The sequence below is a fragment of the Oryctolagus cuniculus genome, chromosome 16 (genome assembly GCF_964237555.1).
Source record: "Oryctolagus cuniculus chromosome 16, mOryCun1.1, whole genome shotgun sequence".
In the NCBI taxonomy this organism is placed as follows: domain Eukaryota; kingdom Metazoa; phylum Chordata; class Mammalia; order Lagomorpha; family Leporidae; genus Oryctolagus; species Oryctolagus cuniculus.
In genome coordinates this window covers 4,060,436-4,195,218 of record NC_091447.1, presented here as the reverse complement: position 1 = coordinate 4,195,218, position 134,783 = coordinate 4,060,436, and the positions used below count along the sequence as shown (strand labels likewise).

Here is a 134,783-nt window from a genome sequence, read left to right as displayed (position 1 = left end):
TGTGACATAGCAGGTAAAGCTGCTGCCTGCAGTGCTGGCATCCCATATGGGTGCCAGTTCGAGTCCCGGCTGCTCCACTTTCAATCCAGCTCTTTGCTATGTCCTGGGAAAGCAGTAGAAGATGGCCCAAGTCCTTGAGCCCCTAAACCTGTGTGGGAGACCTGAAAGAAGCTCCTGGCTCCTGGCTTTGGATCGGCCCAGCTCTGGCTTTTGCAGCCATCTGGGGAGTGAACCATTGGATGGAAGAACTCTCTCTCTCTCTGTCTCTGCAACTCTGCCTTCAAATTAATTAATAAATCTTTAAAAAAAGAAAGAGAGAGAATAAAAACTCTCTGAAGTTTGGGAAGTTTGGGAAGATTGTGTAGTAAACATTACGCTGTCATCCTAACCCGTGCTTGATCACCACTTTCTCTGAAAACCACCCCACCCATAACTAGGCCTAAGGCCTGATTAAAAACAAGATATTCATCCTATTCTGGCTGTTGTGTGTCAGGACTGTCAGCTGACACCATCTGGCCCAAGGTGACATGGCCCACCTTGGCTGGAGTTGGGATTCAGAGCCGGCCACCAGCACTGGGAAGCAGGTGACATGCAGCAGACAAGCAGGTCTATGGCGGAGAAGAGAGTGAAAGAGGTGTGGAGCAGAATGGATGTAAGAGAATGTGAGGTCCCTTGAAAAACAGAGTGGACAGTGGTTTAACTAAGACAGCTGAGATGGAGGGAAACTGTTTTGAGACAAAATTAAAGGTCCTTTTTTTGTTCATATACCACTCACTTTAATTTTCAAGGGGAGGTGTGGATCAGACAACTGGAACAAGGGGAGGTGTCAGAACTGAAAACAGGCTCATCAGCACAAAGATTTGTTTTTAATATTGGTTGACATCAATGTATATATTTATGGGTACAGTGTGATAATTCACTACTTGTGTACAATGTGTAGTGATCCAATCAGGATAATTAGCATTTCCACCTCCTTAAGCACTTACGATTTTGTTGGAAGCCTTCAAATTCCTCTTCCCTAGTTCTTTACAAAGTATACCATAAGTTGAAGTAAACTATTGTCATCTCTCTGTGCAGTAGCGCCCTGGAACTTTTCTCTCCATATTTGGGAGCCATATTTCCAGCCTCCCTCTGCCATCCTTCCCTTTCCAGCTATCCTACTCTCTCTTCTCCATGATCAACTTCCCTGGCTTCCACGTATGAGTGAGGACAGGTGGGACTGCTCTTTCTGGGCTTGACTTATGTTTTAAAACTGTGAGGCAAGGAAGAGAGCCCAAAGCCGCACCATTTAGTAGTCAAGTTGAGAAGGAAAAACTGGCAAAGAAGACACCAAGGAACAGCAAGTGAAGCAGAAAAAACTCAAAAGACACCGAAGCCAAGAATAGCATTTCCAGGAGTGACCTAATCAGCGCACTCTTTTAAACACCAAAAATTGAAATTCAAAAATAAAAACAACGAACACTTCTTAGAACTGTTTGAGAGAAAATTTCAGGTCTCATCAGCTGAGTGATATTTGTGTTGATATTTGGCTGACATTAAAGTCTCATATCTAAAATTCAAAAAATAAAAACATAAGCATGTTAAATCAAATTTTCAAAAAACACCTCACACAGGCCCAACTGGGTTTCGTTAAGAAAAAAAGGGGAGAGGTAGGTTGTGTTATAATGTTTTTTCTACTAACTGAAGTTGGCAGGATTAGTCTTCATGTGAGCTTCTAGAAAAATGTCGTGATCAATGCGTTCTGAACCTCAGTTTGAAGAAGGGTTAGGATGTGGTTTGACGGCTGGTCGGGAATGTCCCTTAGAGGGCAGGGGTCTGAAAGTATAAAAGCAGGCTTCGGGAAGGTCTGCTTGCCACAGCAAAAGTGATGTCCCAAGTCGCTTTAGGAAAGCTGGCAGCCGGTACAAAAAGCAGGGGCGCTGCGGCAGCCGGGCTCCGTTAGGCGGCTGCAAGAAGCCAGTTCGTTGGGCCGATGGGGGAGAGCCGCGTAACCGCCCTTAATATCCATCCTGCCCCCCTATCCAGATAAAACCATCTGCTTCCTGAGGCTGCCCATCAAAGCAAGTCCTCCAGACCTCCATGTTGAGCAGACTGGATCCCAAACTGTCCTTTGAGCCAGGGCTGGTGTTGCAGTTCTTGGGCCAAATTTTTCAGCGACTAGCATCTTGAGCTCCGGGAACTACCAGCTATTGTCGTCAGAAGCCTGGGTTTCCCCATCATTAACTCTTGACCAAGTCTAGAGATTCAGCCCCTCGAAGCCTCTCTCCCCTCATTAGTGAGCAGATTACAGGCATTTCCTACTTTCATGCCCAGGATGAGATGAGAACATGAACACAGCATTTAGAACAGTGCCTGTAATCATTACTCAGTAAAAGGCAGCTTTGTATTATTATGTAAGTTCAAGGTGCAGTGGGACTTACTAAGATGCATTGGAGCCTGAACCAGGGTTGAGGAAAACAGGATTGAGGTTGCTCGCAGGGGCCTGAAGGTCGCTGTGGTGGTAAAGCCCAAGCCCGCCTGCCCTGCCCTCCCACGCGGTGTAGACCCGTGGTCATCCACGGAAACACAGAAGCATGAGTGTTGGCTGCAGATGAATACGTGTGCTGAGAAAAGTAAAAGCACGATTCCATTGTTTTCTGTTATTAAACTCTGGTTTTTGTAATAAATGGGTTCCTGAAGGCTGTTTTACGCGGTAAGGGCCTCCCTACCGCCCAAAGCCTGGCTACACGGCGCGTCCCTGGCCAGCCAGCGCTGCACTGCGCCCAGCTCCTGGGAGGACACGGCGTTCCGTCGGCGCGGCACAAGGGCGCGGCCTTGCGCACCAGCCAGACGCTCGGAACACCGCGGCCTCGGGAGCCGGCGGGGCGGCCTGACTCAGCGGAAAGCGGTGGGAAAGGAAGCGGGTTCCGGGACCTCGGCCCGCTCGGTTCCGCCCCAGCGCGGCCGCGCCCGCAGCCTCTCGCTGGCCTTCGCTGCGCGCAGAGCCCGGAAGCCCCCGGCGTGACGCCGCGCGGGGCGGGAGCCCGCAGCTGGAGGCGCCCCCGGACCCCCGCTGGTGGGCGTCCGAACACCCAGTGCACCGCAGAGCCGTCGCGCACGCGGGCGGCTGGGTGGGCTCTGGGAGCGCCGGCGCCGCCAGTTCGGGTTTCATCCAGACAGTGGACTTTGGAACGTGCTACGTTTTCAGGATCAGTCTGCTCTGACTGAGTCTCCGCATAACTGCTCTGCTATAATTTCACCCAGTGGCCCAAACGCCGCGATCGCCAACTCCACGCAAAGAAGAAATGGAGAATTCTTGAGAGTTTTACATTTAGATTCTGTCGTGGATCAGTGCTCCGTGGAACTTAAATTCCAAGGAAATACATATTAAACAGTAAAATAAATTGATTAGATGAGTTAGAAATACTATATTGATTTCACTTTCCTTAAACTAACAGGAAGCCCAGTAATTTAAGAACAATTAAAAAAACTAATTATTATATACAATAATGACATTTACAAAACGTTAAAAAACATGCAGAGACAGGAGAAGCTTTATTGTGAAGCTTTTGCCAACAATAAATTTAAAGTTAACTCTAGGACAACCTAGACAACATTTTGCAATGTACTTTTTAAAACTTTGGGAAAAGGTTAAAATACATGTACAAGACTCTCTTTTTATTCCAAGCCTTCTGATGGACAGGATGGGGAGCAGTAGAGAATGAACTGTGCTGTCTCTAAGGTTACGATGATAGGAGAGGTCTCTCACCAAATACAGTGTAGGGAAACGGAGACTATTTCAGTTCAAAGTGCACCGTCCCTGTGAATGGACCCATCTTTGGCAGACGTGTGTTCACTTTCACCCGGTAAACAATGCACGGAGCGTCTGGTACACTGGACCGAGTGTGGGCTGGGAATACAATGGGGAACCCGGCCTTCTTAACTCATGGGCTGTTTGGTACAGTGAAGAAGACAGCAGTAAACAAACAAGGAAAAAACAAGCAAACACCCATTCCAGGCAAGGAGCAAATTACAAGAGTGCTGTCATGGGAAACACCTAGAAGACCATTGGGCTCAGCAAGTAACAATACAGGGGGCTGAATTACATTTGAAATTCAGATGCGGCCAGCGCTGTGGCATAGTAGGTAAAGCCACTGCCTGCAATGCCAGCATTCCATATGGGCTCGGGTTTGAAACCCGGCTGCTCCACTTCCAATCCAGCTCTCTGCTATGGCCTGGGAAAGCAGTTGAAGACGGCCCAAGTCCTTGGGTCCCTGTGCCTGCATGGGAGACCCAGAAGAAGCTCCTGGCTCCTGGCTTTGGGTTGGCGCAGCTCTGGCTGTTGTGGCCAATTGGGGAGTGAACCTGTGGATGGAAGATCTCTTCCTCTCTCTCTTTCTCTCTCACTTTCTCTCTGCCTCTCCTCTCTCTGTGTTACTCTTTCAAATAAATATTTTTTTGAAAGAAATTCAGATAAGCAATGAAAAAATTATTCTTACTATAAATATGCCCTATGTGATACTTGAGACTTATTTGACAAAAATCCTTTTTTGTTTATTTGAAATCCAAATGTCACTCAGCCTCCTGTGTGTTATCCAGCAACCCTACCTGCGAGACTTGTTCAGTTGGGAGGTTGGGGAAGGCCTCAAGGAAAATGTGATGCTGACCGAATGCCAGAAATCAGCTATAGCAGAGGTTCTTGAGCAGACAAGTGGGTTAGCTAGGTGTGACAATCACAGTGACAAATGGTGTGTAGTAGAAGCCCTGTAGATGGGAAATGTCCAGGAGATGGACTGCAGGATTTACCAACCCATCATTTTATTTGTTTTATATAATATGTATACCAGTAGAGCAATGATGAATGTCATTTTAATAGGCTTATGCAATTGCTAGATTTCAAAATCAGCCTCTTACTGGCATTTCATTCCACCTGCTGAGAGACCCACATACTAAGCATTCCACAGAGGGTAAGAACATGCTGGGAGGTAACTCTCACAGTGTCAACTCCTTGTCCTCTCTCAGAGGGGATAATTTTAACTAAATATTCCTACACATTTTAAAACCAATAGAATCAATATATTTGCCAAATCATCATGGAGTATCATCAGCTAATACATCTGAGGACAAAGATCTCCGTACGTAGTGTCACTGGACGTTCCCCCAGTGGTTTCGATGGTTAATGAAACGCATTACACAAGAGTCATGGGCAATATGGTGGCAAGTCTAGCCTGCTGTGTGTTAGTGTTGCCATCATTACTGCTGTTTCCTCAAGTACTTTCAGCAAATGCTTGTCAAGTGACCAGGTGAGCTGGAACTTAATCATTATTTTAAAATCACTTGTCACTGTCAGCCTTAATATCAGATAATACTTATTAACTATTACCTGCGACCCTGTTTAATAAGATTAGTGTATAATTTACTGAATATTTTGCTTGACACAACTGTTGTGGAAATGTTTTATCACAGTGTACTTTGTGTTACAGCCAACCAGAAAGGATTCTCTGAAGAGTCTTCCTTTGACAGCTTTGAAAACAAATTTCCAAAAATTCTTATCTACCCACAGGATACTTACCTTTTTTACCAGAGTTATTGAGTGAAATAAAAGGAAATGGGATGAAGACTCTAAAAGTCTGCACAAGCTGAATGTGCTTGACCTAAAGAGCAGTAGTGCAGAAATCATCTGGACGCAAGGTAAGTCATGAGAAATGTTTGTACCTACACCGAGGGAGAAGCCCAAGGGGAGGGCTAGGACACTTCCTGCTACACAGAGACTAACTGCGACCTAGGTGTCTCCCAGATGCGAATGGTCTTTCCTCAAACATTTTGGGTTTCCATAAACTGCCTGTGAACTTGTAAGCTCTACGGAAAGCATCACGGCATTGCGGCCAAGATAGACTCACAATGAGCTTCTCAGGCAGGTGCTACCCTGTGTGGCAAGACGTGACCCAGTATCCAGGGCCCAGCAAGTGTGCAGCAGGTAACATGAGTGCTTAGTTTAAGGAATGTAATTGTAATGTAAAATATACAATCAGGGGGTGGAGGTACATGTTTTAATATTTAAGGTGTTGTCAACTTCTATAAAGTAGGGAGAAAGCCAGACTTAGTGGCTTTTGTGTTATATTATTGTTGTCCTTTTCTGTAATCTTAAAGAACATATTTTCTTTGTAAATTGTCTTTCTTTCAAAATTATCTCAACTTTTGGAAGGCTGGTGCTAAGAAAGCACCATGGTTTCCTGAGCTAGAATCTGTGATTCATTTATTACAACAGGGAATATATTTGTCCCACAGATGGCATGGGAGCACAAAGCAGGTTGAGATTCATTAATATGGATTTATTTATTCCACTTACACCATCTAATGTTAGATCAGTTTCTACAGTGCCTTGACTGCCTTCCCCCGAAGCCATGATGCAATGACTTCTAATGAGAGTGATAAAACCAACCCATATCTGCAATGCTGGAGATGCTTAATGAACATGTTTTAAGATATTTTACACAATGAAGAACCTTCTAACCAAAAAGTAAAAATTGAAATGATTTTCCAATCAAGTCTATTGACTATATATACTGATACAATTGATATGCAAAAATTATTGAATATTGACACTATTTGGAAATAAAAGAAATTTTATATTAGTGGCTTCAAAAAGATCACTGAAAATACAGTTTTGAAAATCACATGGTGTTAAGTAAGGTGAAATTTGGATCTACTGCAAAGATGAAGGTTATACTCAAAACCTGCCAAAGGTCCTTCCCACCTTACTGGGAAGCAGTAAGACCCCAGGCCTGAAACCACCTGTCCTGTGAAGTAGGCCTTCACTGGGTCTGATTTCTGGCCTCCTTTAGAATGACTGCAGGGGAGGAAAAGAGACTTAAGGAAAAGCCAGAATTCAGAAGGCCGACTAGAAAACAACATTTCTGAATGCCAACAGCCTGTCAATGACAAGGCCAGCCAGTCAGCTGCCTAGGAAGAAATCTGCCCTCCCTTCCTGTGCTCCAGAAACTCTGTGTTCCTCTTCTAGAACCTGTCTCACGTGGTTGCAGTGGCTGCTGATGGGTCTGCCTGCTTGTCACAGTCTGTGCTCTTTGTGTGCCGAAAGCCTGCTGTCATTACATGCTGTGTGAATGAATCAAGGTAAGAGAGAACAGGTACATATGCAACGTCTGAGAAAAATAATAAGCTGCATTCAAGAACTTCTGTAATATCTACAAATAAAAAATCTATACAAATCTCATTTTAAATTTTAATGTAAATCTAAAAATATAACATTCTCTCCTTCCTGTCTCTCCCCTTTCTCTGCCCCTGACCATTCCCTGAAAAACAATTACACAGGTGACAAAAGCACAGGAGGCAGTCAAGCAAGCTTGGTCGATTGACCTCATATAGGGCAATTGAGCAATTAATATATTAGGATAATTGAAGCTATTATCTTCTTACTGTCAGAGAAAGAAGGTCCAAATATGTCGAGGGAGAAAGCTATAATGAATTCTGTGGGGACAGAAAGTAAGAATGATGGTGTGTATTCATGGTTATAAATAATTGGTAGATAAATATATATGTATATATATGTGTATGTATATATATGTATATATGTATATATATATATATGCTCACATACAGACACAGATTAGGGTATTTGAAAAATTCAAGGAAAATGGAATTAAAAGTTCGTTTTGTAAAAATTTTGAAATCCATATAGTTTTTTCCTAATATGCATTTCCATGAACTTTTTGAAGGTCTCTTGTACATACACATGTGTGTGTATGTGCGTGTGTGTAGAGAGAGAACAATCAAAATATATATTTAAATACATGTGTATAAATTTCACTTTCCACTGAGAGACGACTAGAAGCAGTAGAATCTTCCAGCAATAATGGGCATTCAGCCACCAGATCTTGGTTTCTAAATGTTACTCCAAAATATTAAAGAAGCAGAGCTTCTTGGAGAAATGGCCCATTCTAGGACTGGGGAAAGTAAAATGTAAATAAATTTGGACTATCCGATTATGCCAGAAAGTAAGGAATTGCTCAGAGAGTGATGTGTGCAGAGGAGACAGAAGCCGGCACAAAGAGACTTCCCTGCTATTGGTCAAATCAGAGCTTACTCCAGCATCAGAATAATCAAAGAACTGAATCATAGTTCACAGAATTAAACGGGAATTCAGGAGTCCTCAATGATACAGGTAAATAAATAAATCAGGAGCTTAATACAAAATAATGTAGAAGGAATGAAAGCATTAACAAAAATATCAACATTCTGGGCTAGCATTGTGGCGTAGTGGGTAAAGTCACTGCTGGCAATGCCATGTTGGAATCCTGTAGAACTGCTGTTCTAGTACTGGCTGCTCCACTTCTGGCGCAGATCCCTGATAATGGCCTGGGAAAGCAGTGGAAGTACTTGGGCCCATGACATCCTCATGGGAGACCTGCAAGTAGCTCCTGGCCTCTGGCTTCTTTGTGGCCATTGGGGGAGTGAATCAACAGATGGAGGATCTCTCTCTCTCTCCATCTCTCCCTCTCTCTGTAACTCTGCCTTTAAATAAATAAATAATTTTTAAAGAAGATATCTATGTCTCTCCTTCTCTCTTTGTCACTCTGCCTTTCAAGTAATAAATACATAAATATTTTAAAAATCAACGTTTAGGGACTGGCACTGTGGCATAGTGGGCTAAGCCTCCACCTGCAGAACCAGCATACTTTATCAGCATCGGTTCGTTTCCTAGCTGCTCCTCTTCTGATCTAGCTCTCTGCTACGGCTTGGGAAAGCAGTGGAGGATGGCCCAAGTGCTTGGGCCACTTCACCCACGTGGGAGAACTGGAAGAAGCTCCTGGGTTGGACCAGCTCTGTTCCGGCTATTGCAGTCATTTGGGGAGAGAGTCAGAGGATGGAGGAGCTTTCTCTCTCTATCTGTAACTCTACCTCTCAAATAAATAAATTTTTTTTTAAAAAAACAACATTCTTCAACAATATGTTATTAATCAGGCAAGAAATAGTAAAAACTGTTAAAACTAAGGGGCAAAGGTAGGTTGAAAATAAGATTTCTCAGTCTAGGGGCCAGCGCTGTGAAGCAGGGGGATAACCTTCTGGCCTGAAGTGCCAGCATCCCATATGGGCGCCGGTTCGAGGCCCGGCTGCTCCACTTCTGATCCAGCTCTCTGCTGTGGCCTGGAAAAGCATTGGAGGATGGCCAAAGTCCTTGGGCCCCTGCACCTGCATGGGAGACCCGGAGGAGGCTCCTGGCTCCTGGCTTCAGATTGGCGGCCAATTGGGGAGTGAACCAGCAGATGGAAGACCTCTCTCTCTCTCTGCCTCTCCTCTCTCTGACTTTCAAATAAATAAATCATCTTTAAAAAAAAAAAAAAAAGATTTCTCAGTCTCAAAATTTCTCCCTACAAAATAATCACTAAGTTCAAAATGTAAAAAAAAAAAAAATTAATTGTACAATCCAGAAATTTCAGACACCGCCTTAAGTGATCAAAACTAACATCTCCAGGAGTAAGAAAAAAAAATGACACCATATGCCACCTGAGTGGATGCAAGGAAAAAAGCAACGCATTACTTTTATGAGATTTTGCCAAAAAATTCATTACTGGCGACAGGCATTAGAGCAGCAGTTAAGGTGTGCTGCTTGGGATGCCTGTATCCAATATCAGCTCCACTTCCAATTCCGGCTTCCTGCTAACACACATGCTGGGAGGCAGCAATGATGGCTCAAGTACTTGGGTCCCTGCCACCCATGTGGGAGACCCAGATTCAGTTCTTGGCTCTTGGCTTTGGCTTGGCCCAGCTTTAGCTGTTGCAGGCATTTGGGGAGTGAATCAGCAGATGGGGGAAATCCCTATATGCCTCTCAAATAAATTTCAAAACAAAATTAATACTTTTAGTGCACTACCTGGATATAAATATGAGGAAACATTAGTTAAACCAAGTTCAAGGAGAGTTTCCAAAACAACTGGCCTGTAATTGTCAAAAACAAACAAACAAACAAAAAAGACAAGGCCATGCAATTCAAAGAAGGAAGGGGGGATGGTTCCAGGATACACGAGACAACCAGGTATTGCTGTGATGGTGGATGGCATTCTTGTGTCATAAAGGACATGACTGAGACAGGTGGGCCATGGTGGATGAAGTCTCTGTAATATCTGTTCAACTCTACCGCAAGTCTGAAATTGTACCAAAATTAAAAGTGAAAGAAAAAAAATTGAATGGCACTTACCTATTTCTTGACTGTGACACTGGTGATTATGCAAATAGTGAAGTTCATATATGAAATAAGCTGCCACATTCTTATAACCAAGTTGAAACACTGGATGCACATTAAGTAGTGACTCAACAAATGCTTCCCAAGTAGATTACTCACATTGTTATTATTAGTATTTCACATTCGTGTAACACCCACATTCCTCTAAGTAATACAGCAAAAGTAATGGCCCTCTCCAGGAGTTAGTCTCTTAAGAACTAAAACCAGCATACATCTAGGTACAATGTTGACAGAGACAGACATGGGTCAGTGCCCATAAAGACAAAACTTGACTCAAGACCATTCTGCTCCATTTTATTTCAGGTTAAGGCACAAATCCAAGTGTTCACACATTAACAAATTAATGCTCTGTAGTTGGAAAGGAATGCCAATGACATCCTGTTTGTGGTGATGGCCGATTTAGTATTACACTACACCTGTGAAACTCCAGGCCATTGACTTTTTGGCAAGGCATGTAATCAAAGTGATGACACTTATTACTGGAAATATTTATGCCTTCTGGGATGCAGCACAGGTTTTCTGTCCACCTGACTTTCAGATACAACAGGCTGTCAGAAGAATCCAGTAAAGGCAGAACCTGAAGATGCCTGTGGCCAGCTGCTGCTCCTCCCTTCACAGGAAAGCTCCCTGACCATTCCTTTCAGCAACTGAGAGCCAACAGCCTCTTGAAAAAACTTTGTTCCATGTTTATTTATGCCAAAATCTACTCTGATTCTCCCACTGAGTTTTATATTTTTTAAAAATGTATTTGAGAGGCAAAGATACAGAGAGAGAGACGGGGATAAACAGAGATATTCCATCTTCTGGTTCACTCCCCAAATGCCCACAGTTGCCAACGCCATCCCCATCTTCCACATAGTGGGGCAGGGACCCAACCACTTGAGCCATCTCCTACTACCTCCCAGGTGACATGTTAGCAAGAAGCTGGCACTCAAACCTATGCATTCTATTATGGGATGCAGGAGTCCCAAGCAGCGTTTTCACCAGTGCGCCAAACATTCATCTCTCCATACTGAGTTTTAGATAAACATTTTAGTGTTTTTATCAATTATTACATGCAAAACAGAGTGCCATGTATAGAACTGCTACAGATACAAACAGTGTCATACAGCTCAAACTTCAGCATGATCTCTGAAAATGACATTACCTGGAGACTTTCAGGAAGTACAGTTACCCTCTGTGCAAACCCCATAGTGTCCAGGCCACTTCAGACAAAATTGCATTGGGATGTTTACTAAGGGCAGGGTGGGATTCTAAATCCTTAACATCTATGGATCCCTGTTTTCCTCGGAACAATTCTAAGAGTGTATCAGTTTATCTGGTTTTATAGTTGTGAATGGTGTGGCTGAGAGAGACTAAGCAAAGTATTTGAAGTTATGTAGCTGATAAACAGCAAAAGCAGCATCATTGCCTGGGCAATCTAGTTCTAGAATTCAAGTTTTATTAATAGTATACTTTCTCTTACCAGGCATCATCACCAGTCTTTGAAAGGAACCTTTTCATTATTCCTTTCTTTCTCTTTCTTTCTCCTTTCCTTCCTTGTTCTCTCCCTCCCTTCCTTTCCTTCCTTTCTTTTAAGATTCATTTATTTGAAAGGCAGAGTTACAGGGAGGAGAGGTCTTCCATTCACTGGTTCACTCCCCAGATGGCAGCAATGGCTGGAACTGGACCCATCTGAAGCCAGGAGCCAGGACCTTCCTCCAGGTCTCCCACATGGGTGCAGGAGCCCAAGGACTTGGCCATCTTCCACTGCTTTCCCAGGCCATAGCAGAGAACTGGATTGGGAAGTGGAGCAGCCGGGACTTGAACCAGCGCCAGTATGGGATGCTGGCCCTGCAGGCAGTGGCTTAACCTACTATACCACAGCCCCTGCCCCTGAAAGTAACCTTTCCTAAAACTCTGAAGTTACAGCCTTTCAAGTCTAGGAAATTCAAAGTAACCACTCCAGGATATATAGGGCATTATTATTCAAAATGTGTTAGATTGGAGTCTTTATTGAGAATTTAAGGTATAGTTGATATGGAAATTAACAATTTAATCTGATAAGTGTTACAGCAAACATTAGGGCTTAGACGAATACAGGGAACATCAACAACAATTGATTAACAAACAAGCTCTGCTTCCTTATACCCCTAATCTGGGCCCATGTTTGTAAGGATACAGGTTTCCCAGATACTGGAGAAATACATGCTTGAAGTACTCTTTTTTTTTTTTTTTTTTTTTTTTTTGACAGGCAGAGTGGACAGTGAGAGAGACAGAGAGACAGAGAGAAAGGTCTTCCTTTTGCCATTGGTTCACCCTCCAATGGACGCTGCGGCCACTGCGCTGCGGCCAGCGCACCGCGCTGATCCGATGGCAGGAGCCAGGTACTTCTCCTGGTCTCCCATGGGGTGCAGGGCCCAAGCACTTGGGCCATCCTCCACTGCACTCCCTGGCCACAGCAGAGAGCTGGCCTAGAAGAGGGGCAACTGGGACAGAATCCGGAGCCCCGACCAGGACTAGAACCCGGTGTGCCGGTGCCGCAAGGCAGAGGATTAGCCTAGTGAGCCGTGGCACCGGCTTGAAGTACTCATTTTTGCTAAAAGCAGCCCAAAAGGAGAATATCACAGTACTTGAGAAACACCAATTGAAGATAAAATCTGTGGTCTGGGGAAAAAAAATGTTCCTTAGCCTTTGAAAAAAATTGATTGACATGGAACTACAGAGCACGCACAACATTATCTCTTGTGACCTCTTTTTAAACTGTTTACAAATATGTATGATGCCAATTTAAATGTTTATGCATATATAGAAAATATTCATGTTGTAGAACACTACAAACAAGGACTCAGGCCAGCACTGGACATTTTAGAAAAGACAGATCAGAGCAACCTGAAATGATGTAGCAGCACGCGGATCCACTGGGCTTTATTTCAGCTCTCCTGTTGGAAATCAGCTCTATCTGATACCTTAGTTCTAGGCTGAGGCACACTTGGGCTTTCTTGGCCCACTTCTTCACTTTGTATTATTACCTGTCAGCAATCACATCTGCAAAGGTAGTTTTTTGTTTGTTTAACCTAATAGTGATTATGTTTCCCTAACAGTATTACACAGAAGGATCATAGAATTAATATATGAATAAAAAAATGAATAGATATTGACTCATGTTGTTTTGGCTAAATTTCTACAGCCTTGCTTATTCATATTCAGTACTCATTAATCATGTCATTTTAATAACTTCAGTCCCTAGTTGAAAAAAAAAGACATATCCAGCTTATGTCATTCTGACATCCCCAGTCACTTTGTTCAAAAGCTTTTTCTTTAATCAAATGTAACTCAAGCAACTCTGACATCAATGAGCATGAGCCACAAGTTGTAAACTTTTTACTTAAGTTTTGTCTATAGCAGCAACAGAATATAAATGATGCTATTGTTTTGGAAAATATAGTCTGAATAGAATGCACAAGAGTACTTCAACAAGTTCATGGAGAATGTGGTTAAGGTAAGTTTATTTTGGTGCAGAAATAGTTTTTGAAATCCATGCAGAGGTTTTTCATAATCCATGTTTTCCATGGACTTTTTGAAGTACTCTCATAGAACTGTAATATGAAATAATTTATCTAGGTTCTAAAATTAAGGAGACCTAGATTCATGTATATCTTTTGAACTGTATAACCTTGAACAAGTCACTTAACCACCTTAGGATGATGATTTGCTTTTCCATACAATGTGAATAATACTGGTTAAAGGAATACTCAGGAAAAAGAATCTAACACTGGTGTGACAGATGGCTTTCTGGGGACTAAGGGAGTGAAAGAACAACAGTAATCTGAGCCAGCAGCTAGACAGAGTTTAGGTCAGGCCGATGACAGTGGGAACGTAGATGAAAGGAAACTGCGGACAAGCAGGGTGAGACAACAAAGCAACTTATCTACTTTCTGTCATATTCAAATAGTGATTAGGCTATGTCTATCCCTTCCTTGTAACTCTTTAATATCTTGCTATTGCTTCTAGAATAAAATCTATTCTTTCCTGTGTTTCAGACCAATCTTCCAGTGGAAACTGGAAATGCTGCATGAGTTTTGTTTTCAGAAGTCTTTGAAGGCATCTGAGACCTACAAAGATAGTGAAGCTTTGGGGCAAAGATCAAAAAGAAAAGAAAAGAAAGCCTGGAGAGATGACCTCACCCAAACCTTGCTAACTCCAGCAAAAGTAAATTTTCTTTGTATAAAGATGACATCAAACAGAGCTTCAAACTACAGCTAAAGTTTTTATTTACAATGTATAGCAGTTAATTAGATTAAAAAAGCAGAAACACAAAAGGGGTAAATCTTGATTAGAAAACAGGAGGCAAAAAGACATACAGAAATCCTTTTACTGATGTCAACTGATAGGTCCTCCAAGTCATAAACTCAGAAGTTCCTAACAAAAGAATACAAAGAAAAATACCCTTGCCTACAGTCACATTGCAAAATCTAAAAACAAAGAAAAACTTATAAACAACCAGAAAATAAAAGACATACTACCTACACAAAAGCAAAAATTATACGAGCAGCTGACCTCTCAGTGAAAACAATGGAAGCAAGAAAACAATAGAATAACATTCACTAAAGTGCTGAAAGCAAACACTTATTAACCTAAAATTCTATTCACAATGATAATGCCATTGAAAAATAGACACAAAATAAATATTTTTAGAAAGCAAAATAGAAGAATTCATCACCAGCAGACCACATTAGAAAACAAACATGCTAAGGGAACTTCTTCAGGCAGAAAAAAATGATCCTAGATTTCACCTCAAGAGATTCATGAAATAATAGAGAGGAGAAAGGGTAAATGCACAAATATAATAATATTCATGTCTTGGGAGATTGTAAATATGTAGAAACAAAACTACAACATATACCACAAATGGGATAAGGGAATTGAAAAATTGCTTTATGTTTTTATATTGTCTAAAAACTAGAAATGGTAAAATAATAACATATTAAACTTTATCATTCAAGGATGCACATTGTAATTATGGTAACAAGAAAAAAGATAGAAAAAGAATTTGAAACAATACATAATACATCTAAAATAAAGAAAGGACATAAAAAGAAAAATGAAGGGTGAGACATGGAAACTCTGCCAGATGTAAAAACAAATATAGGTACCTTGTTAATAAATATATAAATAAGTCAAAAAGCAAGCTCTCACTGAATACACTCTCAGACTGCAGAAATCCCCTGCTCTGGTATTCAAGTTCATATGCTGCCACTGTCTCCTTTGCTCACCCGGTCTGACCACGCTAGTCTACTCAGATCTCAGTTCTTGCACAGTGGTCCTTCTGTCTAAAAGGCCTTTCTTTCAACTCTTCCAATAACTCTTTAGGTAGATCAGAGAGATCTTCTCCAACCATCAAAAGTCACCGAAGTTTTCTCATCTGCAGTCCTCTGTTTCATTCATAGCACTTTTCACACTTTTTATTTTTGCCAACTTTACTCTGAGTACCTTATCAGAATCAAGCTTCATTCCCTATGCACATGTGTTTAGTCTGTGCTGTGTAGCCTGCAAAGAGCTAGGGGTATCAAAATGGATATTCCCTGTTCTTGCTTGCCTTTTTTTTTTTTTTTTTCATTTGACAGATAGACAGTGAGAGAGAAAGACAGAGAGAAAGTTCTTCCTTCCATTGGTTCACCCCCCAAATGGCCGCTACAACCGGAGCTACGCCGATCCGAAGCCAGGGGCCAGGTGCTTCTTCCTGGCCTCCCACGCGGGTGCAGGCGCTCAAGCACTTGGTCCATCTTCCACTGCCCTCCTGGACCACAGCAGAGAGCTGGACTGGAAGAGGAGCAACTGGGACTAGAACCTGGCGCCCATATGGGATGCTAGCGCCGCAGGCGGAGGATTAACCAAGTGAGCCATGGCGCCGACCCCTCTTGCTTTCTTTTAAAAATTTAAATTGTATTTTTATTTAGTTGTAAGGCACAGACAGAAATATTCATCTGCTGGTTTGTTCCCCAAATGCCTGCAAAAGCCATAGTTGGGCCAGGCCAAAGCCAGGAGCCTGGAACTCAATCTGGGTCTCCCACATGGGTGGCAGGGACCCAAGTACTTGAACTATAGCTTGTTGCCTCTCGGGGTGTGCATTAGCAGGAAGCTGGAATCAGAAATGGAGCCAGAACTTGAAGAAACACTTGCAGACGTGGGATGAATCCAAATTAGCATCTTAGCTGCTGAGACAAATGTTGGCCTGCCCTTTGTAGTGTGGGAAACAACACCGAAGCTGTCTCTGCTTTGCTCACTGCTGTAACTCAAACACCTGGCAGCACAAAGTAGTCATTCAAATTCTTCTCCAGTAAATGTTCCATCAGTTTGATAGAAACCATGCCAAGATGGCTTTCAAAATTCTTTCACAACATGACTCCATGGAGGCAGCATTGCCATTTTGAGGTCAGAGGTTGCAGCTAAGGGAAATTATGTGACGTATTCAGTCATACGGACAATTTGTGTCAAGGCCAGGTGACAAACTATATTTGTAAAATTTAAAACAAACATCCAGTTTCTAGAATGAGGAGCCGTTGACAGTCCGAGCACAAAGGATCATCTTCCTCTCCCAAACTAATAGACTGAAAGTGTTTTTATTTCCTTATTTAATTCACAAAACGTGTCTGGGATTTAATCTTTGCCATAAGACTTTTGCCCTTGCCCATTTTCTCTACAAGTTGGTTCTGTCATAGGCCTTTGACTTTTCTTTATCACACTTGCTAGTCTCCAAATAACTGGTTATAATCAGGATAAATGCAACCTATGACACAGAGTTCCCACGAGAGTGACAGAAAAACAACGTTGTAGGAACTAGTTAGTACTTCATCTGTCAATCTCTAACTGGTCTCTTACCTCTTGCAAAATGGGCTGGGTGATTTTTTTTTTTTTTTTTTTTTAAGACACCTTATATCTCTTCAGCATAAAGCACAGAGACATAAGGTCAATAAAAGGAAAACTGTCCTGTGTTGCCTTTCCTCTGGCTCAAACTTCCCTTGAGCTGTGGGAACTGAGTTCTGAATGTCCTGAGTTTGGTCATGATGACAGAAATATCAAGTTGGTGGCAGGAAAAGGGACCGAAGGCAGTCTGATAAAGCTTCACAAGGCTGTTCCAGTTGGAATCCCTGTAATCCTGCTATGGAAAGTTTCATATTTTTTAATTAACTTATTAATTTACTTTCTTGAGAGAGCAACTAAGGGGAAGAGACAGAGAGAGATCTTCAACCCACTAGTTCACTCCCCAAATGGCTGACAAGGCTGGGCCAGGCCAAAGCGAGGAGCCAGGAGGGCCTCCCACATAGGTGACAGGTTCCCAACTAATTGGGCCATCTTCTGGTACTTTCCCAGGTGCATCAGCAGGGAGCTAAACTGAAAGCTGAGCAGTCAGGCCTCGAATCCATGTCCCCACGTGGGATGCTGGCATCACAGGTGTCAGCTTAAACCGCTGTGCCACAACATCAGCCCCAGAAAGCATCATCCTTCTGGCATTCTGAGTCCGTGGTTTTAAGTTGCAAAGCAATATATTTAAATCTAGCTGATCTAGGTGCTTATAATTCCAGGAGTTAGGATGTAAATTACTGGCCCCATCCCTTTATATGTGAATCCAAATGTCTGCAGTAAAGTCTGGGGATTTTAAAAAGCTTCTGAAGTCATTCTAAAGCCAGTTTGGAAAAATGCCATTCTAGGAAATTCTACTTTGTTACTGATTGACTCATTTCAGGGAATCTCTGGTACATATTGGTTTAATAGAAACAAAGAATTCTTGTGTCAATATGGAAAAGATACTTTGGGACACTGGATGTCTATGATTTCTAATTATATACTGGTTATTCAGTTTTTGCATTAAAATGCAGAGGGAAAAAAGAAGTAAGTGAATATCAGTATTATTGTTGACATTAGAACAATAATAGGAAGACTTCTTTTTTTTCCACTAGAGATGTTCTCATATCAAATGTCTTCTACATAAACTATTTGAACTTAAATTTTCAAACAATTCCATTGTCTAGCATGCATCTCAAACTGAAATGAAAAAAAAAAAACTTCCCAGAAAAAATATTTTGATTGTGGAAAACATTTATGTATCTCAGAGGGCTTCCTAAAGTATAATGCATAAAATTTTTATATTAAGTTGAATATTTTAAATATACTACAAGAACTGCATACATTAATCAGTCAACATTTCTATAAAGCAAATGAAAGGTTTTGTGAAACAAATGTACCTAAACATGTAACAATTGGTGGCATAACCACACACAATTCCAAATGACCTTAAAATACAAAAGATTAACTGTGTTTCCCAAAGAGAGACATTTGAAGGACAAAGGGAACTGCAACTGATCTTAAGCCACTTCCAGGCATCATACTGTTGCTAATAGTCCTGTATTGTTTTGAGATCCTAATGAGATTAGAGTAACTTTATGTCACCGAAAACTAAGATTTTTGACTTGAGAGAAGACAGATAGTATATAACATCACTGAAGTTAAATAAAAACTCTATCATTCTTAATCTGAGGCTCTGGATTTGGAAATATTTATGTGAATTAATGATGTATATAAACTTAAAAAAAAAGTCTAAGTTCCATCCACTGGAAAAAACTAGAAACAATAGCAGAATCAGTATCTAAACTGTGGAATCCAAATACTGTTTGCCATTAAAAGGAACCTGGGATCCTACAAAAACAACATATCTGGGAAATAAAATGTATAAATTAAGCAGGAACTTTACGTAAAACCAGGAACCAAAAAAAGTATTCAAAAATTACTGGTGTTGTGTGAAAAAGAAGCAATTCTCTAAAGGTCGGACAATTTAAGCATGAATGGGGCTAATAAACTGCAGACAACTGAAATGTATCAAATAGATCTAAATACCTAAGGTTAAAATGGTACACAAAAGGAAACACACCTCAATGGAGGGTGCTAAAGAATCAACTGATACTGATCATTTCTTCAAAAGGAACATGCATTTATCTTGTCTTTTCTTTAAGAACTCAATGTCAGAATAACTAAATCACTGCTGAGAATAACTTTCTTATTATAGAGATACTCAGCTAGTAAATAAAGACTGGTAGCATATAAAATGTCAACATTTGCTACTCTTATTAAATTAATAGATCTAGTTGGCTCAGTGTAATCCAGTAGCCACAGCCACCTGTAGCTCTTTAAATTTAAATTAATTAAAATTAAATTCCTGTCACACCACATTTCAAATGTTCAGCAGCTACACTGGCTACCATATTTGACAGTATATACAGTATTTCCATCATTATGGATACTGTCATTAAGACAGTCACCGTCATTGGCTTGCTAACATTACAAAAGCAGACACCCAGACAAGGTACCTCTGAGGTAGTCTTGGGGCGGGGGGCAACAACCCAAAATGACAGAAAAATCAAAGAACAGAGAAACATGCTAGCACCACTGTGGAGATGCATCCAGCAGGCCCAGAGTGTGAGAGGTTATATAGAAAATAAATGCAATTAAAAAAGTGTGAGAGAGGAGAGGGAACACTGGCAGAGACAGATCATTACAACACATGGACTGTAAATGACTGGACTCTGATCCCAAGTATCTTTTTAAAAATTCACAACTATCAGGGAAATTTAAACACTGAATGGATATTTGGTTATTTCCAACAAGGATTTTGTTTTCTGCATGCGATGATACTGAGTTTGTTTTTAAAAATCAGTGCTTATCTTTCAGAAAAACATAGCAAAATATTTGTAAAGAATGTAGCTCAGCTGGCATCGCAGCTCACTTGGCTAATCCTCCACCTGTGGCGCTGGCACCCTGGGTTCTAGCAACGGTCAGGGTGCGGATTCTGTCCCGGTTGCCCCTCTTCCAGGCCAGCTCTCTGCTGTGGCCCGGGAGTGCAGTGGAAGATGGCCCAAGTGCTTGGGCCCTGCACCCGCGTGGGAGACCAGGGGGAAGTACCTGGCTCCTGGCTTTGCATTGGCATAGTGCGCCGGCTGCAGCATGCCGGCCGTGGTGGCCATTTTTGGGGGTGAACCAACCGAGAAGGAAGACCTTTCTCTCTGTCTCTCTCTCTCACTGTCTAACTCTGCCTGTCAAAAAAAAGGAAAAAAAAAAAAAAAGAATGTAGCTCATGGACTCCCTTCAACATAATCCCCAGAAAGGGGTGGGGAAGGAAGATAGCAAAAAAAGTGAATGGAACTACAGAAAAAAATGGATTATCTCTGAGTTTATAATTACTGAATTTGATGAGATACTTGGGTGTTCATTATGCTGTTTTGCTTTTGCATTGCTTGAAATGTTATAAGGTTAAGATTTTATTTAAAATTTGAGCTTCAAAGGAATGACTCAATTTCAACCACCCATTTTAAAATGCTACAATTGCAGGCCTTTTAGCATAGCTCATGAGCAAAGCTGCCTCTTTTTCTGTATGTGTGTGCGAAAAGCTAATTTATGAAATATGACATTTAAGGTGATATGTCTTTACTAGCATTTATTTAAGTTCATTCAACAAAGTTTTATTGGATACATGTTATAAAACAAACCTTGTGCATTTATAAAAGTGCTTTTCAAAAAGGTCTGAATTGTAGTTTTGAAATTAAAAGTTTATCTTAAATTTTTATGATAAATGACTGGACTTTGTTAATCCAGGGTTTAACTTTAGTGATATCTGAATCAGTTGGTGAGCTTGTGAGAACACAGGCTGCTGGTCCTGCCTGACTTTAGTTTCATATTCCCAGGTCCGGAGTGGAGCCTGAAATTCTGCAGTTCCAGTGGGTTCCTAGGTAATGTGATGCTTCTGATCCAGGAAGACACTGGAGACCCCTTGCCAGTTCCAGCCATCTGATGGCTACTCAGTGTAGGTGTCTAATTTGCACTGGGGGAGGAGGAGGGACAATACTTCAGGTAATATTTCTGTTTGGGCACTGTTTTAATTTCTTATTACAGAGCGATAGAAGAGAGGGCCCAAGAAAGCAGGGTACATTTGGGCTGACAACACAGGATTTTCTATTCAACTTTATAAACCAGTCTTATTCAATATGTGTAATCTCAACTGCAAAACAGAAGACATGAAAACCAGACCAAAACCTGAAAGTAACTGGAAAATAACATAACACACATTTCTACCCACAAAAAAACCACAAGCACATCTTGTCTAGTCTCTGCCAGATGTGCCTGCAAATACTGGCAGGCATCCCTAGGGTCAGCATATAGATTCCTACTTAACATTAAATAAAATCTGTGAATTACTGCTTACAATCTTTGAGGCATTATAAAGAACCACAAATTACAAAGCTCCAGATTTTTAATTTTTGCAAAGTGAGTACTTATATTTTAATTCATGTCTTTTAAGGGAAAATAACCATGACTTTTAATTGTGTTTCTCATTGGGGATATAAAGATGACACTGTGCTAAATTAGATGGCTGTTTTAGAAATTTAAGGAAAATTACCCAGATTTTGAGGGAATTCCATATGCTTATACTTTCTCAAGTTCCACCAAATTGCCATTTTGTGTCACAGTCCATCAGGGCTAAGAAAAACAAATCATGGAGCCGGCGCCGTGGCTCAATAGGCTAATCCTCCACCTTGCGGCGCCGGCACACCGGGTTCTAGTCCCGGTTGGGGCGCCGGATTCTGTCCCGGTTGCCCCTCTTCCAGGCCAGCTCTCTGCTATGGCCAGGGAGTGCAGTGGAGGATGGCCCAGGTGCTTGGGCCCTGCACCCCATGGGAGACCAGGAAAAGCACCTGGCTCCTGGCTCCTGCCAGGATCAGCGCGGTGCGCCGGCTGCAGCGGCGGCCATTGGAGGGTGAACCAACGGCAAAGGAAGACCTTTCTCTCTCTGTCTCTCTCTCTCACTGTCCACTCTGCCTGTCAAAAATAAATAAATAAATAAATAAATAAATAAATTCTCATTAAAAAAAAAAAAAAAACAAATCATGAACATTTTCTGTCATATTCCACTTCCAAAAATAATTTTCTTTAAATATTCTGCTATTAAAAACTATCCACTGAATATTTACTATGTAAGGTACTCTGATAATTATCAGTTTCATTTAATCTTTTTTAAATTAGTTGAATCCTGTGGTAGGTATAATTATGTTTATACATGAAGAAACTAAGGTTTAAAGTAAACTGCCCAAGAGGAAACTAGTGATAAATCCACTATTCAAACCTGGACATGTATGGCCATCACCCACTATCCCCACACTGAGTCACACCACTTGATTTCTACTGGTTAACAAAAGGTACCGTTGACTCAGATTTTATCAATTGGTTGGCAATGTACTTAATAACATTATTTCATTCCTCAAAATTCTATGTGACAGTCTTAATTTTACCATGGCATTCACATCAGAAGTTTCAAGGATCTTGCCAAAGGTCACATGTGTAATTACAGAGAGTGCTAGGATTTGAACCCTAGCTCATGCTGTTTTTAGCCAGTAATTTAACATTCTCCTAAAGCCTCCTACACAGGAGTACTTTAATTTATGGAAAATGAAATAATGTTATTTCAGTCCAAAAAAATTAAAAATTCATTCAGCTTTTTCATAGTATGCATTTCCAATTAACTTTTTGAAGATGCCTCATATGCAGAGGTTTCTATATTCCTGTATTTTTAACTTACACCCATAATTGGATACACATTGGTTTAGTTTACATTAAGGTTTAACACCCCAGTAGTCTATATCATCAGTATCCATTTCCAAAATGTTCTGCTAAACTTTAATGACGAAATTCCAACTCCAAATGATGTTATATACAAGGTTCCCATTATATTAAATACTGAATTTTACATCAACAAAAGTTTGAAGAAACCTTTCCCCTGTGTCTTTGCTATTACCAATGAAGCCCTTTATTACTTAAAAAAAAAAGTGTTGCAACAAATAGAACCTTGAAACACCCTACCAAAGATTTCCTTAAGGTCATCTCCAACAATAACACTCTTCCAGTGTCAAATGCCCTGCCTAAACAAAGCATTCCAAATCTGTGCCTTTCCCTCTGTTCATAAACCATCATTCATCTACAGACTTGAAATTTTGGCTATATATACATAAATAACTTTTGGTTTCCAATAAGTATTTAGTTCATTTTTCCATGATTAATTTTAGTGAACCTAGAGCCTATGCTAGCTAAAGTATAATTCATTTTATAAATGATATAAATCCACTTTAGAATTAACTGTGGACATTTTTATTATCTTTGTATCACACCCATTTTTTAACTTTGTTTTTTATAGTAACTTTGAGTTGTCTAGTTCTTGATATTAAGTACTAAACCAAGTAGTTTCAAATGTTAGAAAACTTTTTAGAAATATGCTTAAGAAAAGAGCCACCTCAATAAAATATATGTATTTTATTGTATAAAAGCATTGTCGAAACACTGTAGGCCTGGTGTGGAGGCTCCTTATTATCCTATATAATTAATAGCTCAAATAGGTGGTAGGGGATTTGAACTCAGCAAACTGAAAAATTTTAAGATGAATTTTGTAGTTAAAACTTCCAAATAAAATACTGTACAGTATTAATCACAATTTCTGTTGTTGTTCACTAATTATGAAAACCTTAGATAACATGGATTTGCTTATTTTCTTAGGTTACAAAGTAAGGGTCAAGACAGACTTTCAAGAGATATCAAAACAGCACTACTTTATACAGCAAAGCAGACAGACAATACAAGCAGACTGGAAATCTAAATTGATTCTTATTTTTTTTATTTCTAGTAAGCTTTATTAACCCATCATGAGACTGGTTACGTATGCAGCAGATACCATGATTTCAGTACCAGTAAAGGGCAAAAAAACTCCCAGAAAATTAACTTCAATGCTTCTCTCACATTTGTGACCTGAACTACCATATGACGAAATAGTCAAGTGAATTGAATTTGTTTTTAGACACCTAATTAAAAAATTCAGAAGAAGAGGAAATATATTAAAACCCACCAATTGTGTTCTTCTAACGCCTCAAGTAGTTTATTGGTAATTAGTGTCTGTGTTCCTATACATATAAACATTCTAAGTGACCAAGACTAGTGCAGGTACATTTAACATATGAAAGTCTCACAGGAAGCTACTTCATTTTGTGTGTGACAAGAATCAAGGTACCAAAACTCAGTTATGCTACTAAAAAAATATAAAAAACAAACACTCAGGAAAAAAAAAAACAAAACAAAAGCACAACAATCCAACCAACTTAGCTAACAAAGTGCATTTCTTTTGGTGATATTTCCAAACAGCTGTTGGCTTTACAAATAGAAAATATGCCAATCTGCTAATATATATCACAGGAAGTCTCTGTAGGTAAGAATTAAAGGCCTTTCCTCCTGGTGATTTAGTTGTTTGTTTTTCATTCCAAAGTAAACAGCACCAGTGAATTTTCATAGAACAGCTTTGTTACTTCCCCCTCATTTTCTATCATCATAATTCTTATCTGCAGTAATACCATCCTTCCTTCCTATAATCAAGACTGGAAAGCCCATATAATACCATTCAGTTTGTAAACAAAACATTAAAGCTCATAATACATATACGGTATCTTTTACATTTTCATTCCACAATGCATCAGGTGTTGTTTATAAAGCTTTTGCTCCCCCAGATACAAAAATATATGAAAAACCATATCTGTTTTCAGCCAGCAATTAATAGCACAAGTATCTTCTAACTGGAATTGTTTAGAGACCATACATTGTAATTACAATCTTTTGGCTGAATTCATCAATTGATTTCTTCAGAAATCCCTACATGTACCCAACCATGTGCATTTGTCAATAGTCTACATACCCTTATTTACTACATGAGAGTCAAAAATTTTAGGTTCTTCAAGTAAAAGTGCTTCTGACAACAAACTATTTTTTATGATAGCCCTAAATCCCCAAAATGTTGTTTTAAACCTGTATAAAAAGATGCATAGCTATTTCTAAAGAGACTACACACCAAAACATGCTCATTCAGGAAAATTAATTCATGCACTGGAATATCTACTTTTTTTTTTTTTATTAAATTTAGACCAACTTAATATTGTCCAGAGCTAAGATATGAGATTTCAGAAAATATCAAAAAATCATTTGGCCAAAACTTTAAAAAAGCAAATACTTCCTTCTCATTCCTTACATAAAAAAAGACGGGCTGTGCCAATGTGACCAATACAACCATGGATTTATTCATCCACTTTCACATTTCCATTCATTTGCTTTTCATCTTAACATACACAGCCTTGAATGCAATTTCCTTGCAAAGGCTTCTCCCAAAAGGATACTAGCACAAATACTTAGCAGACACTCCTCAAAGTTTTATTTCACTACCTTTGGGTCAATTTCCACAACTATTTTCTAGTCAGTTTACCATCCTTACTTGGCTTCCCAAAATGGTAGTACCAAAAGATTTGTGGGGAAGGGAGAAAGAGACCACTTTAAGAAGCACTGCATTTATTCATCTTCCACAAGGCAACAGAGTTGGACATCTGATTGTTCAACAAAACAAAGCTTTAAATAGCATCCAGGAGGGCAAACCAGTGTGGAATACTTCCATTTGTCAAAATCAGACCGGAGAAAACCTACTCCATATAGATATAAAAGGTACTCGTATTCATCTTTTCTTTTTCTGCTGTCGCAACATTTTTCTTCTTTTAATTATCATATCATGCAGTTTCTCAAGTCCTTCCTTTAGTCCATCTCCTATGATTGCACAGGTAGGCTGCAAATGCCATGGAGTTGATGAACTCAGTTCACCCATTGCTAACAATTTCTCAATTTCTGAGAGAGACAGTGAGTTCCTCAGGTCTTGTTTGTTAGCAACTATAAGTACAGGGACTCCTTGGTTTTCTGATATCCTTGTGATTTTATGAAGTTCAGTTTTTGCTTCTTCCATCCTTTCAACATCAACCGAGTCCACAACAAACACGATGCCATCTGTGCATCTGGTATAAGACTTCCACAATGGCCTTAGTTTCTCCTGGCCACCTACATCCCAGAAGTGAAAAGTGACTGTTTTAGAATTTCCCAAGGTTACCTTAATTTTCTCAGTGTTAAATCCCTTGGTAGGTACAGTATTTACAAACTCATTGAATTGTAGTCTGTATAAGACAGTCGTCTTTCCAGCACAGTCCAAACCCAGAATAACGATGTGAAAGGACTGAAACGAAGGCAGGCTGGACAGGATGGAAGTTTGGTCTGATAGTCCATTCCCCATTTCCAGCGCAGGTAATTGTCCCAAATGGAAATGCTCTCTTCCTAGGACTTTAAAATTTCTCCTCCTGGGTGACTCAACCGCAAGACTTCTGGAAGGGAAAATGGGTTAAGTTATCCTTGTGAAATATTACAGTAAAAACAACCTCCTCTAATTTCAACACGCGAAACTTAAGAGAGCTTCCTTTAGTAAGTAAACAAACCAGAGGAGATAGGAAACATAGTGAACTCGAGATGAACGGTGGGATAACCGTGACTGAAATGCTTTGAGCCACTTAAAACTGCGGTAATGACATTCTTCTCGATCCCCACACTTCCAATACCTAGTCCGGGGCGGGCGACAATCCGGCCACCTATCTGGTCCAAGTCCCCTAGCCACACAAGTGCCTCTTGCTCTGGCAGAGAACTGGCAGGTAATCTTATCTTCGGTGGTCTAACGCCACACACCTCTTCAGCACCGCAGCAGCACCCCCTGCCCCTCCCCCGCCCCCCGCCCGACCGTGCTCTCACCTCGGGGACTGCAGTCTGGGAACCAATGAGAGTGCATGGGCAGGCGTTCCTGCTCGGGGTGGGGGGAACGCAACCCAGCCGCTCGCCTCCGCTCTGCCCGCAGCTCTGGCGCTGGCTGCGCTGGAAACCTCGGACACAGGGGCCGGCCACGCCCACGCCTCACGGACCACCCACTACCTCCAACCCCATTGGCGGGCAGCCCTCAGCGGGGGCAGCCCTGCAAGGCCCGCCCCCTGCGTCCTCATTGGGCGAAGGAACCGCCGCTCCCAGCGTGGCGGAGCACGGCTCGCGCTCGGCGCAACGGCGGCACCACCTGTTGCCCTGAGGTCGGGAAACGCCGCGCGCTCCGGCAGCTAGCGGCCCCTGCAGGCGAGGGGAGCCCCGGACGCTCCGGTCGCCGGTCGCCGCCCCCCGAGCGCACCTGCCGCGCAGCCGACGGACGCCGCGAGGTGGCCCTTACACCCAGGGCCCGCCATCTGCGCCCGCGGCTTCACCCTTGGTCCGCTGACCTCAGGGGGCTTCCCCGGGACCGCGACATCCCCTCAGGGGCGGACGGCTCGGGCCCGACCCCGCTGCAGCGGCCACCTCCCCGCTGGCGGCCCCCCGGGCCTCGGCCCGGCTGGTCTCCCCAGGCAGGGCGCGGCTCCCGTGACTCACCGTCCGCCCGGTCGCTCCAAAGGCCCGCCGATGGCGGTCGGCGGCACTAGTGAAGCCGGGGCGGCGGCGCGGGCAGAGGCACCGACCCCGCTTCCTGGGGCGCCTGCTGGGCGCCGCGCGCCAGGCCGCCCCAACGGCGCTCGTCTGACCGTTCGCCGCCCGCCGCGCGGCCCCGCCCCTCTCCGCACGTCGCCGGGCGTCGCCGTTCGGGGGCGCGCGGGAGCCGGTCTCCTAGCAACGCGCAAACAGGGTCGGGTTTGAATCGCCCGGCGGGGTCTGAGGGCCGGAGGCACTTCCGGCTTCGGCCGGGAGCCGTTGCTCTGCGGCCCCCCTCTCGTCAGAGCGCATTGCGCGTGACTGGAAGCCGAGGAGTCCGGCGGCCTGTGCAGGAGGAGGGTGAGCGCTCCTCCGGCGCCGAGCGCAGGGCGCCGCCCGTGCGTGGAGCCGGCGCGCGCCGCGTCTGAGGAGGCACACGCTGGAGTGTGGGTGTTAGTGACGGCCCAGGGGGGTCGCGCGGGCCGCGTTGGCGGAGGCGCACGCTGAAGGGAGTCTGTGACTGGGTCGGCCCAGAGAAGCTGTAGTGCTCGCCTGCTCGTGGGCGAGAACGCACCGTGCTGTAAAACGGGAGACTGTGACGATAATTGTGTCCCTGACCCGTACAATCGCAAGTGGACGCCAGCCGGTGCGCTGGTCTGCTCTCCTAGGTCGCCGGAGTCTCCACGGCAGGCAACCAAAGTACGGTCTTAGTGTCTCAGTCTTAACAAAATGCAATCGGCGATTATTAGGGTGCTTCTGACCGATGTACAAGAGAGTTGCTGACAAAGTTCTGGGAAAACTTTTAATCAACAAAAGTCTTTTGGGTGGAAGCTGTAAGAGAATAATTTGGAAGAATCTAGATGGTGCAGTTTTTAAAGAAAAAAAATATATTTATTACAATATGGAATGGAACTTCCTCAACGAATTTCCTGGTTTTTCTCATGGGCACTATTGCCAGTGACATTTCTCTCCTTGTGACTATCATAGGAAAGTGGTATTGTCATAAGAGTTTCTTTTTAATGAAATTTTTAATGGAATTTTTAAAAATAGCTGGGCTAAGCACAATGCATAGTTTCAAGACAGCAGTACTAATTTTGAAAGTGAGAAATATCAAGTGGCATATACTATCAAGTTGTTTTCTATAATTTTTGAAAAATGAGTTTATATCAAAGCCAGATACACAGAACGACAGAAATCCTCTGTCTACTTGTTTATTCCCCAAATGCCAGGAGCCCCAAACTCAATCCAGATCTCCCATGTGGGTGGCAGGGACCGAAGTTCTTGAGCTAGGACCCATTGCCTCACAGGGTACACCATTAGGCAGAAGATGGAATCAGAAATGGAGCTGGGACTGGAAGCCAGGCACTCTGATATGGCATGCACACATTCCAAGTGCTGTGTTAACCACCTTGCGAAGCACCTGCCCCTACCAAGTTATTTACTGAATCTTATATAAGCTAAAAAGTGCCTTATTAAACTGTGGAGTCTCATTAACCATTTGCAGTACTCAGCAAGCAATTGACTAGGACTTAGTACAATAATCAGTTTGGGAAATTGAACAGGATTTTATTTTATTTTGGTAAACAGAGGGAACTTGCCCTCCCATTCACTGGTTTACTCCCCAAATGCCTACAACAATCAGGGCTGGGCTAGGCTGGGTCTCCCACATGAGTGGCAGGAACCCAATATCTTGAGCCGGTATGGCCTTTGAGGGTCTGCATTGGAGGGAATCTGGCATCAGAAGCCAGAGCTGGGAAAATGAACCATTGCGTTGCAGTGTGGGTGGATTCCTATTTGGAGCAACTAGCAATTCTTAATATAGTTTCATGACAGCTCTCTCTTTACCATAGCTTTGAAGTCAAATGAGTCTTTTCAGTATTCCAAACAATGGTATACCTCTACTTAGTTTTCTGGAGCAAAAAGGATGAGATAGGAGATGCTTGAGAGCCCCAACCTTACATAATCACCCTCACTGAATAACACTTTAATGTTGCATCTTAGGCTTTTACCACAGTAGGGGTTGTCATAGGACATAAAGCTTGTGGATAAATTCAAGAGCTGAACATGGTTTTTACATATTTAAAGGGATTACAGAGAAAAGAATATGCAGACACCTTCTAAGCCCGACAAACTTAGAATATTTGCTCTCTGCTTATTTATTTAAAAATATTTAGGAGTCCAAACATGTTGCACTTTGTTGCCCAGTCTTCCTATACAATACCTTATTAGACATTTTATTTAGCTGCTATGTCAGTTAAATGGTCCCTTAGGCTGTAGCTCATAAATTGTGTGTATGCCCTGGAGTGCCTCTGGGAATTCCTAGGGATGCTGTTGGATAAGGTTTGGAGGGAAACACTGACATCTGTTGGACAAAGTTAGGAACTACAACTATTGGGTTTGGTTTTGTCTATTTGGATTTTTCTTTTGGCCTGAGGAACTGTGAAAAACTGAGCCAGTAAGGGGCTCTATGAACCTCTACTTTTACTTTTGGCTTACTAAACTTAACTATTAATGAGGTAGTGTTATATAAGTATGTAGATTACTGGTACCCATTCCAGACCTTTTAAATAAGAACAGGAGAGGAGACAGTGATCTGCATTTTAAGTAATTACTTCAGGTAATTAATACTTAAGACATTTTGAAGAAATACTGATATTGATGGGTAGGTTTTTCAAGTAACTATACCTGAGTAATTTACCTTGTTTTTTGAACCAGGGCCCAGATCAAATTCGATGCCTGAAGTGTTCTACTCTTCCAAAACCTGATTTTCTATGATATATATATAAGGTAAGTATGCATATACTAAAAACTACTGTGTCCTTCCAGGTCGTGAAGTATTTCCCAGAGTCCCCCCCTTTAAAAGATTTATTTATTTATTTGCAAGTCAGGGTTATGCACAGAGAGGAGAGGTAGAGAGAAGAGAGAGAGAGAGAGAGAGAGAGAGAGGTCTTCCATTTGCTGGTTCACTTCCCAATTGGCCATAATGGCTGGAGCTACACTGATCTGAAGCCAGGGACCAGGAGCTTCCTCCAGGTTTCCTACACAAGTGCATGGGCCCAGGACTTGGGCTATCTTCTACTGCTTTCCTAGGCCTTAGCAGAGAGCTAGATCGGAAGTGGGGCAGCCAGGTCTCAAACTGGCCCCCATATGGGATGCCGGCACTGCAGGCGGTGGCTTTACCTGCTATGCCACAGCACCGCACCCCCTTCCCCACAGTCCCTTTAATGTGAGTTTTTTTTTTTTTTTTCGCAGTGTCACTTCTTTGGTGACATCATTGTCCTTTCCAACTCTTTTCTCAAGTATGCCAATACATTTGTGTTCACTAAGCTTCTGTGACTGTTTATCCAGTCCCTAGACAGCAGCCATGTCAACATAGCCACATCAGCTACTTCCTCAGTCACTACAGTTGCATTCCATTCAAACTCTATTTCCAGCCTTAGCATTCTGTTTCTTTGCTACATGTTCATATTTGTCGTTCAGTTCTCTCAGTTATCTATCTACTTCCTTATAGTATATGTGAGTTTATTGCTGTATACAAGGAGGCAACACACTTGCACATTTAGTTATTGTGAAATGAAAAACAGATGTACCTGGGCCAGGTGCTATGGTGTAGAAGGTAAGCCTCTGCCTGCAGTGCTGGCATCCCATATGGGCACCAATTCGAGTCCCAACTGGTCCAGTTTGGACCCAGCTCCCTGCTAACGTGTGGGAAAGCAGCAGAGGATGATCCAAGTGCTTGGGCCCCTGCTATCAATGTGGGAGACCCAGAAGAGGCTCAGGCTTGGCCAGGCTGAAGCCAGGAGTCAGGATCTTCATCTGGATCTCCCACCTGGAGAGGAGAGGAAATATATGATTACTAGGGGGAGGGAATACATAGTCACTAGGGTCAAGCTGACCTATGTGAAACTAATGTCAATTACAATCTTGACAATAGAAAAATTACAGTCTTAACATTAATCCAAGTGAAGCCTATCTGTTTTAAGCTTGAGCAATCATGCTAGGGAGTGTCTATGTTCTGCCAAGTGGGATGCAATGTACTGTTAGATCATAGTTTCAAACCAGAGTCTCATGGAGGGATTCTCTAAAATGGATTCCCTACTTGTTAAGTGTTACTTCAGTATGACCCAGTTAATTGAGCCCCTGCCACTCACTCAGAATGGGTGGCATTCTGAACTTCTGGCTTTGGCCTCACCCAGCCCCAGTCATTACAGTCGTTTGGGGAGAGGACCAGTGGATAGAAGACCCTCTTTCCCTTGTCACTCTGACTTTCAAGTAAACAAATTAAATCTTAACAATAAACAAGAGAAAGCTTCCATAGCATATTTCTATCAGGTAAAATATATTTTAAATTAAAAGCAGAGGATAAAAAGACAAGGAAGTCCGTTACATAATGAGAGTGTTCAATAAAGCAAGAAGAAATAATAATTATAAATATATGTGACCTCAGTATTTGAGCATTTTCACCAGGAGCAGCAGCCTCAGAGTGGAGAGAACGCAACTGCTACCTGTGACCAGGACTTAACGGTGGGTTTCCCACCACACTCATGTGACATTGGTCTATCACACATCACAAAACGAGACCAAACCAAGACACTTCTTATCATTCCTTCATCTACTGACCTTTAGCTCCTGCCTTTATAACTCATGCAACAGATTCCTGATCTTTAATGAAATCAGAAGTACTTCGATCTCATTCTGTTAAAAAGAAAGTTTCAAGCTAAAAATAAGGCTGGTATTTACTGAGTGTACCGAGAAGCATATCTTCCACTTCACTCTAATCTCAAAACTTAGGTCCAATAGTTACAAATCAATTAAGAAGGTTCCAAAGCACTATGTGCTAAAATTAACTCCATGTACCTGGTACCCTTGTTTCCCTACCTACTTGGCTGAGAAATGAACTGACATTTATGCTGTTTGTTAATGGCAATCATCATGGGTTCTCTCTCCCCACTGTGAAGAGCTTATGCCTGTGCCTATAATACGGACACAAGAAAAGTTACACCATTTATAAACATTCACTTCAAATGTCTACCATGTCTTTATAAGTGTGCAAATATTAAACTACTACCATTGGAAATTGACAACATGCCAAAGACCATGTTAATGGTCCCACATTTATTCTCAGTTCTTCTTCATAACAATTCAGTGAAGTAAAAATTCCTTCTATCCCCTATGATGAAGTACAGAGAGTTTAAGTAATTTGGCCAGGGGCTGGTGTTGTGGTATAGCAGGTAAGGTCACTGCCGGCAATGCTGGCATCCCATAAGAGCACTGATTCATGTCCTGGCTGTTTCACTTCCAATCCAGCTCCCTGCTAATGGAAAAGCAGCAGATGATGAGCCAAGTGTTTGGGCCCCTGCCCAAAATGGAAGAAGCTTCTGGCTCCTGGCTTCAGCCTCCCAACATTGTTTGTTGTGGCCATCTGGGGAGTGAACCAGCAGATGGAAGATCTTTCTGTCTCTCCTTCTCTCTCTGTAACTTAACTTTCAAATAAATAAATAAATAAGTCTAAAAACACAATAATTTTCCGAGTCCCAGAGTGAGAACTTGTAGAGCTGGTTCACAAACAGCAGAGTCCAATGTTGAAGCATGCATTCTAACCTCATTATACAACCCTGCCTACAAAACTGCAGCAAATCATGTTTCAGTACACAACAGAATTTTCCATTAATTTTAACTGATCCAAGGCATGGAAAGTACAAAAATGAAAGAGAAGAAATAATCTTCCCAGAATACAAGGCAAAAAATCTGTAAGGACAAAAATATCCAAGACATTGTTTCTCAGCCTTACCCCTACCAGCACCTGGGACAGGAATTCCTTATTGGGGGATGGGACTTGTTTAAGCAGCAGCAGCCTGGGGTGTTTAGCTGCATCCCTATTTTTCATCTACTGGATGCTGGTAGCACCCTCCATCTGGAAATGTGCCAATCAAAAACATTTCCAGACAGTGACAAATGTCCCCAAGGGAGAAAATTCACCCCACTTGAGAGCCAAAGCCCTAAGCTTTCCTGGAGAAACAGTGAGCTAGGTTTGTTTTTGCTTTTGCTAAACTAAGTTACTTATAAGTAATGTTGGTGTCTTTGATATGATCTCAGCCATCCACCTCCAGAAGACAGAAACCATAAATCTGGATCTCCCTCTCAAAATCAAATGAGGACCAAGCTCTACCTAACCATAAATTACACTACAGTCGAGCCATATATCAATCCCTCATCTTATAGAAGAGAGAGTCAATTATCTACAAGTTATACCTGTTCCCTGCTGACAGAAGGAGAAACAGCCCCTTGCTGACTTCTCTCTATAACTCACCACCACTTCTGTAAAATCTGCAGCAGGGCTGTTGGTAAGGACTTCGACCTAGTGGAGGTGGAATAACACTGCAGCCTTGTTCCTAGATCTGGAAATAGCTAAGCCTTTAGGCCAAAGTGAGAAGTGAGGGAGGGAGCAAGGAGTTTCCTGCCCTTCACTGCCTCTCATCATTTATCTGAGCTCAGAAGGCCTCAACATCTACCCCCACTTGCAAGAACAAACAAACAAAAATTAGTAAAACCTCACTAAGCTAGTAATTCAGCTACACCTTATTTTCTTCTAGAGGCAGACAATTTTGCTAAAACTTTTGCCAAAAAGCAAATTAGGAATTTAAGAGAATAACTACTCTAAAGGTACCCATGAACACACAAAATCATGTCAATACATGAATTCTAATGTAATCAATAACAAATGTCCAAACTGGTGTGCGTTGTAGTGCAGTGAGTTAAAACATCACTTGGGATATCTGCCTTGGATATTAAAATGCCAATTTGAGTCCCAGCTGCTTTGCTTCCAATCCAGCTTCCTGTTAATGTGCCTGGGAGGCAGATGATGACCCAAGTACTTTGGTTGCTGCCACCCACAAGGGAGCCCCAGGGTTCTTGGTTCCTGACTTCAACCTGGCCCAGATCTGGCTATTGTGGCCATTTGGGGAGTGAATTAGCAGACATAAACACACTCTCTTTTTTTGTTGTTATTTTTTTAATTTTTTAATTTATTTTTTTGACAGGCAGAGTGGACAGTGAGAGAGAGAGACAGAGAGAAAGGTCTTCCTTTGCCGTTGGTTCACCCCCCAATGGCCGCTGCGGTCGGCACACCACGCTGATCCAAAGCCAGGAGTCAGGTGCTCCTTCTGGTCTCCCATGCGGGTGCAGGGCCCAAGGACTTGGGCTACCCTCCACTGCACTCCCAGGCCATAGCAGAGAGCTGGACAGGAAGAGGAGCGACCTGGACAGAATCCGGCACCCCTACCGGGACTAGAACCTGGTGTGTCGGCGCTGCAGGCGGAGGATTAGCCTATTGAGCCGCGGCGCCGGCCGATAAACACACTCTCTGTCTCTCTCCATGTGTTACTCTGCTTTCAAATAAATAAATCCTTAGTTGAAAGAATACACAGAAAAAGCACTTTTTTTAAAAAATTTTTTTATTTGAAAGGCAGAGTTAAAGAGAGGTAGAGGCAGAGACAGACAGAGAGAGAGAGGTCTTCCATCTGCTGGTTCACTCCCCAAATGGCCACAACGGCTGGAGCTGGGCTTATCTGAAGCCAAGAGCTTCTTCTGGGTCTCGCATACTGGCTCAGTAGCCCAAGGATTTTAGGCCATCCTCCACTGCTTTCCCAGGCTATAGCAGAGAGCTGGATCAGAAGTGGAGCATCTGGAGCTCAAACCTGTGCCCGTATGGGGTGCCAGCACTGCATGCAGTGGTTTTATCCTCTATGCCACAGTGCTGGCCCCAAGAAAAAGCACTTTTTTTAAGTTTTATTTATTTATTTGAAAGAGTTACACAGAGAGGGGAGGGGAGGAGGGAGGAAGAGAGAGGGAGAGGGAGAGAGAGAGAGATAGAGGTCTTACATCCATTGGTTCACTCCCCAGTTGGCTGCAATGGCTGGAGCTGTGCCAATCCGAAGCCAGAAGCCAGGAGCTTCTTCTGGGTCTCCCACACAGGTGCAGGGGCCCAAGCACTTGGGCCATCCTCCACTGATTTCCCAGGCCAGAGCAGAGAGCTGGATCAGAAGTGGAGCAACTGGGACTTGAACCGGTGCCCATATAGAGTGCCTGCACTGCATGCGGTAGCTTTACCCACTATGCCACAGTGTTGGCCCCCAGAAAAAGCACTTTTAAAGTGAGTATTTCCAAAATTCCACAGACTGGACTTTGAGTCTTGATTGGTAGACCAAGGAGCTCTTCTCTCATCCAAGAAAAATGCCCTGGTTCTTCCTTGTGTAGAGCATGGTCCTTCCCACTGCAGACTCATGGTGACTCCCTGCTGCTTCTGAGGAGTATGGGTTCCACTTTCGCCTCCCCTTGACTCCCCAACACCAGGCTCCTTCAACATTTCCCACACTGGAAAACAGACAAACTCGTCTCTCACTGGCCTTCTGGTTTTTGTTCTGAGACCCACAAATTTCAGGTATTGGACCTAAGGTCACAAGGATCCTCCCAATCTTCTCCACACCTAGGACATTCTAGGAAACTCAGACACTGAGCTCCTAAGAAGAGGCCCTGAATTTACTTGATGAACAAATGCAACCTCCAACACCCACTCAAAATGCAGGCTGCATCTCCCCTGAGACAAGAACCCCGTCTCCTCAGCATGACAGCACACTGTTATCCCACACCCAGGCTCACCATGTAGCTCATGCTCTTCTTCAACCCCTCTAGCACACCAGAGGCCTGGCTTCATGAAATCTTAGGAAACCATGTCCTACAATTACAGGTGGCAGTCAGTATCAGAGGAAGAAGTCCCTCTCTGCACTTGGCTCCCAACCTTGGCTCACACCTGACACCTGCTTCTTGATCTGTGACAAGGGAATCCCTGGGATAGAATCCCAGCCAAAGAGAAGGCATGGCCAGCTTGCAGAATGCTTGCCCTCACCCTGCACTTGGCCTTGAGTCAGACTTTGATCAGTATGCCCACTTCACACTGCAGAACTTCTAGTTCATTGCTGCTACAGGGATCATTCAGGCATTTGTATGTGCCCCAGTTCTTGGAGTCCCTAGTGGTAGTATCTCTGGATATTAGTGTAGTCTGTGTTTTGAGAACAGGGATGTTCAGCGATGTGTCCCTAGGTCATGATCATGTCCCAGGTATGGGATGGTCTCCCATCTCTCCAGCTGCTCAACCTCAGCAGAACCCTGTGCACAATGGTAGCTCAGTTGCTGCATATTTTTCATCCTCCATCCCATGTGGTCAATAGTACCTTCGTCTCTGATGAACTCATCTTTCTGTTTCCTTTAGGAAACCACTGTTGAAGTGCAAGGTGGATAAGAAATGGAAAACGTTCATTACAGGTATAGCCCTTTCTGTACTGATGTACACATAAATGACAATGTGTCTAAATGAGTCCAAGATTAATCAATCACACATACATAGTTAAAATCTCCTATAAAATGTTAATCAAAAGGTACTTTTTCAGCATAATCTTATGAAAAATTCTTTTTAAAGACTCTTCTCAGACATCTTCAATATCATTATATTCTTTTTGAAAGTTTATCAGATCCAAATATGAAAGGTGGAACAACAGAGAACTAGAGACAGAGCAGAGGGAGAATCTTCCTTCCACTGATTCACTCCCCAAATGCCTATAACAGCAAGAACTGGCCCAGGACAAAGCCAGAAGCTCAGATTTCCATTTGAGTCTCCCACATAGATGGCAGGTACCCAAACACATCATCCGCTGCCTCCCAGGGATCTCCTTAGCAGGAAGCTGGTTTGGAAGCAGAGGTGGGACTTGATCCCAGCCACTCCATATGGGATGTGAGTGTCCCAAGCAGTGGCTTAATCTGCTGCACAAATCCCACTCCCAGTATCATTTTAATTATTCCCAGAGCCCCTGTTAGGGTCCTCCACAACAGGACTCTCAAGAACACCACATTCATTACAGTACCTTTTGAACCTGTGTATGATGAGACATTAGAAACATTATTCCAAGTCACAGATAATCATTTATATAACATTACAACATATGTATTTGTTTATACTGGTCCCATTTGTGATTTTTACAAGTTCAACAACATAATCACTTCTCCCCATTTCTTGTTGCATTGAACACTTTTATTGTGATATAACAATACAAAAAAGCATACAATTACATATATGCAATTTTTAAAGGATTACAATAAAATGAAGAACTGTGAACAGGGCAGGAAGTAGCACACTGTCTGTCCCAGTGCTTTTTCCTGGCTGTGTTCTTCTCCCACCACTCCCACATACACCATCTTGGATTTTGTAACTATTTACCTATTACTCAATCTATTTTTAGCTTGTATGTGTGTAGTTCTGTTTATTTTGTAGTTCTGTTTCTGTTATTATCCAATTTATGTAGATGGAATCACAGTGTGTTATTATCCAATTATATATATATATAATCACACTGTATATGATATGTATATTTATATTCTGTGGCTTGCTTCTTTTGTTCAACATCATGCTTTTGAAATTTAGGCAAGGGGCCAGTGCTGAGGCTTAGGCTTAGTGGATAAAGCAGCTGCCTGCATATCCCATATGGGCTTTGGTTTGAGTCCTAGCTGCTCCACTTCCAATCCAGCTCTCTGCTATGGCCTGGAAAAACAGTAGAGGATGGCCCAAGTACCCCCGTGAGAGACCCAGAAGAAGCTCCTGGCTCCTGGCTTTGGATCGGCCCAGCTTTAGCTGTTGTGGCCTCTGGAGAGTGAACCAACGGATGGAAGACCTCTCTCTCTCTCCCTCTCTCTTTTTCTCTCTGCCTCTGCCTCTCTGTAACTCTGCCTTTCAAATAAATAAATCTTTTAAAAAAAAGGATACTAAGTTCTAAAAAGAAAGAAAGAAATTCAGGCAAAAGTTCATTTTCTTGGCATATAATATTCTATTTTATGATGTAATGACTGAAATATATTTATCCATTCTAGTGTTGAAGTACATCTGAGAAGTAATGGTTATTTGTTATTACAAACCACACCACTATAAACATTATTGCTTTCATATGTGCTCATCTACTAATGTAAAGACTCTCCAGGGGACACAGCCAGGATAAAAATTTCTGAGTGATATGATAGTAACAACCTATACTCTCATCAAGAGTATGAATCATTTTTCTACAACTTCACCAGTCTTTGATATTGTTCAACTTTCTTCCTTTTTTAAAAAAAATTTATTTGACAGAGTTAGACAGTGAGAGAGAGAGACAGAAAGGTCTTCCTTCTGTTGGTTCACCCCCGAAATGGCCACTATGGCTGGAACTATGCCAATCCAAAGCCAGGAGCCAGGTGCTTCCTCCTGGTCTCCCATGTGGGTGCACAGCCCAAGCACTTGAGTCATCCTCCACTGCCCTCCTGGGCAACAGCAGAGAGCTGAACTGGAAGAGGAGCAACTGAGACTAGAACCTGGTGCCCATATGGGATGCTGGCACCGCAGGTGGAGGATTAACCAAGTGAGCCACGGTGCCGGCCCCTCTTCCTTTCTTTTTAATTTATTTTATTTATTTGAAATGCATAATTTCAGAGAGAGGGGGAAAGGTCTTTCATCTGCTGGTTCACTCCCCAAATGTTTGCAATGGCCGGAGATGGGACAGGCCAAAGCCAGGATACAGGAGCTTCATCTGGGTCTTTCACATGGGTAGAGGGGCCCAAGTACTTGGGTCATCTTCTGCTGCTTTACCAGACACATTAGTAGGGAGCTGGAAATAGGGCAGCAGGGACCTAAATGCTGGGATCGCAGGTGGTGGCTTTACCTACTATGCCACAATGCTGGCCCAATCAACTTTCAAATTTTTTGCTAACCTAGTGATTTATAAACATATCTCACTGATGCTTTATTTTGCATTTCTCTATTAATGAAGATGAGTATCATTACTCATGTGTATGAGATGTTTCTATCTAGCCTTATGTTAACTGCTTTGTTCAAGATTTACACGGTTTTCTATAGTTTTGGTGATGTGTTTGGTAATTTTCACAATATGTTACAGGCACACTTTATATACTGAATAAACTAATCATTTGTCAGACATATGTAATGCAGATAATTTCTCCCAGTTTGGGATTTAGTTTTCTCCCTCTTTATGGACAGAAATTCTTAGTTTAAATGAAGTCAAATTTATCAAACACCATGCAATATTCTGTTGGAATAAGCTGTATTAAATACACTTGATTTTCAATTGGTTATTTTTATATCTAGAATATTTATTTAACTAACTTTATTTGTGGATTCTTTAGGGGGAGTTTACATAGACTTTCATGTTGTCTGCAAGTAGTGTGGTTTTATTTTCATTTCTTGTGAACTGTAAGCTATTCTAGAATGCTGACTAAAGACAATGAAGATGCACATCCTTATTTCACGTCTGATTTTTAAGGGATTTCTTTTAATGATCCCTTATAGAGAAAGTTGCTTGTAAAAAACATTTTTCAATGTCCCTTCCAGGTTGAGAACATTCACTTCATATTCAAGTCTGTCATGTTTTTTCACCTCGTGAAAAGCTATTGAATTTTGTATGTATGCATTTTCTGTATTTTAAGATACCATGACTTTCTAATATTAAACCAATCATTGCTTTGTACAATATGTTTGTATTTGTTCCCACATTTACCAAACTCTTTTCCTACTTTTATCCTTTACAAATTGGATATTCCAGTTGGAGTGATTTTTCTTTTGCATTTATTGATAAATATGTTAGTGATAACCTCTCAAAATCCTTATTTGTCTGAAATTGCCTTTATTTCATCCTCATGTTTGAAAGATAGCTTGACTAGGCATATAAATTTTCTAAAAATAATTTTAGAGTTATTCTATTGATTTTTGGCTTCTGTTTTGTGTCTATGATTAAGAAACTAGTCATCAAGATCTTCTTTCTATAGATGATCTGTCTTTTTCTGGATGTTTTCAAGATCTGTTCTGGGAGATCTCTTATTTGGATTTTCCATTACTTAACTTAGTCTCTGTGTGTTGCATTCCAGATACCTTTAGACTTATCTCTTAGTTCACTGATTCTCTTTTCAGTTGTTTCTAAGTACTGTTTAATATATCCTTTGAGATTTTAAACTCACTTATGCTCACAGTCTTATACTTCCCACCCACATTTCTCTTCTTTTCTGAACTCCATTTTCTCTAAACAAGAGGTCTTGGACACATGTGGATCCCCCTAGTAGATATGTTAAAGTTCTGTCCACACGCCTTGTAAAAAGCCACTCTTTGACCACTCTTTAGACCATGGCCGAGGTTAGAAACAGGGCAGGGGAAGAAGCAAATGCTCGTTTTGTCACCAAACACAGGGTCATTTGGGCAGGGAATTCTGGTGCAGGACCTGGAAGAGAAATGCAATCTCCAGGTGACCCCATCATTCCATCTCACAGCAAAGGGGTCCAGGCAGAGGAGGACCACAACAGAACTCTCTAAATGTGGGGCCCAGTGGAGGATTCTTGTCGGTCAAGTCAGGGAACTACTGATGAGCTGAAAAATATAGAGGTCATGAAACCAGGAGACTTGAATTTGATCTGGCTCTTCATTCTGTAAGCTCACAGAACCTCAATCTCCTCATCTATAAAATGGAGATGATGCTGGATTGCATTGTTCATGGAGCTGTGATGAAGCTGAAACATATTCACATGTTCATTCAATAAAAATATATTAAAAACATCTTGTATGCTAGGCACAAGTAGAGACATATATATGAACAAAACAGAAAAAAATCCAAATTGTCTCTGTAGCAACATGATCTCATATGTAGGAAACTCAAAAGATTCTAACAAAAATATTAGAACTTATAAATGAATTCAGTAAAGCTGCAGGATACAGTCAATATAAATCATTAGCATATCAATTTACCAATTATAAATTATTTGAAAAGGAAATAAGAAAGTTATGCCACATAAAGTAGCTATAAAACAAATAACCTAGGAATAAATTTGTCCAAAGAAGTAAAAAATCTCTGTAATTAAAGGAACAAAATGTTGATGAAAGAAATTGAAGAGCCGGCGCCACGGCTCACTAGGCTAATCCTCCACCTGCGGTGCCAGCACCCTGGGTTCTAGTCCCGGTTGGGGCGCCAGATTCTGTCCCAGTTGCTCCTCTTCCAGTTCAGCTCTCTGCTGTGGCCCGGGAAGGCAGTGGAGGATGGCCCAAGTGCTGGATGGCCCAAGTGCTTGGGCCCTGCACCCGCATGGGAGACCAGGAGGAAGCACCTGGCTCCTGGCTTCGGATCAGTGCAGCATGCTGGCCCTAGCGGCCATTTGGGGGTTGAACAAATGGAATGAAGACCTTTCTCTCTGTCTCTCTCTCTCTCACTGTCCACTCTGCCTGTCAAAAAAAAAAAAAAAAAAAAAAAAAAGAAAGAAATTGAAGAGGTGGACTGGCATTGTGATGTAGTAGGTTAGACTGCCACCTGTGACACTGGCATCTCATATGGGTGCCAGTTCAGGCCCTGGCTGCTCCATTTCCTATCCAACTCCCTACTGGTATGCCTGGAAGGGCTTCAGAGAATGGCCAGGTTCTTGAACTCTTGCACCTGTGTGGGAGACCTGGAGGAAGTTCCTGGCTTCTGGCTTTGGCCTGTTCCAGCCCTGGCTGTTATGGCGTGGTAGGTAAAGCCTGAGACATCAGCATTCCATATGGGCACCAGTCCATGTCCCATTTGCACCATTTTCTCCCCAGTACTTTGTTAATGGCCTGGGAAAAGAAGTGGAAGATGCCCCAAGTGCTTGGGCCCCTGCCACTACGTGGGACACCCAGAAGAGCTCCTGGCTCCTGGATTTGGCTTGACTAACCCCCACTGTACAGCCATCTGGGAAGTGAATCGGCAAAGATTATTTAGGAGTATTTAGGAGGTTATTAGAATTTGAGAGCCCTGCATTCAGTAATGGGATGAATGCTCTTATAAAAAAGGCCTCAGACAGTTGCCTTGTCTTTTCCATGATGTGAGGACACAGCAAGAAGACACCACTCTGTGAGCCAGAAAGGCCAGAAAGCAATCCATTATCAGACACTGTATCTGTTGACACACTGATCTTACAGGTCTGGGGAGCCTTTCTTTGTCAAGGGCCATTTGGAAAAATATAACATCATTCATGGGCCATACAAAATTATCAATTGCGTGTTTATTGAATTTCAAGTCCCTCCTGCAATTGCCTTGGCAGGGCCAGACCAAGTGATTTCACAAGTCTTATATGGTCCACAAGCCAGATGTTCCCCAGCCCAACTTTAATGCATGAGTTTCTGTTGAAAGTTATTCACCTAAGGTAGTTAGAACATGTCAAGACACTGGGAATCCATTGATTATAGTTAGTAGCTCTTACACTGGAGCCAGTGGTTTCTCCCCTCTAATGCAAAGTAGAACTTGGGCCTCCCTTTTCTTTGCCTTTACTTCTCCCACCCCCCACCATACTCTACAGACTTGTTTGTCCTCATTTCTCTTATTGGCCAGTGAAGACTCCTGATACTAGTTGCACTGGGGGAGACAAGATTCTGGATTTGTTTGTATGCACTGAAGTGCTGGGATGAGTAGATAGGTGTCTTGATGAAAGCCTGTTGGGTCAGGTTTATTACTTCTAGTTCTGATTCTGGGCAAAATTTGATACAGTTTCTTTTTTTATAAAGTGAATATTATGATTTCTGTTTTCCCTGGCTATGATCTGTATAAGATCATAGGCAGTCAAAGGAGAAAATAGCACTTGGACTCAGTTTGTCACAGTGCTATGAAATGTAGGCTATCAATATATTTTTTAAAGATTTATTTTTGGGCTGGCACTATGGTATAGTGGGTAAAGCTGCTACCGGCAGCATTGGAATCCCATTATGGGTGCTGGTTTGAGAACCAGCTGCCCACTTCTGATCCAGCTCCCTACTAATGTGCCTGGGAAAGCAGTTGAAGAAAGCCCAAGTCCTTGGGTCCCTGCACCTGTATGAGAAACCCCAAAGAAGTTCCTGGTTCCTGACCAGCCCAGCTCTGGCCTTTGTGGCCATTTGGGGAGCAAACCAGCGTATGAACGATCTCCTTCTCTCTCCTTCTCTTTCTGTAACTCTTTTAAATAAATAAATAAATAATTATGTTGCTAAAATTTATTTATTTATTTATTATTTACTTATTTATTTGAAAGGCAGAGTTACAGAGAGGGAGAGGCAGAAGCAGAGCAGCCTGGGGGGAGATCTTTCATCTACTAGTTCACTCTCCATATGGCCAGGCAGAAGCCAAAAGACAATATATTCATCCACGTTACCCAGATGGGTGGCAGGATCCCAAGTACTTGGGCCATCACAATTAGCAGGACTTGGATCAGCAGTGGAGCAGCCAGGATTCAAATAATTGCCCATTTGGGATGCTGGCGCTTGCAACCAGAGGCTTCACCTGCTGTGCCACAGTGCCAGACCCTAGGATCTTGCTATTAAAAGCAATAATCAGTTACCTATGTTTGTTTATACATTGGTATTTATAATTTTTGAACACTCTTAATGATATGTCAAGAAATTCAAGCCTTATGGAATTGAGGCAGCTAAGAACAACTACAAGGGAACCTAATGCCATACATTCTCACAATGTGTTTCAATCACTTGAAGATAAGATTTTACATCTGAGTGCTCAGTTTGGTGTCTTCAGTTCTTTTCAATGATCGGAGGCTGGAGTTTAGGATATTTTCTGCAGGATATATCTGGTAGAGTGTCCTCTGGGACCTTCAGCTTGGAGGAGGGGATATTGAAGAGGTAGGTGGATGTTACTTTTCATGTATGTTACTCTCCTTGATGAATTGGTTTGTATCTCTGTAAGAGTATAGAGAAGGCACAGAGCAGTACCAACTGAGCTATTTCTTGCTTTCCTTTGAGCTGATTTCTCAGAATTATTTTGGTTATAAGTGAGAGAAATAAAATTTAAGCAATAAATTAATGAAATAAAGAATATGCCATAAGAATATGGGGTTGCTTTTGTATCTATAAGGAAAGTTTGAAAGCTATGGGGACTTAGCACTTCAGGGAGAAAGTCTGTGATCAACACCAGCATGTTTTTGACAGGATTGGTACAGGGAAAATCACTAAGAGAACAAGGGGTAGGGGTGGCTCACTCCTTGTAAAAGTAGAATGCTGGAAAGGTGAAAAGAACAGATTTCAGCAGGGTGCTCAGTTGTCTGATACTAGAGAGGTGATTTCATGACTTCTCCTATAGCAGGATTTGTGTCCTGAGACAAGACACCAAGGCCTCTTAACAGGAAGTAGTCTTTTATGATGCCGGCATAAGGCCCAGGTGGAATTTCTTATCCAAAATCTGAGCCCCAAACAAAGAAGGGGTTTCCCTTATATATGGTTTTAGCCTCTTTGTCTTCCTTATGTGGTTACTTGCATACATTCAATTGGATATGGTAATGTTGCATGGTGGCCACAGGATTGATATAATACTGTACGTGCAAACGTGGTTAAATGAAAATATGAATTTTTTTTTCTCTTCACACACATACTGAGATGTAAGCTGTCTGGCAAGGGTTAACATCATTGCTCTGTGTTGACAAGCAGAACCTGAAATGGTTACATATAAACAGATAGGGACTACAGCTTAAGCATTCATAGCCAAGCAGATAACAACCACATTTCATTCCCAGGACAAGTGCCTCCCTTTTTCATTTTTTGACCTTGGGAAGGTTTCTACCACAGCTTTAATCATGTCTGTTAGAAAAAAGTCTAATTAAAAGACAGAGGCCTCTGCTATGCCCACCAGCATGGTGTAAAAGCCTCCCTTTCCATTTCTGTAACGGAGGAGCAGCGGAAGTTGAGAAAGATGGAAGAGGGAAGGACCATTATTTGACTGGGAGCCACTTGTTCCTTGGCCTGAATCAGTTTAAAGGATGTTTGAAAGGGCCCCAGGGTTGCATGGGCTGGCCCTTCTCAACTTCACCTGCAGAAAGTACACCTGAATGCTACCCCTGGGATAGTACAAGGTCACGGCTTCTGCCTTTCCCTATCTCTGACTACAATTGTTCAGATTCATTTTCCCTTCTCCATTTTAAGTGACTAACATAGGTCTGTAGAATTTCCAAGAAAACAATTACAGTTTTTATTTAAAATGTTGATTTCTCCAGAATCAAATACTTGCACATCATGTCTTTTAAAGTATTTTTCTTATATGTCCTTATTTTAGCTGTTGATTCTTTTTTTAAAGATTTATTTATTTGAAATGCAGAGTTACAGAGATGAGGCAGAGAGAGAGAAAGAGAGAGAGAGAGAGAGAAATCTTCCATCCCCTGGTTCACTCCCCAGATGGCTACATCTGCCGGTGCTGCACTGATCCAAAGCCAGGAGCCAGGAGCCTCCCCTAGATGTCTCACATGGGTGCAGAGGCCCAAGCACTTGGGCCATCCTCCACTGCTTTCTCATGCCAGAGAGCTGGATAGTAAGTGGAGCAGCCAGGTCTCAAACTGGTGCCCATATGGGATGCTGGCACTGCAGGCAGTGGCTTTACTCGATATGCCACAGTGCTGGCCCCTTGATTCTTTTTTTTTTTTTTTTTTGACAGGCAGAGTGGACAATGAGAGAGAGAGACAGAGAGAGAAAGGTCTTCCTTTGCCGCTGGTTCACCCTCCAATGGCCGCCGCTGCAGCCGGCGCACCGCGCTGATCCTGGCAGGAGCCAGGAGCCAGGTGCTTTTCCTGGTCTCCCATGGGGTGCAGGGCCCAAGCACCTGGGCCATCCTCCACTGCACTCCCTGGCCATAGCAGAGAGCTGGCCTGGAAGAGGGGCAACCGGGACAGAATCCGGCGCCCCAACCGGGACTAGAACCCGGTGTGCCGGCGCCGCAAGGTGGAGGATTAGCCTATTGAGCCACGGCGCCGGCTCCCCCTTGATTCTTTTTTAAAAGGTTTTAAAAATTATCTGAGAGGTATAGAGCAAGGTAGGAAAAAAAGAATGATAGATTTCTAATCTACGGTTTCACTCCCAAATCTGTACTGGCTGGGGCTGAACAAGGTCAAAACCAAAAACCACGAACCCAGTCCAGGTTTCCCATGTGAATGACAGGAATCTAATTACTTGAGCCATACTGCCTCCCAAGGTCTACATTAGCAGGAAGCTGGAGAGTCAGGAGTTAGAGCTGGGAATTGAACCTAGGCATCTTAACTGCTATGCCAAATACCTACCTCTAGCTTCTGATTTATTATATCCACTCCTTTCTGAACATTGTTGATGCTCTAGGAAGTGGCCTCCTGCACAGAAATGGGTTTACAAGTGAGACAGGGGAGTGAACTGTACCTTTCATTTCCTTCCTCTGTCCCTTACTCCTGAAATGGCATTTCCAGGCAAGAATCAGGAAAGCCTTCAGCTCTCCCTTACAGACCATTCAGGCACCTAAGTGATCTTCTGGTCTTTAGTGTAACTGACTACTGGCCATGAGACTGCAGTATGGCTGCCTGTGTGAGGGTACTGAAGAATTTGTGCGGGATGCCCGAGGAATTCAAAAGGTGACCTGAAACTTTAATTATAACAGCTGACCTTCCTACAGGATCCATTGTATGCTGCACAAGATATGCAGAAATACGGGTGGATTTGCTTCCAGGTCAGGGTTCTCTCCATGTCCTGTTATCCTGATGATCTGTAACCTCATGCTGGTTCCACTTTTTCCAGTGTACCATATAAGAGCTGGTGTCTCTGAGCAGAATTAGGAGAACAAGTTCACACTGCAAGCTCTTCCACAAAACTTGACTCTTCTTGATGGTAGGGATGGGTTGTGTTTACACAGTGCTGGGTACATGAGGATGTATAGTCAGCATGTATTTGTTTATACATTGGTATTTATAATTTTTGAACACTCTTAATGATATGTCAAGAAATTCAAGCCTTATGGAATTGAGGCACTCATTACCACCAACCTCTCTCTGTACTGTACTGAGCAGTTGAGGCAGGAGTGCTGCCACTGTTGGCTGAAGGACACACTCACATAACCTCTTCTCTGTGCTTTTATGGTGAAGTAGAGGCCTCTGATATGCTCTTTTTTCTTTTTTTGAACTACCATTGTAGTAATGATTTTTTAAAAAAGATATGTTTAGGGGCCGGCGCTGTGGCACAGCGGGTTAATATCCTGACCTGAAGTGTCCGCATCCCATATGGGCGCCGGTTTGAGACCCAGCTGCTCTTCTTCTGATCCAGCTCTCTGCTATGGCCTGGGAAAGCAGTGGAAGATGGTCCAAGTCCTTGGGCCCCTGCACCCGTGTGGGAGACCTAGAAAGAAGCTCCTGGTTCCTGGCTTCGGATCAGCGCAGCTCTGGCCATTGTGGCCAATTGGGGAATGAACCAGCAGATGGAAAACCTCTCTCTCTCTGTCTCTCCTCTCTCTGTGTAACTCTGACTTTCAAATAAATAAATAAATCTTTAACAAAAAAAGATGTGTTTATTTATTTGAAATGTAGAGAAGAGAGAGAGAGAGAGATCTTCTATTCACTGGTTCATTCCCCAAATGGTTCCAGTGGTTGGGTTGGGTCAGCCTGAAGCTGGAGCTAGGAGCTTCTTCCTGGTTTCCCACATGGGTGCAGGGGCCGAAGCACTTGGGTCATCTTCTGCTGCTTTTCCTAGGGACATTAACAGGTAACTGGACCAGAAGTGGAGCAGCCGGTGTCCACATGTAATGCTGGTGCTGCAGGTGATGGCTTTACCCACTATTCCACAGCGTCAGCCCTGTAGTTATGATTTTATGAAATGTAGAAAAAAGGAGTAAGGCTATCTTTTTCTACCTGCAACAAGGAAAAGATTTACATGTAGTTGGGGAAGGAGGCAGCTCAGAGCACAGAGCCCACTTACTGGTGGATACCCTTTAAATCTTTTGTGAAGAAATGCTGGAATTTCAACATAAAAATTGTGTTTTTTATTACCTTGTTAAAAATAATCTTAAGGTATCAAACAAATCTAGACACTAATAATGAGATCTTTTAGATTTGTGGGATGGAAATGTAGTCACAATGTCATCATTCTGTCTTCCTCTAATCATCTTTCTTTATTAAAAAAATCATGATGATTTCTACTAACAAAATTCTGAGGATCTGATAGCCATGACATCAGTGAGATATTAAATGCTTTACCAAAAGATGATACCAGATTCTCATAAAATTTAGAAATGATACCATTGCCCATACAGCCCCCCGCCCTAGTTTACAAGAAAGGGGAAATTGTGTTTTTAGTCTTGGTTAAAAACAGTTGAGAACATTATTTGACCTTTGATGAAATTTGGAAATCTTAACTCAAACTGGTGTGTCCGCCCACATCTGTTGAATGAGTGCTAAGAAGACACCTCTATAGAAGCAGGAGGGCTGTTTGTAGCTGGACTCCTGCACTTGGGTTTCTTTGCTCTGATTTTCCCCTCAGATCCAGGGTCACGTTTGTGTGTCCAGTGCTGGATGGCTTTGCCTTCGTCTTCTTTGTGCTCAGAACCACCTGTAGCTGGACTCCTGCACTTGGGTTTCTTTGCTCTGATTTTCCCCTCAGATCCAGGGTCACGTTTGTGTGTCCAGTGTTGGATGGCTTTGCCTTCGTCTTCTTTGTGCTCAGAACCACCTGGAGGCCCGCACACTCAGCACACCTGTTGGTTTATCATGTGATCAAGTCCTGCATGATCCTTGCCTGCCTTTCCCCTCTACCTCCTCTCCTGCCCCCACCACCAATGCTGTAGATCAAATGTTCACTTTGTTTTGGAAGTTACCCTGATTTCAAGTAACTTCTTTCTCTCTCTCTCTCTCTCTCTCTTTTTTTTTTTTTTTTTTTGACAGGCAGAGTGGTGGATAGAGAGAGAGACAGAAAGAAAGGTCTTCCTTTTTGCCGTTGGTTCACCCTCCAATGGCTGCCGCGGCTGGCACGCTGTGGCCGGCGCACCTCGCTGATCCGAAGGCAGGAGCCAGGTGCTTCTCCTGGTCTCCCATGGGGTGCAGGGCCCAAGGACTTGGGCTATCCTCCACTGCCTTCCCGGGTCACAGCAGAGAGCTGGCCTGGAAGAGGGGCAATTGGGACAGTATCCGGCGCCCCGACCGGGACTAGAACCCGGTGTGCCGGCGCCGCTAGGTGGAGGATTAGCCTATTGAGCCGTGGCGCCGGCCTTCTTTCTCTCTTTCAACTTTGTCCTCCTGAGTTCTGAAACACCCCAATTTCCCATCGACTTTTTTTTTTCTTTCTTAAAGTTAGGTAGTATTTAGAAGTGTTTCATTTAACACAAACTACTGGGCTGACTTTGAACCTCCCAGGCATACTATTTTGCCTGGCCTGATACAGCAGCAGTGTAAGTTTTTAATTTAATTGGTTTGCCAAACAAATGCCCTAAACAGCACTCTGGCCTCAGAATCAGCCCTTAAGGTGTTAGGATCTGGCTAAAAAGCCCATGAGAGTTTCGCAGGCATGAAAAGCCAAGACACTGTGGTAAAAAAAATGACCTAAATGAAAGATCTCTTTGAGTGAGATCCCAGCAGAAAGAACGGGCCATCAAAGAAGGCAGTACCTTTCTCTGAATGGAGGAGAGAACTTCCACTTTGAATATGGCCTTGTCTAAACAAGATCAGAGTTGGTGAACTGAAGAGGCTTCTATAGCCTTGGCAGCTCATGACAAGAGCCTCGGGTGATTACTAATGTCATAAATAAGAGTGTCAATTGTTAAATCAACAACGGGAGTCACTGTGCACCTGCTCCCCATGTAGGATCTTTGTCCTTAATGTGTTGTACTTTGTGAATTAATGTACACTAGTACTCAAATAGTACTTTATACTTTGAATATCTGTGTGGGTGCAAACTGTTGAAATCTTTACTTAGTATATACCAAGTTGATATTCTGTACTTACAGATAATTGAAAATGAATCTTGATGAAGAATGGGATGGGAGAGGGAGTGGGAGATGGGATTGTTGCGGGAGGGAGGAAGGTTATGGGGGAGAGAGCCACTATAATCCAGAAATTAGACTTTCGAAATTTATATTTATTAAATAAAAGTTTATAAAAAAGAAAAAATTTGTTTGCCAAAGACATTCTGAGTTTTCACTGAGTGGATGAACTAATTTCATTTTGAGGAATTCTTCCTGAGAGTGGCATGTCACTTAACTTTTGATTTTTGTGTTATATCACTCTAGTTCTAAAATGTAATTTAATCTAGCAGGCATTTAACCCTAAGCACTGCCCAAAATAATAAAACACCACATGTTGGATCTTTAGTAAGTTATATTTATAGAGTATTGACATCTGTAAAAGCTTTAGATTTAGAAGATCATTTTTCATGACTCTGAAAGGATAGGTAAAAGCAAGAATAAGAAGTGTGCAAATAAGATCAAAAGGAGGGTTCACATTTAACTGTAACTTTCCTGGCTCTTTGGGTGTTCTTTCTACTCCAATTTAAAATTCTTTTATAAAAATAATTTTACTTATTTATGGGCTGAGGTTTGATGTTTCAAAACATGTATACAGTATGTAATGATCAAAACAGTATTATCAACATTTCTCCTTCTTTGACATTACTTTAGGATTATACATGAAATATTTATGAGGTTTATTAACTACAGTCTTTCCACTATGTTGTGTATCAACTAGGAGCTTAGGCTTTTGACTGATTTGCTGCCCTTTATCCAGATACCTTCTATATCTCCCCTCCCTCCAACCTCAAATAATCGCTAATCACCATTTTGTGTTCAGTCTGAAGTGGTTTATTATTATTATTGTTGTTGTTTTGGTTTCATTTTAGTTTTCACATATGAGGGATAACATACACTGTTTGTCTTTCTGTGTCTGGCTTATTTCACATAACATGATGCTATCCAGTTCCATCAATTTTGCTGCAAATGGCAGAACTTCATTTTTTTATGTCTTAGAAATATTTATATACCATATTTTCTTTATCCCTTCATCTGATGATGGACGCATTAGTTGATTTTTTAAAGATTTATTTATTTATAAGTCAGAGTTACACAGAGAGAAGGAGAGGCAGAGAGAGAGAGAAAGAGAGAGAGAGAGAGAGAGGCCTTCCATGTGCTGGTTCACTCCCCAATTGACTGCAACGGCTGGAGCTAGGCTTATTCAAAGCCAGGAACCAGGAGCTTCTTCTGGGTCTCCTATATGGGTGTAGGGGCCCAAGGACTTGAGCAATCTTCTACTGCTTTTTCCAGGCCATTGCAGAGACCTGGGTCAGGAGAGGAGCAGCTGGGTCTAGAATGGGTGCTCATATGGGATGCCAGTATTGCAGGTGGCAGCTTTACCTGCTATACTACAGCTCTGGCCCCTAGTTGATTTCTTTTCTTGGGTATTGTGAACAGTGATACAATAAATGTGGTACAGAAGTTATCTCTCTGATTATAACTTTCATGTCTTGTGGATGTATATGTATATGTATATGTATACATATATGTATTTCCACGCACAGTATTAGAATGATAGTTCTAGTTCAAGGTTTTCAAGAACCCTCCATACTATTTTCTATGTCTGTACTAATTTACATTCCAAGTGACAGCATATAAGAAGAGTATCCTATTTTTCCACATCTTCCAGCATGTTACTTTCTGGTTTTTTTTTTTTTTTCTTTTTAGTAGCTATTTTAACAGGGTTGGGGTGATATCTCATTGTAGCTTCAGTTTGCATTGCTGTGATAGCTAAAGATATTGAACATTTTCTCATATATTTGTTAGCTGTTTACATTTCTTTAGAGAACTGTCTATTCAGGTCCCTTGCCCATTTCTCAGCAGACTTATTTGTTTTTGAGGTTTTTGAGTTCCTGATATTATTCTGGACATTAATCCTTTGTTAGACAAATAGATTGAAAATATTTTCTCTCATTCTGTTGGATGTCTTTTCACTATATTAATTTTTCCCACTACTGCACCGAAGCTTCTGAGTTGGGTATACTATCATTTGTATACTTTTGCTTTTGTTGCCTGTGCTTTTGGATCTTACTCAGAAGATCATTGCATATACCAATATCTTGAGATGTTTCCCCTTTGTTTTTTCTAGCAATTTCATAGCTTCAGGTCTTACATTTATGTCTTTGACCTGTATTGAGCTTGTTTTTATGTATGGTAAGAGTAAGTGATCTAATTTCATTTTTCTACATATGTTTATCTTGCTTTTTTACAGCATAATTTATTGAAAAGACTATCCTTTTTCCGATTTATGTTCTTGACAACTTTGTAAAAAATAAGTTGACTACATGCGTTAATTTCTGGCTCCTATATTCTGTTCCATTGATCTATGTGTTAGCTTTTATGGAAGCACTATACTAACTTACAATACCTTTGTAGTTTTTTTGAAATCAGGTATTGTGATGCTTCCATCTTTATTTCTCCCTATGTCTTTTTTTTTAACTTTTATTTAATGAATATAGATTTCCAAAGTACAGCTTATGGATTACAATGGCTTCTCCCCCATAACGTCCCTCCAACCCACAACCCTCCCCTTATTCACTCCCTCTCCCCTTCCATTCACATCAAGATTCATTTTCGATTCTCTTTATATACAGATCAGTTTAGCATACATTAAGTAAAGATTTCAACAGTTTGCTCCCACACAGAAACATAAAGTGAAATACACTGTTTGAGTACTAGTTATACCATTAAATCTCAATGTACAGCACACTAAGGACAAAGATCCTACATGAGGAGTAAGTGCACAGTGACTCCTGTTGTTGACTTAACAATTTGACACTCTTGTTTATGGCATCAGTAATCACCCTAGGCTCTTGTCATGAGCTGCCAAGGCTATGGAAGCCCCCTGAGTTCACTGACTGATCATTTTTAGACAAGGCCATGGTCAAAGTGGAAGTTCTCTCCTCCCTTCAGAGAAAGGTACCTCCTTCTTTGATGACCCATTCTTTCCACTGGGATCTCACTCACAGAGATCTTTCATTTAGGTCCCCCCCCCCCCCAGAGTGTCTTGGCTTTTCATGCCTGAAATACTCTCATGGGCATTTCAGCCGGATCAGCATGCCTTAAGGGCTGATTCTGAGGCCAGAGTGCTGTTAGGACATTTGCCATTCTATGGGTCTGCTGTGTATCTCGCTTCCCATGTTGGATCATTCTCTCCCTTTTTGATTCTATCAGCTAGTATTTGCAGACACTATTCTTGTTTATGTGATCCCTTTGGTTCTTAGTCCTATCATTACAATCAATTGTGAACAGAAATTGATCACTGGGACTAGTGAGATGGCATTGGTACATGCCACCTCGATGGGATTGAATTGGAATCCCCTGGTATGTTTCTAACTCTACCGTTTGAGGTAAGTCAGCTTGAGCATGTCCCGAATTGCACATCTCTTCCCTCTCTTATTCCCACTCATATTTAACAGCAAACACTTTTCAGTTAAGTTTCAGCACTTAAGAAAAATTGTGTATTGATTACAGTATTCAACCAAAAGTATTAAGTAGAACAAACAAACAAAAATACTAAGAGGGATAACATATTAAGCTGCTCATCAACAGTCAGGGTGAGGGCTGATCAAGTCACCGTTTCTCATAGTGTTCATTTCACTTTAACAGGTTTCCTTTTTGGTGCTCAGTTAGTTGTCACCTATCAAGGAGAACAAGTGGTATTTGTCCCTTTGGGATTGGCTTATTTCACTCAACATAATGTTTTCCAAATTCCTAACAGGGATCACTTTTCAGTTAAAATTTAAACACCTAAGAATAATTGTGTGTTAATTACAGAGTCCAACCAATGGTACTAGAACAAAAAAAAATACTAAAATGGATAAAGTATTACATTGTACATCAATAGTCAGGACAAGAGCTGATCAAGTCACTGTTTCTCATAGTGTCCATTTCACTTCAACAAGTTTCCCCTTTGGTGCTTAGTTAGTTGTCGCCAATCAGGGAGAACATATGATATTTGTCCCTTTGGGACTGGCTTAATTCACTCAGCAGGATGTTTTCCAAATTCCTCCATCTTGTTGCAAATGACTGGGTTTCGTTGTTTTTGACTGCTGCATAGTATTCTATAGAGTACATGTCCCATATTTCTTTATCCAGTCTACTGTTGATGGGCATTTGGGTTGGTTCCAGGTCTTAGCTATTGTGAATTGAGCTGCAATAAACATTAATGTGCAGACTGCTTTTTTGTTTGCCAATTTCATTTCCTTTGGGTAAATTCCAAGGAGTGGGATGGCTGGATTGTATGGTAGGGTTATCTTCAGGTTTCTGAGGAATCTCCAGACTGACTTCCATAGTGGCTTAACCAGTTTGCATTCCCACCAACAGTGGGTTAGTGTCCCTTTTTCCCCACATCCTCTCCAGCATCTATTGTTGGTAGATTTCTGAATGTGAGCCATTCTAACTGGGGTGAGGTGGAACCTCATTGTGGTTTTGATTTGCATTTCCCTGATTGCTAGTGATCGTGAGCATTTTTTCATGTGCCTGTTGGCCATTTAGATTTCCTCTTTTGAAAAATGTCTATTGAGGTCCTTGGCCCATCTCTTAAGTGGGTTGTTTGTTTTGATCTTGTGGACTTTCTTGATTTCTTTGTAGATTCTGGTTATCAACCCTTTATCAGTTGCATAGTTTGCAAATATATTTTCGCATTCTGTCGGTTGTCTCTTCACTCTCCTGACTGTTTCTTTTGCAGTACAGAAACTTCTCAATTTGATGCAATCCCAAATGTTAATTTTGGCTTTGACTGCCTGTGCTTCTGGGGTCTTTTCCAAGAAGTCATTGCCGGTACCTATATCTTTCAGGGTTTTTCCAATGCTCTCTAATAATTTGATGGTGTCAGGTCGTAGATTTAAGTCTTTAATCCATGTTGAGTGGATTTTTGTGTAAGGTGTAAGGTAGGGGTCTTGCTTCATGATTCTGCACGTGGAAATCCAATTTTCCCAGCACCATTTATTGAATAGACTGTCCTTACTCCAGGGATTGGTTTTGGATCCTTGATCAAATATGAGTTGGCTGTAGATGTTTGGATTGATTTCTGGTGTTTCAGTTCTGTTCCATTGGTCTATCCATCTGTTTCTGTACCAGTACCATGCTGTTTTGATTACAACTGCCCTGTAGTATGTCCTGAAATCTGGTATTGTGATGCCTCCAGCTTCGTTTTTGTTGTACAAGAATGCTTTAGCTATTCGAGGTCTCCTGTGTCTCCATATAAATTTCAGCATCATTTTTTCCAGATCTGAGAAGAAGGTCTTCGGGATCTTGATTGGTATTGCATTGAATCTATAAATTGCTTTTGGGAGAATGGACATTTTGATGATATTGATTCTTCCAATCCATGAGCATGGAAGATTTTTCCATTTCTTGGTATCCTCTTCTATTTCTTTCTTTAAGGTTTTGTAATTTTCATCATAGAGATCTTTAATGTCCTTGGTTAAGTTTATTCCAAGGTATTTGATTGTTTTTGTAGCTATTGTGAATGGGATTGATCTTAGAAGTTCTTCCTCAGCCATGGCATTGTCTGTGTATACAAAGGTTGTTGATTTTTGTGCATTGATTTTATACCCTGCTACTTTGCCAAAATCTTCTATGAGTTCCAATAGTCTCTTAGTAGAGTTCTTTGGGTCCCCTAAATAAAGAATCATATCATCTGCAAAGAGGGATAATTTGAGTTCTTCCTTCCCAATTTGTATCCCTTTAATTTCTTTTTCTTGCCTAATAGCTCTGGCTAGAACCTCCAGAACTATATTGAATAGCAGTGGTGAGAGTGGGCATCCCTGTCTGGTACCAGATCTCAGTGGAAATGCTTCCAACTTTTCCCCATTCAATGGCTGTGGGTTTTTCATAGATTGCTTTGATTGTATTGAGGAATGTTCCTTCCAAACCCAGTTTGCTTAGAGTTTTCATCATGAAAGGGTGTTGTATTTTATCAAATGCTTTCTCGGCGTCTATTGAGATAATCATATGGTCTTTCTTCTTCTTTAAATGTCTGGTAGAATTCAGCAGTGAATCCATCTGGTCCTGGGCTTTTCTTTGTTGGGAGGGCCTTTATTCTGTTTCAATTTCTGTCTCAGTTATAGGGTCTGTTTAGGTTTTCGATGTCTTCCTGGTTCAATTTAGGTAGGTTGCATGTGTCCAGGAATCTATCCATTTCTGATAGGTTTCCCTGTTTGCTGGCATACAAGTCCTTGTAGTAATTTCTGATGATTCTTTTTATTTCTGTGGTGTCTGTTGTTACGTTTCCTTTTTTGTCTCTGATTTTATTGATTTGGGTCTTTTCTTTTTTTAGTTAGTTGGGCCAATGGGGTGTCAATTTTGTTTATTTTTTCAAAAAACCAGCTCCTCGTTTGGCTGATTTTTTGTAATGTTTTTTTTTTTTTGGATTCAATCCTGTTGATTTCTTCTCTGATTTTAATTATTTCTCTTCTCCTACTAGATTTGGGTCTGGTTTGCTGCAGTTTTTCTAGATCCTTGAGATGCAGTGAAAGCTCATCTATTTGGTGCCTTTCCAATTTCTTGATGTAGGCACCTATTGATATAAACTTTCCTCTTAACACTGCTTTTGCTGCGTCCCATAAGTTTTGGTATGTTGTGCTATTATCCTCGTTTACTTCCAGAAAATTTTTGATTTCTCTTTTAATTTCTTCTATGACCCATTGTTCATTCAGGAGCATGTTGTTCAATCTCCATGTGTTTGCGTATGCTCTAGGGATTCCTGAGTTGCTAATTTCCAACTTCATTCCTTTATGGTCTGAGATGCTGCATGGTATGATTCTAATTCTTTTGAATTTGCTGAGACTTGCTTTATGGCCTAGTATGTGGTCAATCCTAGAGAAGGTTCCATGTACTGCTGAGAAGAATATAAAATCTTTAGCTGTAGGATTGAAAGTTCTGTATATATCTGTTAGATCCATTTGGGCTATAGTGTTATTTAAATCTACTGTCTCCTTGTTGATCTTCTGTCCTGTTGATCTGTCTGTTTCTGAGAGTGGGGTATTGAAGTCCCCCAGTACTATTGTATTGGAGTCTAAGTCTCCCTTTAAGTCCCTTAACAAATCTTTTAGATAAACCGGTGCCCTGTAGTTAGGTGCATATACATTGATAATTGTTATATCTTCCTGTTGAATTGATCCCTTAATCATTATATAGTGTCCCTCTTTGTCTCTCTTAACAGTTTTTGTGGTAAAGTTTATGTTGTCTGATATTAAGATGGCTACGCCCGCTCTTTTTTCATTTCTGTTGGCATGGTATATCTTTTTCCAGCCTTTCACTTTCAGTCTGTATGGATCTTTGTTGGAAAGATGTGTTTCTTGTAAGCAGCAAATAGATGGGTTTTGTTCCTTAACCCAATCAGCCAATCTGTGTCTTTTAACTGGACAGTTCAGGCCATTAACGTTCAATGTGACTAATGATAAGTGGTAACTTTGCCCTGCCATTTGCCAAAGATAAGTTCTAATATATGCTTTGAATTCCCTGTAATCTTTTGCTGTGAGGTTTCCTTCCTTTACCTTCTTTCATATTGATGACCGTGTTTCTGTGTTTCTGTGTGTAACACATCTTTAAGCATCTTTTGCAGGGCTGGACGAATGGCGACAAATTCTTTCAATTTCTGTTTGCTATGAAAAGTCTTTATTTCACCTTCATTCACAAATGATAGCTTTGCAGGATATAGTATTCTGGGCTGGCAGTTGTTCTCTCTTAGTACCTGGGCTATATCTCGCCATTCCCTCCTGGCTTGTAGGGTTTCTGATGAGAAGTCAGCTGTGAGTCTGATTGGAGATCCTCTGAGAGTAATCTGACATTTCTCTCTTGCACATTTTAGGATCTTTTCTTTATGTTTCAGTGTGGAGAGTTTAATTACAACGTGTCGTGGTGAGGATCTCTTTTTGTCATGTTTATTAGGGGTTCTGTGAGCTTCCTGTACTAGGATTTCTCTGTCCTTCTCCAAACCTGGGAAATTTTCTGCTAATATCTCACTAAAAAGGCCTTCTAATCCTTTCTCCCTCTCCATGCCTTCAGGAACTCCTAGAACTCGAATGTTGGTTTTTTTAATAGTATCCTGCAGATTCCTGACAATATTTTTTAGATTTCTAATTTCCTCTTCTTTTCCTTGGTCTGACTGTATCCTTTCCTGTTCTCTGTCTTCTAAGTCCGATATTCTCTCTTCTGCTTCACCCATTCTGTTTGTAAGGCTCTCTATTGTGTTTTTCATTTGATCTATTGAATTCTTCACTTCAGTCACTATCGCAGTTTCCTGTTGTACTAGTTGTTTCGTTTCATTTTGATTCCTCCTTAATATTTCATTTTCATGAGAGAGATTTTCTATCTTGTCCATTAAGGATTTCTGTAGTTCAAGAATTTGTTTTTGAGAACTTCTTAATGTTCTTATCAATTTTTTGAGTTCTGCTTCTTGCATTTCTTCTAACTCATCATCTTCATAATCTTGAATTGGGGTGTCTTTTTCATTTGGGGGCGTCATGGTGAGTTCCTTGTTTTTATTATCTCGGTTTCTGCGTTTGTTATTTGGCATATTGGAGATATTTGGTTTCTTCACTGTGGTGCTTTTTCTTGTTATGACTCTAGATTAAGTGGACTGTCTGTTTTTGATGGAGCCTTAGAGGCTTGAGATGGGTGTGGCCTGAGAGCTCTGTTTGGTGTGCCAAAGGTGACACTCCCAGGTTAGGCGTGGTAGATCTCTCTCTCTCTTTTTTTGATTCAAAAGGGAAGTAATTCCGCACAGCTGAACGAAGTTGGAGGTAGTTAGCAGGCAGATGATATACCCACAGGAGCCAGAGATCAGAAGCTTTTTCCCAAGGACCACACAGGGAATCTGTTCTGCCCTCAGGGTGGACTCAGATTCTCCTTCAGTCTCCCACTGGGTTGCCAAAGTTACGGAATTGTAGCATCTCTGGAGAGTACTCACGTGAATTCCATGAGTTCTCTCCCCCACCGTCTCTTTTTTCACAGTCTCAGTTCAGTAGCACCACAAATTAACTAGGTTCTAATCTCCTGTTAATTCGCCCCGCCCAGAGTCAGGTTTTTCTGCTAGGCTCAGGGCTGGTGCAGACCTGAGGTCGCTCTGCTTATGACGTATGTCCAAGATGGTGCCTGCTCTTTGTCTTGCTCGCCCTTGAGAGGTGAGCGGAGAGAGAGAAACCCGTGTCCGTACCAGTCACCTTTTTTTCTCTCTCTCTCTCTCTTCCAGTTAGCCTGGTGAACTTTCCCCCCCCCGGGGGTCGTTCCCTCTAGTCTCCTCTCTCTGCTTGCCTGCCGGTGTCTCGGGCTATTGAGGTTCGGCTCACCTCGCGTTCCAGCGCTGGTATGTTGAGTCTGCCGCTGGTGTCCCGAACTGTGGGCTCCCACGCTCTCCACGCAGGTCCACTATGAATCACGCGTTTCGGAAGAGTTTCTTCTGCTGTTTCCTCCCCTACTCTTCCTTGAATCTGCAGTATCTCCACTTTTATTAAACTGTCTCTCCCCGGACTATCAGTGTGCTCCCTTCCTATTCCGCCATCTTGCCTCCTCCTCTCCCTATGTCTTTCTTTTGGTATGGATTTCTTTTCTTATTGGGGATCTTTTTTGGTTCCATATTTTAATATAAGATTTTTTTTTTTTGACAGGCAGAGTGGACAGTGAGAGAGAGAGACAGAGAGAAAGGTCTTCCTTTGCCATTGGTTCACCCTCCAATGACCGCCACGGCTGGCGTGCTGTGGCCGGTGCACCGCGTTGATCCGAAGGCAGGAGCCAGGTGCTTATCCTGGTCTCCTGTGGGGTGCAGGGCCCAAGCACTTGGGCCACCCTCCACTGCATTCCCTGGCCACAGCAGAGAGCTGGCCTGGAAGAGGGGCAACCAGGACAGAATCTGGCACCCCGACCGGGACTGGAACCCAGTGTGCCGGCGCCGCAAGGCAGAGGATTAGACTATTGAGCCGCGGCGCTGGCCATATGAGATTGTTTTTTGTAACTCTGTAATAATGTCATTGATGCTTTGATAGGAATTCATTTTGTTTTAGCTAGTATGGACATTTTAATGATTTTAGTTCTTTCAGTTCATGAACTAGGACTGTTTCCTTTTTTCTCTTTTCTTTGATGAATTGTTTCATTAGTGTTTTATAATTTTTATTGTAAAGATCCTTCACTTTGGTTAAATATATTCCCAAATATTTAATTTTTTATAGCTATTGTGAAAGGAATTTCTTTCTTGATTTCTTGTTCAGCGAGATCATTATTGGTACACAAAAATGCTACTTTTTATATATTACTTTTGTATCCTGTAACCTTACTGAATTGGTTTATTAGTCCAAATAGCGTTTTGGCAGAGTGCTTAATAATATGAATTTATTTTGCATGACTTTATTCTGATATAAAGCCATAAAAACCTGCACATAAGGAATCTATTCTTATCCTCTCCTTTGCAAGCTTTATTACAGAGAAACATCATACTCTTTCTTCTTCATGAATTCATAACTGAAGAGAGACAAGTTTTTCAGATTATAGCCCAAAGGGCTATATTTGGGGATGGAACTAATATTACCCATTTAGCACACCCACAAAGATAAACAACAGCAACCAACAAACCAACCAACCTGCACACACAGAGATATACAGAGGGACCAATGCAAATGGTCTGAGAGTTGAATTATCACATCCCAGATCACTGAAAGCAAGTCACACGAGTATCCCAGCCCTCCTGCCACCCAAACAACTATGTCCAACCAAAAGTCCCTCAAGGAGACACAAAAAAGCAATAAGAGATTTTTTTTTTTGACAGGCAGAGTGGACAGTGAGAGAGAGAGACAGAGAGAAAGGTCTTCCTTTGCCGTTGGTTCACCCTCCAATGATGGCAGGAGCCAGGTGCTTATCCTGGTCTCCCATAGGGTGCAGGGCCCAAGTACTTGGGCCATCCTCCACTGCACTCCCTGGCTACAGCAGAGAGCTGGCCTGGAAGAGGGGCAACCGGGACAGAATCTGGCGTCCCGACCCAGACTAGAACCCGGTGTGCCGGTGCCAAAGGCAGAGGATTAGCCTAGTGAGCCGCAGCGCCGGCCACAATAAGAGATTTTTAAAGATTAGTTGCTCCCAGTTCAGAGTTATGAGTTCTCTTTCCCAGAAGCGAGACCTCTGCACTTCAGGTTTTGCAACCTCTCAGCGTGCAATCTTTGAACAAAAGGCTCAGGTAGCTGTTCTGACTCATATGTGAAAGTGTTGCCCAGTGAAGTTTCCTTAAGCCATGAACCCTGCTGCAGTTATTGACTGTCAACAACAGTCCACCCGCTATTTTTAGGAACCCACATAATTAATCTTTTGAGAGAGAGAGGATATTTGTTATTGCAAGCCAGCAAGGGGACTGGATAAACTAACAACAGAACCCAAATAAATCTCACTGGTCAGAAAGCGGTTTGGGAATTCGGGAAGGTCAGTGGGGGCATGACTGAGCAACTAAGTGCAGAACATGATTCTGCAGAGGAAAGGAGTGAGGAACGTCTTTAGAGCATGTGCCTTGACAAATCGTGCCTGGTGACAGGCATTTGGTGCAGTGGTTAAGATGCCACTGGGGATTCCCACATCCCACATTGGAGTGCATGCATTTGAGTTCTGGTTATGGTCCTAATTTCAGCTTCCTACTGTATCAACAGGTGATGGCTTATGTAGATGGGTCCTTGTATCCCACATGACAGACCCAGCCTGAACTCGTAGCACCTGGCTTCAGCCTTGCCCAGCCACAGCATTGGTTGTTGTGGGCATTTAGGGAGTGAATCAGAAGACAGGAGATCTCTCTGTCTGTCTGTCTGTCTCTATTTTTTTGAAAGGCAGAGTTACAGAGAGAGAGAGTGCGCACATGCTTTCATCTGCTTGTTCACTCCACAAATGGGCTGCCACAGCCAGGGCTGAGGCAAGGAGCCAGGAGTTTCTCCTGGGTCTCTCATATGGGTTCAGGGGTCCAAGCACTTGGGACATCTTCCTAGCAGGGAGCTGCCACAGAAGTGGAGCAGCCAGAACGTGAACTGGTACCCATGTGGGATGCTGGCACTGCAGGTGGTGGCTTAACCTGCTACATCACAACACTGGCCCATGTCTCTTTGCATGTCAAATAAATAAACATTAAAAATAGGATGCCTTTATATACGTTGTATGTTTAAGGATTGATGTTGAAAAGTTATTGAAAGTGTATGCTAAAGTAACTCTGCTGTTCAGTTCAGACTACAGTTACATTGTTGGTTGCAAGTGTTCCGTGCAGTTTTATTATGGATTCCCCAAGATAACAGCTCAGAAGATTTTTCAACATATACAACTGTTATAGGATAACTATGGGATGTTGGCATATTAGGCAGCTAAGGGGAGCTTGATGCCAAGTAGGAGGAATGGGATCCCTTGTTGTACATGGTTTCATAACCTGTTTCAGCCAATTCTGACAAGTTTACCAGCACTAGGTCAGGCCTCTTAACCAGTCTCAGCCAAGGAGATATCACTCCCAGTGACAAACTGGCTTCATCTACATAAAATCCCACTGGGATAAAAATTCATTTCTGAAAATTAATAGGATTTGCAGTGTGCCTCACAATGTAGTGTGTGGAGCTTGAGGTCTATCCTGTGGAGAAATTTAGCTAACTCTGAGCTCTTAGGTTTCTCTGGAGGCGGTGGAAATACATGGGAGAGAAGACTGCATCGGGAGTGAGAGATGATCTTGCCAGGACTGAAGTGACCTGTGAAAACAGAAACATTCTAGAACCAGTTTCAGGGATCTCTAGAGAAGACTTTGAAGACTTCCTGGACCAACCATTTCCATCCATATACAAGTAGATCTACATGTTCATTTCTGGGTGGATAGCAACGCTGCTCATCTATTAGGTTGGATAGTCATTAGGCTCCAGGAGACTGAAGGACTCCAAGGTTTTGGAGGTTCACTGTTAAGGATGGTTTCCATGCCCTTCTGGGCAACAAGACATGTGAGTGACAACATTGGCGGGCTATAATTAGAGGGTTTGGCCTGCATTCAAAAGTATGTGGTTGAAGATTACAGCTAGTGAAGGAGCCAATATTTTTGCCTAAGTTTTAGGCTCATGCACTGGAGGCACGGAGTGAGGATGTTAATGTGAACGCTCAAGACAAGGACACAGGCATAGTCAGATTCCTAAGGTCAGCCAAAGACCTTTGAATCTTCTGCACTAAGTGGTTTCCAGATAACAATAAAGTCATTAGTAAGAGGCTGAGACCTGGAGGCCCTCATCCCCGAAGAGAACATTCATATATGTGTGGATATAAGTAAGTAAGTCTCTATCATGGCACATATTTTAATAAGTAAAGCATGAATGATGTTGTAAATACTCAAATGTATCAATGTAATAGAAAAATTTACTTGAACACACATGAATTTCAATCCATGGGTCTCACATGCTTCAATATAGGGAATAAATAAATGACATAAGTACAGATTTGTGTAAATTTAAAAAACTATAAATAAATAATATATAAGAAATAAATTATGAATAATACATGGATATACAAAGTTTTGTAAAGCTCCCAAATGAAAGTATATTTACATGAAAAAACATCAAGGAAGACCATTTGCTACCAGTTCCAGATGACTTCTGGTTGACAGGAACCTAGAGGGTCTGACTTCTTTTTTTTAAATTTTTTAATTAATTAATTAATTAATTTTGACAGGCAGAGTGGACAGTGAGAGAGAGAGACAGAGAGAAAGGTCTTCCTTTTGCCGTTGGTTCACCCTCCAATGGCCGCCACGGCTGGCGCGCTGCGGCCGGTGCACCGCGCTGATCCGAAGGCAGGAGCCAGGTGCTTCTCCTGGTCTCCCATGGGGTGCAGGGCCCAAGGACTTGGGCTATCCTCCACTGCACTCCCGGGCCACAGCAGAGAGCTGGCCTGGAAGAGGGGCAACCAGGACAGAATCTGGCACCCCGATCGGGACTAGAACCTGGTGTGCCGGCGCTGCAAGGCGGAGGATTAGACTATTGAGCCGTGGCGCTGGCCTAGGGTCTGACTTATGAACTAGTTCTAGCCATAGCTATATCATTCCCAGTGAGAATGCTGGCTTCATTAACATATGGATCTGGCAGAATAAGAATCCATTTTCTTTAAACAAAAAATGTGATTAAAAGGATTGCCTCACAATGTGTGTAGGAAAATTTTGGCTGGTTCTTGGGCTGCCCTGGTGACAAGAGGCATTCATAGGAGGAATGATAAGTTCTAGGTGAATTGGTGGTGATTGCTTTTAAACTGTAATAACCATGATCAAGTTGAGGAAAAGAAAGAACAATTACAACAAAATAGCAGGCCACCCTCATGGCAGCAGCTACTGTCCAGGAGAGGACACTTCTGCCAGGTCTCTGGATAACGGGGTCCAACAAATGGTGATACCCAGAGCCCCAAATCTTCAAAGAAGTTCTTAAGTAGGACTCTGTCAGAAGGACACTGAAAAAGGAGTGTCTACAAGGCAGAAAAGTGGAAGACAATTACCAAGTTCCCTAGATAACCAAGAATGGCAAAGAATAAAGTAGACCATGGGCTTCAAAACACCTTGAAATCTCCATTAAGGTTACTCACATGGAACATGGGTTCCCAGTAACATCAACAGTAGGAGAGACTTTTTTTTTATTAGTCAAATTTTATTAGTTTTTAAAAATTTTATAAAATTTATTTATTTGAAAGGCAGAGTTACAGAGAGGCAGAGGCAGAGGTGCGTGCATGTGAGAGAGAGATTGGTCTTTCATCCACTGGTTCACTCCCCGGATGACCGTAATGGCTGGAGCCGGGCCGATCCAAAGCGAGGAGCCAGGAGCTTCTTCATGGTCACCCACATGGGGGCAGGGGCCCAAGGACTTGGGCCATCTTCCACTGCTTTTCCAGACCATAGCAGAGAGCTGGACTGGAAGTGGAGCAGCTGGGACTCCAACTGGTGCCCATATGGGATGCTGGTACTGCAGGCGGCGGCTTTACCTGCTATACCACAATGCCGGCCCCAAGAGACTTTTTATTTGTTGATTGATTGTATCAGACACAGAGTTACTTACTCAGTGCTAAATATCTAAGTGACCAAGGGATATCTTCCCTGGGATATTGGAAACTAAGGTGCCTCCAGAGAATGCCTGGGCCCTCCAGGTGGCCCTGCTCCTATAGAAAGCTAACTCATCAACTGAAATTCCTGAAGAGAACTTGTCAGAGCTAAGGGCAGATGTGTGGCTAGAAAGGAAACCATGAAGAGTAAGAACTGCCACAGCAATCAAGGTAAGGCTCTGACCCCAACACCAAGAGTCCCAACCTTAAATAATACCCATTGAGATAATTTGCCAAAAGAGGGTTTCAGTCCCCCATTTAAAAAGGTGCCTTAAATGACACTTGATTGAACCATGTCACTCACCTTACAGTGCTTCAGTTTTGTCAGTTCAGACACCAGGAACTCAGGAATTTCAGTTTGCACAGGATTTCAGGGCCATCAACTAGATGTTTTCCATCCCATAAATGTTGCTCACAACTATCACTGGAGATTATTGCTGGTTTATAGTCCAAGATTTAAAGGAAGCTTCCCACTGTAACCCATCTGCATCTCAGTTCCAGGAATTATTTGCCTTTGAGTGGGAGGGCACTGGGATGAGAATAAAAAATATTGTTGAATCATCATTCCCCAGTGATGCATCAATGCCTCAGTCACACTTGGAGAAGTCTTGGTAATACATTTTTTTAAATTTATTAATTCATTTGAAAGTCAGTTAAATAGAGAGAGAAGAAGAGGCAAAGAGAGAGACACAGAGAGAGGTCTTCCATCTGCTGGTTCACTTCCCAGTTGGCTGCAATGGCCGGAGCTGCGCCGATCTGAAGCCAGGATCTAAAGGAGCTTCTTCAGGGTCTCCCACCCAGGTGCAGGGGCCCAAGCACTTGGGCCATCTTCTACTGATTTCTCAGGCCATAGCAGAGCTGGATTAGAAGTGGAGCAGCCGGGACTTGAACCGGCACCCATATGAGATGTTGGCACTGCAGGCGGTGGCTTTACCTGCTACACCACAGCACTGGCCCCCTGGTAAGACATTTGAGAACACATTCCTTCAATATGTAGATGACATTTCGATAGCACACAATAGTTCAGAAGCTTCAGACAAAACTACCATGTTGACTTTATATTTTCTGACTGAGAAGGATATCAAGTCTCCAGGAAAATGTCCAAGTTTCACAGTCACCTGGAAAGTATCTGGGATTTGAACTATTTTCTGGCTGCAGAGAAGCTTGGGAGAGTGGCTTTCACTGCCATTCTCTGACAGGTGAAATTTGTCTTTTTAAATATTTATTTATTTATTTATACTTGAAGAAAATATAGACAGAAGAAGAGAGAGGAAGACAGAGAGAAAGAGACAGATTTCCCATCTACTGGTTTATTTCCCAAATGCCTGCAACAACTGGGCTTGGACCAAGTTGAAGCCAGGAGCTTGGAATTCAATCCAGCTCTCCTACATGGGTGGCAAGGATCCAATTACTTGAGCCATCACCTGCTGTATTTCCATATATTAGCAGAAAGCTGGAATCAGTAGCGAAACTGGGACTAAAATCAGGTACAGGGATATAGGCATCTCAAGTGGTGTCTTTTAATGACTGCACCACTCATCTCCTTTTTTAAAAAAAAATTTTTTTCTTTTATCTATTTGAAATGCAGAGTGACAGAGACACAGAGTCAGAGAGGGAGAGAGATCATCCCTACATTGGTTAACTGCCCCAAGTGGCTGTGATGGTTGGGGCTGGACCAGGCCAAAGCCAGGAACCAGGAACCCCATGCATGTCTCGCAAGTGAGTGCAGAAGTCCAGGTACTTGGGCTATCTTCTCCTGTTTTCCCAGGAACATTAGCAGGGAGCTGGATCAGAAATTGAGCAGCTGGGTCTCAAACAAGTGCTGTGATATGGGATTCAGCATCTCAGGTGGCAGCTTAACCCTCTGCACCACAACACTGGCCCACCTCCCTTTTTTCGTATGTACATAAAACATTTTGTCCATTTAGCATTACCAATGCTGTTTTTCATTTGATCTCACAAATATTCTGTAATAAATTGTTTGATAATAGTAAGGAATGGCAGCCTTTTGCTGAGTATGTATCCCAAACTTTGCCCTGATAGCAAATCCCCCATATGAAACCCTGAAAGGACCAGAAAATGAGCCATTAGGATGGAATGGGGAATTACATAGTCTTTTCTCCTTATTCGACATAAGTTATTAACCACACTGACCTTGGGACTGCCAGGTAGCTTTTTCAACTGTTTTGGCATAACAGGGAAGGAAGCAGTTTAACAGTCTTGACCCAGCACCTGATATCAGCCAGGAGATGAGTGGTTTATGTTCATCACCCAGGGATGAGTAGTTGTCCTGTGTGCAGTAGCAACCACTTGTGACTGGTGGAAGAAGTAGAAAAGTTCACTGAAGGCCAGTCAACCACAGTGCACACCCTAAATTGTGTATTGCCACTGCTAGAACAAAAGGGAGGGCCGGCACTGCAACTCACTAGGCTAATCCTCTGCCTGTGGCACTGGCACACCGGGTTCTAGTCTGGGTCGGGGCGCCGGATTCTGTCCCGGTTGCTCCTCTTCCAGTCCAGCTCTCTGCTGTGGCCCAGGAGTTCAGTGGAGGATGGCCCAGGTCCTTGGGCCCTGCACCTGCATGGGAGACCAGGAGGAAGCACCTGGCTCCTGGCTCAGATTGGTGCAGCGCGCTGGCCATAGCAGCCACTTAAGGAGTGAACCAACAGCAAAAGGAAGACCTTTCTCTCTTTCTTTCTCTCTCTCTCTCTCTCTCTCTCTGTGTGTGTCTAACTCTGCCTGTCAAAAAAAAAAAAAAAAAAGAACAAAAGGGAAAATACTGGCTGACATCTGGAAGGTTGGGAAACTATGAGGCCATTCTACTAGACAACCCAAATATGAAATTAAAACAGCAGAGCATGCTCATGCCCCAGACTTCTCCCAATCAGAAGTGCCTGGAAATTCCTGTGAGTCATCTTAAATTCTTATTTAAAAAAAAACCCCTACTTTATATATAATTAACCCGAATTGTCTAATGCCAGGTCTTAACACAAGGTCTTATTTGGAGATTAGCACTTTGGCTGGCATAGTACCAGCTAACTGACTGATTCTTTTATGATAACTTTCACTTTTCTTTTCTAAAAGTATTGCTCATCTTGTCACAATTGTGCCCATTAATGTAGGTTTAGAGAGATGATGCAGGTCTCACTGCCCTACATTCTAAGATTTTGTTTTGCTGTCCTGACGTTATTTTTGTAATTCTGGCTTATTATCTACTACTAAATGACTGGAGTCACTTTCAGTATAGTTATAGTGCCTTGGATTGTGGATGGAACTACCTGTCTTGCTATATTGATTGGCCTCCTTTCTTGCAAGCTTTGCTACTTTATGCTATTTTCTGTATAAATACCAGAAAAATTCAGTCATGTTACCTGTAGGAAGCCCTAAGATTGTTTACAGTCCTTTTGTGTATAATCTCTTCTGTCCTCAGATATTGAACTAGAGATAAACCAATTAAAAGTCTCTGTGCCTTCAGACATAAATAACTTATTTGTAAAGTATAGAATCTGACTTCCATAACTTCACTATCCCACGGAGGCATGGGAAAGTTAGAAAGGAGGCCAGGTTTTTCCTTCTCCCTATTCCTTCCAGTAGTTGTCATATAACAAACCTGGGATACAAACATTCTATATCGGTTATGAAAAGATTTTGCAACATGAGGCAAATAGAAATATTGGGTCTGTAATCCCAGTCCCCAGAGAAGGACAAAATATACTTAGTCTGTCAGCCCAGAACTTCTCCCAGGTCTCTCATTGCTAATTAAAGGGAATAAAGGGGCCAGTGCTGTGGCGCAGCAGGTTGAAGCCCTGGCCTGAAGTGCTGGCATCCCTTATGGACACCAGTTCAAGTCCTGGCTGCTCCACTTCTGATCCAGCTCTCTGATATCGCCTGGGAAAGCAGTAGAAGATGGCCCAAGTGCTTGGGCCCCTGCACCTGTGTGGGAGACCCGAAAGAAGCTCCTGGCTTCGGATTAGCGCAGCTCCAGGTGTTGCAGCCAATTGGGGAGTAAACCATCAGATGGAAGACCTCTCTCTCTGCCTCTCCTTCTCTCTGTGCATAACTCTGACTTTAAAATAAGTAAATAAATCTTTAACAAAAGGAAATAAAATAGAAAAACTTTTGAGTTTCATTTGGAGGACACCCTAGTGGATCTACTCCTGAGACAACGTTCTCATGTGTTAGTCTGACTTGTCCTGGCAGCCAATCAACTCTGGAAATGTTGTGTACTTAAATGTTTCAATGTTGTATATATTAAGGGCTCAAAACCACCATACATCCATAATCCAATATTCTTCAAAAAGTAGAAGGGAAGTATATTCTTAGAATCATATCTATCATCTACATGGAATCTGTTCTCTTGGCATTAGTAATACACCAACATTAGAATTGATGAGAATTGTGTTGTAGTAATTATCATGCAGTTGTTGTGACTCTGAGGATCTAATTTATTAATAAATTCATTTACAAAATAAATAAGAAGTAAGAACTAGCTGACAAGTATAACCTTAAAAGTTACATTTTCTCTATAGAGAAGTATCCCAAATCAATCAGATTTATATTTAAAAAAAAAAAAGATTGGTCACTAATAAAACTGGCCAGATTTTCCAAGGCTATTAGCGAATATTCTACAAGATCTTAACTACTGCAGACTACTGAGAACCAGGAAGATGGAAAGACTAGGTTCACATATGCCAAGATAAAAGCTTGCTTGATTGTTCCTCCCCAAGAGGCCTGTGGGCTGCCACACCCTATAAATCAGGGCAGTTCTTTTCTTTGTGGCACCTGTGCACCAGCAACTAATCTTTGGCATTAGCAGTCCTGTGGCTCCAGTACACAGCACAGATGATAATATGGATGATAATGTGTGAATCAGAAGACTTTGTGTTTCTCTATGGAGGCCCATAGAGCTGATTGTACAAAGAAAATGGGGTGTGTGTGTGTCATTTTTTCTGCCCAAATCTGAGTACTCCAATAGGTCAATAATATCTGAATACCTGGTGTATGCACGTTGTCCATACTAGGATAAATATTTTTCACCCAGTAAATCAGACAAGAAGAAAGAGGGCCTAAGGATTAATAATTGCAAATAGAAACTTGTAACTAGGGTTGACAGCCCCATGAGGACCCTCTTCTAAATGTAAATACTTTAGTGCAGAAATTGTCTGAAGCTAAAAAGGAGGTACCTTTCTCTGAAGGGAGGAGAGAACCTCCACTTTGACTATGACCTTGTCTAAACAAGATAAGAGTCAGAGAACTCAAAAGGCTTCCATAGCCTTGGAAACTCATGACTGGAGCATAGGGAGATTACTGATGCCATAAACAGGAGTGTCAATTTGTAAAGTCAATAACAGGAGTCACTGTGCACTTACTCCTCATGTAGGATCTCTGTCCTTAATGTGCTGTACATTGAGATTTAATGCTATAACGAGTACTCAAACAGTGTATTTCACTTTGTGTTTCTATGGGGGCGCAAACTGTTGAAATCTTTACTTAATGTATACTAAACTGATCTTCTGTAAAAAAAAAAAAAAGAAATTATCAATTCCCAACTTGACTCTTACTGGGATTAAACATGACAATAGGTCTGATCTGATTTCATCATCATTTAAAAAATCATCTATTATTTTTCACTTTATGTTTCTGTGTGGGAGCAAACTGTTGAAATCTTTACTTAATGTATGCTAAACTGATCTTCTGTATATAAAGAGAATCGAAAATGAAGCTTGATGTGAATGGAAGGGGAGAGGGAGTGGGAAAGGGGAGGGTTGTGGGTGGGAGGGACGTTATGGGGGGGAAGCCATTGTAATCCATAAGCTGTACTTGGGAAATTTATATTCATTAAATAAAAGTTAAAAAAAATCTTAAAGAAAAAGAAATTGTCTGAAGCTACAGCCTGTTCTTGAGACAAACTGAAGATATTGGTGGACTCCTTAACAAATGTAGTAGTGGAGTATCCCTTGATTATATCCTGGCAGAATGAGGAAACATTTGTGCAATGGCAAATGCTTCCTATTGCACATTGGTAAATACAGCTAGAAAAGCAGAATAGAATACGAAAAAAAAAAAATAGCCCAGCAGTAACCCTTCTGTCCAGGTCTTCCCTACCTCTCCTGTTTGGATCCTCAATTCCCAAATTTCTATTCAAAATTGCTACTTATTTCAAGCCAGGAAGTTGTTCCTCTGCCTTCTCATCCCAGATTTAGGAACATCGACCTCTCTGCCAGCTCCACCTCAGTGAATAAAGATACAGGCAACTTAGTGATACACAGTTTCACTCTCTAACTCCTGATTCCTGTGAACTCCTCATCAGCAGGAAGTAGCTAAGAACAATTATCACCCCTTCTGCTTCCACCTCAAAATTATCAAACAAAAGAAGAAAAGGGAGAACTGATATAGGGAAAATAGCACATCCCCCTCCTGCTGCTTGACAGAAAGCTTTTTTAACTGCCTAACATACTGTGATGATCATTTGTGTACCAGTTAGAGAATAACTTGACATCCCATAATAGTTATCTCTCCTAAACATCTGCCGAGCTGTCCTTTACAATTCCTGATGAGACCAAGTAGAACTGACTGTCAACCCACATTGTAATTGGATACTGTGCAGATCATCTCAGACTGACCAAAGAGTTACCTTATTGTTTGCTGTAATGCTCAGTGATGTGCCTCTGCTGCTGTGACGTATGTAAAGGCACAATTCATCAGTACAAAGCCTCAAAGGACTTCACCCACCCATTACTCTGCACTTATCATGTTCTGCCACTAAGGGATTTTCCCCCACCTCCTTTCTTTACATCTGTCATGTCCTGCCACTTTGTTTTACGCAGGTACACTCCATTTAGCCTAATCCATAAATTACCAAACCGTTTTCTGATTGAGAGATTAACTTGTGCTTTGTTCTTATTTTGTACCTTCTCCTTTCAGGCCTGTAAAAATACTTGCTTTGTTTTATAGAGGATGAACTCTATTTTTCTAATAATATAAGTGGTTGGGTCTGTTGTTAAACCACAGCAATGAATTCAGAATTCACACATTTTACCCAGAATTGCAGCCTTAAAGAAGACAGTTTAAGACATATGTATCTGGATATGTCTGGAATTTAACATCTATAAATATTAACTTCAATGAGACCTGGGTAATATATATACCTGGGATGGGGCTTCCAGCCTCTTGCAGAATGAAACTAATGTGTACATGCACATGTCAGTTGGTTAGAATAGCACCATGAGGCCTGCCAATAGTGTTGTTATTGAAGGTCTGGACACTTGTTCCAGGTACCAATGGAAACAATGATTTCTACTCTCATATTTCTCATTCACTGCTTGGAGTCACAGTATAGGAAAATGCCACAGGGGCAGACAGCCACTGTGGCACAGCAGGTTAATCTGCTGTCTGGGAAACCTGCATCCCTTACTGGAGTGCTGGTTCAAGTCCCAGCCATCCTGCTTTTGATTTAGCCTCCTGCTAATGCACCTGGGAAGCTGTAGATGATGGCTGACTTGAGACCCAGATGGAATTAATGGCTCTTGGCTTCAGTCTGTCCCAGTTCCAGTTGTTGTAGCTATTTGGGGAATAAACCAACAGATGGAAGATCTCTCTTTCTCTGTCACTGTGCTTTTCAAACAAACAAGTAAATTTTTAAAACTAAAGACAGCTTAAAAAAAAAAAAACCAAGAAAATGCCTCAGGAAACCTTTGCTTCTGGCTAGAGTTCTGAACAGTAAAGAAGAGTTAGGGAGTCTCTTCATTTTGAAGTCTCACTCTACTTGCCTTTGGGAATAGAACTGATCTTCTAATTCCACAGAAACTTCTCACTCACTTAGAATTACATTTTAAATGTCACCAGTTGAGGCAGAATGAAAGGATTCATTTCTTTCTTGGGCTAGAATAGCAACAGGAAGCCTAATTTCAGCCTATAAATTAAGGCTCTGGGCCATTATGGCAAGGCCAAATTGCCACAAGCACATCCACTTTCGGAATTCTCCTATACAACTTTTTGCCATAGCAACAGACAACATCACAGGAAACCTCAATTGCCAGTGACTGGAGACCCTTGTCTTAAAGATTGCATTGCGGGGTGGGGGGGTGGCGGCTCTGTGGCATGGTAGGTTAATCCTCTGCCTGTGGTGCTGGCATCCCATATAGGTGCCGGTTATAGTCTCAGCTGCCCTTCTTCCAATCCAGCTCTCTGCTATGGCCTGGGAAAGCAATAGAAGATGGCCCAAGTGCTTGGGCCCCTGCACCCACATGGAGACCAGGAAGAAGCACCTGGCTCCTGGCTTCAGATCGGCACAGCTCTGGCCGTTGCAGCCATCTGGGGAGTGAACCAATGGAAAGAAGACCTTTCTCTCTGTCTCTCTCTCTCACTGTCTGTAACTCTACCTCTCAAATAAATAAAAAAAATATTTTTTTGGCAGGCAGAGTTAGACAGTGAGAGAGAGAGAAAGAGAGAGAGACAGAGAGAAAGGTCTTCCTTTTCTGTTGGTTCACCCCCAAAATGGCCACTACGGCTGTCGTGCTGAGTAGATGCGAAAATATGTGTTGAATTATTAGGACAAGCTAGTGTGGAAGTAAGATGCTGCCAAGCACAGGGTCACCATGGTTTAAAAGTGACCATATTTTACCATAGAATGATGACCTTTAAAGAGGACAGTTTGACACTGGATATGTCTGGAATTTATAATGCAAAAATATTGACTTCAGTGAGAACTAGATTGGATGCCTGGTGGTAGGGTAGTCAGCCTCCAGAAGGTCGAAAATGTTGTGTGAATATACATGTCAGTGACCTAAAAAAGCACCCTGAGATTCCCTTTAGTATTGTTTGGAGGATCTGGACACCCATGTCAGTTAAAAGTGAAACAGCCACGCCTACTCTCAGATTTCTCATCTGCAGCTGGTGGCCATGGTATAAGAAAATGCTACTGACTTCTTTATTGCCACTGGCTGGAATTCTGGACAGCAACCAGACATTAGGGAGACTCGTAATTGTGAAGGCTGACTCTAATTGTCCTTGTGTATGTACTGGAGCTGGAACCCACACAGGAATCTCATAGTCCCATAGAATTATCTTCTGTATGACACCAATTCAGGAAGGGTTGGAAATTAGTTTTCTACTTACGTAAAGGGACTTTCCCCTCTTGGTAAAGCATATGTACATGCCTGTGAGCTAGGAAAGCTCCAAAGTCACTAATTTGTGCTCTGGAACCTTCTGGCAACAACCAAGTCCTGAGGCACATTTGCTGTCAGAGTTTTCCTCTAGCCAATGCTTGAGATCATGGGTAGAAAGAAAAACTTGAGGAGCACATTTTACAGACTTACTTGCTATGGGGTCATTCAGTGTTGCTATCCTCATGAAAGCATAGCATCATGAGGGAAAATGAAGTGAATTTTGTCCTGCTTGGGTTGAAATGGCCCTTCCATTGGTAGCTAGGAAGATTGCATGAATGATAATATTTAAAAGAACATAAGTGAAATTATGTGCTGAATTTTTGGGAATGACTGGGGGAAGCCAAGGCCAGAGTACCAGCAAGCATAAAGTCACAATGTCTTGAAAGTGACCAAATTTTGTCTCAGAATAGTGACTTCTAAAGAGGACAGTTGTCTGTGTATGCTTGGAATTTAGCATCCATAAATAGTCACTTGAATGAGATGTGGACTGAGTATGCCTTTTGTGGGACGTTCATCTTCTGTCATGATGGTAGCACTGTGTAAGAGTCGGTGAACTCAAAGGCTTCCATAGCCTTGGAAACTCATGACTGGAGCATAGGGAGATTACTGATGCCATAAACAGGAGTGTCAATTTGTAAAGTCAACAACAGGAGTCACTGTGCACTTACTCCTCATGTAGGATCTCTGTCCTTAATGTGCTGTACATTGTGATTTAATGCTATAACGAGTACTCAAACAGTATTTTTCACTTTGTGTTTCTATGTGGGTGCAAACTGTTGAAATCTTTACTTAATGTATACTAAACTGATCTTCTGTATATTAAGAAAATTGAAAATGAATCTTGAGAAGAATGGAAGGGGAGAGAGAGTGGGAAAGGGGAGGGTTGCGGGTGGGAGGGAAGTCATTGGGGGTGGGGAGCCAATGTAATCCATAAGCTGTACTTTGGAAATCTATATTCATTAAATAAAAGTTAAAAAAGAAGAAGAAGAAGAAGGAGAAGGAGAAGGAGAAGGAGAAGGAGAAGAAGAAGAAAAAATCTGGTATTCTCAAAGAACCCATACACTCATATACAATTATAATTTTATTTTTTCAGTTGAATCACATGAATTAACTAATGAATGATTAGTTAATTAATTCATGTCTTTCTTGCTTGAATGAGGCCCTTTCACTGTTATCAAGGGTGTCTGCATGGGAGATATGTGCACACTCATGTCTATATGCTAGGAAATTCACAGATTGTCTACCTTAGGGCTACAAAATTGAAGTCTGCAACCTCATAGCAAGGTCAAATTGAGAGACACACCTAATCTCAGAGTTCAGATGCACACTTGTTTCCATAGTTACAAATCATCTTACTTAGGACCTAAATTGCCACTTGATAGAGATCTTGTGCAGAAATAGAGAATGAGGGAATATCATCCTATTCCAGACCTATTCTAGTAGTCTTAGGGAGTGGTTCAGATTTGTCATCCTCATGCAAAACTTAGTGTAGGGAAGGCTCCTTATGCTGCCCTTTCCCCATGATAAAGAGCATTCCATGACCAGGGGGAGTGATCTCTTATAACTGCCCCTCCCATAGGCATCTTAAGTGGGATCTTATAGAGAGGGCAAATGTAGTCCAAATACAAGCACTTGTGTTCTTGGGTTGGAGGTCTTGTGGAACACCGAGAAACATGCCCACAAACCAATTGTGCTTGTTTAGTGTTTAATGCTGTGCTATCTACTCTGGCAAGGTGCTGTGGATTACAGTCTGACCAGTCACCAATGGTCTCTCCTATAAGTATAGTAGATGTCTCACCCATGCAGGCTTCTGAGTGGTTTCTTCGGAATAAATGAATGTTATGCATGCACTCTCTTGGATTTCGGTTTCCCATAGCACAATTGGCATAGATGGCAGGATGTTCTAAAGATGTCCCCGATTGCAGGATCTGTTGGGATGGACAAGGAATTCAAAAGTGGGAGAATTGTCACCTGTGGGAAATACCAGGATGGGCCACTGGTTTAGTGTAGTTTCAGGTTGCCCAGGTACTGACCAGCTTGGGGCCACTATGTGAGCATAGAGACACCTGAAAACACCAACAAGTTTGTTAGAAACCCTACAGGATGTAGAGTAAAAAGGTCACTTAAAGGAAACAGAAGCTAAATGATTGCCATCACTACAAGAAAATGAGGCTGGAGTGAGATGCCTGCCTCACACAGGCTGACAGAGATTTGTTGTGCAGACATTTGGAACTAATTAATGATTACTTAAGGGAATTAGGAATGAGGTTTGTAATTTATAAGGATAGTTTTGCAGGACAAAATGTGGTTGTTTTTACACCCAGCATGCGTGGCAGGGTATTACAATCCACCACAATCCAGTTCCATAAACGGTATGGAATGTTGGTGTCTGTTCTAGCTCCTGTTAATCTAATGGTGGGGGTATAGGAAGAGGGTTGTCAAGCCATGGCTGGTTTAGGAGAAATGGACCTCCTGAGACAGAAGTGAGGGATATGAAAAAATAAAGGAGACTAAGAGCACTAAGGAAACTGGGTCAGCAAAGTTATCTAGAAGGCAAAACAACCCAACTAGGTGCTGAGGGGCTGGTGGAAACAGCTTCTGATAGAAGAAAATTCCAGCTGAGCCTCCAAAAGAAAACAGAATGGATTCAAGAGTTATAGTTATAGTGGACCCTTTACAATCCTTCAATGAAGCTGCAGGGTGATCTCTTGCCTGGAGATAAGGGGCAGACAGAGTGTGAAGGCAATAGCATCCCTCTTTGTTTTGGCCATGGAACTTGGAGTGGGGCCCAGATTTGGAGGTCCTATGAGCTGCCTCAGTGGACTGACAACCACATGTTGAGTTTGCTATTGGGGGGGTCACCCTGCAACATAAGTGGTGAGTCAGTTAAGAGCCTAGAACCAGAGTCAGAAGCCCCTCCCAATACTGGCTGGTGAGTTTCTTCAAATTCTCATCTCCCTCATGCTTGAGGTTCTTGGTTTAAAACCTCCATTCAGTTAGTAACATTCAGAAATGGTCATTTTAGACTGCTTTTGGCTGAGCATTAAATAGCCTTCTGCCTTGCTGAGATGTTAAAGCTGAGGACTGAAAATCTCTCAATGGCTTATCCTGTACACAACTCTATGAAGAGGCCTGTTGGAGGATCATATTAGCAATCTGTGATTCCAGGCCTGAATCAATCTGCAAGGGGAATCTTGTTATACCTGGGAGCTGAGGAATGTGTTTGAGACCCTGGGATGCCAGGTATGAATGGATCCACTTCTTTCCTCAATCACAAAGTTGCTTTTAAACCATGGGTAGCTTCCTACTCATTCCGGGGACTCGCCCCATAGGGTGCCTCCTTAAAAAAATTGGAAAATTCCAGTGAGAAACCACTATCTAAAGACATAATTTCAGGCCAAAGGCAGGCATGTATTCAAGAACAAGGCTATGGGAGATGAGAGAAAGGCCCTGAAGACTTTCACCTCTTTGAGGCTGCCTTTCCCAACAGCGACTCATCATAGGCATAGAAGTGCAGGTCATTTCAAAGGTCTTCCAGGCAGATGCCTTCATAGGAGCTCCAAGTGAGTCATCTGTTGGTGGCAGTTATAGGTGTTATCCACGTGGAACTGGTTTTGGAGATGTACAGAATGCAAGAGTTAAGGGGTCATGGTAGCTTCCACTGAGATTTCAAAAGAGAGTATGCAAGGTGAGGTGGGGTTGTGTTGCAGGGCTAGAGCCCCCATGTGAAGTAGTTTGTAGTGAATTTGTGAGTAGAGCTAAAGAGGAAACCCCAAAATAATAGAGGTACCAGTGATGTGAGACACCAACTGAGAAAAGCTACAACCAGTGTGGCGGACCAGCTGTAAAGGCACTGGTAGATGGGAATGGCTCTAATGCCCCAGCTTCTAGAGAAAGCTATTGCCTGTTGCCCTCCTTAGTATGAGAATGACATCCCAGGATACCTTACAGCTTAGCTGTTTTGAGTGTTTTATGAGACATACTTCCTCAAACATTCTGTTTGACACCCAAGATCACATAAAAAATTACTAATTTAGTTCAGGTGCAGAATGTTCTTGAGAGAATATGATAAGATTCTGCTGATGCCAGATTACAAAAATCATGAACAGACAATCTCCCTAGGAGATCTAACTAGTTAAGAAACTTGAAGAGAGGGACAGCTTCACCCCCTGATTATTTGAAGCCCGAGTGGAAAGGACCCTATCCGAATTCAACAGTTTCATGTAAAAATGAGATTTGTGTGGGGATTCCAGTAATTGACAATGACTTGTGGTAAACATCTAGCTTCTCAAACTTAATCTCTAGATCAGATAGCAAGGGATTTTCCATCCCTGGCTAGGCAAGGATGACACCATGACATAGCATGAAGAAGTTACAAGACAGACTTTCCTTCCTTGACCACACATAAAGATTAAGGATAACAATCTCTGAGGGGTGAAATGATGTGAGAAGAAGACAGGTAGCAAAGAGGAGCTGAGGAGAGATAGCACCAGTATTGCAGTGCCCATAAGGCTACAAATCCAAACCCAAGAAGCCAACATCTGACCTTCATGAGGTACTGAGAACAATTTACTCCTGGGGTAGATAAGAGTGCTCTCAGTCGAACCTGCCAGGTACAAGTGGAATCATGCTTGCTCTCCCTCATAGGCCCTTCTGGGGAAGGGCCTAATACACAACCTAAACCGTTGGAACCTCCCTCTGGCAGTTAAGAACCTCACCTGTAGTATTTCACATAACACATTTGCCCGTATTTGGTAACCTAGAAGTCTGGTGCACCTGCCCAGGACATGGCCCTCAGAGTGTTACTATACAGTCTCAGGACCATATTACTGCATGTATTATACCTGATAATCATGATTTGCCTATGCTAGTACCTAGTAAATTTCTTACCACCTCTATCCCTATTCTAGGTCACATTTTTAAGCAGTCCAGGACCCTGGTTTGTGAATTAAACAGATTAATAAGATTTTCTACTGGGTGTGCTCAGAATTTCCTCTGTCCTCAACCTCTGGCCTGCTCTGGTATATTGCCACAGTGAATGCTACTGATCAGGTCCTCTTCTGGGAGTGAAACAAGAGTAATGGTTCAGGGCAGATGGCTGTACGCAATGAAAGGGGACAGCGCAGTTTCCACCTTGTAAGGAGGGCAGATAAATAGGACTGCCCCTTCTTTGGGATACTCTGTCTGGAACAGACTGGGATGGCTCGCTGTGGTAGCCGTCAATGTTCGGGGTCTTAATTCAATTTGTCTAGAGAATGGCAATGACATGCCCTATGTTGTGTCTGTGGGATATGGATGCAGTGTGCCTCCTGGTTGTCTAATCCAGGGAATGTGTGGAAGATTAATGGAACATAGAGATTGTGAGGGTAGCTGGGAATGACTCTAGGGAGGGCTCATTGTGCTGCCCTTCCATCATAAGAAAGAGGATTCTATGCTTCGGGAGTGGACTTGGGGATAGCCTTTCTCCAGAATAAACATCTTAAGTAGAATCTGGTGGGGGAGCCTGCGAGTAAGTTGAACACAGCTGCAGCTGTGTCTTTGAGCTGATAGCCTTGTGGAACACCAAGGAACATGCCCACAAAGCAATTGTGTCTGTTTACCATTTAATGCCATGTGGATTATTGACCGACTGACTGCTGTCAGTTCATCTTAAAAGTAAGGGAAATATCTCTTCCAATAGGACCTCTGGGTGGCTTCTTTGGAAATAATAAATGTTTTATGTGAGCCCTCCTGGACTTCAAGCTCTCATGGCCTGGCACTCAGTCTCACACAGACTTCCTTTTTTTATTTTACTGCAGCAAGAGTGAAATGATTCCTGTTTGGTTTTATTAGATAGGGACCACCTACTTAAGTCCAGGATTCTGCGTGGGTGGTATAAACACACACACACATGCCTACAGACTATGAAAGCACCAAGACACTTTCCTAGTAGCTACTTATTTAGCCTTTCTGCCCTTGGGGAAAAGGCCAAATTGCCAGAGGCACCTGTAATCTCAGAGTTCTCATCTATAACTGGTTGCCATTTAAACAGAACTAAATTGTTAAAGAATGGAGACCCTGAACAGAAAGACATAATCAGGAAGTGTCGTCATTCTCATGACTCATTATAATTATCCTAGGGAACTGTTCATATTAACGGAAGTAGAGATTGAATGAAAAATTGAAGTTAATGTTTATTCATCTAGTCTAACTTAGAAACAGTCAGGTAGTTGCCTGAATTGCTGTAATACAAACTTAAGTTTGGATACAGGTTTTATAGTCTTCATACATAGTGAATGAAAGCAATGAATCAGGTTTAATAATACTATTTCTATGTAGTAATCAATCACAACAAAAATAAAAGACACCTCATTGAAAGCAGAACAGCAGATGTGAGTTAACAGACTTGGTTATTGATGAAAAGGGGTGATACTACATTCCCAAATTTGATGCTCTCTATATGCGGGGAGAGGCAAACCACAGGATGATTAATTGCCTTACCTTTGATGGCTCTAATACAAAACGCCTGCTCCTGCTCCCTGTTAACATGTGGTGGATGCTGTCCTGGCCCACAGATGAGTGGCCTTGTTCACAGCTGCAGCTCACCGAGGAGGCCACGTCACCTGGGAATGAGCTACAAGGCATCTTCCCAGCATGGAGACAATCCCACCTCACTTAAGCCTTAATAGGATTCAAGTCCAAGTTCCCCCTTGTGGTACTGTAACAACTTATGTTTACATACCAGGAACACCAATCCGTGCCATCCTCATAGCTTTGCTATTGGGCATGCCTGGAACATTAGGAGGCTCAAGCTTTACTCTCCCCTATGATTATCATGAAAAGCAGTAGGCATTATCTCTAATCTTCTAGCTAGCATGACCTAGTTTCCTCCCCTTTTGTTACTCTTTGTTGCATCTAGTACAACATCTGATCAAAATCACACAGAGAAATTGTATTATAATGGTGACAGTTTAACTAACAATATCAATGTATGTGGGAGATTTAAATATACAGTATAATATCTATTAACCCAGTATATCCATCATGGGAGAGTTTTTTGTTTTTTATTTTTTTAAGATTTATTTTATTTATCTGAAAGACAGAGTTACAGAGAGAGGTAGTTCCAGAGAGAGAGAGAGAGGTATTCCATCTGCTGGTTCACTCTCCAAATGACTGCAATGGCCAGAGCTGAGCTGATCCGAAGCCAGGAGCCAGGAGCCTCCTCCAGGTCTCCCATAAAGGTATAGGGGACAAACGACTTGGATCATCTTCTACTGCATTTGGAGGCCATTGTAGAGAGTTGGATGGGAAGTGGAGCAGCCAGACTCAAAATGGCACCCTTATGGGATGCAGGCAGTGCAGGCTGGGGCTTTAACCCACTGTGCCACAGCGCCAGCCCCCATCATCAGAATATTGACCAGCAAAGTAATCCCTTTCCCTCGCCCAGTTTCAGCTTGGTATTTCAGTATTTTTAAGTTTCTCTAAAGTTTTCTTCTATGTTATAGATTTAGGTCCTTGATCTATTTTGAGTTGATTTTTGTATAAGGTGTAAGGTAGGGGTTTTGTTTCATACTTCTGCACATACAGATACAGTTTTCCCAGTACCATTTGTCTAAGAGACTGCTGTTTCTCCACGGGTTGATTTTAGCGAATTTGTCAAAAAATAGTAGGTGGTTAATGCATTGATTGGTTTTGGGGGTTTCTGTTCTGTTGCATTACTCTACATGTAGATTTTCATGCCAGTATCAGATTGTTTTGATTATAATTGCCTTGCAGTATGTCTTGAAATCTGGTACTGTAATGTATCTGATTAGTTTTTGCTGTATAGAATTGTTTTAACTATTCACAGTCTCTTCCTTTTCCATTTGAATTTTAGCATTATTTCTTCTAGATCTGAGAAAAATATTGTTGATATTTTGATTGAGATTGTATTTGATCTGTAAATTGCCTTGAATTATATGGATATTTTGATTATATTCATTCTTCTAACCCATGAACATGGAGAATTCTTCCTTTTTCTTATCTTCTTTTAGATATCTGTTTAATGTTTTGTAGTTTTTATTGTAGAGAACCTTCACATCCTTGGTCAAATTTATTCCAAGATATTAAATTTTTGTAGTTCTTGTGAATGCCACTGATCTTACAAGCTCTTTCTCAGCCATGGCATTGCCTGTGTATACAAAGGCTATGGATTTTTGTCTGTTGATTTTATACCCTGCCAACTTTACCAAACTCTAATGAATTCCAAGAATCTCAGTGGAATTTTTTGGTTTTTCTATATATAAGATCATGTCATCTACAAATAGGTACAATTTGACCTTCTCTTTTCCCATTTGTATCTCTTTGATTTCCTTTTCGTGTAATGTCTCTGGCTAAAAGTTCCAGAAACATGATGAATAGCAGTGATGAAAGTGACTATCCTTGTCTAGTTCTGAATCTTAGTGAAATGCTTCCATCTTTTCCCTATTTAATGCCAGCTGTGGGTTTGTCATAAATTGCATTGATATTTTTTTAAAGATTTATTTGTTTATTTGAAAGTCAGAGTTACACAGAGAGAGGAGAGCCAGAGAGAGAAAGACAGAGAAAGAGAGAGGTCTCCCATCCGCTGGTTCACTCCTCAGTTGGCAGCAACGGGCAGAGCTGTGCCGATCCAAAGTCAGGAGTTTCTTTCAGTTCTCCCACATGGGTGTAGGGGCCCAATGACTTGGGCCATCTTCTACTGAATTCCCAGTGCATAGCAGAGAGCTGGATTGGAAGTGGAGCAGCCAGAATTTGAACCAGCACCCATATGGGATGCCAGCACCACAGGTGGCAGCTTTAACAACTACACCATAGTACCAGCCTGCCTTGAATGTTTTAAGGCATACTCCTTCTATACCCAATTTGCTAGTTTTTTTTTTATCATGAAAGAATGTTGTATTTTATCAAATGCTTTCTCTGCATCTATTGAAACAATCATATGATTTTTATTCATAATTTAATGTGATATACACATTTATTGATTTGCATTGTTGAACCATCTCTGCACACCAGAGAGAAATCCCACTTGATCTGGGTTAATGATCCTTTGGATTTCTTGTTGGACTTGATTAACTAGTATTTTGTTGTATGTTTTGGCATTTATATTTATCAGTTTTTGATCTATAGTTCTCTTTTTCTGTTGTATTTTTTCTGGATTTGGAATTAATGTGATCATAGGAAGAGTTTGGGAGGATTTCTTTCCTCTCAATTCCCTTGAATAATTTGAGAATAATTGGAATTAGTTCTTCTTTCAAAATTTGGTAGAATTCAGCAGTGAAGCCATCTTGGTCTTGCGCTTTTCTTTGCTGTAAGGGTCTTTATTACTAACTCAATATTCATCTTGGTTATTGGTCTATTTAGGTTCTCTTTGTCTTCATCACTCAATTTTGGTGAATTGCATGTGTTCAGAAATCTATCCATTTCTTCTAGATTTTCCAACTTGTTGTCCTATAGCTGTCTGTATTAGTTCCCGGTGGTTCTTTGTCACTCCCCCACTCGCAGAGGAACGACACCGGACCCTGCGCTGTTCTCTTTCCCCGGCCCTTCCCGGGTTTGCTGCCGGCCCCCTTGCCTCCACGGAGGGGCGGCACCCCCGCCACTTCCGCGGAGAAGCAGCACACTGCCGGCCGGCTCTCTCAGGGGTTCCTCAGATGTTCCCTCCTGCATGTTGTCTCTCTCCTCCTTTATAGTCCTCTTCCACCAATCCCGACTTTGCTGGTGTTCTCTCCCCACGCGCTGAGCACGCTGCTCTCCTCCAATCAGGGGCAGGATCAGCTTCTGCAGCTTGTTAGTCGAACTGGTGAGGCAGCTGTGTGGAAGTTGTTTACTCTCTCTCAGCGCCATGTTGTGGGGGCCGGGCCCTGCTCCCCACAGTTCTTTATATTTCTGTGGTATCCATTGTAGCATTTCTTCTTTATGTCTGATTTTATTGATTTGGATCTTATACCTTTTTTTTGGTTAGTTGGGCCAATGGTGTATCAATTTTATTTGTTTTTTTCTGAACAACAGCCCTTCATTTCATTGATGTCTTAAATTTTTTTGTTCTCAATTTTGTTTATTTCTTCTCTAATTTTAATATTTTTCCTCCTCCTAATTTTGTGTTTGATTTGTTTTCATTTTTCTATATCCTTGGGAGGTATTGGTAGATCATTTATGGTGCCTCTAAAATTTCTTGATGTGGGCACCAATTGCTATAAATTTTCCTCTTAGTACTGCTTTTCCTGCATTTCATAGGTGTTGATATGGTGGGTTGTCATCTCCATTCATTTCCAGTAATTTTTTGGCTTCCCTTTTGATTTATTCTATGACCCAATGTTCATTCAAGAGCATATTTTCAGTCTTCATGTGTTTGCATATTTTCTGGAGTTTCTTCAGTTGTTAATTTCCACCTTTACTCCACTGTAGTCAGAAAAGATACATGGTTTCAATTTTTTGAGTTTGTTGAATTTTGCTTTATGGCCTAGCATACGGTCTATCCTAGAGAATGTTCCTTGCACTGATGAACAGAATGAGTATTCTTCAGCAGTGGGCTGAAATGTTCTGTAGATATCAGGCCCATTTGTTCCATTGTGTAGACTGGCTCTTGTTTCTTTATTTTTTTACAAGATTTGCTTTTATTTTTAATTTTATTTAAGGAATACAAACTTCATGCATTTCATATATGCAAATATAGGAACATAGTGATTCTTTCCACCCTATCTCCCTCCCACCACATTCCTATCTTTCTTCCTCCTCCCTCTCTTATTCCATTCTAATTTTTTACAAAGATCTATTTTCAACTACATCAAATAGAGGCATCTACAAATAGTGTGAAGAAAAACGTAAAAAACACAAACACAAACAGACAAACAAAAAGCATTGTTCCTCAATAGTCAAGATAAGGGCTGTTCAAAATTATTGCATCACAAAGTGTTAATTTCAGTCCTATTGAATACCACTGATCAGAGAGAATATGTGGAATTTTATTTTGCGGACTGGCTTACCTCACTAAGTATAATGATTTCCACTTGCATCCATTTTGTTGGAAAACAGGATTTCATTCATTTTTACTATGTAATATTCCATCGTGAATATATATAATAATTTCTCTAACCAGTCTTCAGCTAATTGATGTCTAGGTTGATTCCATATCTTAGCTTTTGTGAATTGAGCTGCAATGAGCATGAGGGTACAGATAATTCTTTCATATGCTGATTTCATTTCCTTTGGTTAAATTCCTAGGAGTGGGATAGTTGGGTCATATTGTAGGTCTATATTCAGCTTTCTGAGATATCTCCATTCTGGCTTCTACAAAGGCTCCATCTGTTTACATTTCAAACAATAGTGATTAGGGTACCTTTTTCCAAATCCTTGTCAGCATTTATTGTTTGTTGATTGAGCTTTCTAACAGGAGCAAGGTGAAACCTCCTTGTGGTTTTGATCCTCATTTCCCAAATGGCTAGGGATCCTGAGCATTTTTTTCATGTGTCTTTTGGCCATTTGAATTGCCTCTCTTGAAAAATGTCTGTTCGGGTCATTTGCCCATTTCTTAACAGCATTCTTTGTTTTGTTGTTGAGTTTCTTGAGCTCTTTTTAGATTCTGGATATGAGTCCTTTATCATTTGCAAAGTTTGCAAATATTTTCTCCCATGCTGTTGGTTGCCTCTTAAGTTGATGAGTGTTTCCTTTGCAGTACAGAAGCTTCACAGTTTATGTAATACCATTTGTCAATTTTAGCTTTGATTGCCTGTGCTTCTGGGTTCTTTTCTAAGAAGTCTTTGCCTATGCCAACATCTTATAGGCATTGCTCAAAAATTTTGTCTAGTACTTTGATGGTATCAGGTCATGCATTTTGGTCTTTGATCCATTTAGAGTGGATTTTTGTGTAAGGTTTAATGTGGGGTCTTTTTCACACTTCTGCATGCGGAGATCCAGTTATCCCAGCACTATTTGTTGAAGAGTTTGACTTTACTCCAGGGATTGATTTTTGCTCCTTTGTCAAAGATAAGTTGGTTGATTAGATGTGTGGATTGAATTCTGGAGTTTCCATTGGTCTTCATGCCTATTTCAGTACCAGTACAAAATTGTTTTGTAGTATATAACTGCTCAGTAGTATATCTTGAGATCTGGTATTGTGGTGCCTCAAGCTTTTTGTTGTTTAATGTCGCTTTAGATATTCAATATCTCTTTATTGTTTCCACATGAATTTTAGCATCATTTTTTCTAGATTTGAGAATAATGTTGTTTATTTTGTTTGGGATTGCATTGAATCTATAAATTGTTTTCAGTAGTATGGATATTTTGATGATATTGATTCTTCTAATCCATGAACATGGGAGATTTTTCCACTATTTCAATGTTTTCTACTATTTCTTTCTTTAATGTTTTGTAATTTTCACCATAGAGGTCTTCGAAGTCCTTGGTTAATTTTATTCCTAGGTATTTTTTTTGCAGCTATTGGGAATCAGTTTCATCTTTCTCAGCTTATGGCATTGTCTGTTAATACAAAGATTGTTTATTTTTGTGTGTAGATTTTATAGCCATATTTTTACCAAACACGTTGATGAGTTCCAATAGACTCTTTATGGAGTCTTTTGGATTCCCTATAATTAGAATCATGTCATCTACAAGTAGGGATATTTATTTCCTCCTTCCCAACTTGTATTGCTTTGATTTATTTTTCTTGCTTAATTGTGGGGAGCAACTCGGACTAGACTAAGTTACTGGAATTAAGACTTATTCTATGCATCTGCTCTCCCACAATATGGCGCTGGGAGAGGAGTAAACAACTTCTGCGCAGCTGCCTCTCGCCAACTTGAGTGATGACCTGCAGGAGCTGATCCTGCTCCTGATTGGAGGAGAGCAGCGTACTCGGCATCTGGGTAGCAGAGTTGGGATTGGTGGAAGAGGACTATAAAGGAGGAGAGAGACAACATGCACCAGGAACATCTATCTGAAGGAATACCTGAGCAGCCCCCGAGAGAGCCGGCCGGCGGTGTGCCGCTCCTCTGCGGAAGTGGGGAAAGTGACAGGGGGAACCGCCCTTCCACGGAGGTGGAAGGATGGCAGCCAACCCGGGAAGAACCAACAGCAAACCCGGGAAGGGCCAAGCAGACAAAAGAACAGCGCAGGGTCCTGTGTCGTTCCTCCGCGAAGAGGGGGAGCGACACTTAATGTCTCTGGATAAAACTTCCAGGATTATATATGATAGCTATGGTGAAAAGGGGCATCCTTGTCTGTTCTGTATCTTAGGGGGAATGCTTCCAACTTTCCCTCATACAGTAGGATGCTGGAAATTGGTTTGTCATAAATTACCGTGATTGTGTTGAGGAATGCTCTTTCTATACCCAATTTGCTTAAGGTTTTCATCATGAAAGGGTGTTGTATTTTCTCAAATGATTTCTGGTCATCTATTGAGATAATCATATGGTTTTTGTCTTCAGTTTTTCAATGTGATGTCTTTCATTGATTGACTGGCAAATCTGAATGATATTTCTGATGTGTTCTTGCATTTGAATGCCTAGTATTTTGATGAGGGTTTTTGCATCTACGTTCCTCAGGGAAATTGGTCTATAGTTCTCGTTCTCTGCTACATATTTTTCAGGTTTAGGAATTAATGTGATGCTGGCTTCATAGAAGGAGTTTGTTGGGATTCCCTCCATTTCAGAAAATTGTTTTGAATAGATTGGGATGAGTTGTAGTTAGTTCTTCTTTAAATATCTGGTAGAATTCAGCAGTGAAGCCATCTAGTGGGATTTTATTTGCTGGGAGTGTGTTTATCATTGATTCATTTTCTCTGTTGGTTATTTGACTGTTTAGGCTTTATATGTCTTCATGGCTTAATTTACTTAAGCTATATGTTTCCATGAATCTTTCCACTTCTAGGTTTCCCAATTTGTTGGCATACAGCTCTTTGTAGTATTTTCTAATGATACTTTTTATTTCCGTGGTGTTTGTTGTTTCATTTCCTTTTTCATCTCTAAATTTATTGATTTGGGTCTCCTCTCTCTTTTTTTGGTTAGTTGGGCCAATAGTGTGTCAATTTGTTTATTTTTTTAACTTTTATTTAGTAAATATAAATTTCCAAAGTACAGTTTATGGATTACAATGGCTCCCCCCCATAATCTCCCTCCCACTCGCACCCCTCCCATCTCCCACTCCCTCTCCCATTCCATTCGCATCAAGATTCATTTTCAATTATCTTTATATATAGAAGATCGATTTAGTATATATTAAATAAAGATTTCATCAGTTTGCACCCACATAGAAACACAAAGTGTAAAATACTGTTTCCTTTTTGGCCAGTACCATTTATTGAATATACTGTCCTTGCTCACATGCATTTACATGCCCAATCACCTTTCTTTTTTTTTTAATTTATTTAATGAGCATACATTTTCAAAGTACAGCTTATGGACCACAATAGCCTCCTCCCCCCCCCCGCCCGTGTCTTCCCTCCCATCCACAATGCTCCCCTCTCCCACTCCCTCTTCCCTTCCCCTTCACATCACAATTAATTTTCAATTATCTTTATATACAGAAGATCAATTTAGCGTATGTTAAGTAAAGATTACCACATTTTGCTCCCACACAGAAACATAAAGTGTAAAATACTATTTGAGTACTAGTTATAGCATTAATTAAACACCTAAGAGTAATTGTGTATTAATTACAGAGCTCAACCAATAGTTTTAAGTAGAATATAAAATGCATCTTTTGCATTGTTGTGGCTTCCCCCCGACCTCCCTCCCTCCCCTCACCCACTTCCTCTCCCCTCTCCCCCCTTCATCACGTTTCATTTTCGGTTACCTTCATATACCGAAGATCAATTTAGTCTATACTAAGCAGGGATTTCAACAGGTTGCACTCACACAACCGAACCAGGTATAGGGTATTGTTCGACTAGTAGTGTTGTTTTTGAGTTTCATAGATAAACATATTAAGGACAGAGATCCTGCGAGGGGAGCATGAACCCAGTGACTCCGTTGTTGATTTAACAATTGGCACTCTTATTTATGACGTCAGCAATCACCCGAGACTCTTGCTATGAGCTGTCTAGGCTATGGAGGCCCCTTGAGTTCACCAACTCTGAATTTGTTTAGTCAAGGCCATATCACAGTGGAGGTTCCTTCCTCCCTTCAGAGAAAGGCGCCTCTCTCCTTGATGGCCTGATCCTTCTGCTGGAGTGTTGTTCGCCAGGATCCTTCATTTAGATTGTTTTTTTGCCACCGTGTCATGGCTTTCCATGCCTGCGAGACTCTCATGGACCTTTTAGTCAGATCCGAATGTCCCAAGGGTTGATTCTAAGGCAGGAGTGCTGTTTTGGGCATTTGCCATTCTATGAGTCTGCTGTGTGACCTGCTTCCCCCGCAGGATCATTCTCAACCCTTTTGATTCTATCTTTCATTATTTGCTTACACTGGTCTTATTTGTGTACTCTCTTCGACACTTACCCTATCTCTTGGATCAGTTGTGTATTTATATTTGTCTCTTTACCAAGTGTGCTGGCATTGGTACCTGCCTCCTTGGTAAGATTGAGTTGAAATCCCCTGGCACATTTCCAGTTCCACCATTGGAGGTCGGTCTGATTGAGTATGTGCCGTCCTATATATCTCCTCCCTCTCTTATTCCCACTCCCATGTTCCACAGAGATCAATTTCCTATTAATTTTTAAACTCTTAAGAATGGTTGTGCATTGATTGCAGAGTTCAACCAGTGGTCTTGTGTAGAGCATACCGAGCAACAACAACAACAAAAATACTAAAGGAACAAAATAGTAAGTTTTTCCTCAACAGTCTAGACAAGGGCTGCTCATGTCATTGTCTCTCATAGTGTCCATTTCACTTCAATGTGTATCATTTTAGGTGCTCGTTTAGTTGCCATCAATCAGGGAGAACATGTGATATTTATCCCTTTTGGACTGGCTTATTTCACTCAGCATGATGTTTTCCAGCTTCCTCCATTTTGTTGTGAATGCCTGGATTTCGTTGTTTTTTACTGCTGTATAGTGTTCCATAGAGTACATATCCCATAGTTTCTTTATCCAGTCATCCGTTGATGGACATTTAGGTTGATTCCATGTCTTAGCTATTGTGAATTGAGCTGCAACAAATATTGAGGTGCAAATGGCTTTTTTCACCCCTTTAATTCCATTTGGGTATATTCCAAGGAGTGGGATGGCTGGATCCTGTGGTAGTGCTATGTTCAGGTTTCTGAGGACTCTCCAGATTGTCTTCCATAGTGGCTTTACCAGCTTGCATTCCCACCAACAGTGGATTAGTGTCCCCTTTTCTCCACATCCTCGCCAGCATCTGTTGTTGGTTGATTTCTGTATGTAAGCCAATCTAACCGGAGTGAGGTGGTATCTCATTGTGGTTTTGATCTGCATTTCCCTGATGGCTAGGGATCCTGAGCATTTTTTCATGTGCCTGTTGGCCATTTGGATTTCCTCTTTTGAAAAATGCCTGTTAAGGTCCTTGGCCCATTTTTTTATTGGGTTGTTTGTTTTGATTCTGTGGTGTTTTTTGATCATTGTGTAGATTCTAGTTGTTAATCCTTTATCTGTTGTGTAGTTTGCGAATAACATCTCCCATTCTGTTGGTTGCCTCTTCGCTTTCCTGACTGTTTCCTTTGCTGTTAAGAAACTCTTCAATTTTAGGTAATCCCATTTGTTTATTTTATCTTTGATTACCCGTGCCTGTGGGGTCTTCTCCAGGAATTCTTCGCCTATTCCGATATCTTGGAGGGTTTCCCCTATGCTCTCAATTAGTTTCATGGTGTCGTGGCGCAACTCTAGTTCTTTGATCCATGTTGAGTGGATTTTTGTATAAGGTGTAAGGTAGGGGTCTTGCTTCATACTGCGGCATGTGGACATCCAGTTTTCCCAGCACCATTTGTTGAAGAGGCTGTCCTTGTTCCAGGGGTTGGTTTTAGGTCCTTTGTCAAATATGAGTTGGTTATAGATGTTTGGATTGATCTCCGGTGATTCTATTCTGTTCCATTGGTCTATCCATCTGTTTTTGTACCAGTACCAGGCTGTTTTGATTATAACTGCCCTGTAGTATGCTTTGAAGTCTGGAACCAATCACCTTTCCTTCCTTCCTTCCTCCCTCCCTCCCTCCCTCTCTCTCTTTTTTTCTTTCTTTCTTTTTCTTCTCCCTTTCTCCCCCTTTCCTTCCTCCCACCCTCCCTTCCTTCCTCCTTTCCTTTCTTCTTTCTTTTTCTTCCTTCCTTCATTTATTTCCTTCCTTTCACTTTCAATCCCCCTCCCTCTTTTTCTTTTTCCTTGCTTTAAGTTTGTGCTTTCAAAGTTTGAAGAGTTCAAGTCCTAATTATAAAAACATAGCTTATGCCATATTCTTTTCTTTTTTTTTTTTAAAAAAGATTTATTCATTTATTTGAAAGAGTTACACAGAGAGAGAAGGAGAGGCAGAGAGAGAGAGAGAGAGAGAGAGAGATTGGTCTTTCATCTGCTTGTTCACTCCCTAATTGGCTACAACTGCCAGAGCTGGGCCGATCTGAAGCCAGGAGCCCGGAGCTTCCTCCAGGTCTCCCATTTGGGTGCAGGGGCCCAAGGACTTGGGCCATGTTCTACTGCTTTGCCAGGCCATAGCAGAGAGCTGTATTGGAAGTGGAGCTGCTGAGACTAGAACTGGCTCCCAATGGGATGCCAGCACTGCAGGTGATGGATTTACCCACTATGCCACATCGCCAGCCCCACCATATTCTTTTGACTTTGTAGTTCTGCCTTTCCTGACTAGGTAGAGACCACATCCTGTGCATGGGGCCAGACAAAGACCTGATTCTTATGTTTCCATGTAACCAGTTTTCTGAATACCCCCACCAAGCTCTGCATTCCCAGAGGTGCATGGCCTCTTCTTTAGCAGATGTTGAGCATTAGCCCATTTACCTGCCAGACACTGAGCCCTCTACTCTATTCTGTATTTCCGCTTTCCTGTTCTTGTAGCAGGTACAACACAGGAAACATTTTCATTATTAAAAAAATCAAAATGGTGTTGTTTTTATTTATTTGAATGCTGCAGGTGGAACCTCTGAGTGTGGACCTGAAGTCACCCACCACAGCCAATCCTAGGACCAATGTGAGTCACTAATCCACCTTTTCCAATGCCAAGGAATAAATGATGTTGTCACCTCTGCCAGAGCCTGAATGAGAGCCAGCAGGGGGTGCTGGATGGCTGAGGGACCCAAGGGGTGGTGTAGGGCATGACTGATGTCTCTGAGCTGGAGACATTGATCTCTCTGACTGAGCATATACTGACATGGGCTCTTCCTGAGCCCAAGCATGGACTTTATCCCCTAGGCTATAAGGAACCACAGGAGGTGTTTGAGCAGAAGGGCCATAGTTAAAGCTGGACACAGGGACCCATGTGATGATCCAAGTCACTGATGCAAATCCATGGAAGCACTACCTTCCCACCCTCCTGACCTCAGTCTTTCCTCATCATGCTGCTATGATTACTAAGTGGCTATGTTTGTTAAAAAGTGCAGTGTGTCTGATCATTGTGGAAGCTATCTCTGTCTTATTTTCTGCTATTTTTTGCTGATTGATCACTCGTGAGGGTCACTGCTTTTGTGTGCATGGTTATCTTTTCATAGATATTGGTTATAATTAGCGCTAATCTTCAGAGAAGTGAAGAAAGCAACCTGGGATTCTGCTGGTAGGTGATTTTGCTAATTGAAGTCTGAGGCTTGTGATGCCCAAGGTCACAAAATCAGTTAAAACTCACAGTGAGCTTGCACTGTGACTCCTTTACTGGAGTTTACTCTTCCACTGAAAGTGGCAGCCCTTTGAGGGTTTTCTTATGAAAGTCTCTTTGGGTCATTCCTGAGTGATTCCATATTTTCAGGAAGCTGAAATTAGGATTAGAGTGGGCACTCGAACCCATGAGCTCTGAAATGGGATGCAAACGTAGAAGCAGACTCTCAAATTCTGTGCCAAACACTGTGCTTTCAGTTGTTTGAAAACAATTCAGACTTCAATCCAAGTAGTTCAGCTTGCCATTAATGGAAGCAGCAAGTCTCATATGAGGTTTTTAAATGGCTGTGGTCAGTGATGACTCCACTCTTGGATGTACTGGGGTGACAGTTGCCTTCGGGTTCACAAAGGTCCAGTCTGCAATTTGATACATTGTAACGAGACTGCTGTTTGAAGTTTAGTGAGCTGGAATTCCTACAGCCCTGCAAAGATGAAACTTATCTCTTAAACTCTCATCTCTACACTCCCACCTTCCCAAGATACACCTATATCATCCTGGACCAGGGTGCATGCTAAGACTCCACCTGTTTGTATATCCAATTAAAGTACTATCCCCTACCCCATAAAAAGAGGTTGGGAATGGGGGAGAGCCCTCTTCACAATGGGCCACACTCAGATGTACCTCTCTAGTTTTCTCTCTCCTTTATTGGCCTACTCATGTTGGCATTTCTCTGTATGGGCCATCCATACTCATATGCATGAATGTGTCTATTTCTTCACTATTAAGAAAGTCCTGTTCCAGTCTGCATTTGGAACTCTTATCTCTGTGTGAGGCAAGGGCACGGAATATAAATTAATATGCTCATGTCCATGTGACAATCACTCATATCAGAACTACATAAGAGGAATGCACATCACCCCAAGACCTTGGACTTTGGGCAGATAAAGGGAAGAGGTGGACTTTGGTTTGAGTCCTCTGGGGATGCTTGGAGTCTGTTCCTGGTACAGAAAAGAATCTTCATATTGGGCATTCTGATAGCCAGCAGAGTGGACTGCCTCAGTGACTGCTCAATGTGCAATCCGACATCTAGTTTTTCACCCTAACAAAGTCTAATTTTTACTAGGTACAGGGCAGCCTGGAATACAGATTCTGTTTGAAACCTTTCTTGAAGGCAGAGTGGTTAAGTGACTGTCTTCTGTCCCATGTGGAGACATCAATGGTTGTGTGGTAATTCTGAGACCTTCCTCAGGTAAAGCTGGGGCACTCCTGATCAATCTTCTGCTTCCACCTTCACGCCATTGAGGCGGTAGCTGGAGTCCCACCTTTGACCATGAGAACACGACTGCTGTTATAGAAAGTGAGGCCAATCTCTAGAATCCTTCAGGTCCTACAACCCTGGATCCTTGCTCTGGTTTTCTTTGTGTCCCTACAAAATCCATCCATGGAAACTTAGTCCTTAATGTGACAGTATGGAGAGGTAGGGCCTTTGAGAGGTGGTTAGGACATGAGGGCTGTTCTCCCATGAAGGGGATTAGTGCCCTTGTAAAGGAGGTGTGATGCAACTTTTTCACCCCTTCTATAATGTGAGAACCCATAGCAGGAGCACCTAGAGGGACAGGCCCTCACAAGACTCCAAGTCTGCTGGCGCCTTGATCTTGGACTTCCCAGCTCCCAAACTATGAGCAATATCACCTGTTGCTTCCAGGGTGTGCATCAGCAGAAAGCTAGAAATGGCAGCAGCCCTGGCTCTGAACCCCAGCACTCTGATATGGGATGTTAGCAACAAAGGTAGTGTCTTAACTGCTGCTGCAAAGGCCCCACGAGGCTTTTCAGTAACAAGGGGATGCGGGTAGGGTGGTGCTGGGGCTGGAAATGTGCTTTCAGAACCAGGAGCATCCCTGGTCATGGGGGCTTCCACAGAACACAGAGCCCCCAGAGCCTGGGGGCCTGGGGAAATGACTGCTTGCAAAAATAAATTGAGTAAATATGTAATGTACTATAAGTCACATTTGTTTTTCATTGCCTATAGAACACTTACTTAAAATTATTATTATTTTTTTTTGGTATTCCAAAATGATACCTGTTTAAAGAAGAAAAGATAGTTAGGCAAAAGGGGAAAAATCATCTACAATCCCGATATGTTAAAATGATTATTTTCTCATGAACTTTAAGTTTTTCAAATTTATATGTGATTCTTTTTTAGTTTCCTCTCTATGCCTCACTTCTTCTTTTCTTATTTTTCTTTTAATTTTTACAATGATATATCTTCAATTTACTTTAAGCCAAAAGCTTAATGCTCCACTAAATAACTCATAGTAAATAGAAAAACTACTATTTCTCAACAATTTAAACAAGGACTACAAACAATAATTAAATCTTAAAATGTCAATTTTGCTCATGTACATTACATTTTTGTATGCTGTGTGTTATCACAAATTGGAGAAGACATATGATACTTGTCTTTTGGTGAGTAGCTTATTTCACTAATCATAATGGTCTCCAGGGAACATTTTGTGTAGGAAAGACAGGGTTTCATTCCTTTTTATGGCTGAGTAGTATCATCATGCATATATAACACAGTTGCTTTATCTAGTCGTCAGTTGATGGACATCTGGGTTGATTCCATATCTTAACCATTGTGAATTGAGCTGCTATACACATGCAGGAAGAAATAGTGTTCCATATTCTTAATTCATTTCCTTTGGGTAAATTCTCAGGAGTGGAATGGCTGAGTCATATGATAAACCTATTTTCAGATTTATGAGGAATTTACAGACTGTATTCCATGATGGCTGTACTAGTTCTCATTCCCACTAACAGTGTATTAGGGTACTTTTCTCCCCACATCTCACCTGCAATTGCTATTTTTCATTTTTGGATAATAGCCATTGTAACTGGGATGAGGCGAAATCTCAAGGTGGTTTTTATTTGAATTTCCCTGATGGCTAATGATCCTGAACAGCTTTTCATGTGTCTATTGGCCATTTGTATTTCATCCTTTGAAAAATGCCTTTTTGGGGCTGGTGTTATGGCGTAGCAAGTAAAGCTGCCACCTGTAATGCCAGCATCCCATATGAGTACCAGTGCATGTCCTAGCTGCTCTGCTTTCTGTCCAGCTCCAAGCTAATGGCCTACAAAAAGCAGCAGAAGATGGCTCAAATGCTTAGGCTCCTGTTATCCTCAAGGAAAACTGGGTGAAGCTCCAGGCTCCTGGCTTTGGCCTGGCTCAGCTTTGGCCATTGCGGCCACTTGGGGAGTAAATCAGTGGGTGGAAAGATCTCTGTCTCTCTGTCTCTCTATCTGTAACTCTGACTTCCAAACAAATAAAATAAATCTTAAAATAAGAAAAGAAAAATAATTGTTCATATCCTTTGTCAAATTTTGAGCTGGACTTCTTGCTTGTTTTGTTGTTGAGTTTCTTGAGCTCCTTATATATTCTGGATATTAATCCTTTACCCAAAATATAATTTGCAAATACATTCTCCCAATCTGTTGGTTGCCCCTTTACATTGTTGAGTGCTTCCTTTGCTGTGCAGAATATTCTTAGCTTGATGTAATCTAATTTGTCTATTGGTACCTTTATTGTATGTGCTATTGGGTCATACTCAAGTCTTTACCTTATGTTTTTCTCTACTCATTTGATGTTTCAGGTCTTAGACATGACACATTGTGAGTTGATATTTGTATAGGGTGTAAATTAGGGCTTCTGTTTCATACTTCTGCATGCAGAGGTCCAATTTTCCACACATCATTTGTTGAAGAGATTGTGCTATCTCCAGGGAGTGATTTTAGTTTGCTTGTCAAAGATTAGTTTGTTTTAGATTTGTCGATTAATTTATGGGGGCTCTGTTCTGTTCCATTGGTTGACATGTCTATTCTTGTGCCAATCCCAAGCTGTTTTGATTATAGCAGCCCTGTAGTGTGTTTTGAAATCAGATATCATGATGCTCCAAGCTTTACTTTATTCTTTAGGATTGTTTTTGCTTTTTGGGGTCTCTTGTGATTATATATGAATTTCAGGGTCATGTTTTCCAAATCTGAGAAGAATGTCTTTGGTATTTTGATTGACATCATACTAAATCTGTAAACTGCTTTGGGTAGCATGGACTTTTTTTTATTTATTTTTTGACAGACAAAGTGGACAGTGAGAGAGACAGAGAGAAAGGTCTTCCTTTTGCCATTGGTTCATCCTCCAATGGCCGCTGCGGCCGGTGCACTGTGGCCGGTGCACTGCGCTGATCTGATGGCAGGAGCCAGGTATTTATCCTGGTCTCCCATGGGGTGCAGGGCCCAAGTACTTGGGCCATCTTCCACTTCACTCCCTGGCCACAGCAGAGAGCTGAACTGGAAGAGGAGCAACCAGGACAGAATCCAGTGCCCCGACCGGGACTAGAACCTGGTGTGCCGGTGCCGCAAGGCGGAGGATTAGCCTAGTGAGCTGCGGCGCCGGCCCAGCATGGACATTTTGATGACATTATTTCTTCCAATCCATGGACATGGAATATTTTTCCATTTTTTTTGTGGATTATTCGCTTTAATTAATGGTTTATAATTTTCATTATAAAGGCATTTCAAATTCTTGGTTAAATTTATCATAAATTATTTAAATTTTTGTAGCTATTATGAATGAGACTGATCTTACAAGTTCTTTCTCATTTATAGGGCATTGTTTGTGCATACAAAAGGTATTGATTTTTATTTGTTGATTTTTATATCCTTCCACTTTACCCAACTCTCTTATGAGTTCCAATAGTCTCTTAGTGGAATCTTTTGATTCCCCTATGGATAAAATCATATCATCTGCAAAAAGGGATAGCTAGACTTCCTCTTTTACCATTTGTATCTCTTTCTCTTTAGTTTTCTTTTCTAATGTCTTTGGCTAAGCCTTCCAGAAATACATTGAATAGTAATGCTGAGAGTGGGTATTCTTGGCTGGTTCCAGATCATAGTGGAAATGCTTCCAGCTTTCTCTCTTTCAAAATGATTCTGGCTGTGGGTTTGTCATATATTGCCTTGATTGTGTTCAGGAATGTTCCTTTTATACCCAATTTGCTCAAAGTTTTATCATGAAAGGATATTCATTTTATAAAGTGCTTTTTTTCTGCATCTACTGAGATAACCATATTATTTTTACTCTTCAATTTGTTCATGCCATGTATTACATTTATTAATTTGCATCTGTTGACACATCCCTGCATACCAGAGATAAATCCCACTTTGTGCAAATTATCTTTCCAATGTGCTATTAGATTCAATTAGCTAGTATTTTGGTTGAGAATGTTTGCATATAGGTTCATCAGTAATGATCTATAGTTGTCTTTCTTTGTTGTATCTTTCTGGTTTTGAAATTAAGGTGATGGTGATATTATAGGAGTTTGGGAGAATTTCTTCCCTTTCAATTGTTTTGAATAGTTTGAGAAGAATTGCAATTAGTCCTTTGAAAATTTGGTAGAAGTCAGCAGTGAAGCCATCTGGTCCTGGACTTGTTGTTGCTGTTGTTGGGAGGGTCTTTTTTGTGGGGGAGGGTCTTTATTATCAATTGAATCTCCGCCTTAGTTGTTGGTTTGTTTGGATTTTGTATGTCTTTGTATGACTTAATCTTGTATGACTTAAATTGTATGTTTCCAGAAATCTATTCATTTCTTCTAGATTTTCCAATTTGTTTGCATAACGGTTTTTTAAAATAATTCTTTATGGTTGTTTTTAGTTCTGTGGTATCTGTTGTAACATTTACTTTTTCATCCTTATTTTATTAATTTGGGGCAGCTCCCCTTTTTTGGTTAGTTGGGTCAATGGTGTATCAATTTTGCTTATTTTTTCATTAAACTCTGTTCATTTCATTGATGTTTTGCACCATTTTTTAAATTTTAATTATTTCTTCTCTTTTTTATTATTTCTTTCCTCCTACTAATTTTGAGTTTGTTTTGTTCATGATCTTTTTCCTCATTGAGATGCATTGTTAGATCATTTATTTGATGCCTTTCTGATTTCCTTTTAAAAGATTTATTTATTTATTTGAGAGGCAGAGTTATAGGCAAAGAGAGGGAGATACAGAGATAAAGGTCTTCTATCCACTGGTTCACTTTCTCAGTGACCACAACAGCTGGAGCTGGGCTGATCTAAAGCTAGAAGCCAGGAGATTCTTTTGGGTCTCCCACATGGGTGCAGGAGCCAAAGTAATTGAGCCATTTTCCACTGTTTTCCTAAGCCATACCAGAGAGCTGGATGGGAAGAGGAGTGGGCAGGGCATGATCCAGTGCCCATATGGGATTCTGGTGCAGCAGGCAGAGTCTTAACCTACTACACTACAATGGTGGGCCTTCCAATTTCTTGATGTAGGCAGTAGTTGCCATAAACTTTTCTCTTAACACTGCTTTCATTGTATTCCATGAGTTTTGATATATTGTGTTGTCATCTTCATTCATTTCTAGGAATTTTTTAATTTCCCTTTTGATCCTTTTATGACCCACTGTTCATTCAGGAGCATTTTTCTCAGTCTCCAAGTGTTTGACTATTTTCCAGAGTTTCTTAAGTTCATTCCACTGTGGTCAGAAAAAATACATGGTATGTTTTCCTTTTTTTGAATTTGTTGGGATTTTGTTTATGGCCTAGCATATAGTTTACCCTAGAGAAATTCCATACACTGATGAAAACAATGTATATTTTGCAGCTGTGTTATGAAATGTTCTGTAGATATGAATTAGGTCCCTTTGGTCCATAGCATAGATTAGTTCTGCTCTTTTTTTGTTGATTTTCTGTCCAGTTGATCAGTCTGTTGATGAACGTACAGTGTTGAAGTCCCTCATTACTATTGCATTGGAATCTGTGTCTCCCTTTAGATCCATTAACATTTGTTTAAATAGCCAGGTGCCCTGTCAGTGGATGCATATACATTTACTATAGTTACGTATTGCTGATCAATTGATCCTTGAATCATTGAAAAATGTTCTTATTTGTCTCCTTTAACAGCTTTTGTTAAAGTCTATTTTGTCTGACATTGGGATGGCTACTACTGCTTGTTTTTGCTTTCCATCAGTGTGGAATATATTTTTATCCAGCCTTTCATTTTAGTCTGTGTATATATTGGTGAGATGTGTTTCTTATAGGCAACAAATACATGAGTCTTCAACTGAGCTAGCTGTATCTTTTTTAAAAAAAAGATTTTATTTATATATTTGAAACTCAGAGTTACACAGAGAGGAGTGGTAGAGAGAGAGAGAGAGAGATCTTCCATCCACTGGTTCACTCCCAAATTGGCCATAATGGCCGGAGTTGTGCTGATCCAAAGCCAGGAGCCAGGAGCTTCTTCTGGGTCTCACACATGGGTGCAAGGTGCAGGGGCCCAAGAATTTGGACCATTTTCTACTGCTTTTCCAAGCCATAGCAGAGAGCTGGATTGGGAGTGGAGTAGCTGGGACTTGAAGCAGTACCATATGGGATGATGGCACTGCAGGCAGTGGCTTTACTCACTACACTACAGTGCTGGCCCTGGTTGTATCTTTTAATTGGAGAATTTAGGCCATTTATATTCAAATTTATTATATGATCCTGCCATTTTTCATAAATATTCCTATTGTTTTCTTTTTTTATTTGCTTCATACTTTAACTAGGAGATATTTTGCCTTCCCGTTCTTTCATGATGCTTTTTCTTATTTGTATGTACTATATTCTTTTTTTTAAGATTTATTTATTTGAAAGAGTTACACAAAGAGAGGAGAGGTAGAGAGAGAGAGAGGTCTCCCATCCACTGGTTTACTCCCCAGAGGGTTGCAATGGCCAGAGCTGTGCTGATCTGAAGCCAGGAGCCAGGAGCTTCCTCCAGGTCTTCCCACGTGGGTTCAGGGGCCCGAGGACTTGGGTCATCTTCCACTGCTTTCCTAGGCCATAGCAGAGAGCTGGATTGGAAGTGGAGCAGCTGGGACTCGAACTCCTGTGCATATGGGATGCCAGTAGTGCAGGTGGCAGCTTTACCCACTACACCACAATGCTGGCCCCTTGAGTAGTCTTAAAATCATTATTTTTAATTCCTTTCCAGGAATTTCATCAATATCTGTCTTCACAGTCTATATAAGTGTTGTAAGCAGGTTATGTTTCTTTTTGGGAGTCACATTGTCTTCCTTGTTCATATTTCTTGTATTTCTATGTTTTTTTTTAGGCATTTGTGGAAACACTTATGGTTTTCTCCTCTGAGAGCAGATTACTTTGAAATATGTCTCTGTCTCTTAGTGGAGTATCTGCTCCTTCAGCAGACACACATTGTGTGTGCTAGGTGGGTCCAGGGAACACTGACCAATGCTTAGAGGTGGGGAGAGAGTCCAGAGAAACAACCAGCTTGGATGTGGTAGATCTTCTATATGATCAACTGTGGGGAGGATATGATCATGTGAGCTCCCCTCAAACCCTGCTTCCCAAGGTGAACCAACTGCCCAGAGTGAGCTCACAGTGCCTCTATACCCAACCAACATGGGTGTCTGAACCACACAAAGGGTCTGTCTGCTCCTCTGTGAGGAGCCTCTGTGATGACCCACCCTAGGCACTCAGGGAACTCTGAACCTCTGAAGTCAGACAAGCCAGACACAGTGATTAGCCAATGACCCAGGCACACCCAGTGCTGTATTGCAGTCACAGAATTCCTACAGTCATAGCACACAAGGCTTCCGGAGTCACAGAGAGCAGGAGATCCACTCTCAGCCCTCAAGTATCCTTGTCCATGGAGAGAGCCATGACAGTCCTAGAGCCATCAGCCTACCACATAGAAGTTGGTTGGTGCTCCATCTTGGCAAGTTGAGTCTGGGCCATTTGATAGAGTGAGGGGAGGGGAGTGCTTCACAGGCCTAAGTGGTTGTCCTGACTCTGAGCAACCCTCCAGGCCAGACTCAAAGTCAGTGAAGTCCAAGAAATTCTCCCTGAGGCAATATCAGCAGTGTCCCAGGCCTTTGCACTCGTCTCACCTTGCTCCAAGAAGGTGGCTTACCCTCCACCACTAGCTTCAGAAGTCACCAGTGGTGTCCTGCTCACTTCCATGTGACTCCATGATTCCAGCTGCTCCACAGCACATCTCTTTTTTTTTTTCTGTAGAATTGTAGAATTTTGACTGTGTACTTCTCTCTAATTGTCCCTGGGGTATACACTACCTCCCCTTTTCTTCTTGTATCTTTCCATGATCAAAATCAGCACGTCTTTTCCTTACTTAGTTTCCTTGGATTTTATATGTAATCCTTTTACATGTGAAAAAATTTTACTTAGATCTAAATGTATTGCATGACATGGGCTTTTTTGTTTAAAAGTGCTTTTTTTACTGGGTAATGATCACATAAAAATATGCTCAACTTTGTCAGTCACTAAAAAAATTTACTCAAAATCATGATGAGATGCACTTCACACCCGCTAGCACAGCAAAAAAAGGGGGGAAATAACAGGTCCCATGATAACATGGGACCGTTGGAACTCTTATGCAATCCTGATGGGGATGTAAAACAACTTGGCAGTTTATCAAAACTGATTTGTAGTTTTACAATGTGACTCAACAGTTCAAAAATGATAATGTAGACTCATCATGGTGATGTGGGCAATACATATCATAACTTCCAATTCAGGTTCCTGTCTCCAACAGAGTAAAAACACTAAGCAGAGACTAGTATTGTGTGCAAACAGTAACAGAATTTATTTAATGATGAGGTAATAGACACACATTCATATGTCTGTGTGGCCCATCCCAGACAGAGAAATATGCAACCAGAGTGTATTAGTTACCTGTCAATGAGAGAAAAAGAAAAAAAGAAAAAACAATACCTCTGAGCAAGTAAAGTGTATCCAAGATTGGTATGAAAGAAAGAGAAAACGAAAGTGGTACATTAGAGTACATTCTGCAATGAAAAAAGACCTCTCTCCCACCTTTCACCTCTTTTTATATGGAAGAGAGTGATACCCCACTGAGACATACAACAAGAGTGAAGTCTGAGCATGCACCTTGATCCCAGATGCACCAGGTACATTCTGGGGAAGTGGGTGTGTCAATACAACAGTTAAAGAGATAGGGTTACACTGCGGGGGTACAAGAGTTCCAGCTCATCTAAATTTTGGCTAACCTCCAAGTTACACCATATCAGCAGGACTCGGTTGTTCAGAACTGATATTTAAACTTACCATATGACTCAGCCATTCAAAAGTGATATGTAGACTTAACATGTGACTTAGCAGGGCTTTTAAAAAAAGATTTAATTGTTTTTTGAGAGACAGAGTTACAGAGAGAGGAAGAGACATAGAGAAAGATCACCTATCTGCTGGTTCACTTTTGAAATGATCACAACAGCCTGAGCTCAGCCTATCCAAAGACTGGAGCCAGGAGATTCTTCCAGGTCTCTCATGTGGGTGCAGGGGACAATGCACATGGGCCATCTTACACTGATTTCTCAGTCTATAGGCAGAGAGCTGGATCAGAAGAGAAGCAGCTGGGACCTGAACTGGTACCCACAGGGGATGACAGCACCACAGGTGGAGGCTTAGCCTACTGCACCACAGAGCCTGCCTGCTAGCAGTTCTATTTCTAGATAGAAAAGAATTGAGACATGCAGTTAAACAAAATCTCACACATTCATATTCATAGTAGGCTTATTCACAGTTGCCAAAATCTAGGCAAACAATGCCAATATCCATTAACAGATCAATGGATCAACAAATGTGGAAAAGTCAGATAGTAGAATATTATTCAGAGGTCCATAGCAATGAAGCACTGACACATGCTACATCATGAATGAAGCTTGAGTACACTATACTGTTTGAATGAAGCCAGATGCCAACATCATGCTCTGTATTATTTATTTCTATGAAATGTTTAGGCCAGGCAAATATATATAGACAGAAATAAGGTTAGTGGTTGACAGGGGCCATGGAACATGTAAATGAGAAGTAACTGATACAAAGGGGTCAGAGTGTCCTCATGGGATGGTAAGACTATCTTGGAATGGGGGTCAGTGCCATGCCATGGTAGGTTAAGCCTCCACCAGTGGACCAGCATCCCTCATGGGCACTGGTTTGAGTTCTGGATGCTCTTCTTCCAATCCAGCTCTCTGCTATGGCCTGGAAAAGCAGTAGAAGATGGCCCGAGTTCTTGAGCCCCAGCAACTGTGTGGGAGACCCAGAGGAAGCTCCTGGCTCCTGGCTTCAGATTAGCTCCAGCCATTGTGGCCATATAGGGAGTCAACCAGTGGATGGAAGACCTTTCTTTCTTTCTCTCCATTTCTTTTTCTGTAACTCTATCTCTCAAATAAATAAGTAAAATCTTTAAAAAATTAAAATTAAAAAAATATTTTGGAATTAGAGAGTGATGAACATTGAACAACATAACGGATATGCATAGGTATTTCAAAATGTGCATTGAAAAATGAAATTGAGAGTTGCTTGTGGTTCTAAACATTTGAAATTCATGCATATTTTTTCTAGGCGCCGGCCCCTAGAAAATAATTTAAAGGTTAGTTTTGTCTGACTTAGTAGGAATTTTCTTCAGTACATTGATGGGAAATTTTGTGAGTTAAAAATTTGGTTGTTCTTTATCAAATTGATTTTGGAGTAGATTTCACTTTTGATAGCAGTGGGATGCACGTATGAGGGATATTCAACAAATTTATGGAAACATGGACTCAAAATTTCTTGCACCAAAATAAGTTATTTATAAATGTTTATTTGTTTCAGAGGCAAAGAGAAATACGAGAGAGAGAGAGAGAGAGAGAGAGAACTTTCCTTCTGCTAATTCACTCCCCAAATACCTATAATGGCTGGGGCAGAATAAAGCCAGGTTTGTGAATTCAATCCAGGTCTCTTATGTGGGTGGCAGAAGAACAGCTGCCTGAGCCACTGTCTGCCTCCGCAGGGTGCAGAGAAGATAGAAGCAAAAGCCAGTCAGGAGTTTAATTCTGGTACTCCCAAATGAGATGAGAGCATCACTACCTGTGGCTTAACCACTAGGGCAAACTCTTGCCCCAAATCCTAGCTTTTTATTCCATCCTCTATTAATCTTTAAGTATGCATATATTCATATAGTATGTGGTATGCAAAGAAGTGAAATAGCTCTACCATGAAAATTATAAAACATTGATGACAGAAATCATCAAGGACACAGAAAAGGAAAGATATTCTTTGTTCATGGATCAATATCATTAAAATATTTATATTACCTAAAGCAATGTATAGATTCAGTACAAACCCTATCAAAATATCAGTGACATTCTTTACAGAATTAGAAAAAAAGCCTAAAGTTAATATGGAATTACAAAAGATCCAGAATACTATCGTGATAAAAAAAAAAAAAAACACAAATAACAAGCTGGAGGTATCACAATACCTGACTTCAAATTCTACTACAAAGCTATAGGAATTATTTTTTTAAAGATTTATTTATTTATTTGAAAGTCAGAGTTACACAGAGAGAGGAGAGAGAGAGAGAGAGAGAGTCTTCCATCTAATGGTTCACTCCCCAGTTGGCCACAATGGCCAGAGCTGTGCCAATCTAAAGCCAGGAGCTAGAAGCTTTTTCCAGGTCTCCCACGTGGGTGCAGGGGCCCAAGGACTTGGGCCATCTTCTACTGCTTTCCCAGGCCATAGCAGAGAGCTGGGTTGGAAGAGGAGCAGCCGTGACGAACCGGTGCCCACATGGGATGCTGGAGCTTCAGGCCAGGGTGTTAACCCACTGCACCACAGCGCCGACCCCAAAGCCATAGTAATTAAAACATCATAATATTGCCATAAAACCAGTACACAGCTATGGAACACAACAGAGAGCCCAGAAATTAATCCACATACAAACAGCCAGCTGAAATTTGACAAAAAGTTCTCAGACCATACACTGGAATAAGGATAATCTCTTTAACAAATGGTGCTGGCAAAACTGGATGCATATATGCAGAAGAACAAAATTAGATCTTTACCTCTCATCACATATAAAAATAAACTTAAGATAGATCAAATACCTCACTTTCAGACCCTAGACTATGAAGCTGCTGTAAAAGTAGGGAAAACACTCCAATACATTGGTTGAGGTGACAATTTCTTGGACAAGACCTGCAAAGCACAGACAACAAAAATAAAACTATGGGATTCTATAAAACTCAGAAGCTTCTGCACAGCAAAGGAAATGATCAATAGAATGAAGAGGCATCTATCAGAATGAGAAAAAAATATTTGTGAACCACCTGTCTGACAAAAGATTAATATCCAGAATGTGTCAGCAACTTAAAAAACTCAACAATAACAACAACAAAACAACAAAAACCAGTCCAGTTGAAAAATGGGCAAAGAACTCCAACAGTCAGTTCTCAAAAGAAGAAATACAAATGGCCAGCAAATGTATGAAAAGCCTGATCTATATCACTAGCCATCAGGGAAGTGCAAATTAAAACCACGATGAAATATCAGCTCACCCCTGTCACAATGGCTAAAATCCAATAGACAGAGAATAACAAATTCTGGCAAGGATGTAGAGAAAGGGGAACACTTCTACACTGTTGGTGAGAAAGTAAATTAGTGTAGCCACTGTAGAAAACAGCATGCAGGTTTCTTTAAAAACTAGAAATAGCTTTACCATGTGATCCAGCAATCCCACTTCTGGGTACATACCCAAAAGACAGGAGCATGTGGTACCAAAGTGATACCTACACCCCCATGTTGCAGCAGCACTGTTCACAATGGCCAAAACTGAAACCAACCAAGGGGTCCATAATCATGAATTGATAAAGGAAATGTGGCATATATACACAATGGCATATTATTCAGCTATTAAAAAATGAAATTCTACCATTTGCAGCAAAATGTGCATGCAACTGGAGGACATCATGCTGAGTGAAATAAGTCAAAGAAAGACAAATATTGCATGTTCTCCTTGTATGTAGGAGCTGAAACTTATATAAGAAAAGTCAAATAACAGTAACGAAAAAGAAAGAAGTGCCTGTGCATATCAGTATTGCTGCAAATGACCTTGTCTAAATAAGATCAGAGTTGGCGAACTCAAAAGGCTTCCATAGCCTTGGCAACTCATGACAAGAGCCTAAGGTGATTACTGACACCACAAACAAGAGTGTCAATAGTTAAGTCAACAACAGGAGTCACTGTGCACTTACTCCTCATGTAGGATCTCTGTCCTTAATGTGTTGTTCAATGTGAATTAATGCTATAACTAGTACTGAAATAGTATTTTACACTTTATGTTCTGTTGGGTGCAAACTGATGAAATCTTTACTTAATATATACTAAATGGATCTTCTGTATATAAAGATAATTGAAAATGATTCTTGATGTGAATGGGATGGGTGAGGGAGCAGGAGATGGGAGGGTTGCGGGTGGGAGGGAAGTTATGGGGAGAGGGGAAGCCACTGAAATCCAAAAGCTGTACTTTGGAAATTTATATTTATTAAATAAAATCTAAAAAACATTTTTAAAAGATTTTATTTATTTATTTGACAGGTAAAGTTACAGAGAGAGAGAGAGACAGAGAGACAGAGAGAAAGGTTCTCCCTCTGTTGGCTCACTCCCCAAATGGCTGCCATGGCTGGAGCTGCACCGATCCAAAGCCAGGAGCTGGGTGCTTCCTCCTGGTCTCCCATGCGGGTGCAGGGGCCCAAGCACTTGGGCCATCTTCCACTGCTCTCCCAGGCCACAGTACAGAGCTGGACTGGAAGAGGAGCAGCCGGGACATGAACCAGTGCCCATATGGGATGCCAGGGCCGCAGGCGGAGGATTAGCCAAGTGCGCCACGGCGCCGGCCCCTATCAAACATTTTTATACCATTGTTAAACTAACATTTAAGAATGTTATACTACTATGTTATTAATGATCTGTGGTTACTTTGATGTGTGAAATGGTCATTTTTCTGTTTGATTATTATTTATAGCCCTTGCATGTATTTCCATTAAACTAGTCTACTGCTTTTTGCTTCTTTTTAAAAGGTTTATTTATTTTGACAGTTTAGAATTACAGAGAGACATCCATCCATTGGTTTACTCTCCAGATGGCTGCAATGACCAGCAGTGGGCCAGGCTGAAGCCAGGAGTCAGGAGCTTCATGTGAGTTTCCCATATGGGTGGCAAGGGCCCAAACACTTGGGCCATCTTCCTCTGCTTTTGTCAGGCAATTAGCCGGGAGCTGGATCAGAAGTGGAGCATCTAGGACATGAACCAGTACCTACATGAGATGCCTGCGTTGCAGGTGTTGTATTTGCCTTCTACACCACAATGCTGGCCCTTGTTTTTACTTCTTGAACTATTATCTTTAGTGGAGCACTAAGCCTCTGACTGTAAATTACAGATATCTCAAAAGTGAAGAAGAGAAGGAGGAAAGGCGGGGAGGGAGAGAAGGGGAGGGAGGAGGATTTATAAAGGGAATATAATGTTCTTGGAATCGTATCTATGAAGTATATTGAAACTATTAATAACTATAAAAAAGAGAACTTAAATTCTTTTTAAATATTTATTTATTTTATTTGAAAGGCAGAGTTACAGAGAGAGAGAGAGAGCAAGAGAGAGAGGTTTTCTATCCACTGGTTCACTCTCCAGATGGACACAATGGCCAGAGATGCACCAATCTGAAGCCAGGGTCCAGGAGGTTTTTCCAGGTTTCCCACACAGGCACAGTAACCCAAGGACTTGGGCCATCTTCTGCTACTTTCCCAGGCCATAGTTGAGAGCTGGATCAGAAGTGGAGCAGCTGGGACTCAAACTGGCACCCATATGGAATACTGGCACTCAGGCAGCGGCTTTGCCTGCTACACCACAGCAGTGGTCCCAGAACTTAAATTTTAAAAATAATATGTGGTCTAGTTAACATCTTTCTCGGAGAAGTTATGGTCTGGTGATTCCACGGACACTCGTATTTTGGTCCTATTAACAGAAGTAGACCACCAAGCAGGGTGAATGGGACACTTGCCACTCCCCAGGTAAGTGCTGATTTTATATTTGCATTGATCTTATGGATCCCAGTGATGAGTTCTCTTGCTCAAGGCCACTCAGATAGTCAGTAGTGGAACGAGGGTTTATTTGGTCAACTTGGATTCAAAGGACACACCCTAACCTAAACAGGAAGTTATATTCAAAGTACATCCCAAACCTGGGCATGTCAAAACACCTGGGGCCACGTGGTGGTCTAGACTCTGGGACAGGTGGTGCCTAATTTTTAAATGCAATGTTTGACAGTGAATGCATTTCTTCACGTGAGGAATGAAATGCATAGTTAAAAATACATGACTTTCATGTGTTCAGTTCCTTCATATTTAGGTAAACAAGTTTTCTTTTCTTTTAAGATTTTATTTATTTGAAAGGCAGAGTTACAGAAAGAAAGGGAAAAACAGATCTTTCATTCACTTGTTAACTCCCAAATAGCCGCAATGGCAGGGACTGGGCCAGTCAGAAGCCAGGTGCCCGGAACTTCTTCCAGATCTCTCATGTCTCTCATGTGGGTGCAGGGGCCCAAGCCCTTGGGCTGTCCTCTGCTGCTTTCCCAGGTGCATTAGTAGTGAGCTGGATCAGAAGTGGAGCTGCCAGGACTTAAACCAGCACTCACATGGGATTCCAGCACTTTAGTCAGCGTCTTAACCCACTATGCCACACCGCCAGCCCCAGTTTTTCTTTTCTTGCATATCCTATCCTAGTATATCTGATCTTAAAGTACATTTCAATTTTTCAGATTTTATTTATTTCTTGGAAAGAATTATAGAGGAAGAGAGGGAGGGTGGGGGAGAAAGGGGGGAAATCCTCCACCCACTGGTTCACTCACCAGATGGCCACAACAAACAGGGTTGGGGCTGGCTGAAGCTAGGAGCCAAGAACTCCATCTAGGTCTCCCATATGAGTGGTAGGGCCCAAGCATCAGGGCCATCCTCCACTGCTTTCCCAGGCACATTAGCAGAGAGCTGGATTGAAGGTGGGGCAGCTGGAAATTGAACAGTGTGGGGAGCAACTGGGAGCAACTCGGACTAGACTGTTACTGGAATTAAGACTTATTTTATGCATCTGCTCTCCCACAATATGGCGCTGGGAGAGGAGGAAACAGCTTCTACACAGCTGCCTCCAGTTCAACCAATAAACAGCAGGACCTGCTCCTGATTGCAGGAGAGCAGCGTACTCAGCGTGTGGGTAGCAGAGTTGGGATTGGTGGAAGAGGACTATAAAGGAGGAGAGAGACACCATGCACCGGGAACATCTATCTGAAGGAACACCTGAGGAACATCTGAGCAGTCCCCGAGAGAGCCGGCCGGCGGTGTGCCGCTCCCCCGCGGAAGTGGGGAAAGTGGCAGGGGGAACCGCCCTTCCATGGAGGTGGAAGGGATGGTAGCCAACCCAGGAAGAACCAGCAGCAAACCCGGGAAGGGCCAAGCAGACGAAGGAACAGCGCAGGGTCCTGTGTCGTTCCTCCACGAAGAGGGGGAGCGACATAATGGTGCCATGACTCGGATAGGAAGCCTAGGCAGGGTTTAGTGTCGTTTCTCCACGAAGAGGGGGAGCGACAAACAGGGGCCCATATAGAATGCCACCACCTCAGGAGGCAATGTAATCTGCTTTGCCACCACTCCTACCCCAGATTACATTTAAGTTTTTAAAGTGAAAGTAGCTAGGGCGGTGCCACGGCTCACTTGGCTAATCCTCCGCCTGTGACACGGGCACCCCGGGTTCTAATCCCAGTTGAGGCGCTGGATTCTGTCCCGGTTGCTCCTCTTCCAGTCCAGCTCTCTGCTGTGGCCCAGGAAGGCAGTGGAGGATGGCCCAAGTGCTTGGGCCTTGCACCCGCATGGGAGACCAGGAGGAAGAACCTGGCTCCTGGCTTTGGATCAGCGCCGGCCACAGCGCACCAGCTATAGTGGCCATTTGGGGGGTGAACCAATGGTAAAAGGAAGACTTTTCTCTCTGTCTCTCTCTTTCACTGTCTAACTCCGCTTGTCAAAAAAATAAATAAATGAAAAATAAAGTTAAAGTAGCTGTGTTTCATGTGCAGTTGTGGATTTGACAGACATCTCTCCTTCCATCCCTAATCTTTGGCAACCAATGATCTATTTTCCACTCTTGAACTTTTTTTTTGTTTTTTTGTAGTATTGTATAGATTCTTACAGTATGTATGCTTGGAGTCTGGCTTGGTTCACCTAGAAGGTTGCCTTTGAGATTTGTCCATGTTCTGTGTGCCAAGATTATGTTTCTTTTTATTGCTGAGTACTATTTTAGTTTGGAGCCATTATGAGTGAAGCAGCTATGAATATTTGTAGGTAAGTTTCTGTGTCTACTTCAGTTTCCATTGCTCTTTGGGTTGGGTGGCTGGGTCATAGTATAAATGCATGTTTATCACTGTAAGAAGCTTTATCAAACTGTTTCCAAAACATGACCACATCATTTTTTAGCTCCTATCAGCAAGATATAAGAGTTCCAGCTTTCCACGCTGTGCCATTCCCTGCCCCCATCCACCCACACAAGCCATTGTAAGGGGCATCTAGTGTTCTCTCAATGAGATTTTCATCTGCATTTGCCATAGACTAATGATGCTGAGCAAACATTCATGGGCTGAATTAGTTCCCATACATGTACCTTCCATGGTGAAGTGTTGATCCAAATCCAACTATTTACTTCCCTAGGGTGGTTTGCTTTATTCTTGTTGAATTTGGAGAAATCCTTATATATTTTGTACATGAGTTCTTTGTTAGATATGTGGTTTATAAGTGTATTCCTCTAGACTGTGACTGATGTTTAAGTTGTTTCTGGTAGGGCAAATTTTCTATTTACATTTTTAAAATATAAGTTATAACATTGTTTCTCTTTGTGGATATGCATATGCTGTTTTATTTTATTTTATTTTTTAAAGATTTATTTATTTATTGAAAGTCAGAGCTACACACAGAGGGAAGGAGAGGCAGAGAGAGAGAGAGAGGTCTTCCATCTGCTGGTTCACTCCCCAATTGGCTGTAACGGCGGGAGCTGTGCCCATCTGAAGCCAGGAGCCAGTGGCCTCTTCCAGATCTCCCATGCTGGTGCAGGGGCCCAAGGACTTGGGCCATCTTCTGCTCTCCTGGGCCATAGCAGAGAGCTGGATAAGAAGTGGAGCAGCTAGGTCTTGAACTGGCACCCATATGGGATGCTGGCACTGCAGGTGGCAGCTTTACTTGATATGCTGCAGCATTAGCCCCTATGCTGTTTTATGTAAGAACTCTTTGCCTAACCCAAGATCACAAAGCTTTTCTCGTTAAAGTCTCAGAGTTTACTATTTACATTCACTTCTATCATCTCTATTTAAGTTTTATTTAGGATGTGAAATAGAGTTTTTCCTGTATACAAATGTCCAATATTCCAGTATCATTTGATGAAGAAAGTTATTCTTTTTGCATTAACTTAACTTGAATATTTGTGAAAAAAATCAATTGTTCAAATTTGGGTGAGTGTATTTCTGGACCCACTATTGTGATCCACTGATATATGTATATAATTTTTGGCTAACAAAGCATTGCCATGATAACTGACTTTAAAAAATGTCTTTTTAAAAAAGATTTACTTATTTATTTGAAAGTCAGAGTTACACAGAGAGAGGAGAGAGAGAGAGAGAGAGAGAGAGAGAGAGAGAGAGGCCTTTCATCAATGGTTCACTCCCCAGTTGGCTGCAAGGGCCGGAGTTGTGCCAATCTGAAGCCAGGAGTCAGGAACTTCTTCCAGGTCTTCCACACAGTTGCAGTTTCCCAGGCCATAGCAGAGAGCTGGATCAGAAGTGGAGCAGCCGGGTCTCGAACCGACGACCACATGGGATGCTGGCACTTCAGGGCAGGGCGTTAACCCACTGCACCACAGCGCTTTCTGCATATGTCTTTTTTTTTTTTTTATTTGACAGGTAGAGTTATAGACAATGAGAGGGGTCTTTCTTCCATTTGTTTACTCCCCAAATGGCCACCACAGCTGGCTCTGAGCCAATCTGAAGCCAGGATCCAGGTGGTTCTTCCTGGTCTCCCATGTGGGTGCAGGTGCCCAAGCACTTGGGCCATCCTCCACTGCCTTCCCGGGCCACAGCAGAGAACTGGACTGGAAGAGGAGCAACCGGGACTAGAACCTGGTGCCCATATGGGATGCCAACGCCACAGGCAGAGGATTAACCAAGTGAGCAATGGCGCCAGCCCCCCATATGTCTTGAATTGGATAATAGGGATATTTCTATTACCTTTTTTTCCCCAAATATTTTTGGCTATTCTATAGCCATAGCATTTCATTTAAATTCTATCATCAGGCTCTGTATTTATACAAAATGTCCTGTCAGAATTTTGAATGGGATTTCCTTGAGTCAACAGATCAATTTAAAGACAATCAACATCTTAAAAATGTTGAGTCTTTGGGGCTGGTGCTGTGGTGTAGTGGGTAAAGCCACTGTCTGCAGAGCCGGCATCCCATATCAGTGCCGGTTTGAGTCCCAGCTGCTCCACTTCCAATCCAGCTCTCTTCTAGGCCTGGGAAAGCAGTAGAAGATGGCCCAAATGCTTGGCCCCTGCGACCCACGTGGGAAACCCAGAAGAAGCTCCTGGCTCTTGGCTCCTGGCTCCTGGCTTCTAATTGTCCAGCTCCAGCTGTTGCAACCATCTGGCGAATGAACCAGCAGATGGAAGACCTCTCTCTCTCTCTCTCTCTCTCTCTCTCTCTCTCTGCCTCTCTGTAACTCTGCCTTTCAAATAAATAAATAAATCTTTTATTTTTTTTTTAAATTGAATCTTCCAACCTGTGAATATCATAAATCTGCTCAGTTACTTGTTTCTTCTTATATTTCTTGCACCAGTGTTTTGAAGTTTTCACCATAGGAATTCTGTTCACATTTTCTAAGATGTGTATCTGTGTATTTCACTTTTTCTGATCTATACTACTTTAAAGTGGTGCTTTAAACCATTGTTTGCCTAATTGATCTTGCTAATACACACAGGGGTTGACGTACATTTTCTGGAAAGGGCCAGATTGCACTCCTATCTGTATATTCCCCTATTTCCTCCATCTTTTACTCCTATTTTTAATTTTACAAAACTGTATAGGAAGCATCTCAACCTGTGGCTCCTGGAAGAAGAGGCTACAGGCTGGATCTGGTGACGTGACCAGTTTACTGGCACCTGCAATGCAGTATACAAATAGAATTGGTTAGTTCTGCTATACTGACCATGTACCATTCCTGTTGGAGTGCAAATAATGACATTCCTTCAGTCTTAAGAGCATTGTTCTCGGCTGGTGCCGTGGCTCACTTGGCTAATCCTCTGCCTGCGGCACTGGCACCCCAGGTTCTAGTCCCAGTTGGGGCACCGGATTCTGTCCTGGTTGCTCCTCTTCCAGTTCAGCTCCCTGCTGTGGCCCAGGAAGGCAGTGGAGGATGGCCCTGGTGCTTGGGCCCTGCACCCACATGGGAGACCAGGAAGAACCACCTGGATCCTGGCTTCGGATTGGCTCAGCACAGGCTGTGGCAGCCATTTGGGGAGTGAACAAATGGAAGAAAGACCTTTCTCTCTGTCTCTCTCTCTAACTCTGCCTATCAAAAAAAAAAAAAAAGGCATTGTTCTCCTGGTCTCACTTTCTCTTACCCAATGCTACATTTCTCTGGTCTGTGATGCAGCAATCTCCCTCCCTGGCTGTTCTGCTGACCTGTACTTGGAACACCAAATGTTTCCTCTCCCACACGAGACAGGCTCAGAGAGTCTCCTGCGGGCTGGGATGGTGAATGAATATGAGATGTAGGCAGGCAGGTATGGCCCTGGTGCCCAGGACTCCGCTACACCTGCATGTGCAAATCCAGCCCCTCTCCAGGGCTGTTCCTGTCCCTGGCTACGGAGAGGCCTCTTCCTCTTCCTGAATGTGTTGGGACATTTGGGAATAACATGCTCTAAGGAGTTTGGTCCTCATTATTTCTGAGGTGTGTGTGTGTGTGTGTGTGTGTGTGAGAGAGAGAGAGAGAGAGAGAGAGAGAGAGAGAGACTGTGTGGGTGTGTAAGTGTATGTGTGACTGAATTCGTGTGACTCTGTGCCCATACATGTGACTACATGCATTTCTACGTGTGAATCTGTTGTGTAACTGTTTTCTGGGTGAAAAATATATTGTGATGCGTGTGTACACATGTGGAGGTCTTTGTGTGCAAGTTTGTATACACTGACACTGTGTTGGTGTTTGAGCATTTGTGTATATGTGCATGCATGTGTGTGATGGAGTCATTGAGCAACTGTAATTGTCCACACAGCCTGTGCTCTGCTCAGTGCCCCTGTCCCCAGGCCTCACCCCTGCAGTGCAATGCAGGAAAGAGATTCTGGAGACTCAGTATCCCTGCAAGGAACCCTGAGTTAGAGGTAGGTCCACGTGGATAAATGCCCCAGTCCCTTGCTCTGGGTGGGATGACTTTTAGCGGTGTGCTGTGGGCCATTTCCAAGGGTGTTACAGGTCCAGGGAACCTATCCTGGGATACTGCAACACGCTGGGACTTAGCATTAGCAGAGAGCAGTCGCAAGTCCCAAGTTATGGGTCCCTGGAAGTCCACGGGAATCTCTTAGCTGAAAGAGGAAGGCACAAGACAGACACCATCTACCATCCTTTGTTTTAGTTCACTTTCTATTGCTAAAAGCACAGTAGCATAGATTGGGTAAGTTGTGAAGAGAGTTATTTCAGCACTTAGCTCTGCAAATGCAAGGTTGATGGGCTGCATCTGGTAATGACATCCTTGCTGGCAGAGTCCCCAGGGAATGCAGTCCTAGTTCCTCTGCTTCCATTCCAGCTCCCTGATAACTCACCAATGGAATGAACAGAGGATGGCCCAAGTACATGTAGGAGATCTGTATGGAATTCCTAGCTCTTGGTTTGGCCTGGCTTTGAGGAGCTGTAGTCTGAATGGGACTTGGGTCTTGAATTCACTGGTTATTGGAGGCCTGACCTCAGCCGGCAGTTCTTGCTAGAGGCTTGGTTATGAAAGCTTAGCTGGGGTCAGCATTCTTATAATTCCTGGCTGGCCATGGAATCCTCTGTCCACTCAGACCTGCACTGCCATCCTTAAGCCTCACTGCTACCTGGACCAGTGGGGCTACCCAGTCCCAGACAGTGAACCTCCAAAATCATGGATCAAAATGAGCATCCCTCCTTCCTAAGGAACTTGTATTAGGCATTGGTGGTGATTAAAAGATGATGCCACACAGGGCAAAAGACAGGTAACATGTGTGGTGTATCTGTGTCCTCTGATCTCTCCTCTTATGAAACTGAACACAGCCACAGGGCTCCACCTGATGACCTCGTCTATCCTACTCACTCAGGAGGCGACCCGTTAACACCACAGTCAGGGTAAGTTTCAATCCCCTTTACAAATTTATAATGAGGAGTAAGCTCCAGTGTGAGTTTTGGAGGCAACAAACCACATTCAAGCCCCATCATTCCCTGCCAAATTTGATAGTTGCCGATGCCTCCCACTGATAAACCACCATCTCATTAATTTTTGTCTTAATTTTTAAGATTTATTTATTTGTTTGTTTATTCAAAGGCATATTGAGGGAATGTCTGACCCAGGCCAAACCAACAGCTAGGAATTCCATCCAGGTCTCCTACATGCACTTGGGCCATCTTCTGTTTCTTCCCTTGGTTCATTACCAGGGAGCTAGAATGAAAGCAGAGGAGCTAAGACAAATTGGCACACTCTGGTATGGTATGCTGGCATTGCAAGTGGCTGCTTAACTTTCTGTGCCACAATGTCATCTTGCTTTTAATATTTGTATAAATTGTTGCTTTATTTACTAGAGAGAGAGAGAGAGAGAGAGAGAGAGAGAGAGAGATCAAAATCTTCCATCTATTGGTTCACTCTCACAATGTCTCCAATAACCAGGGCTGGGTCAGGTAAAATCTGGGAGCCAGAAACTCAATCTGGGTTTCCTCCATGGGTGGCAAGGACCCAAGTACTGAAGCCATCCATTGATGCCTCCAAGGGCATGCATTAGCCAGGAACTAGAACTGGGAGTAGAACCAGGACACAAAGCTACACACTCCATTATGGGATGCCAGCTTCCAAAGTGCTGGCCTAACCACTGTGCGCAGGGCTTGACCCCTTCTTATTTGACTGGGACTGGAACAGGTTGGTGGTCAAAGGCTCCTACTGTAGCTCACATCCTGTACTGGCTCAGTGCTGACTCCCCTGGCACTTAGTCTTCTGCTGTGGGTGGACTCTATCCTCTGGATAAGCAGACAACCCTGAAGGCGGGGCAAAATTCTCTCTTCCCATGCAGGCCCCTCTGCTCCTCTTGAGTGATGTTCCTGGGATCCAATACCCTGGGTTTGCATGAGAAATGTCCTTTGTCTTTCCAAAGGGGTGGTCCCAGAAGCCCCGGCCCTAAATTCTCTTTTGGGACTGGTGGCTGGGAAGAGTCAGGTTAACTTTTCAGAATGATCACACTCAATAAATTCTATAGGAAGAAGTTAACAGCAAGTAGTCTAACTGCTCTGGATGTTTTTGGAATTAGCTTGGGGCTTTTATCCTCAACCTCACTCCTTTGACCTCTGGTACCTCTGCCAAGATGCTGGCACCTCTTGGTTAGAGGACTTGGTGTTGGTGATGCCTTCAGCAGATGGTTACATTCATGACCTCAGCTGTGGCTTGTGATGTGCAGCAAGCAACCACTTCTAACCTGAATGTTTGGAGAGGTTTCATTGCCACTGCAGGACTGAAGCTTATCTGAGACTCTGAGTGAAGCCCTTTTCACCTCTGCTTATCAAAGCATGTCTAGGAAGAGAGCAGGAAGAGACACAGTTTTCTTTTAGACTATCTATTGGCCCACCCAGTGCTGGGTTTTTCTGCTGCTTCTTAGGCCTGGGGGTTGCTCTTATTTTTTTTTTAATATTTATTTATTTACTTGAAAGAGTTACACAGAGAGTGAAGGAGAGGCAGAGAGAGAGAGAGAGAGAGAGAGAGAGAGAGAGAGAGAGAGGTCTTCCATCCTCTGGTTCACTCCCCAGATGGCTGCAACGGCTAGAGCTGTGCCGATCTGAAGCAAGGAGCCAGGAGCTTCTTCCGGTCTCCCACATGGGTGCAGGGGCCCAAGGACTTGGGCCATCTTCTACTGCTTTCCCAGGCCATAGCAGACAGCTGAATCGAAAGTGGAGCAGCCGGGTCTCGAACTGGCACCCATATGGGATGCCAGCACTGCAGTTGGCTGCTTTACCAGCTACGCCACAGCAGAGTTGCTCTTACACAGGACCCACTCCCTCATGTCCTTCAGGTTTCTGCTCCTAGATCATCCCTTGGGCAGTCGCTCCCTGATCACTGGGTCTGAAACAGCCCTTGGTTACTCTCTGGCATATTTCACTCTTTGAATTTCTTCAGTCCAACCTGGTCTAATCATTAGTTGACAGTCCTCACCTGAATTAGTGGTCCCCTGGTGTGGAAATCAGAGGGACACCTGAGCTGGACTTGGATATTTAGATTATGCAGCCTTTGAAGATGATTAAGGTTAGATGAAGTCATCATGACAAAGCCTTTTTGGGTGAAACCTGGTGGTTTTTTGTCAGAGAGAGCGGAACCAAAATAAACATTCATGCTCCATGTCTCTCACTATGTGACACCCTGTGCCTCCCCAGGGGTTCTGTCAGCAGTAAGACCAGCAGCAGGTACAGACCCTCAACCCAATATGCACCTGCTCTATAAATTACTCAGTTTGTGCTGTTGTATCATTAGCCCACAGGAGAGGAAATAAGGCAGCTGTCCAATGCTGGGTATAGCCAGACTTTCTGCTCGAGGCTGTCTGTCCATCTCAGGCACATTGTAGGTCCACAGGGAGCTCATCATTTTTAGCCACTTCACGCTCTTTATCTGGGCCCTCCCTGGTACTCAGGGAATGACCCTTGACCCTTGTACCTGCCAGCAGGTCAATTCTGTCCCCACAGAGGGGAAGGAGGTTCTGGGTAGGGTGCACCCACGTTGAGGAGGGATATTAGACCTGCTGCCATAGCTCATGGCCAGTTGGGCTGTGATGACAATGCAAAGGCAGATGGAGGTTCAGGGTCTCTGAGACATCCTGCCCTTTTCAGCAGGACTGCATTTCCCACACTCTACCTTTCAGCAGCTCTGCTAGGAGCCCCTTCCTGCGAGACCTCCCTCGCCTGACACCACCCCCCAGAGAATTCGGGAAGACCCAGGGAGCACTGGATAAGCCAGGTGAGGCACACTGGCAGTGGGAGGGTGATCTAGGTGGTGACTCAAGGCATCAAGAAGTCTCTGGGCCACCCCATTCTCTGAGATCCATCATTATCAGTGCCTCTACACTAACTGGGCACCATTCCCAGGGAACGTGGGTAAAGCAGTGTGGCGGAGGGGAAAGGTATGGGCTCAAGTGTCTCACACACCTGGGTTCCTTTGATCCCTGTGTCCTGAGCTGGAGGCATTCTCATTCTGAGCCCCAGTTTGCTGTTGTGTTCAGTGGCATCCTTCATCTCCTGGGTGGCACCACTTGGCTCTGTCCTCCTGATCCCCAGGGCTCTGGACCAGGGAGCCGAGGGGATGGGGTGGGAAGCCTTGAGCTTTGTGACACAGGAGAGCATCCGACACAAAGCAGGCTCCTTTTATGGAGAGCACCAGGCATAGTAGGTGTGCTTCTGCAGAGCAAGCTGCACACAGTAGGTACTCATTTTGTAGGGTATGCTGCACAGATGAGCATCCTTCACATGGAGTTTCAGGCCCTCAGCACAGAGGACGTATATAAAGTATAGGACACCTTGTAGATAAGGTTTATATGAAACACACAGTAGGCATACTTTATAAAGAGTACTCAGATGCAGACAGCACACTTTATGGAGAGCACACAGTAGGCATGCTCTGTGAGGAGCACCCTGCATGCAGTATGCACATTCTGGAGAGTACCCAGCAGACAGTAGGCAAACTTTATGGAGAGTATCAGATATTTTTGTTACAGAATTTAGGCAGACCCCTTGGTGTATGGGAGGCACACTTTATAGAGAGCCTTCAGCACACAGTAGGACCTCCCTTGCAGTCTTTTGCACTGGGGAGAGAACTGGCGCACGCAAAGCAGCTTAGGAGGGTGGCAGCTACTCCCCGTTCCTCTCTCCTTTCGGAGCTTCCTCCTCTATGGAGCCCTGGGATCACTGCCCATGACCAGACCAAGAAGAGTTTGAAGAACACCACTTAGAGCCCCGACTCTGTCCTCCCTGCCTGGGCCCCGCAGGTGCACAGTTGCTCTCAGCTTTGCCCTTGGGTCTTTCCCTCTGTGCTCTGTCCTTTGACCTCTGATGCTGAGCCAGCCTCCAGGTGCACTCTTCCAACTGGGCAATTTATCCCCAGACTCCTACCCAGGTGAGCCCAGCAAGGCTGGGTACTTTGTTCCTGCTCCTGGAAACCATGTCTCCAGCCCTGCCCTGGGCTGCCTGGAGGCTGCATTTGAACTCCTGCCAGGCCGTGTGTGTGTGTGTGTGTTGGGGAAGAACCGTGGCTTTTGTCTCTGAGCCTTCTAACTGCGCTCTGATAAAAGCTGCCCAATGTCCTCCCAGTCCACTCTTGCCGAGGAGCCTGGGAGATGTTCTGAGACCAGGCTCTGCCTGGCCCAGGCACCTCGCACCTGCCCTCAAGTTCATGCTTTCTCCTGCTGTTCCATGGCTAAGGGGGCCAGAGGTGCTTGTAAAATGTTGCCCAGCATGACCTTCGCCCACTTGGAAGGCGACCTGGCTATCAGGTGCTGGGAAGTGTAACCCTGAGTTGGTTCCTTTGCTATCAACTGTCTCCGCCCCCCTGTCTTGGCCAGATGCCCAGCCTGGGAGGAGACAGTGAGGCCTGCAGGGATTGGCTGCCGCAGGTCATCCCAGGCCAGCTCAGTCCCTCAGCCTTCCCCAGTTTGGAGAACTATACCAAGATATCCCAAGAGGTGGGGAAAGGAAGTTGTTCTGAACAAGCCACCTTTGACAGAGGTGCCAGACTGGGGGTGAGGGGTGGGGTGGGAATAGAGGGGCCTGGAATTGGGTGCGGAGGGGTGCTGCCCAAGGCTGAGCAGCTCCAGGGAGCAGCTGGCCCGGGGGATTGGGAGGGTACTGACTTACTGGAGGTCAGTTAGCTGTTGCTTATGTCTGGACCTTTCTGACTTCAGCATTCTCGTCTTCTCTTTCCCCTCTCCTGCTCCCTCTCCTTCTACCCCTCCCTTGAGCTGCCTTCTCCCCTAGCTCTCCCTGCTCTGCCCCCAGCACTCTCCTTCCCTGGCCTTTTCCGCTGGCCCCCTGAGCTCCTTTGTCCCTTTCCCAGGTCTCAGGAAATCACTCCACGCCCCACTTGCCCTCCAGCATGCCACAGCAAGGCCTGTCCTGGCTGAGCCTGGGGCTGGGGGCAGCCTCCCCGTGGCTGCTCCTGCTGCTTCTGGGCACCTCCTGGCTCCTGGCCCGCATCCTTACCTGGGCTTACACTTTCTATGAAAACTCTCAGCGCCTCAGATGTTTCCCGCAACCCCCGAAACGGAACTGGTTCATGGGTCATCTGGGCCAGGTGAGTGTGGCAGTACCCAGGAACTGGGTAGTCTGGGTGAATGGACTTCCTGGAGGACAGGGACTCTCTGAGGGGCCCAGAGAGCTGGGAGTCCAGGGAGAGCCAGGGTTTGGGGCAGGGGAAAAGTGAGGGTGGCTGCTCAGCGACTTCTCTCCTTGTCTTCGCACCCTATTCTGCTCTGGACCCCTTTCCTGCCTGCCTTTCTCCTTAGTGTGCCTCAGGAGTACTCCCAGACTGAGCTGCACAGAGTAGGGACCCCTAGCCTTCCTCTCTTCTCCACTGAGGGACTAAGGGTCCCCTGGGGATGTGTATAGGTCCTGTCCCCAGCCGGCTCATTTCCTTGTAGAAGCTGTTATGTACCTGCTCCAGTCCTGCAGGGATGGACCATGATCCCTTTCTCCCCATGCTCCAGTGTGCCCACTGATAAACACGTGGCACAGCTGAGCTAGGAGAGAGGTGTGGGCATCTACCACCACGCCCCTGCCTGGACACCTTCCTTTGATCTTTGCTTCCATGACGTGCACCAGTGGCCCCTGTTGCTTGACCTGTGTGCAAGCACTTCACTCCCATTGAGGAGTCTCCCTGGTCCCTCCTTTTACCTGCTCTCCCTTTGGGGGATGTGGCCACATACACTTCATTTGTAGGTGGCTTGATGGATGGGAGTTTGCGCAGGCTCAGGGATAGGATGCTCGGGATGCACTCCGCACAGAGTTGGGTGGACAGAAGTTGCCTACAGGTGGGAGGTACAGTCCTGGTGGACAGGCAGGGGTCACCTCTGCTTTCTAGTGTGTGTACCCTTCTCCCTGGGAGGGAATGGAGGCTGTCTGGAGCAGGAAATACAAGAAAGGAAGGGAGACAAGCCTTAGAAACATGCCTGATGCCACACTGCTGCCCAAGCACCAAGCCCCCCTTGAAGATGCCCCTTCCAGCTTCTCCTGGGCTGGAATCACTCCCAGGATGAGAAAAAATCCACTCCTGAGCCAGACTGGGACTCTGTGGGAACACAGATTGGCCTCTCCCTGGTGCTGGGATGCACCCTTGTGGCTTAATGATAGCCCTGGGAACTAGAAAGCTGGAAAAACAGATCCCCTCCATTCATGCATAACCTAGATGTGCTTTCAGTGCAGAGGATGGACTGCCTCTGGAGACTGCAGGGCTCCTGCTGTGGCTCCTTCTGGGAGGTGTATTAAAAAGAGACTCAACAGCATAAACAGATAAATATCTGTGCAGAGTCTGTGGGGCATCAGTCCAGAACCCACTCCCAACCTCACCCAAATCCAAGGCTGCTCAATCCCTTCTATAAAGTAGAGTAGTGTTGGGCCGGCGCCGTGGCTCACTTGGTTAATCCTCCGCTTGCAGCGCCAGCATCCCATATGGGTGCCGGGTTCTAGCCCCGGTTGCTCTTCTTTCAGTCCAGCTCTCTGCTATGGCCTGGGAAGGCAGTGGAGGATGGCCCAAGTGCTTGGGCCCCTGTACCTGTGTGGGAGACCAGGAGTAAGCACCTGCTCCTGGCTTCAGATTGGTGCATCTCCGGCCGTAGCGGCCATTTGGGGGGTGAACCAATGGAAGGAAGACCTCTCTCTCTGTCTGTCTGTCTCTCTCTCTCTCTCTCTCTTACTCTCTCTCACTGTCTAACTCTGCCTGTCAAATAAATTTTTAAAAAGTAGAGTAGTGTTTACAAATAACCTGTACACATAGTCTAAGTCATCTCTAAATGCCTACACTATCTAATACAAGGTATGAGCTATGCAAATCATTGTGCTCTATTGTTAAGGATAGCATGACAAGAAAGAAAGGTTGCACAAGTCCAGTACAGATATAGTTGATTTTTCAGATGTTGTTTTAAAGATTTATTTATTTATTTGTAAGCCAGGAGTCAGGAGCACCATCTGGGTCTCCCATGTAGGTGCAGGGACACAAGCACTTGGATCATCCTCCATTGCTTTCCCAGGCACATTAGCAAAGAGATGGATTGGAAGTGGAACAGCCAGGAATTGAACCGGTGCCTAAATAGGATGCCGACATTGTAGACAGCAGAATAACCCACTGTGCCACAGCAATGGCCCCTTCAAATGTTTTTTTAATGTAGAAATTTTTTAGATTTATTTATTTGAAAGGCAGAATTGAGAAAGAGAGAGAGAGAGAGAGAGAGAGAGAGAGAGAGAGAGAGGTCTTTTATCTGCTGGTTCACATCCCAAATGGCTGCAATGGCTGGAGCTGGGCTGATCAGAAGCCAGGAGCCTGGAATTTCTTCCAGGTCTCCCAAGTGGGCGCAGGGACCCAAGGACTTGGGCCATCTTCCACTGCTTTCCCAGGCCATAATAGAAAGCTGGATCAGAAGTGGAGCAGCCAGGACTTGAACCAGTGCCCATATGGGATGCCAGCTCTGCAGGCAGTGGCTTTACATGCTATGCCACAACACCAGGCCCTTTAATAATCAATATATGATGCGGATGACCAAATATCCATACATCCATCTGTCTCTATCACTATTTGTATTTGTATCTATCCATCTATGTGTACCTATCATCTATCTATGTATCTCTATCTATCTATCTATCTATCCATCCATCCATCCATCCATCCATCTATCCATCCATCTACTGAAGAGGCTATTTATTATAGGAATTGGTTTACATCATCATGGATGCTGAGAAATCCCGTGATTTCTGTGAGCTGATGACCAGTTGTAATTCAGTCTGTGTCCCAAAGCTAAGAACTCAGGGGGCTGCTGGTGGAGCTCTCAGGTCCCGAAGGCCCAAGAATCTGGGATTCTGATGTCCCAGTGCCAGAATAGAGTGGATTCACTCTTTTTCTGCTGTTTTGTTCTACCTGGGTCCTGGGTGAATTGGATGAACACCTTGGATGGGGACAATGGGTAGTCCTCACGCAATCTACTCCTTTACCTGCTCATCTCTTCTGGAAACAGCCTCACAGACATAACCAGAAGTCATGTCTCCCTGGCTCTCTGGCCATCCCTTAGCACAGTCAAGTTGACACCTGAAATTACCCATCCCAAGAAGTGACGGCCAGTGTGTTGCTTGCAGATCACCCCCACGGAGCAGGGCCTGAGGGAAGTGACTCGGATGGTCACCACCTTTCCCCAGGCCTTTCTGAGCTGGATGGGCCCCATCGTCCCTGTCATCACTTTGTGGCACCCTGATGTGGTCCGATCTGTCCTGAATGCCCCAGGTACTCACCCAGAGCTATTCCCAAGCTGCTGTGCAACCTCTGCTGTCCCCCAGCCTCTTCTTTCAGAGCCTCCTACAGATTTCTGTCACATGTTCACCAACCCCCTACTCAATGTCTCTTTCTCCTCTGTCATCTACCCACCCACCTGTCCTGGTTACTGGGCTTCCTGGGGCTCCAACAAGCCCCAACCCAAGGCTTGGTTCTGAAGGAAGCCCAGTCTGGAAGGAATGGATCAGGAAAAAGTCAGGACAGACCTCATGTGGTGGGAGGTAGGCTGTAGCCACTCAGAGAAGCAAGGTCTCTGTGGGGAAGGCTGGAAGGCTTCTCAGAGGAGGGGTTGCAGGTGGCTGGCAGGTCTGTGGTGATGGGTAAGAACTTTTGAGTTAGAGTGCAGGTTGGTGCTGTGGCACTCAGCACTGTACACTGGCATCAGTCCTGCCTGGACCCAGACCCAGAGCAACATGGAGGGCTGTGGCTGCTGCAGGGTGAAGGCAGCACTTCCCACGGGATTCACCTCTTGTGGAGCAGTTCTTGCTGCTGCTTGTGGTCATTTTCCCACCACATGCTCACTGCCTTCTCTCAGGACTCTCCCCTGGTAGACTCCTCTCCAGCCTGGCATGCTTCCTTTGCCCTCTGTCCTCCCCGTGTCTGGACCAGCTGAGCAGGGCAATGGGCAGCATCCAGCAGAGTTTGCAGCTCTGTCACCAAGATGATAGGTGATTCTCGGCAGGTTGTCACCCTTTCTGGCTGCCAAGGTCCCTTTCAGCCTGGGCATGCTGGGGCTGTTGTGCTAGTCGGTGCTGCTTCTGCTGCCTGCTCAGGTCCCCTTCACCTTTCACTTCCTGTTACCCCTGGCTTGGAGAGGGTGAAGTGCAGACCCCTAATTTGAGACTCTCCGTTTCCTGAGTTCCTCCCCTCCTTTCTCATGGCCCCTGCTGCCCCCTGTTGATATCAGCTGTGGTTGTACCTAAGGATATGGACTTCTATGGATTCCTGAAACTGTGGCTGGGTGAGTAACTGCAGGTAGACATGGCTGGGGACATATTTGTGGGACAGGGGAAGGTGTTGCCCTTGCCCATTGCCCCTGGCCGCCCTAGGGGAGGGGCTTTTGCTGAGCACCGGGGACAAGTGGAACAGCCACCGTCGCATGCTGACACCTGCCTTCCACTTTGAAATCCTGAAGCCCTATATGAAGATTTTCAACAGGAGCACAAATACTATGCACGTGAGTCCCTTGGGCCCATTGTTCAGGGTATGGGAAAGGGGTAGTAGCCTCCAAGATCTAATCTGGAGCCCTGGCTTTGCAATGTAGCTCTGGAGCCATGGATTTTGCTCTCTGAGTCTTGATGTCTTTATCTGTGAAATGGGAAAAATAACTCCCAGCTGAAAGGGTGGTCAAGACAACGTCATGGAATTATATTCTGGGCACACAGTGGGTGCTCAGAAGCTGTTAGCTTCTAGTCTCCCTCACAGAAGGCTTGTAAACTCAACAGTGGTGATGAACACTGTATGGTAGCCCCTTCTGCACAACACAGCACATTCCAACTCACTGGCCTCAGAGGGCCAAGTGTATTCGTTGGTCCCTCATCCTGCAGGAGGCTGGTCTGGGCTTGCTAGCATGGCACACACTGAGCTCCAAAGAGTGAGCAGAACCAGTCAGTACTTCTTGATGCTTAGTTTCAGATCCAGCATAACATCATTTTTATCACATTCCAGTGGTCAAGCCAAAACCCAAATCCAGCTCCAAATCAAGAGACAGAGAAGCAGCCTCCACCTCCTAATGGAAGGAGCTGTCAAGTATCACTGCAAGTTTGAGGACACAGGGAGGGAGGCTAATAATGATGAACTGATAATGACAGCTAACATTGAGCACTTATTGTATACCAGAAACTACATACAACTCCTTGATACTTGCTATATAGTGTCAATTTTCACAACACTGTGAAATAATAGCTATTTTTGTCCTATTGCAGTTGATGAAACTGAGAGTTGGAGAGATTAGGGAGCTTGCCCTAGTTCACGTAGCCAGGAGTGGTGGATCAGATGTTCTGACATAGTTTATCTGGGACACAGGTGGTTTTACTTACTTATTACTGAAGATTTGACAGGTGGGACCCAGGGAGCAGGCAATGGGCTGATCAAGGGTATACAGATCATGGGAGGCAGAGCTGGACCTGACTCTCCCCATTCCCAGCCTTGGGTATTCCCCCTTCAATAGAAACAGCTTCCAGTTCCACCCAAACCTCAGTCTCCCAGGAGGCTGGCATATGGGAATCCATTTTGATAAAGTTGGGAGGAACCAGGGAAGCCAGGACCCAACCCAGGCTCTGTCTTCTTTCCTGGCCAGGCCAAGTGGCAGCGGTTGGCCTCAGAGGGCAATGCTTGCCTGGACATGTTTGAGCACATCAGCCTTATGACCTTGGACAGTCTTCAGAAATGCGTCTTCAGCTTTGACAGCAACTGTCAGGAGTGAGTCCTTGCAAGGGCCTGGGTGCTTGGGTCATGGGTCCCAGGGAGAGGTCGGGGAGAGAGGACTAACTTTCAATCAACAGAGCCTTCTTTGAGGAATTGTGGCAGATGTGGACATTGACAGACAGGTAAAGGTAGAGGGAAAGCATGATCCTTCCTGGTGGAAAAATTCACAGATATTGCCATCCTGTGAACAGGACATGTACAAGCAGTAAGGAGCCACCTTAGAAATGAGGCTGGGAGGCCGGTACCGTGGCTCACTAGGCTAATCCTCTGCCTTGCGGTGCCGGCACACGGGGTTCTAGTCCCGGTCGGGGCGCCGGATTCTGTCCCGGTTGCCCCTCTTCCAGGCCAGCTCTCTGCTCTGGCCCGGGAGTGCAGTGGAGGATGGCCCAAGTACTTGGGCCCTGCCCCCCATGGGAGACCAGGATAAGTACCTGGCTCCTGCCATCGGATCAGCGCAGTGCGCCGGCTGTGGCGGCCATTGGAGGGTGAACCAATGGCAAAAGGAAGACCTTTCTCTCTGTCTCTCTCTCACTGTCCACCCTGCCTGTCAAAAAAAAAAAAAAAAAAAAAAAAAAGAAAAGAAAAAAAAAGAAATGAGGCTGGGGAGATAGGCCATAGCTCAATCCTAAGGACACTGAAAAGCCAAGAAAAGCGGTGTTAACCTTATCCTGAGGGTTCCAGAAAGTGATGGAAGATGTTTGAGCAGATGGGAGTCCTGGTCAGGGCTGGGCTTGAAGAAGACCAAGTGCCAAGGAGACATGGGATGCAAGGATTGGAGGAGGAATGAGTATGTGGAGAAAATGGATCTGACTTTGGAGAAACCAAGGAAGAGTAGGCAAGATCAGATGTTGAGTGACAGAGAGGAAATGAATTTGATGCCATGTCAGTGCTCTGTAGAGCTGGGGGCATGAGGCAGCTCACAGAGAGGGAGGAGAGAGAAAGAAGCCCTTTCTGGATGCAACATGATCCTGAGATTCTGGCTGGGAGGTGCTTCTGGGACTTCACATGCATCAATGAGTTGCTTCTTGTCTCTGGTCTGGTCCTGCAGGAGTTCCAGTGACTACATTGCCGCCATTTTGGATCTCAGTGCTCTTGTCCTAAAACGGGACCAGCAGATCTTAATGCACATGGACTTCCTGTACTACCTCACTCCTGATGGACGGCGCTTCCGCAAGGCCTGTGACCTGGTGCACAGCTTCACGGATGCCATCATCCAGGAGCGGCGCCGCACCATTGCTAGCCAGGGTGTTGATGACTTCCTCAAGGCCAAGGCCAAGGCCAAGACGTTGGACTTCATTGATGTTCTTCTGCTGACCAAGGTGGGCTTCTCTTGGATTTGTACTTAAGAGTTAGCATGGATCATGGTATCAAATGTCAAATTAAAGAATTTGATGGCTTGATGGAGAGGACACTGGGGAGCCATGGGAGGTACTGAGGAAGGGAGGGGCATGTCAGAGTTTTTGATATGCTTTAGACTCTGTGGAAGGCTGCCTTGGAGGCAGGAGATGAGGGGAAGACTATGGGGCAGGCTTTAGAGATGGCATGGTACGAATCTTGCTTAAATGATGGGTCTTCAGGGACTGACCCATGGAAAACTCAGGTGCCAACAGAGTTGATGTGATGTGGGGGGGCATGCTTCCTCTCCAGAGTGAAGACGGAAAGGAGTTGTCAGATGATGATATACGGGCAGAGGCCGATACCTTCATGTTTGCAGGTGAGAACTAGCGTGGACTGCAGTTGGGGCGGGGCTGTCTCTTCTTCAGAGATGTAGTAGGCCCAGCTTGGACCACTCCATGCCCCTCCCCCACTCCCCATCCTCTCAAAGGCCTCAATGTGTGGGCACTGTCCATTCTCTGGTGCTGAAGCATCCCAGACACTCACACATGCCTAGCTATCCTGCAGGTCATGACACAACGGCCAGTGGTCTCTCCTGGGTCCTATACAACCTCGCGAGGCACCCAGAATACCAGCAGCGATGCCGGCAGGAGGTCCAAGAACTCCTGAAGAACCGGGATGCTGAGGAGATTGAATGGTGAGTCCCTGTCTTCCTGGCCCATTCCAGAGGCCCTGGCATTGCCCTTGTTCTCTAGGAGGGGAAGGGGGAAGCCCTTTTGGATTGCATTGACTATATTGATTAATTTAGATATAAGTGATGATTTATAAAAGTAGTTCATCCCACCCTGGAGTCTGGAGTAAGCTTAAATATTGAATCTATCTGTGGTCTATTCTGTTCCAGGACGGGGAATCAGTAGGAGGTGGGGAGGGCCTCAGTGGTCAGCAGCAAGCTGAGTCAGTCTTGGTTTCTGCTCCCTGGGTGACTGCTAATGGGGGCTCCTTAGGGACGACCTGGCCCAGCTGCCCTTCCTGACCATGTGCATCAAGGAGAGCCTGCGGCTGCACCCTCCGGTCACGGTCATCTCGCGCCGCTGTACCCAGGATGTGAAGCTTCCTGATGGCCGCGTCATCCCCAGAGGTGCCCACAGCAGCAGGGGGCGGAGCCTCTGGGGCAGGTGGGCAGGCCCATCCGCAGTGGGGACCCTGTCCTGACTGTCCCCCTTCTCCCTGACAGGGAATGTCTGTGTCATCAGCATCTTCGGGATTCATCACAACCCGGCAGTCTGGCCAGACCCTGAGGTGCCGCTCCTGTCCCTGTGCCCATCCCTGGGAACCTGGTGGTCTTCTGGGGCCAGATGGGCATCCTAGGAGACCCCACCCTGCAGCCCTGCCATACCCCACTCCCAGGTCTATGACCCCTTCCGCTTCGACCCGGAAAACCCTCAGAAGAGGTCGCCTCTGGCTTTCATTCCCTTCTCGGCGGGGCCCAGGTAGAGTGGTGGGAGTCTGAGAGTGGTGGGAGTGCCTGACTGAGGGGCTGGAAAAGGATTGGGCCTAGTGCTCCCCACGCCCACGTGTGCAGGACTGAGTTGGAGCTCAGTTTGGGGATATGCAGGCCCATACACGGGGACCCCAGCAAGGTTATTCCACCTTGGGATTCTGGTGGTGGGTCCTGGGCACATATGGGGTCCCGGGCAGTGTCAGAGCCCCCACCCCATCTGATGGTCCGTCAGGTAGGGGCTGGTTTAGGTGTGTGCAGGCCCACCTGGGGGTCCCAGCAAGGTGAGCCTTCCCCTGGGGTGGGCGGATCCTGGGATCTGGGGTCCCCTAGTGCAGTCCCAGACCAGCCCCGCGCTGCCCGCAGGAACTGCATCGGGCAGACGTTTGCCATGGCCGAGATGAAGGTGGCGCTGGCGCTCACGCTGCTGCGCTTCCGCGTGCTGCCCGCCAGCGCCGAGCCCCGCAGGAAGCCAGAGCTGATCCTGCGCGCCGAGGGCGGCCTGTGGTTGCGGGTGGAGCCTCTGAGCGGGCACCCGCACTGACCGGCTGCTGCCAGTGCCGGGACACCGCTGAGCACCTTCGCAGAGCCCAAGGGAGGAACTGTGCTGTGGTTCACCGGGCCTGGGCCTGGGTGAGAGCCAGCGCGGGGCACGGGGCGGCTGTGGGCGTAGGGGTGCCAGGAGGTGCTGCTGTGCGGAGCACAACTGGGCAAAGGGCGTCCACGCTGAGAACCGCGCGGGTGGTTCTGAAGTCCAAGCATGGACTTGGTCCCCTGGGCGATAGGGAGCCACGGGGTGTGTCTGACCGGGTTGGCCGGGGGGTGGGGGGGTGGAAATTAAGGCCACAGACAGAGGCAAACCCCACTGCCTTCCCACCAAACATTCTGAACTCAGGCTTTGCTCACTGCAAGGTTCTTCCCCGTGTAGCTACAGGTACTAAATAACTTTTTATTAAACACACAGAGTGTCCAACATGGTGGAAGCTGTGCCGTTTTTACTTTGGCTACACTGTGTGTGTGTGTGCTTGCTTATCTTCTGCAAGTTGGCTGACCTATTAGAAATAATATTAAGAGATAGTGAATAAGGCAGCCTGGGCATCTGCTGGTTGAGGAATTTTTTTTTTTTTTAAGGCTTAAGGAACCCAAAGTCAGAAAACCAGTTAAAATCCATACTGAGGCCGGCGCCGCGGCTCAATAGGCTAATCCTCCACCTAGCGGCGCCGGCACATCGGGTTCTAGTCCCTGTGGGGGTCCAGGATTCTTTCCCGGTTGCCCCTCTTCCAGGCCAGCTCTCTGCTGTGGCCCGGGAAGGCAGTGAAGGATGGCCCAAGTGCTTGGGCCCTGCACCCCGTGGGAGACCAGAAGCACCTCGCTCCTGACTTCGGATCAGCACAGTGTGCCGGCCGCAGCGCGCCAGCCGCGGCGGCCATTGGAGGGTGAACCAACGGCAAAAGGAAGACCTTTCTCTCTGTCTCTCTCTCTCACTGTCCACTCTGCCTGTCAAAAAAAAAAAAAAAATCCATACTGAGCTCACAGCTGCCACTCCTTCACTGCAGCGTTTTGAGGGCTTCATCCAACCAGAATGGGCCTCTTAAAGTCTCCTTGGATGACCCCTGACCTTTGACCCTCACCCCCTGCCAACCTCCAGGCCAATAAAAACCATTTTGCTGCAGAGCAAAGGAATAATCCATGTTCATCTGACCTCTGGGTTCTGTTTTCATCTCACAGAGCCATTGTAATTCTCTTTTCCTGTCATTTATTTATTGAAGGAACAGGAAAAGCATCCAACTTTGAGAGTTACTTCAAATTTTATTCAGAGAGAGAGAGAGAAAGAGACAGAGGCAGAACCTCAGAGATCCAGTGGTTCATTCCCCAAATACAACAGCTGGGTTTGGGCCAGGCCAAAGCCAGGAACCAGGAACACAGTGTTCTTCCATGTGGGTGACAGGGGCCCAGGTACCTGAGCGGTCTCCCTGCCTCTTAGCTCCCCCAGTCTTCAAGAAGCTGGCATCAGGAGTGTGGACTTGAACACAGGCTTGCTTTTCCTCATTTTCTTTCTTTGTTTTTTAAGATTTATTTACTTATTTGAAAGACAGTTACATAGAGAGACCTTCCATCTGCTGGTTCACTCCACATATGGCTGCAATGGCCGGAGCTGGGCCAGACCAAATCCAGGAACCAGGAGCTTTTTCTGGGTTTCCCACACAGGTGCAGGGGCCCAAACACTTGGACCATCTTCTGCTGCTTTCCTAGGCTGTTAGCAGGGAATTGGATCAGAAGTGGAGCAGCCAGGTCTCAGGCACCACACTACTTGGTATGCCACAGCACAAGCCCAAACCCAGGTTTCCAATATGGGGAAGCAGGAGTCTGGCTGTTAAACCTGTGTGTATGTGATTCTCACAACCGCAGAGTTGGAACTTTCCCTAGCTGCTGTGCCAGAGTGTGTGTGTGTGTGTGTGTATGTATGTGTGTATGTGTGTGTGAGAGAGAGAGAGGGACTGTGTGATATGTGAAGTGCATGTCTAATTGTACATTTGTGTGACTGTGTGCCCATATGTGTTGAGGACATCTATGCACATGTGTGTGCAGGCCTACATATATAAGTGCGTGTATGGGGACACAGTAAATGCACATGTGTGTGAGTGTGCATGTTATTGTGTCTGTACATGGAAGTATGTGTGTGTGCATATTTGTGTACAGTAATGTGTTGGTGTTTGAGTGTGTGCTTATATGCACATGTGTGCGTGTGTCTGCTGCAGTCACTGAGTGATGTAATTGTCCACAGCAGCCTGTGCCCTGCTCAGTGCCCGTCCCCTGGCCTCACCTCTGCAGTGCAGTGCAGTGCAGGCAGGAGAATCTGGAGACACAATGCCCCTGGAGGAGCTATGAGTTAGGGGTGGGTCTGGGTGGATAAATGCTCCAGTGCCTCGCTCTGGGTGGGATGACTCACTGTTGTGCTGTGTACTCCCTGCAGGACTAAGGCAGGGTTGCCTACAATGAACACTTCTATCATCAAGTTCTTCCCTCTCCATCTCAGTTCCCCCTGTCCTGTGGGTGTATCCTGGAATCACTTCCAAGTAACCAATAGGCAGTATAATTCTTGTCTCAGACTCATCTCCAAAGAAAGTATTTGCCCTGGAATCTTTGCATCAGGGTCTAACTCCAGGAAATTCAAAGTAGAACACTCGGTTGGCTCCATGAGTCCTCACAGGCATCTTATTGTGCTCCATGGTTTTTGAGGAGAAACCTATGGCCATAAAACAGACAAGTCGCTTGGCCTGGGCCACACAGTGCCTGGTTTGGACCAGAGCTGTCTGACATCAAGCTGAGTGCTTGTTCCTCTCCTAAAAGGCCTTCCCTGATGGCGCTGCAGGAATGAGCAGGGGATGTGGGACTTCGGCTAAGGCTATGACTTCTGCGCAGAGGGACCCAAGGCTTATGTCCTCATTCTAAGAACAGAAATGGGAAACAGAAACTCGATGCTGACCTTGTGCCAGGGACTGTCGCTATAAGAAATTTACTCACTTTTAATTCATATAATTTTTCACAACAACTTTGCTGTTGCTTCCATTTTTCATGTGATAGATCTGAAGCCCAGATTCTCAGAGACACTTGCCCAAATCCACACATTAGATCCCGATGGGAAGCAGCAGTCCGCACCTGTCGTCCTTGTTATCAGTCACAGTGTTCTCTGGCTTCTCACAAGTCACAGGTACATAGATGGTGTCCTAAAGCATGACAAGAAGTTTCGTTTAGCAATATAATTGATGACCATATAGATTTGGATAATTAAATTGCTACACAGACTTCATATAAGGATACAGTTGGTAAGAGGACATTTATAAGAAACATTTTTGTGAATGGGTATTTAGCCTAGTGGTTGTGATACCTGCATCCCACATCTTGAATGCCTGGGTTAAATTCCAGTTCTATCTTTTGACTAATGAGACCCTGAGGGGCAGCAGTGATGGCTCTATAGTTGGGTTCCTGTCACCCACTTGGGAGATCCGGATTGAGGTGCCTTCTCTGACTTTAGCCTGGCTCAGTCCTGGCCATTGTAGGCATATGGAGAATGAACTAGCTGATGGGACCAATCTCTGCCCATGTGTCTGTCTGTTTCTCTTTACCTCTCAAATAAGTAAAAAAGAAAAAGGAAATAGCTTCATTTCCCCTCTTATTACACATTTTGGGTGTAATTTCTCAGTTCTTGTGCCATTTCAAATGGACCACTACAAAGCTGGTTTGATGAGTCTCATCTCTTGGGAAAACTGGCAGGTGTGTCTTGGTGAGGACATCAGATGGGCTAAATGAGGGGGTTGAGAACGGGCCATTCACAGGGGTTACATTCCAGGGGAAGTATCCTATCATGGGATACTGCAGCACACCCTGGGGCTTAGCGTCCACAGTGAGCAGTTCCCAGTCCCTTTCTGATACTGGCT

At 43.3% G+C, this 134,783-nt stretch overlaps 2 protein-coding genes across 15 annotated transcripts; one reads left to right on the top strand and one right to left on the bottom strand.

Annotated features, from left to right (window-relative positions):
* Window positions 1-25,622: 25,622 nt before the first annotated feature.
* ARL4A (ARF like GTPase 4A) lies at window positions 25,623-27,728 on the bottom strand. Of its 2 annotated transcripts, none has more exons than XM_008275420.4 (2): window positions 27,566-27,728; window positions 25,623-26,490 (listed from the first exon to the last, which is right to left on the bottom strand). In XM_008275420.4, the coding sequence occupies exon 2, from the start codon at window positions 26,400-26,402 to the stop codon at window positions 25,800-25,802; it is 603 nt and encodes a 200-aa protein (XP_008273642.1). In that variant the 5' UTR covers window positions 26,403-26,490; window positions 27,566-27,728; the 3' UTR covers window positions 25,623-25,799. The 2 variants fall into 2 exon arrangements, with proteins under 2 accessions (XP_008273642.1, XP_002721573.1); XM_002721527.5 differs by lacking the exon at window positions 27,566-27,728 and adding an exon at window positions 26,909-27,065.
* An 87-nt stretch (window positions 27,729-27,815) lies between these two features.
* Window positions 27,816-131,321, top strand: LOC100356924 (cytochrome P450 4F2). 13 transcript variants are annotated; one of them, XM_002721532.5, is made up of 20 exons: window positions 27,816-28,300; window positions 30,317-30,388; window positions 36,870-36,922; window positions 92,696-92,752; window positions 108,325-108,423; window positions 109,030-109,292; window positions 119,428-119,519; window positions 121,117-121,279; window positions 121,608-121,844; window positions 124,892-125,036; window positions 125,992-126,045; window positions 126,134-126,261; window positions 127,384-127,505; window positions 128,560-128,830; window positions 129,159-129,225; window positions 129,414-129,543; window positions 129,851-129,984; window positions 130,081-130,145; window positions 130,254-130,336; window positions 130,711-131,321. In XM_002721532.5, the coding sequence occupies exons 9-20, from the start codon at window positions 121,647-121,649 to the stop codon at window positions 130,886-130,888; spliced, it is 1,575 nt and encodes a 524-aa protein (XP_002721578.1). In that variant the 5' UTR covers window positions 27,816-28,300; window positions 30,317-30,388; window positions 36,870-36,922; window positions 92,696-92,752; window positions 108,325-108,423; window positions 109,030-109,292; window positions 119,428-119,519; window positions 121,117-121,279; window positions 121,608-121,646; the 3' UTR covers window positions 130,889-131,321. The 13 variants fall into 13 exon arrangements, with proteins under 13 accessions (XP_002721578.1, XP_069915472.1, XP_017193092.1 ...); XM_070059371.1 differs by lacking the exon at window positions 92,696-92,752; XM_017337603.3 differs by lacking the exons at window positions 27,816-28,300; window positions 30,317-30,388; window positions 36,870-36,922 and adding an exon at window positions 43,686-44,294 and having other exon boundaries at window positions 121,529-121,844.
* The last annotated feature ends 3,462 nt before the right edge of the window (window positions 131,322-134,783 follow it).

Bases quoted from the DNA above. Each gene is read 5' to 3' on its own strand.
- ARL4A (XM_008275420.4), bottom strand. From the start codon at position 26,402: ATGGGGAATGGACTATCAGACCAAACTTCCATCCTGTCCAGCCTGCCT.
- LOC100356924 (XM_070059371.1), top strand. From the start codon at position 121,647: ATGCCACAGCAAGGCCTGTCCTGGCTGAGCCTGGGGCTGGGGGCAGCC. The intron at 121,845-124,891 runs GTGAGTGTGGCA...TGTTGCTTGCAG, and splicing joins TCATGGGTCATCTGGGCCAG to ATCACCCCCACGGAGCAGGG. The intron at 130,337-130,710 runs GTAGAGTGGTGG...CGCTGCCCGCAG, and splicing joins CCCTTCTCGGCGGGGCCCAG to GAACTGCATCGGGCAGACGT.